Source organism: Nycticebus coucang, chromosome 2 (genome assembly GCF_027406575.1).
Source record: "Nycticebus coucang isolate mNycCou1 chromosome 2, mNycCou1.pri, whole genome shotgun sequence".
NCBI lineage: Eukaryota > Metazoa > Chordata > Mammalia > Primates > Lorisidae > Nycticebus > Nycticebus coucang.
Genome location: NC_069781.1, coordinates 119,275,110 through 119,416,733, shown reverse-complemented (window position 1 = coordinate 119,416,733; position 141,624 = coordinate 119,275,110). Strand labels below are relative to the sequence as shown.

Here is a 141,624-nt window from a genome sequence, read left to right as displayed (position 1 = left end):
CAGAGTTGGTACAAGATGAGCCTGGGACATCTTGTTATGCCAGAAGGATGTCCAAGTTTTTTTTTCCTTTTTTTCTGCCTGCACTTTGGAAGAAGAAGAGTTGTCTTGGGCCACATATTAGATACACAAAAGCTAATGAAAGCAGATGAGCATAAAAAAGGTCTGTGCATAATTTTCATGGTATCCAAAAACCACAGATAAGCAAAACAGGCCTCAGCTAATCCACATACTGCCTGCAGGCTGCAGGATAGACACTCCTAAAGGACATGCGACCCAGCTTAAAGGGACACCCACTGACTAAAGCTGGGACAATCTGAGCACTGAAATAATTAAGTATAGCAATAAGGTACAAACTATTGGGAAAATAGGAATTCATGAGTCCATGGTGATAATAAATGGATAAATAAATAAGGGACAGGAAGGACTCTTGGTCACATTGGAATACTGAGGGCTGAATGTCAAATGCAAGAACACTAGAGTTGGAAAAACACAACTTTGTAACTATCACAGTAAAGCCTGGATCAGGCAAGAAGCATCAGTGGATGCTAAATCTAGGGGGAAATTTTGATGAAGGACAGGATATTTGCCTGGTTTAAATGATGTCCTCTTAGACTGCTTGTTATTGCAAGGAGAAAAAAGTGATTATACAATGAAAAAAATCAGACACCTAGACTGGACGGTCTACATTAACATCACCAATGAGAGACAGATGGGCATCGAGTGCATCCACATGGGACACCCTAAGAAAAACAAGTCATCATCACCTTTGCGGAGTTCCAGATGAGAAAATAAGCCCCGATCCAGACACAAGGAAACACCAGACGAGCATGTTTGGTTGGGGGCATGTCCAAACCCAAACAAATGGGAATTCCCTCAGAAGTCCCCAAATTGAGAGGGGTGTCCCCCACTGTGTGGTACCTTCCAATAGCATTCACCCACACAAGCACAAATTTCAAAATTCAGAAGTCTTTTCTTTGGAGGCAATTAGTAGGAAATCACCACTGTGCTGGAGGCCAGCAACAGCAGAGCCATGAGAGAGTCCAAAGCTGCCCTCTGGCAAGTACGGCCAGGCAGCTGCTACAAGGAGCTTTCGGTCTCTCCCCACTCCACAGCCACCAAACTACAAGCAATACCACCTCAGATGAACAAAACCACAAGGGGGTGTCAGTCTAGGTTCAGTTGCTCAAAGATCCAATTATTGAGACACTAGGATAGCCAAGGAACAATAGAATTTTCAACATGACAGACACCTCGTCAGGAGGGAGAAGCTTCCTCAAATCTGTCTCTTGGACTAACAGGAGACCATGGGCTTTTAAACGAAGGGCCACAACCCTTGGAGCAGGTCATACTATAACTAACTGGGGGCTCCATACCTTGGTGGCAGGTTGTGGGGGCTGGTGAATAGTCAGGAAGTCTGCCCAAGGGCCTTCAGAATCTCAGCTCCGTTGTCTTGCAGAAAATCCATTTCTGGGAAACAACTCAAAAGGTCAAGTAGTTAGTTAAGGAGAGGATTATAGAGGGGTCACTAAAATTTGTTCAATGGGGAGCTGCTACACTTTGGTTAAGAAAACAGAAGAGGCTGTATTCCCTCAAAAATGCCAAGGGACATACAAGACAAAGAAACTTGTAGAATATTCCAGGTTAAAGAAGGCTAAAGAGACATGACATTTAAACATTGACCCTAGGCTGAATCCCATGGGGGGAGGGAGGCTATAAAGAACATTTTTGAGTCAATTGATGAAACTGGAATACAAATGGTAGATTTGAGAGGAGTATTGTATCAATGTGAAATGTATTGAAGTTGGCACCCATAATATGGCTATGTATAAGAATATCCCTATTCTCCGGAATACACACTGAAATTTTAAAAGAACCAGGAGGTATGAAACTTACCCTCAAATAACCCAGGAAAGAAATTAGATAAACAGGCAGATAGATTAGATAGTTGGATAAACAGATTAGATAGGTAGGTAGATAGATAAAAAAACAGATTAAATAGGCAATAGATGGATGAAAAGTAGATTAGATAAACAGAAATATTAGCTAGGTAATAGATAAGTGGACAAATAGATGAAGAGAGAGGGGAGAGCAAATGATAAAGCAGATGAGTAAAACATTGGCAGCAGGGATAGTATAATAATTTAAGGTTTTACTTAACAGTCACATTTCTTGTAATTGCAGAAGTCAAACATGACTTCAGCATAACAATTTTAATACAGTTTTTTCCTTTCTTAAAATGTATATGCATTTTGGGGGGGGGCCCTCTGTATTTATTATCACAAATGGTCATGAAGAAATGGCTTCCCCAAATCATGCATGAGATGGACCTCCCAGTAGTGGGTGGTTAACTTTGCCTTCCCAAAGCTTCCCAACTAAACCTCTCTTTGAAGGAAAATATGAGTGTCCAACCCCAAAGGATTTTAGAATTGGGGCAACAAGTACACTGCAGGTCCTGCTGGCCTGAGTGAGATCACACCTCTGGGGGTGGGGGCCTCTCTGTGGCCCATGATGCCTTACAGGGCCATGTGGTGCTGTGTTGCAGGGAGGAACCAGGTGAAGGCAACATGGAGATCAGGAGGGAGCCATTTGGGCCTGAGTGTGAGAGAGGCAGGTAAGGGTCAGGACCCCTAGGTTGAAGTCCTGGTGGAATTTTGGATTTCAAAATGTTCTTAGAAGTCTTAGAGCTTTCGCCCACCATTTCTCAGAGTGTGGCAGACTGCATTTTCCAAAGATGGCCATGGCGATCTCTTTTTAATGTGGCTCACGTACTCTTTTTAATGTGGCTTTGACACTTTAAGCCACGTCATAAAAGGCCATAGAGCTTCTTCTACCTGGGTCTCTTGGAATACCCATCTTGGAGCCCTGACCCACCATGCAGGAAGTGAAGTCAACCTCAAGGCCGCTGAGCCTAAGGACGCATGGACAGGCCATGTAGGTGTTCCAGCTCATAACCTTGACAAAGGTTTCACCCACAGCCAGCATTGACCACCAGGGACATGAACATGGCTCCAGCCATCGAGTCACCCCCAGCCTTCAAGTCTTTTCAGATGACACCCTAACAGCAAGCCATGTCCTGTCTGAATTTCTGCTCCACAGAATTCACAAGCATAATCAAATGGTTGGTTTATGGCACTAAGTTTTGGGATGGTGTATGATGCAAACACACAGGATGTTAATAGATATTATGCAAAAAAAAAAAAAAATACCAGAGGGTGGGGAGCTCTATAAATGTTTTGGAAGGTGCTTGGCAGCACAAACTCCAAGTTAAACAAGATTTTATTTTACTATGGGACACCTCACCACCTTTAATACACAATGTGTACCATGAATCTCCAAGAGGGAGACATGGCATTCAGTGTTCCTGTAACATATTTTTTCATAGGCCATCGTTCTGCCAAGGGCTGATGGTCCACCCCTAGTCTCATGGAGAAGACATTCGAGGCTCAGAAAACTTCGGAGGCCTGCCAGGACACACTTGTAGTCAGGACTAGAGCTCAGGTTACCTGGCATCTGGCTTCGGGCTGTTCCCCTGGGCCAGCCCAGGTGGATGGTGCAGACTGGAGTGAGGGTGGCCAGTGGCTCGCTCCTTGGGCATTGCTCCCATTCCTGTGGCCTGGACTTCTCCTCCCTGCCTCCTTCTTCAGCCTCTACCTGCTCCCTCACCTCTTCTCTTTAGGAGCATCCCTGGTTCTCTTTTCCAGGTGGCTGGAGAGGCAGGAATGGGGTGGGAAGGAGAGGCACCCCCACTCCCCCAACCCCTAGGCCCACCCCTGGCGCGCATGCTCACACGCATGCACTCACACTCACTCACACTCACGCAGGATCCCTGCCCGCCAGGCCGGCCTCCCAAGGTGCCCCCTCCCTCACCGTCAGCTCCTCCCTCTCCCAGCAGGCTGGAAGAGGAACACAGCCCTCCCTTGTCCCTCCTCCTGATATTTCCAGTAAAAGCACCTCGAACACAATCTCGCTGCCACAACCCTAATTATGTGTGAAATCATTTTTTTTTAGCTTGAAACCAAAGCAAACAAGCGCACACAGAGAAGCCCATTCTCCACAGCCTGGGCCCTCGGGCCTGGCCGCTGCTGGGTGACCTCAGGCCTGCACAGAGGCCCGGCTGTGTTTTCGCAAGCTGCCCCGCTGGCCAGGGAGCCTCCGGAGCCGACAGGGAGGCCGTCCACCCCCTCAGAGGAAAGAGTGGGTCTCAGTTTGTCCTGCACATTTCACGCCACAGCCTCAATAAGCCTGGGGCTTCATGAGGCTGCAGGAAAATGCACAGTGAACAAAGTGGGGGCGCTCAGGAGTAACGCTGGGCACTGAGCTGTCCCCAGAAGATCAGGAACAGTTCAACTCACACCATTTTCCCCTCTGGGCTACTTTCTTTTAATTTTACCATTGCATTGTATTGTCTTAGGGGTTTCAAGTACCCAATCATTTTTGTATAGGTATTATGACACATTTAATATGACTACAACTGAGATAATTTTAAACTTTCATTTTTAAAGATAAAATTCTTATTAGAATTACAAAAATGTAGCATTATTAAGGTAGAATTCACGCAAGGTGTTGTGTTTCTGAACAACAATAAATGGATAAAGATGAAACTGAACAAGAACTGCACATATAATACTTAAGAAAATTACAAATAGTTCAGCCTTAGCTTGATTTTTTTTAAAGATTATGAAATCTTTATGCAAGACAATTAACTATTTCCTTCAACTCTTTATCAATACTTGTTTTTCCTAGTGAAAATGGCTTCTAAAGAACAAAGCAGTAGAGAGAAAACATATCAACACAACATTTAATAACCAAACTTCTTGTGAATTAGGGAAAAAATGTATAAAATGGACAGTATATTCATTTATTTTGTATCTTGTAATTACTTCTCACAGCAGTGATTCTAAACATCATGGAACCTCTCCCTATAATAAGCAAATACTATAAATGTTTTGCACATAATTTCACAGATTCTTGGCCCTCCTGAAGCTTATTTATGGGCTCTATTTTCAAAAGTGGTCACAATTTCCAGAAATTGACCCATTTTCTCATAAACATCCTAGAAACGCCACCTTCTTAAAATCTTCAACTTATTTTGTAAGCCAATCAATGTTACCAATTAAAAAATACCTAGAATACTAATGAGCAAAAAGACATCCAGTTTGAAAATATTTTATTAAACATTTTTGGATGTTGCCTCCTACCTCTTAAGAATAAAAAAATGCATTTCAATAAAAACAAATCTATGTTGAAATCATTTTCCCTTATGTGAAGATACATGAATGAAATGTATATGAAAATTTAAAAGCAAAATATTTTGCTGTCAAAACTTGAAATATCTCAAGAGCACAACTTATTTTAAACACACTTAAGATCATATAGCTATTTTAGTATTCTTAAGAATGATGTGTGATTAGCCTATCTACGGCTTAGGATCTGTTTCCAAGCTTATTTCTTCAGCTTCTTCTACCTCTGAGAGCTTTTCATCATTTTCCAGTGTTTGCTGAAGTTCATGGATGGTACTAAGAAGAACGTGAAACTGTTTCCGTCTCAACTCCAGCTTATCTTCAACGCTTTCTTTAATATGTGAGAGATGTTCTAATTCTTTACCTAGAGCCTCTAGTTCCTTTAATGTTTCACGCCTGTCTGGATGATGCTGGATCACTTTTGCCAAAGCATCATATTCTTGGCAAATTTTTCATATTCGTTTTGCTTGAAGAATTTGCTTTTTGCACTCAGCAATCTTTTCATGTGCTCCAGCAACGCTGCATTCTATTTCTTTGTAAATCTTTTCATAATTTTCCATTTCTCTTAGATTCATATCATATACCAACAATGTTTTGCCCATTGAAAATTCACATTGAGACACTGTGCTCAGCATATGTTGGTACTGGCTATATCCTTCTTCTTGGGATCCAGAGTTGCACCATTTAATGAAACTCTTTACTAGCAGATTAATTCTCTGATCATCTCCAGCACCATCTCCATCAATTAGGAGACGTTTCCTTATGACTTCATCATCAGTCACGGCTCCCATGGCGTGTGCAGAGGCTGCCCAGGCACCCAATTGTTATACATTATTTATACAAACCATCATTACATATTACTTTATTACACAAGATTATACCTTGTTCATACATAGCCACTTTCTCTCATTTCCATATCTCTTCTTCTTCCTCATCTTCATCCCTATCCCCTCTCCATTGACAACTGCATTCAAATATATTTATTAGGCATTCTTCTACCTCTATGTGCCTTTGAAATGATAGAACTTTGGTGAGTATATGCGATTTAATTTGTGTGCATAGTATTTCTAGATATTTATTCTCTATCTTTTTACTTATGGCCCTATGTTTGGAAGACGTATTGGTGTTGCCATACAGCCCTTCTGTTTAGAACCACTGCTTAATAAATAGACAGCACACCACCTACTACATCGATCCATTGCCTGGTGATGGATATCCAGGTGGTTTCCAACTACTTACTATCACAAATAATATACTGATGAACGTCTATATACTCCAAATAATATAGTGATGAACATGTCCCTTTAAAGATTTTTCTTTATGGATGTACATGTCCCTTTATGGATCTTGCAAGAAATTCTCGGGCTTTATATACTCAGGATTTGGACTGGCAATTTGTGAGATACACTCTCACTTGGTTTCACGAAATACTTCTGGATTGGTTTCCAGAATGCCTGTACCTGGTTTATACTTTCACCAACACTGTATGACGTGCCTGTTTCTTCACCATCTCACCAGCACTTCATATTATCCAACTCGCTTCTGATTGCCAACCTTTTGAGTATAAAATGCTGTTGCTTTCTTGGTTTAATCGATTTTCATATTGGTGTTGAGGCAAAGTAACTCTTAAAAAAATTCTCATTCAGGTTTCACTTTCTGTAAATTTCTCATTTATAGCCTTTCTTTGCCATCTTGCTCAGTTTCATTCTACAGGACAAAAACAAAAAACTAACACACCAGCTCAGGGCCCATAGCTCAGTGAGTAGGGCGCTGGCCACATACACAGAAGCTGGTGGGTTCAAACCCGGCCTGGGCCTGCTAAACAACAATGACAACTACAACCAAAAAATAGCCGGGCACTGTGGCAGGCGCCTGTAGTCCCAGCTACTCGAGACAAGAGAATTGCTTAAGCCCAAGAGTTTGAGGTTGCTGTTATGCCATAGCACTCTACCTAGGGTGACATAACTCATTGAGACTCTGTCTCAAAAAAAAAAAACACCCCTGCCAGAATTATGACTGGAATTGCACTGGATACAGATTAAAAATGGTTGACATCACTACAATGTACAATGTTAAGTTATCCCATTCCCCAAATCACAGCCTACATGAAGCCATGTGTGTCAAAGTTTTTGGTTGTTACCCCTCTGGTGTTAAATTAGTGATACATATATTGAAAATGAATAAATATTATTAAGTTAGGGGGAAGTTCTGCAAGAAAAGGTAATATATGATAGCTACTTAGCTCAGCTGTGACACACATTTACATAGTCATAGTAATGCTGGATACTGACCTACCCAAAACTATGATTTAATTCTATCAGGAGGAAGAAGGAGAGAGAAAGTGTGTACATACTGAGTGGAAGAAAGCTAAATCTTCATCTATAACACAGAGAAAATTCAAGAGATAATGCCTAAAATTTAAAAACCAAAAAGTGTCACTATATACATAGTATTTAAGAATACGGATATGAATTCCAAATGTAAAAAAGGAAAGAGTTGAAATTGTTGCCTCTGGGGGACAAAAATTGGCAGGGGACAGGATCCGATTTGAGAGGAAGGATACACTATCTTAAAGCTTATAGACTAATTAACTCTTTAAAGCACTTTCATACACAGACACATACACCCATATCCAAAATTAAATGTTTTTGGAAAGGAGGAGGAGGAACTTATCACAAAGCTATAATAATCAGAACAGTGTGGAACTAGAATAAAGACAGACATACAGACCAATGGAATAGAATAGAGAGTCCAGAAATAAACACTCAAATATATGGACAAGTGATTTTTGGCAAAGCTTCCAAAACCACTGAATGGGGAAAGGACAGACTCTTCAACAGATGGTGCTGGGAAAACTGGATATCCACATATAAGGAATTAAGTTAGACCTTACAGCATAGACAAAAATGAATATAGATCAAAGACCTTAAGACCTGAAACTATAACACTCTGAGAAGAAAAATTAGGGGGAAAAATCTCATTACACTGGATTTGGCAATGACTTGCTGGATATGACACCAGAAGTATTACAACAAAAGTAAAAATGGAGAATTAGATTACATCAGAATTTAACACTCATGCACATCAAAGGTTACAATCATAGAGTAAAAAGGCAACTTATGGAATGCAAGAAAATGTTTACATCATGTATCTGATAAGAGATTACTATCCAGAGTATATAAAGAACTACAACAAGTGAACAACAAAAAAACAGAAAACCAAATTTTTTAAAATGAGCAAAGATTAATCTGTCCTCAATATTTTTTAAAAAATGGACAATGAACTTAATAGATAGTTCTCCTTTCTAGAGATATACAAATAGTCAACGAGCATATGAAAAGATGCTCAACATCACTAAATCATTAGGGAAATGCAAATTAAAATTACAATGAAATATCACCTAACACCCATTAGGATGGGTACTGTTAAAAAAAAAAAACTAAAATAAAAAAATAGCAAGAGTCGGCTAGGATGTGGAGAAATTGCAACCCTTATGTGCTGTTGCTGAGACTATAAAATAATGCAGCTTCTATAGAAAACAGTATGATAGTAAAAAGTATTAATGATAGAATTACGAGACTCCACTTCTGGGTATACATCCAAAAGAACTGAAAATATTTCAAAGGGGTATTTTCACAGCAGCACTATTCATAATAGCTAAGAGATGGAAGCAACCCAAGCATCTGTCAACTGAGTAATGGATTTTTAAAATTGTGTACATGTATATGTATATACATATATATACACACACACACATATATAATGGAATATTATTCTGCCACAGATGGAAAGAAAAAAATTTTTTTTTTGAGACAAAGTCTCAAGCTATTGCCCTGGGTAGAGTGCCATGGTGTCACAGCTCACAGCAACCTCTTGGGCTTAAGCAATTCTCTTGCCTCCCAAGCAGCTGGGACTACAAGAACCCACCACAATGCCCGGCTATTTTTTTGTTTGTTTCATTGTTGTTTTAGTTGTCTGGGCTGCGTTCAAACCCGCCAGCCTCAGTGTATGTGGCCAGCACCCCATCCTGCTGAGCTACAGGCACTGCCGAGGGAAAGAATTTTATTCTTTCTTATTTTTTTTTATTAAATCATAGCTATGTACATTAATGTAATCATGGGGTACAATGTGCTGTTTTTATATACAATTTGAAATATTTTCATCAAACTGGTTAACATAGCCTTCCCGACATTTTCTTAGTTATTGTGTTAAGACATTTATATTCTACACTTCGTAAATTTCACATGTACCCTTGTAAGATGCACCATAGGTGTGGTCCCACCCATTACCCTCCCTCTGCCCATCCTCCCCCATCCCTTCCCTTCCCTCTCCCCTTTCCCCATATTCTTGTGCTATAATTGGGTTATAGCTTTCATATGAAAGCTATAAATTGGTTTCATAGTAGGGATGAGTACACTGGATACTTTTCCTTCCATTCTTGAGATACTTTGCTAAGAAGAATATGTTCCAGCTCTATCCATGTAAACATGAAAGAGGTAAAGTCTCCATCTTTCCTTAAGGCTGCATAATATTCCATGGTGTACATATACCACAATTTATTAATCCATTCATAGGTCAATGGGCACTTGGGCTTCATGCTACAAAGTGAATGAACCTTGAAGACATAATGCTAAGTGAAATAAGCCAGTGCCGAAAAGACCAATTGGGTATGACTCCACTAACATGAGATACTTAGAGTAGTCAGAGGCATAGAGATGGAAAGTAGAAAGGCGGTTGCCAGGGGCTATAGAGGGGAGGGGGGATGAAGAATTGTTATCTAACAGGTACAGAGTTTCGGTTTTACCAGATGAAAAGTTCTGGAGATTGGTTGCATGACGATGTGAATATATTTAACACTATTGATCTGTATATTCATAAATGGTCAAGGTGGTGAATTTTATGTTAGCAGTTTTTGTTACCACAATTAAAAAGTACAAAGAAGCAGTTAGATATAGGTGCCTCAAGTTCCAAAGAAAGCTCTAGACTAGAGATGAAATATGTGCCACACCTAGGGATCAGGATGTAGGCAGCTTTGAAAAGCAAGGTAAAGGCAGTAGGATCCAGCTTGGGAAACGTCTACATTTAATGGCTCGTGAGAAAAAAATGGCTCATCTGCAAAGGGCACTACAGAAGTGACCAGAGAGTTAGAAGAAAAACCAGGAGCGTCGAGGGAGGGGGGCATTTGAGCAAGGCAGTGGACAGCCAGGCCTCATGCTGCTGAGAGCGGAAGCAAAGGAAGAGGGAGGCAGCCATCAGATTCAGTAACTCCAAGGTACTGGTTACATCAGCCAGGCACATCTGGATGCAATAACGGAGGTGAAAGCCAATGGTCCAAATACAGAAAAGAGAGAAGAGATCGTCAGTGTGGGGAGTTCTGAGGACTGAGGAGACACAGGAGGGAAAGTGCGAGGGCACTCCAAGAGCCAAAGGATTAGCTTTGGAGGGAAGGCTGGAGCCTCCACGAAGGTTAACAGGAAGGTAGAGGAGAAGATGTGTGAGGATGCAGATGAGATTGGAAGTCGCAGAATTTTAATCTACAGCTTCAAATTTCTCTACGAAATGGGGGAGGAGTGCAGGAGTTTAGGGGGCTGGCAAAAGTGTTATTGGAATGATAGGCTGGGTAAGAGGGAAGAAACTGAAGGACAGGAGAGGCAGAGATCCCAAGGAGGGTGCTGATGCACAAGTGTCCAGAGGTGGACTGAAGGGGAGGTGGCTATGGTCAAAAGCAGGCTGGGAATTCCTGGGGTGGCACAGGAGATGCCTCCAGAGTGATGCCCCCAGAAAAACCAGCTCTCCTAAGTCAGTCCAACATACCTCTCTACTTGACCAGAGGTCACCAACCCCGAAATATCACGACAGCATGCTGATAACTGAAAACAGCAGCAGACACACTGAATGCTCTCTGCATCCTGTTCCCCGACCAGAGGGAGTATATTTTGTATCCAAAGGTTATCCTAGGACCTAAAATTGGAAATATATCAGTCGGGTTGGAGTACCAATTTAAAGAAAGCAGGGTGATGCCCCTATAATTTTAATCAGAGAGAGACAAAGATAGAGAGAGAGGGCAAATCGGCTAGAACAACTAGTTTAAAACTAGTAGTTCTAAACTAGTGGTTCTCAATGTTCCTAATGCCTCCTAATGCCGCGACCCTTTAATACAGTTTCTTATGCTGTGGTGACCCCCAACCATAAAATTATTTTTGTTGCTACTTCATAACTGTAATTAATTTTGCTACTGTTATGAATCGTAATATAAATATCTGATATGCAGGATGTATTTTCATTGTTAGAAAGGGATCGTGACCCACACGTTGAAAACCGCTGTTTTAGACCCTCCTACTCTGTCTCCTCTCAGTGGTTGGTCTCTTTAGAGCAGCAGTTTAGTAGTGTGTGGTTATCACCTGGGATTAAAAACCCTTGCAACCTGGGTGCCACCTGTAGAGATTCTGCCTTAATTGGTATGGGATATAGCTTGGGTATCAGGAGCTCTGAAAGTTCCCCCAGGGGGTGCCTGTGCAGCAGGGGTGACCCCCACTGTTTTAGCGTGATTTCTGAGCATGAGTGGCCACCTCCCCCAACATCCAGTCCACTCCCACTTCCAAGGGCAACAGCCAGTTGCAGGGGTCTCTGGGCCATGCTGGAGGAGAACAACAAACAAACAAATCTGGCCTGGGGGTGGTTTTGTAGCCAGATTTGCGCATTTTGAGCAATCAGGCTAGACAATGTTTCCAGAAGCACTGATCAGGCGGAGGAGGGCAGGGAAGAAAGGCCAAAGGACTTCAGGTGTGGTGTGAAATTGGGCATGAGGGACAGACCATCCTACAAGGAGAAGCAACCCAGACAGCAAACAAACAGGGCAGGATGGACTGAGACCAAGTTATGTGAGCAGCTCAGCGGTCACTGAACTCCAACAGAGGCAACAGAGCTGCCTTCTCTCTGTACCTCCAGAGACTAAAACTTTCCACTAGAGACAGAGCGTTTGGAGACAGCATGATGTGGCTGTCTCAAGACAAAGCCAGAAAGTCCTTAACTGGCAGGACTTGACATGTAGTCTTTGTTTTTTTCTTTGAGACAGAACCTCACTCTGTCATTGGGCTAGAAGGCATGTGGCCTCAGCCTAGATCACGGAAACCTCAAACTCCTAGGTTCAAGTGATTCTCTTGCCTCAGCCTCCCCAGTAGCTGGGACTATAGGCACCTGCCACCAGCCCCAACTAATTTTTCTAGTTTTAATTTTTTTTTTTTTTTTGAGACAGAGCCTCAAGCTGTCGCCCTGGGTAGAGTACCGTGGCATCACAGCTCACAGCAACCTCCAACTCTTGGGGCTCAAGTGATTTCCTGCCTCCACCTTCCAAGTAGCTGGGACTACAGGTGCCCACCACAATGCCCAGCTTAGGTTTTTTTTTTTTTTTTTTTTTTGAGGCAGAGTCTTTCTATGTCACCCGCAGAAGAGTGCTGTGCAGTCATAGCTCACAGCAACCTCAAACTCTTGGGCTTAAGCAATTCTCTTGTCTCAGCCTCCCAAGTAGCTGAGACTACAAGAACCCGCCACAATGCCCTGCTATTTTTTGTTGCAGTTGTCATTGTTGTTTAGCTGGCCCGGGCGGGTTCGAACCTGCCAGCGTTGGTGTATGTGGCTGGCTCCATAACCACTGTGCTATGGGTGCCAAGCCAATTTTTCTATTTTTAAAAGAGATAGAGTCAGACTGGTCTCAAACTCCTCAGTTCAAATGGTCCTCCCACCTCAGCCTCCCAGAGTGGTAGGATTACAGGCATAAGCCACTGCACCCAGCCTTGGCATGCAGTCTTAACCTTAAGACAGAGCCTCCTGCTCAGAGTCTAACCAGCATAGGAGTACAGCCAGGTCTCACAGGGACTTTTAAAGGACAAAGAGAGGCACCCTTAGATTCCCAAATTGCAGCAGCCGTAGCAATCCCCAGGACCACAAAATTTACCCACTGTGCCCACAAAGCTCCAGCAACTCCTATCTGCACCCCACATATGACTGCAATGCTTCGTTGGCTTACCTATCTGCCTCTACCAATCCCTGTTCACTGTGGTATCTCAAAGCCCAGCAGAAGAGCCTGCATTATGTATCTAATGAACGCATGACAAAAAGGGGATATATCTAATGTTCCTAAAACAGTCACATCCCAAAGGGGGGGCGGTAAAGGACTGATCTCACTGATGGCTTTTCTAGTATATTTGTTTATGAGAGACAACAAACATATGTAAAGAAAACGCATATTTCATTACATGTATATACCACATGTTATTTATCCACTTATCTGTCAATTGATCATATTTTTTGATGCCATTGTATGGTATTAGTTTTAGATTTCTATTTCTAAATGATTTGTTGCTCATATCAGCATTTTTACCAATCACCTCTGGTGATTTTTATGCCTGCTAAAGTATGAGAACCTTTGGAAACCCAGCTAGGTGGAGAGCCATTATTGCTAGGTAGGAAGCATAGCTGGGGACAGCAGAACTGATGGTTAAGACTTTGGGCCCTATAAGACTCAAAAATGTCAAAGAAACATGTGATATTTTAAGTCTTACAATACACCTGTACTCTGAAAACTGCAAAACACTGCTAAGAAAAGTTAAAGATAAAAACAAATGAAGAGGTATACCATATTCATGGATGAAAATAATTAATATTGTTAAAATGGCAATTCCTCCTAAATGTATTTGACTCAATCTCAATCAAAATTCCAGAAGGCATTTTACAGAAATGTTAAGCTGACTTTTCTTTTTTTTATTGCTTTGGAGGTTTTTGTTTGTTTGTTTGTTTTTGAGACAGAGTCTCACTCTGTGGTGCTGGGTAGAGTGTCATGGTGTCATAACTCATAGCAACCTCAAACTCCTGGGCTCAATGATTCTCTTGCCTCAGCCTCTGGAGCTTCTGAGACTACAGGTTCCCGCCATGGTTCCCACCACAACATCTAGCTATTTTTAAAGACAGGGTCTCACTCTTGCTCAGGCTGGTCTGAACTCCTGAGCTCAGACAATCCACCCACCTGGGCCTCCCAGATTGCTAGGATTATAGGCATGAGCCACTATACCTATACCTTTCCATTTATATGGAAAGAATAAATGACCTAGAATAACCAAAATAATTTTTTTTAAAGAGGAGCTCACCCTAATTATTCAAGACAAACTATAAAATACAAAAAATACAGCCATCAACAGAGTATTTTGCTGGTATAAGAAGAGACACTAATAGAGAAGAATAGAGATTCTAGAGTGAGATCTATTCACATCTTGATTTTCAACAAAGGTGCCAAGGCAATTCAATGGAATAAAAGTCAAGTTTTTCAGTAAGTGGTGCTGGAAATCCAAATATCAGTAATGGTAAAAATAATAATAATAAATAAATAAATAAATAAATAAAAAGAACCTTAACTCTCACCTCACACCACCCACACACACAAAGCAAGTGAAAATGAATCATTTACCTGAACACAAAAGTTAAAACTATGCAACTCAAGGAAAACAGAAGAAAATCTCCATGACCTTCATGTCCCACATGAAAAATCTTTATGACTTTGATATCACAAAATAAATCTTTGTGACCTTGATTTCCTAGGTAGGACAAAAAAACTAACTTTATAAAGGGGAATAAATGAAAATCTTCATTATCAGAATTAAGACTTCTTCTGCTCTGTAAAACTCACTGCTTGGCTCAGTGCCCATAGCTCAGTGGTTACAGTGCCAGCCATATACATCAGGGCTGGCAGGTTTGAGCCCGCCCTGGGCCTGCTAAACAACAACGACAACTATAACATCAAAATAGCCAGGTGTTGTGACGAGTGCCTGTAGTCCCAGCTACTCGGGAGGCTGAGGCAAGAGAATCACTTAAGCCTAAGAGTTTGAGGTTCCTGTGAGGTGTGATGCCCCAGCACTCTACCAAGAGCAACACAGTGAGACTCTGTCTCAAAAAAGAAACAAAGAAAGAGAAAGAGAGAGATTAAAATAAAGTACAACTCACTGCTAAGGAAATAAAAAGGAATACGACATACTAAAAGAAAATATTGCAATACTTATATTCAACAAAGGACTTGTATCCAGAATACATAAGAGCTCTGAAAGGTCAATAAAGAAGATAAAACAATCCCAAATACACATGCACAGAGTAAGCAAAAGATTGGAAGAGATGTTTCAAAAAGAAGATATACAAATGGCCATTAAGCTCACCAAACAATGCTCAACATCATTAGTTATCAGGAAAACACAAACTGAAACTACAGCAAAGCACCTCTATATGTTCACTTAAAAATAACCAAACTTAAAAATAACCAAAATGTAAAAGACTGACAAAACCCAGTGATGCCGAGAATGTGAAGTAACTGGGAATGCAAAATGGTACAACCACTTCGGAAAACAACTTGATGGTTTATTATTAAAATGTTAAATTAGGGCGGCGCCTGTGGCTCAATGAGTAGGGCGCTGGCCCCATATGCCGAGGGTGGCGGGTTCAAACCCAGCCCCGGCCAAACTGCAACAAAAAAATAGCCGGGCGTTGTGGCGGGCGCCTGTAGTCCCAGCTACTCGGGAGGCTGAGGCAGGAGAATCGCGTAAGCCCAAGAGCTAGAAGTTGCTGTGAGCCGTGTGACGCCACGGCACTCTACCTGAGGGTGGGACAGTGAGACTCTGTCTCTACAAAAAAAAAAAAAAAAATGTTAAATTAAACATATATTTATCATAGGCCAAATAATTACCAAAGAGAAATAAATATACATACACACTTGTTCATAACAGCTTTATTCACAATAGCCTGAATCAGGACACAACTCAAATATCCATCAATAAGTGAAATGAATAAACATATTGTGAATATTCATACAATGAAATACTGCTCAGTAATAAAAATAATGTGGAAAAATATTAAAACCAAGCCAAGCAAAAGAAATTAGACACAGAAAATACAGCACATACATATTGCATGCATTAGTTTCTTAGGGCTGCAGTAACAAATTACCACAGCATTGTTGGCTTACAACAACAGAAATTTATTCTCTAACAATTCTGGAGGCCAGGAGTCTAAGCTTAAGGTGTCAGCAGGGCTACCCTCCCTCTACTGGCTCTGGGGAGAATCTGTTTCTTGCCTCTTCTAGCTTCTGGTGGCTTCCGGCATTCCTTGGCTCGTGGCTACACCTGTATCATTCCAATCTCCACCTCCATTACCCAGCTCTATCCGCTGTGCGTGTGGTCTTGATCCTCCTTCTATCCCTCTCTTATAAGGACATTTAGGGCCCACTTGTATAATCCAGAATTATATCGTCTTCTCAAAATCCTTAACTTAATCTCACCTGCAAAGACACTGTTTCCAAAGAAGGTAATATTTATAGGTTCTAAGGATTAGGACATGATATCTTAGGGGCCACCATTCAACTCACCACATCACATGATTCCATTTATATGAAATTCTAGAAGGAATAAAACTAATCTGCAATGGTTGCCTTGGGCCATGGAGAGGGAGGAGACTGATATCAGGGAGGCATGAGAGAATTTTCTGGTGGGAAGGAAATGCTCTATGTCACCACAGTGGTGATGGTTACACATGACTGTGTAAGCTAATTAAACTTCACCCTTACAATGAATGTATTTTATTATATACAAATAGCCTTCATTTAAAAAAAAAAAAAAGCAAAAAGAAGGTAGTTTGGGGGACTAATCTTGGAAAGTCCCATTTGGAAAGTCTAGGGTGCATTTTAAATGAACAGTCCAAATGCCTAAGATGTAGGTGATTCTGGAACTTCACTGGAGGGAGAAAACTCTGGAAGTGAGAGAAAGGACTCAGCATATCCTGATGCCTTTCTTTGGTTCCATAAATACTTGAGTGCCAAGTGCGGAGCTAGGGATATCCTGCAGGGAAGTCCTTCCCATAGTGAGTTCAGGCTATCGGGGGACTCACACCCATAACTCACTCCAGCCCAAGGCAGCTATGACAACAAGTGACAACAAGTGACAGGTATAGAATCACAGAGGAAGATGAATCATCACCCCAGAGGTTGGTAAAAGCTCTCTGGATAGACAATGTTTGAGTTGGGCCCTGACGATGGAGTTGGATTTGGACATGTGGAAAGGTCAATACCAGTTGCCCCCTGCTCACATCCCTTTGGTCCAGTCCTCTGTCCCTCCCTCTCTACCAGAGCCAAGCCCACTGAGGATGGCCTCTCACCAAGCACTCTTCTCTACCTCCTGTCTCCCTGTCTTCTTCACAAGCTGGGCCATGAGCAATCCTTCCAATCACTTCCCTGGATTCTTTATCAGCAAAGCCCCAACATTAAGACTTGGCCTTCAATAAGGCATGCTGAGGAGGCCCCTCTTGTAAAGAACCAACCTGGTTATCCCCTTCTCTTGACCATCCCATCCCCAGGTCCCAATCTATAGTTACAGCCAGATCTTTCCAAGGGCTCAAATTCTCTGACCTGACTCCTTGGTCTCTTCCTATATCTGTTCTAACTCTGGCTTCTCTTGAAACCTCAGGAACTTTTCAAGCAGGCCCTACATGCTACAGGCGAACACTCTGCGTGGGTAGGCCTCTTCCTATGACCTAGATCCTGAGCCCACCTCCACTCCCCATCCCTGGCTCTTCCTAGGCCTCCATTACTCAACTCTTGGACTCCCAGGGATGAATCCGGGCAGTCCCCAGGGCCTCCCTGGACCAAAAAGAGAAGTAATTCGAAGACTGGTTCAAGCAACAAATCCCTCGATTTGGTCCTGTGTGCCTTGCAAGGAGATAGCTTAGAATTTCTTAGGCTTTTTCCTTTTCCAATAAGCTGGTAAGCTGCTCCCCACCCTTCCCTCCTTTTCTGAGTGAGGAAGGGCAGGCTTCCAGAGCTAGGTAGGGGCCATGAGCAGAAAAGCTGAATGCTGTATGCTCCAGGTATGCCTCCCAGCTTCTTCATCTCACCATGAGACAGACCATCCATTGCCTGTATTCATCCTCATGGAGTGAGCAGAGCTCCCATTGGCTAGCTGGGCAGTTAAGCCTATGAGGGGTCCCAAGATGGGAATCTGTAGCCTATTGGGCCACAACCAATTCCTGGTAATGTTTCCACCTTACAAAGAGTTCAGCGACCTCCAATATCTGGTCCCAGGAGACAAGGAATAAAGCCAGGGGAAGGAATGGGGCCTTCCAAGGGGCAGAGCCTCCTGGGGGCTAAGAGGAGACCTTACCCTGGCAAGCTTCCTGAGTCCGCCACCTGTGTCATATCCTAAGCAAGGCCCTGGCGAGGAAAAGCCATGGGGAAGAGGCTGGCCTGTTCTATTTCCAGGAGGATGGGACTAGACCATGGGCAAATGGAGTGCTAATGGAGCACCAGCAAATGTCCATCAGAGCGTGATAGCTATTCTGGCAGCAGAGACCCAGTAGTGGGATCAGTCAGGCCCCCTAGTGCACCATTCTGGGAAACATTCTGGGAAACATTTGGACCCCAAGGGAAGGGAATTCAGGGAGTGACTGAACCAGCCAAGTGGCTCCCAAACCTTCCTCTCCCACTGGAAGACCAGTGAGATTAAGGCTGTTCACAGTTATTTCTGCTTTCTCCCTCTGGACACACAGGATTGCACTTTTCCTCCCACTCTAAATGAATGAGGTCATCTGACTAATTCTAGGCAATGGATTGTAACTGACAGTAACACGTGTCACATCTGAGCCAGAGCATTTAAATGCTGTTGCAACACTTCAGATTTCTCTTTCTTTCTGCTGTAGCAACCAACCATATTCCCCACAGTGGCTGCTCCAATCAGTCTATCACAGAGTGAGATGATGCCAACCTGGTGCGAAGCTCCCATGAGCTTAGCTATGAGAATGGGCAGAAATGAAATCTTTGTTATTTCAAGTCACTAGGATTTGGGTGCTATTGTCACTGCAGTCATAAACCAGCCTTTCCTGACTGTTGCACAGGTCAACCAGTGTCACCTACTCCCAGAGGCCCCTACAGCTGTATTTCTCTATCAGCCACTTTTGACTTTGGGTCCAAGCTACTGCCTCAGTCCTAACAAGTAAGAAAGGATGCCTGCCCAGTTTGGAGATGCTAAGTGGATGATTTTCTTCTCTGAGCCTAAGATGCCAGCTTAGCAGATTCCAGCAGAGGGTTAGGCTGTCACAGGTGGCAAAGCCCAGGCTGTCCACCAAATACTAGGAGTTGAGTCGCACTATATAAACTTATATCTGACTGCAGGCTCCAGAGTGCCAGCCCTTGTTGCCCGGTTTGACTAAAGACAGACTGACTTTACTTCTTCCTTTTTCTTTAGTCACACAGTGCTGCACCAGTGGATTCCTCTTTGGTCGTGGGGAAATGGGAGCTGGGGACATGGCTCCCTAACCTTGTGAAGCTCACAGGGAGTGCCCACTGGCACCAACTCAGACTCATGTCCCACTGAGTCCCGGTGTGAATCACATCAATGCTCTAACTTTTTATCACACAGGGGATATAACTTCTAGTCTTCTTCCTTTGCTCCCAGCCCTGTCAGCTCAAGCCTCAGGCCACTGTCTTTGTGTGGCAAGCACCTTTCTCTCTCATCATTGAAACAGCTCCAAACCCACTCTCCCCAGGAATGTCTCCTGGTGGACAGAGACAAGCTAATCCCAATGACAACGCATCAATAGAGTTTACAAAATACGTACAAAACATTCTCTACGTATCGCCACCTCTTTGTAAAATTCTGTAATGAATGTTTTGTGAATAAAGGTACGTTACAGTTAGCTACAATTTCCCATTTTCCCTATGTATGATGACTTTAGGGGAAACTTTTGGGACATCCTGTGTACTTGACTATATCTACTACATCTTATAAAGACCAAATTTGATCCTTTCAATCAGGCATGTAAGGAGGGGAGAAGGAACGAATGAAGGTTTATGAACCGGTGCAATAAGCTAATCATTCTATTCTCCTTCTCTCACGAAGGCTGGGGAGGGCTAAGGCACAGGCTCTGGAACCCAGCTGGCTGGTACTGAATCTCAGCTCTGCCACTCACTAGCAGAGAGACCATGGGCAAGGTGCTTAACCTCTCTGGACCTCTGTCCCCATTTTTGCAAAACAAGAATAATTTATGACGGATATTAACCAACCATCAGTCACTATGGCTACTGAGTGAGTTACTAGACATAAGGTATACGATAGATCAATGCCCGGCACACCGTGCTCAGTGCCTGTGAGTTGTTATGATTCACTTTCAGAGTATCTGAATGTGCCAGACACGGGGTATACAAAGGAACAAAATACTCATTCGCTCAACAAATAAATATTCAGTGAAGGACTTCATGTGTCAGACACTGTGACAGGAGCTGGGGACACGTGTCCCTGCCCTCACGAAGCTCATGGTCTGGTGGAGAAGGGAGATGAGCAATAAACAAGGGAATGGCAAGCCGTGATCTGGGCCAGAAGGGAAGGAATGAGGCACTAACGGGAATGAGGCAGAGGAGTGGTGAGGATGGCCGTGGAGGCCTCTCTGACATTTACAGCACAACACCACCTGTGCCGTCATGTAAAGATAAGAGGAATCCCAAGGGAGACCCCTGGGGAGATGCAGGAGGTGAGATGAGGTGAGGGAGACAGGTAGGGCCAGCCCGCTCTGGCCTCATTGTGTGCTAAGGGTGACCCTGTGACCCACAGCCATGGGTGGTTGTGAGCAGAAAAACGACAGGATCCCATCGTGTATCTTTCAATGGGGATACTGCAATTCCCCTCTTACTGAGGAGGAAACCGAGGCCAAAACTCACATCCCTGGTAAATGGTGTGGCTGAGACTAGGACAGCCTTCATCAGCCCTGGCTCAGCAAACTTGCCAATTTACTGCCTCTAACTCCCACATCCTATCTGTCCATCTGGCAGAAACCAACTGCCCAAGCAACACCTGGTTACCTTCAAAAGCTGTCCACCTGCTCCAGGGGGTCATGGTGCCTGTCTTGATCTTAACTCACACCACACCCCTGACTGCACCACGTGCAAAGGGTGTCCAGCAAAGGTTATCATGCCAACAGCTCCCCCATGAACGGCTCCCCCATGCTCCTCCCATCGCCCACAACCACCAGAGTTGACACCCACACCAATGACCACAGGTAAACGTGTTTCTCCCCAGGACACGGAGTTAACAACCACAGAGATGCATCTTGGGTCCAGAATGGAAGAGACCAAGGTGCCAGGAATGACGAATCCCCTGAGAATCCATCTCAAAGCTCCCCCAGGAGACACCCCTCCCCAAAATAGGCAGAGAGGGTCAGAAACACCCCCTGCAAACAGCTGATCCACAAAACCCGCACTGTGCCCACGGCTTTCCCCACCTCAGCCCTTTCTATTTTTATCAGGAGAGTGAGAAGGGGTTGCCAGGCGGGGCCATGCTGCTGTTTATGTCTGAAATTTGAAAAGATGCACAGTGTACTTGGGAGAAGGCGTTGCAGTTAGAGGAATTTCAGAGGAGAATTTCAAACCCAGCAGGGTGAATAGGTGCCTTGTGTTCTGGCTTTTGACTCTGGAAAAGCCATGTTTCCAACCAGGGCATGCAGAGGGGCCAGGCATGGGGAGAAAATGCCCACGTGTGACATTTGGACAGGGAGTGAGACCCTGCTCACCTGGACACAGGGAGCAACTGATACTCAGGCCAGGGGTGCTTTGAGAATAACTCCTTCTACCTTTCCACTGTAATTTCTACGGATTTATCCTCCAATTAATTCAGAGACTTTTCTTGTTCTCCCAACCTTACCAGATTAACCCATGATTAACCATTCTCTACTCCATATCTGTCATCTCTTCCCTCTTCATTCGTGAGTTTGCTATTAATTTTCTCATATATACATGTTTGCGTAATTCATATATATACGTTAAGGCTTTAAGTCACTCTAATTTGTCAACTTTCTGCTTCCTGATCACACTGTAAGCTTCCCTTTGATAGCTATATGCCTACTTTCCCTTCAACACATACACAACTTGTACCTAGTGGAAGATTTTACTCTGTGGTGTCTATAGAAGAACTAATTGGTGCTGATCCTTCAACAGTGTAAAATAGGAGGCAAAAAGGGGCAGCAACCAAGTGACCCTCGCCCATGGCTCAGTGAATTTTATCAAGACTCTCCTCTGTCTTTCTTCATCCTTCAAAGGTTAAACTGGCTCTGACAGCTCTGTAGTTCTGGCCCAGACTACACGAGGCCTTTTTTAATCTGGGGAACTTCTAAGGGGATGGACTTCTGACTTGTTATGGGACTTACAGGTGGACCCAATCCCTGAGGTCATAGTTGTTTATCTCATTTCCTTGAGTCTGGGATTCAGTGCCAAGAAGCTCTAGCTTCACAGATGCCTATAGCTGCAAAAATGCAACAATTTAAAAAGTGCATTAGCTCCAAAGTCCTAAGAGCCACAAGATGCAGTTATCATGCAATGTAACTCTAACTCTATGCCTGATGTCAGTTCATTTCTTGACAATGTCTATATTTCTTTCTTTCTTTTCTTTGAAATGGAGTCTCCTCACTCTGTTTCCCAGGCTAGAGTGCCATGGCCTCAGCATAGTTCACAGTAACTTCAAACTCCTGAGCTCAAGAATCCTCCTGCCACAGCCTCCTGAGTAGCTGGGACTACAGGCACCCACCACAATGTTCAGTTAATTTTTCTATTTTGAGTAGAGATGAGGTCTCGCTCTTGCTCAACTGGTCTCAAACTCCTGAACTCAAGCAATCCTCCTGCCTCGGCCTCCCAGGGTGCTAGGATTACAGGTGTGAGCCACTGTACCTGGCCAATGTCTGCATTTCTTTTTCTCCAGAACCTCCTCATATGCATTACCTTTCCTTTGGTGTATGAGGGTCTCCAGCGTTCCTCCCTACTCCTGTGTATCTGGGTTGCTCTCTGTTTCTCTTATCATCCTTACATTTCTGTCTAACAGCTTCTTTTTCTCCACCTATCTTCTCCTTTAATTACAGTATGCAATTAAAATATATTTTAGCAGTTGTTGGATTGAGTTTAATTCTCTCTCTTATACCAGGCTGATCATTTCCCTGAACTCTGGACCCACATTTCTCTCTGCCTGTTGGCTCCCCTGGCCATGGAAGTCCCTCCACCTCTGTAAATCCAATTTGTCAAAAACAAAACTCACTGTCTTTTTACCCCACAACAGCCACTTCCCTGTTCCCATCTTCTGTAGTGTTGACACAGAAGCTCTGCATCTCCCAATCATTCAGGTTCAGAAGGTTAAGGCCATCCTTGCTTCCTGCCCATTCTCACTACCATCACCGTATTATCCCACCACCTTCAGGTGCAATGTATATACCCTGCAGTGTGTTGATATATACCATATTAAAAAATAGTTTCTTCTTTAGATGGAGATCTCACTCTGTCATCCAGGCTGGAGTGCAGTGGCATGACAGCTCACTGCAGCACGGAATTCCTGGGCTCGAGCAATCCTCCTGCCTCGGCCTCTCAAGTATCTGGGATCTATAGGCACATGCCACCTTGCCTGGCTATTTTTTCTTTTTTGTGGAGACAGGGTATCACTATGTTGCCCAGAATGATCTAGAACTCCTGGCCTAAAGCAATCCTCCCACCTGAGCCACCCAAAGTAAGTGCTAGGCTTAGAGGTGTGAGCCACCATACCTGGCTATATTTTGAATTTTTAATTAGTCATCATCTGATTTTTGCATAAAAATCCAGGTATTTGGTTTTACAATAGTAACTATTGCTACTGCTGAAACAGCACAATTTAAACAGTGAGCCTGAGTTCCTGAATGGTAACATGTGGAGGGAGCTGGGTAGCAGCTGTTCGTTTGAATGGGGCATGAACTTTCCAGTTTGCTTCCAATTTGAGTGAAGGGGAGAAGATAGGGGCATAAGCGTGGGAAGGGAACAGTTACAGCAAGTTCATAAATAGACAAAACCATCAGTCAGGTTTAATAGTGGTCTCCCTGGGTCAGAGGGGCAAAAGAGAGACTTCTAAGGAGGTGCTCTATCTCTTAAACTAGGTTGTAATGATAATTCTGTATGTAAAAATTTCATCAAGTTGTATACATAAGATGTGCTTTATGTACATTATATATTAATAAAGGAAGGGAGAGAGGGAAAATGTTGGTACAGTACATATTCAGTACCTGGCACACTAGTTAAGTATTTAATAAATGGTTATTATTTTGAAAATTTTTGTTTTTTGTTTTTTGTAGAGACAGAGTCTCACTGTACCGCCCTTGGTAGAGTGCCGTGGCCTCACACAGCTCACAGCAACCTCCAACTCCTGGGCCTCAGCGATTCTCCTGCCTCAGCCTCCCGAGTAGCTGGGACTACAGGCGCCCGCCACAATGCCCGGCTATTTTTTGGTTGCAGTTTGGCCGGGGCCGGGTTTGAACCCACCACCCTCTGTATATGGGGCCAGCGCCCTACTGACTGAGCCACAGGCGCCGCCCCTATTTTGAAAATTTTAAAGTGCCTCTGGAGCTGCGTAGCCCAAGTTAGATCCCTGGTTCTACTGTTGAGCAACAAGGTTAACTCAGGCAGCTTACTAAACTCTCCTGTCCTCAGTTTCTTCATCAATGAAAGGGAGCTGATGAGAGTCCTTGCCTCATAGGGTCAGCATGAGGTTTATCGAAACACACAGCACAAAGCCTGGCATATAGTATATGCTCAATAAATGTCACCCCAGCCCTCTGCTGCAATACGGCTTTAATCTCCAAGACATTCTGCTAAGTGAATAAGCCAACTACAAAAAGACAGATGTTGTATGATTCCACTTATAAGAAGAACCCAGGATAGTTAGGTTTATAGAGACAGGAAGTAGAACAGTGGTTTCCAGGGGCTGGAGGGAGGGGAGAGTGAAAATCTATTGTTTAACAGGTACAGAGTTTTTAGTTCGAGAAGATGAAAAAAGTTCTGCAAATGGGTGGTGGTGACAGTTGCACAATAGTGTGAACGTCCTTAATGGTACTGAACTGCACTCTCATAAAATGGGTTACATGAGAAATTTTATGTTATCTATATTTTACCACAATAAATAAGTAAATAAATATTATCGTGATGATAAGGCCATCCTAGTCCAGGAAGGAACTGACATTTCATTTTTTTGAATGTGAGAATTTGAGATTAAAGGGAATATTCTCAGCATTTTGGTAATGGCCTGTTTTTAAATGACAATTTTAAGGCTGTCATTAAGGCTAACAAGTAAACGTCCTAAGAATAAATAATAACCCAGTTAAATATTGTCTTTTTCCATATACAGGAGAACCTCCATAGTTGACCACTTCCCTGCATTGACCATCTCCTCAAGTTGACCTAATTTTTATAGACTGGACACACACCACATGTACTCAATGGAAGTTCTTTGTGTTGACCACCTCTGTATGTTGACCAGTTTGTTACAGTCCCTCAGGGGTCAACTTACAGAGTTCTACTGTGTGTGTGTGTGTGTGTTTTCTCCCCTTAAAGTAACACACGATAGCCGGGCGTTGTGGCGGGTGCCTGTAGTCCCAGCTGCTCGGGAGGCTGAGGCAAGAGAATCGCGTAAGCCCAAGAGTTAGAGGTTGCTGTGAGCCGTGTGACGCCACGGCACTCTACCAAGGGCGGTACAGTGAGACTCTGTCTCTACAAAAAAAAAAAAAAAAAGTAATACACACTAAAAAAACAAATACAACAACAACTAAAGGTCAGGGAAACTATTCCCCGGCACTATAATATCAAATGAGTACCAAGTTTTGTGGAGAAAGGTCATGCCTTAGCAGATTATTATTATTTTTTTCTGAGACAGAGTCTCACTTAGTTGCCCTGGGTAGAGTGCCGTGGCATCATCAGCAACCTCAAATTCTTGGGCTCAAGCTATTCTCTTGCCTCAGCCTCCTAAGTAGCTGGGACCACAGGTACCTACCAGAATGCCCAGCTAGTTTTTCTATTTTTAGTAGAAACAGGGATCTTGCTCTTGCTCAGGCTGGTCTAGAACTCCTCTGAGTGTGAGGATTACAGGTGTGCACCACTGCACCCAACCAGCAGATTATTTTTAAGTTATAGGGTTGCTGCCTGTACCTCTTCTGTCTCGTTTCTAGCAAGTGCTTGCGGGATACCATTTTTTTCTCATTTTCTAAGTGTGTACTCTGTATCTATATCATGGTATATGGAAGTCTGTGTGACAGTTTTTTTTTTCAGACTATTCCAATGTTGATCAGTGAAAGAAAATAAAATGTCAAGGCCAATGTAACAAAGGCTAAGTGGTCATCCCAAAAGACTCTGATGTCTGGGTAAGGGAAAAAACAAAGAAGAGCCAGCTTGGGTCTGGGTATGGAGAGGCAGCCCCTCAAATCTGGGGGCGGGGGAGAAGAAGGTAAACCGTCTCCAGGGCCCTTGGGGGCTGGAGCTGCCTGGGGAAGAACATGCTTCGGGGACTATAAAATGTAAACCCTACCTGTCTTCCTACTGCCAACCTGCTTGGAAAATATGGTTTTTGTTGATGACAATGATGATGATGAGGACATAAATCAACATAGTAACACCCCTCTCCACGTCACTTACTTAGTATTCTCAATTATAAAAACATTAGTGAGTAATGAGTCAAACGCCTGCCATAATTTCTCCTCTTTTATAAATAGCAGGGCTTTATAAGAATAAGAATCTGCTACGAATTCAGGAAAAAAAAATTCAAACTGAAGCTTTGAGAAATGAGTTTCCCTAACCATGCCCTTCAATTTCTATGTCTGCAGTGACATTCGTCCAGACAAACCTGTAGAGTCTTGTCAGTGTCTCATTAACTTACCCCATGTTCTTTATTAGAATGTTTCTCTCTTAGTTTATCACTTGTGTGGTGCTAAAGCAATAAATGGCACTTTTCATATGTTCTGCTGGTTCTCAGTGGACTCTATCCCCTGGCCCAGTTCTGCTATAGGAAGGCTTTTCCATATCCTGTTTCTACAGACATTTACTTCCAAAAAGGATCACAATGTTCTCTACACATATTACATGCAGTATTTATCACTGCCACAGTCCTATGAAGTGGGTATTTTTAGCTTCTTTTACAAACACAGAAAGCAGCACACAGAAGAGAATGTACTTACTCAAGGACACCAAATTGCAGGAGGCCAGGAGAGACATGAAAATGAACCATCCTTGCACCTTGAGCCAGATCATTTGCTATGCCCTGATATTCCATATCTTATTTTAAATGTCATAATTCCATACAGTAGCTCCATTTTTCGGAGGTACAAACCAAGATCCAGAGGTTAGGAAACTTGTCCAAGCTTCCCATGCCAGAACAGGGATTCATGTCCAACACTATTGAACACGCAGAGAATCTCTTCACTCCTCAACTCTGTTTTGTTGCTTAAGATAAACAGGAATCGGGCAGCGCCTGTGGCTCAGTGGGTAGGATGCCGGCCCCAGATACTGAGGGTGGCGGGTTCGAACCCGGCCCCGGCCAAACTGCAACAACAATAACAAAATAGCCGGGAATTGTGGCAGGTGCCTGTAGTCCCAGCTACTCGGGAGGCTGAGGCAAGAGAATCACCTAAACCCAAGAGCTGGAGGTTGCTGTGACCTGTGATGCCATAGCACTCTACTGAAGGCAACAACTCTGTCTCTAAAAAAACAACAACAAAAAAGATAAACAGGAATCCCTTCCATTGCTTGAAAACTATCTGATGCTTTCGATTGTCTGCAAGTTTCAGTAGCAACCAAAAGTGATACGTAGCTCTGAAACTCAACAGTCTTTGGCCACTGCAATAGGAGTATAATTCCCAAATGGTAAGGGAAGAGTTGTCCTCCCTGGTCAGTCCACAGCTGAGCTTGTGCATCCAACATTGCACATTTCATATTAGAGGGACAATCACAAACAAGGGATTCCAGAAAGCAAGGAATCCAGAAGCAAAATCTCTAGAACATAGTTGAAGGACCTGGGAGGAGAGACATGGAGGGGTCTCATAAAACCCTCTTGGACTGACCGGAGGATGTTCTATGCAAATTGGGACAGACTGGGTTGCTATAGAGAGCAGAAGTGAACCATTTACTCATGCAGGGGTACTGATGAATGCTTCAGAGGAATTCTGTGAGTATCTTACAGCAGTATTTAGCAAGATGCTTACCTGGTATCCTCATGTAAAGGGACAAGCACTCCACAGTGATACAGTTAGGGTCTAGTCTCTAAAAGTCAGTTTAAAGGTGTGTTGAAAACAGCCTCCAAGATGTACCCCCAGCAGTCCCCATCCCCCCTGGTATTCACATATTGGGGACCAGCCCCACTTCTGTATTTCCCCTTCTACACTAATTCAGGGCTCACCCTGCGTGACCAGTATAATACAACAGAAGGGACAGTGTGTGACTTCAAAAGCTAGGACACCGAAGCAAGGCAGCTTCTGTTTGGCCTCTGTATTACTGGCTGTGGTGGAAGCTGGCTGCCATAGACACTCGACCAGAGCTGAGGCCACTGGCCAGTAGCCGGCACCAACTTGTCAGTCACGTAAGTGAGTCGCCTTAGACATGGGTTCTCAAACTTTCAGCTGCGACTATTGTTTCAAGCCACTAAGTTTTGGGGTGGCTTGTTACACAGCCATAATAACTGCAAGATGGAACCATGTCATGATAGAAGGGCTGTCTCTAGTGTTCTCCTCTGAAACTTAGCCCTTGGCTCAGTCCTAGGAACACTTCCATCAACAGCCTGAATGAAGACACAGAAGTGGCACACTGGGTGGCTTTGTAGAAAGTCTGGCTGATAAGACAAGAACACATAAGAATGATGGAATCAAAATCCAAATGATTGAAAGTGATAGACTGAATTTATTAGGGTAACTTTTAATAGAAGTAAAGATAAAGCCCCACGCTTCGATTAGAAAAACCCATTGTACAAGGACAAGCCAGGGGAGGCGTTGGGTGCACAGTGGTGCACGTGGAAGCGATGTCTGAGTTGGTTGCAGGCTCAGAATGAGTAATGATGAGGCTGTCGGAGAAGCGCATAAATGTAGGATGCATTACCAGAAGCATAGCACCCGGACAAAGGAGGTGAGCTCTCCTCTGGGCTGAGCATACCAACAGGAGGACTGTGTTCAGTTCTGAATCACTCTTTGCATGGGACACAGGAAGCCCAGACCTGCTCGAAAAAGATTGATAGGAGAGGGTGGAAGTCTGTTGATTGAGACATATGAGAAAGGACAGAAAGGAGTGACATATCCAATCCAAATGGAAAATCAGGAAGATACTTGAAATAACTTATTTCAAATACAAAAAAATCTGTCACATGGCAGGACATCCAGGGACAGGATAAGTGGTGGATGTGGACCTTAGGAAATGCTGTTGTACAAAGCAGCATCTGTCATGTAATAGGTGCCCAATATATATTTCTTGGCCTCTTTACAAAACTGAAAGATTGATCCCTCCTCCCTAGGATATATGTCAACCTGTGAAAATCCAGTGTTTGGCATGAGCTTCTGCAAAAGCTGAGGGCTACCTAAACAATAGATCCATGAGAAATCAGGACATGATCTCGGAAGGAAGTAAAACCCATGGACACATCCGATTAGAGTCTAATGTACCTCTTGAGGGCAAATTCATGGAAAGGACTGCCATATACCAGAAGGGATGACCTCAGAGTTCTCTAAGAGCCCTTCCCAGCTCTGAGATGCTCTTACTGTGCAAACTGGTGATTGAATGAATAGAACCTGCTGAATGCACAAGGCTTCTCAGACTTCACTAAATATGTAAAATACTAGGAGGATCTTGTTAAAATGTGCATTCTGATTCAGTTGTTCTGGGGGCAAGGGAGGCACTGAGATTCCGAATTTCAAATAAGCTCCCAGCTGACACTGCTGATAAGTAGACCACACTTTCAACAGAAAGAGGTTAGAACTTGCCAGTGACAGCAGATTGGATCAGGCAGCCTGGAAAAGGCATTAAACAACTATAAAGTATTCTAGCAGAGGACTCCAGAAATACTACACAAGAACAGGGATCTCGAGTTAAATAGGAGCAACAGCTACCTCCTGCTTAAATGTCACCAAAGGCTTTTTGATACTCATGATCTTAGATTCTTTGATACGGTCTTTAAAGTGTCCAAACACTTTATCATCATCAACCTGAGTTTTCTATATCCATCATGGGTAGGCAGTGTGGAGTCATGCCAACCTGAGCTCTGATCCCATTCATGATCGTGGTGGCCTCTAAGTCTTGGTCTCTTAGTGCCTAAATGAGAATAATACCCACCCGAGAGGCCGCAGTGCCAAGCAGCATCAGACGCATAATAGGTGCCTATTATATATTTCTTAGCCTCTTTATAAAACGGATCAATAAACACGTGTTTCCTTCATTATACATGTATAGATGAAGTACCTAATTAATATTTGTCCTTGACTTGAACTGTCTTTCATTAACCCCACCTCCCTTGTAAGTATGTCCAACGTGATCCCATTTTAGAGATGAGGGCAATTTGTTCTGACCTACAACCTCAGGCAAACACTGGCAGGAGAATCCATGACTATTTCTGTTTGAATTTTAGAGATTTTTTTTTTTTAGAAGGGTCATTTCCTCTGGTCCAAACGTTGAAGTCAGTAGTTAATAAGAGTTTATTTCATTTTTTTGAGAGGGAAGTCATTATTATCCCCATACTGGCTTTGGTCATCATTATTTTAGCAGTGCCCTAAGTGCTCCGAAACTTAGAGACCTGACTCAGAGAAACCAGCAGATACAGGTAGAAAAAGAGTGAAGTCAAGAACCGCCAACCAGTGAAACATTGTAGCCTCAACTCCCAGAGGCCCCCGGGTGGGATGAGTGTCACTCCCTCTTCCCTGGGGCCTCACTGCCCTGGACAGAGAAGATGGGGAGGGGACTTGCAGAGAATGCGCTGGGCCAAGGCTGGGGCCTCAAGCAGAAGACAGCCAGCATAATAACCACACAATTCCAGCAGAGTCATCCTGGGGAAACTGAGGCACTTCAGTTCCTCTTAAGCAAATAATTGATTATAGCTTGGTCTATTATGCCTGTACAGGGCAGCCCTCAAAGAGTCCACTTCTTCTTCAGTCCTCACCCAGTGAGAGGGTCAGGAAGCCTGCAGCATACTGACGGAGGCCACTGCACCCACCGCCAGCTTCCTCGGTAAGAACTCCAAAGGTCGCCACCCAGCTCGCGTCCTCCAGCAGTGCCGTGGCTTACCCAGCAGCTCGTGTTGCAGAGGGCGCATGACTTTGGGATTGAATTCATACCCCACCTTTAGTAGGTAACTCCATCACTTTCTGAGACTCACTTTCACATCTTTGCCGGGTATGGGAGCCAGGGTGGGGAAGAGGAAATTGTATTATTTACCTTGTTGAGCTCTTTGGAAAATTTAAATAAAATATTAATGTATGTTGCACAACTGGCTCATAAGCAAAAGATGTTAGTATTTTTCACTCCTTTTCCAAAAAACAACATCATTAGGGAGTGTTATAGAAGTACTAGCGCTACAGAGGTAGCGGAGAATTCCAGCTTCTCTTGAGATGTCCTTGCCCTCTCCTGGGGATTTTGAAGACTCTTGGCCTTTTTGCCCTGGGACTCCCAGCTCCCGGCTCCTTCCCGCTTGCCTTATCGCCTCTCTCCGCCCTCCCGTCATCCTGGTGTACCCCACCCCAAAGAAACTTTCAGCCACTCCTCAGTAGGGGTCCTGCCAAATCGTGGCTGAACAGTAAGGGGTCGCGCCCTTCCTGGATCGCGTCGCGTCGGGCCTCAACGGCAGACCCTGCCGAGCGCCCGAGCCCGCGTCCTGCTGCGGGCCGGGCCACTCGGGGATGCTCAGAGGATGCAGCGCTTCGGGGCCCTCCGCCTGCGGAGCTGCCGACCGCAATGCAGACGCCGGCCCTCCAGCCCTTCTCGCGCCGCCTTCCTCTCGCGGGCCGGAGCTGCCGGCCCCGCGCCCTGCGCCGCGGCGCTTCCCCAGCAGAGCGCCTGTAGCTAGCCAGAGTCCAACGCGCTCCAGACGCCTCTGCCGTCCCCTCCCCCCGTCCGCCGTTCCTCGGCCCCCCGGGGGTGGGGTTTCCCCTCGTGCTCGCCCTCTCCCGTCCCCCACCTCTAGGGGCCCTCCCCTCCCCCGCCCGCCCCTATGTATGTGTCACCGCGCGCCATGCCCGCCCGTCCGCCTGCCCACCTACCTCCACGCCGCTCCAGAAGGGGCTCGGAGAGCTGAGGACGCGCGCGGCGTTGCTCCAGGTCTCTCTCTCAGCACCTCCACCGGCCGGCATCTCACGCGGGTGCCAGGGGCTCCGGGCACCTTTCAGTGTCCCTACCCGCGGCCTGTGGAGACTCCGCAACCCAGCCACTGCCTCCGCGGCCATCGCCCGAGGGGACCTGCGGACAGGAAGCGGACAGGAGAAGGGTGCGCAGCGCCCGCCGCGCAGAGCGTCTCCCCAGCTGCGCAGGAGACCTGGGCCTCCCGGCCCCTGACCCCCCCAGCTGCCTTGCTAGGTGTATGGGACTGAAGTTCTTGGAGAAGGGAGTCCAAGTCTTCAAGGTAACCCTCTCCTTCCCTCCAAACAGAGACTCTCCCCGGGCGCCCGGCGAGCCCGCGCGGGTCTGAGTGGCAGTCGCCAGCCTCTGAGCTGGGGCCTGCGCTCCCGGGTTTGGCTCCTGGAGAGGTGTGCTCCGGGGGCTTCCGCCATCCACTGGATGCGTCCGAAGTGGAGTTGAGCAAACTTTTCCTGCTGTTGCAGAATCAGAGTGAATGGGGCAAAGAAGCATGTGAGGAGGGGCACTTGTCTCCTAGTCCGCCAGGATTAAGGAACAAGGGAGTCTTTACTCCAAATTCCCAGTCCTAGGTCTGGGAAGACACATAATTGACAGAGTAGCGGCTTTAGAGTCAAGGAAATGTGGGTTCAAGTCTCCACTGTGATATTTTTTAGCTGAAGGATATGTTTCATCTTCCTGAGCCTGGGCCTGCCCTCTGTCAGGCGGGAAGGAGGCCTCCTGGGCAGGGTGGCTGGAGGAATAAATGGAATGGTGTGGACAGTATGTCAGATACACAGCAGTTGCCTAAGCTGAGGCTGAGACAAACCATTGATCCCACTTCTGTGGCTATTTGGCTTGCTCCAGGGCCCAGAGCGCACCTAAAAAGGTAGAGGAAAGCTGGGAGAGCCCAGGACAGGGCTAGTGAATTGCTGGCAAGGGAGACCAGGGCAGTGCTCAGAACATGCCTGTGTCCACCAAGAAGAGGCATTTCTCAAGGAAGTAGGTGGAGAGGAGATGAGGACACCTGACCACAGCAGTTTTCCCATCTCTGGGTTCCTCTGCCAATGAAGCCAATGCTGGTGGAGCAGGGGTTGGGTTAGAGGCTGTCACTGTGTCAACTGAGTCTGTATTGGAGGCAGAGCAAGTGGTGGGGGTGGGAGCCTGTCTCCAGTTGGGAGACAGGATCCAACCCAAACTTTTCCATCATCATCCTCCTGCCAGGCGGTGAGCTGTGTCAAGACAGGATTCTACTAGGCTAGGGTTTCACCAGTAAGCTCCAGTTCTTGCATTTTGATTGGTGTGTAAATTCTGGTTCTGTGGGAGTGGTAATCAAGAGGAACAGGGTTAGCGTGGTGTTTCTGTCCTGGGTACTGTAGTGGGTGGGTGTCTGACAGTTTAGGGGAAACTCCGGATCTTGGAAACACACTCATCTTATCTCAAGATGAGGGCAAGTGCATCCAAAAAAGGTGCAATGGCTTTCTGAAGTTGCTCTGTGTCTTGGGGGCAGGACTAGAGTCTAGATGAGGCCACAGTCACCTGATAGATTTAAGAGTCATCTGATTTATGAGTCCAGAAGTCTGTGCTCTAATGCTCATGTCTCTTCCTTGCTATGGACAAGGAGCAATGGTGTTGCCCATGCACCCTGCACTGGGCGAGTTAGGAGGCACTGTGAAGATGGAAGGGCTCACTCACTGAGCCCAAGGAGAGGCTGCCTAGGAACAAAGGGGAAAATTACAGAACAAAAGACCTCCCAGTTTTAAAAGTTTTAGATGAAGAAATTATCAAAAGAAAGAAGATATCTCTCAGAGAGATACTGGAGTTCCTTAGGTTCTGTGGAGTTGTGTTTAATTTTGGCATACATTGTACTTCTGTGCGCTGCGCCTAGGGTGTTCATTCATTCTCTCACTAACCATTGAGCGCCACCTAGGAGCCAAGCTCTATGCTCAGTGCTAGCCCACAGCAGGGACTCAATAGACAGCAGCTGTGGGGTGACTCTAGCTTAGCACCGTGCCTGCTGCCCAGCAAATACTCAATAGCTGTTTGGTATTATTATTATTACTATTAATTCTTACAGTAATAGAAATTTTTCTTTTCCTAGAATGTTCCGTGCGAATTGTATTTAAATGGGGATTCTTTATTTAATGTTTGGAAGTCCACACACAGACACACCTCTTAACCTCTCCTCCCCATTCACATGTGCCCCCTCATCCCAGGCAGCCCCAGTCCCCTGCACTCTCCTTCCTCCTGTGAGAGAGACTCACCTCTTGAGATAGTAGGGAAGAGCAGGGAGGGTGGGCAGCCTGGCATGCAAGGCAGTCCTGGGTTCAAATCTCAGCTCAGCCACTTACTGGCTACACAACTTTGAAGAGGTTACGAAGCCTTCCAGAGGCTCAGTTTCCTCTTCTCCAAAAAGCAGAGGAAATCCTCCAGTAGGTGATTTTTGTGAGGATTAAAAAACACACTGTGAGTGGCTTCTCTGGCTGTCAGTGGACACCACACACCTTAATTCCTTTTCTCTAACGGTTCCTAGGCCCCCTTGGGGTCACAAACCCTAAATTCAGGAGTCCCACTATTAGTCTGTCTCTGCTTCAGCAGGAATGTCTAGCATAGAATTTGTCCAACCTCAAGTTGTGAAACCACTTTAGTGGGGTTTTTAATGAAATAGGTAAGAATAAATAATCTCATGGTGCCTCCCATGTAGTAAGGGTAAGTATTGTTTCTGGAAACTTTAATTTCTGTTATATATTTTTCAGCCCTCTATGAGAGTGTGTGTGTGTTTATAATATAAATGTATATGCAAATATACAAATTTCGTGTATATATATATATATTTTTTTTACTTTGGGTTGCAGTCAAAAAAGTTTGTAAGACTCTGATCTCAATGACGTTAATGTCTCTCAGAAATTCTTGTCCCATGGATCCAAATGGCAGGCACTGGGACATCCTTGCCACCACTGTCCCAATGCTTGGACTGGACAGTTAAGGTCCCGGGAGTCAAGGCAGTTGGGGGTTGAAGCTGGGGGCAGAGGAAAGGCAAGTTCAGATCTGCTTATGAGTGGAGCAATGGAGGGCACAGGGCCAGCAGCCATCCTGGGAGAGGGCGATCTAAGTGTGGAGGACATCTTGGAAATAGGAGCCTTACTCTCCTGCTGTCACTGAGGCCCAGCCTTGTGGCCATGCTCTAGGCCTTGACAGGAGCTTCACTGCTATCCTCTTAACTTATTAAGGAAGCCCTGATCAGTGGTGGAAAGAGGTCCATCTCTGTGCCATCTCTCTTAGGGGTGGCTGCCCTGGTCCCACAGACCCAACAGGATGCAGCCACCCCTGTGAGGGTCCAGGCCCCTGGCACATTGGAGATGGCGTCTGTGATAGAGGGGAGGAGCTGCTGGGCAGCAGGCGGGCACAGGAGGGGAGGGGGAAGCCCAGTGCAAGCAAGAGGAGGACCAGAGAGGGTGGAATTTGTAAGAAATAACAGAAAAACGGTTCCTTTTTTCAAAAGTTGAATCCAGGGCAAGAACGGAAACAGTGGAGTTTACTTTTAAAAACTCAGAGCCTCCTTGTAAGCAGCCAAGTGTGTGTGTATGTGTGTGCCTGTGTGCATGCTGGCAGGGCAACCCTGCCGGGTGTGTGAATGTGTGTGCCAGCAGGGCGGCCCTGCGGGGGGGTGTGTGTGTGAGTGTGTGAGTGTGTGCCTGCAGGGCGTCCCTGCGGACTGGCCTGCTCTGTGAGAGGTGACTTCTATCCCTCTCAAAGGCCTTACAGTGTATCCTAAAGAAGCTTTTTGTTAAACTCATGAATAGGTGGATTTGGGCATCACGATTTGGATATTTGGTTACCTTTGAGGTTACATGTTTTTCCTTTAAGACATACACTCAAAAAAGGAGCCACATCTCCTGTGTAGGGTCACTATGAGGGTGGGAGGGGGCTTGCTTGTCTCCCTGAAATTGATTTGACTTGAGGGGCGAGGATAAGAAGGAGAAACACAGGGCTAGGCATGTCTGCAAAGCCTGGCCTGATGGACAGCCCCTCCTTAGCTCCCTGGTCTCTGGCAGTCACTAGACCATGGATCCCCAGGACCTTCAGGACCCTTTATGGCGCTCATTTACAGATTGCAGAGGAGACCCACACCCAAGCAAGGAAAGGATTGTATCCTAGGCTGCTCCAGAGTAGGCTGGTAAGGTTGATCTGGACAGGAATCCAGATCTTCAGGCCCTCATCCCCAAACACTCCATGTTCACAGAGAGCATTCATTCATTATCCTTTCAGCAGCACTTGCTACGTGCCAGGCACAGTGTGAGCTATAGTTAACACAGCAGTGAACAAATCAGCTCTCCCTTCCTCTCTTTGCTCATGGTCTAATGCATAAGACAGTTTATAATTAACTTGACACTGACCCTTTTTCTATAAAAAGACACTGACCTTTTTCTATAAAGCAATGGTTCTCAAGTGGGGCCGATTTTGCACCCCCAGGGAACTTTGGGCCCTGACTAGAGTGAGATTCTATTAGCATCTAGGGATGGAGCCCAGGGATGTTGCTGAGCATCTCACAGTGTAGAGGGTGGCAGCTCCCACACATGTACAAAACAGAGAATTATCTGGCCTGAAATGTCAGCAGTGCCCAGGTTGAATGAACCTACCTTCATTCAGTTTCTGGACCAGGCCACACCCATCTGTGCTGGACAACAGAAGGGCTGTGGCTAGGAAGGCAAGAGGGAAGGTTTGGAAGACAACAAATGAAAAGGGAACAAAAAAAAAGGCAGGGCCACAGTGGCAAAGTAGAAGGAACGTGGGCTTTGGTAGCCCAGATCTAGGTTGTGTGCTCTTGGTTGAGTCACTTATTCTCTCTGAACCTCAGCTTCTGTTTCCAGGAAATGGACTTGTGGGACTATTGTGAGGGTTCAAGATAAAGCAAATGAAGGACCTGGCACAAAGTAGATTCACGATAAATATAGCAGCCATTATTATTATCTTTGAGGGTTTTAAAAGTCCCAGTGTGGAAAATTAGTGTATACAGTAGTGCCAGCAGGTTAAAGAAGGTTGAGAGCAGGATTTCCATAACAATCTCATGAGCTGGGTAGGGCAGTGGGTGGTGTCAACAACTCCCCCTACACACAACTCCCAGCAGGGAGTCACAAGCAGGGAGGGTGTGCTCCCCGTGTGAGATGGAAGAACACCACACTTGGACTCACATGGCCTGGTCACTGCCTGACTGCATGCCAAGGGGAAACAGCTTCCTCTCTCGGCCTCGCCTTACTGATCTGTAAAACAGACCTAGTAAGGCCTGCTGTCATAGGCCAAGATCCGGTGAGAACCTACCACCCAGGGATGTCCCTTGTGGGGGTGCCTTGAAGCCCATCAATGCAGGGACCTTTTGTGTCCATACCTAACCCAGTGCCAGGCACACCCAACAGTCTAGTGGACTGAATGAATGAATAATGAACAGACCAAGGCCCTGTAAATACTTTTTTAGTTCTTGACACAGAGAACACCATCATACCCAGTTGGGAAATCCATCACTTGCCACTTAGGATTCGGGGTGGGTTCCCAGTAAGCGTGAGGTTAGGTTATGGCACCAGGTAACATCGTCCTCTAAAGGCGCAACAGATATGGCAACTGCACTGTGACAATCCCAAGGGTGGGGGTCCCCAGTGCTGAAGAAAGCCCACCTATACTGAAAAGAGAACCAGATGGGGATCGAGAACACAGAGACTCGCAATGCAGGCAGGTCTCTGAACATCTCCATTTTCTTATCTGTAAAATGGAGTTGAAGTCACAGTAAATTAAGGCCTAACTGAAAGCAACTAGCCAAGAGTTGCATTTGAGTAAATCATCTAACTTCCCTGAGCCTCTATTTTTGTAGAGTCATAAAGCAGTGGTGGAGAAAGGGATTTAAAGATGGCCACAATGCCTCCTTCATTATGCAATGAAGAGGCTGAGTCTCAGAGAGGGGAGGGCACTTGGAGGGGGGCGGACAGGCTGCTCTTGGCAGAGCCCCTGGCTGCTACCCAGGCTTCTGAGAGCCTCCTCCTCTCTCACCACAAGTCACATTCTAGCCAGTAGAAGGAGGCATCAGATCACAGAAACAGATGACAGAGCCTGACCATGGACAGACTTGGTCCTAGGGCTACCTTCATCCTTGGGATACCTTCTGGCTCTGTCCTTCCATGTTCTCACCAGTTCCAGGGCTGCTTTGGTGGGGATGTGGAAAGGAGAAAACCTTCACAAGAGAAAAGTCCAAGACAAGAGGTAGCCCAGCTTCCCACTGCCCTCAGGGAACCTGCTTTCTAGTCCCAGACACTTGCACCCTTGACCCAACCTTCACCCTAATCCTCTGCTCCTCCACCAGGTGCTCCCTCCCGCCACCAGCCTTCTCACCACAACCCGCCTATCCAGATGGCTCAGGGGAACACCTGTATTTTAGGCTGACTCAGGAATGTAGTGATGTGTTTTAGCTTTACAAGACACTGGCAAAGGGGCCTAGAGGCTGTCAGTGCACGTGGCTTTCAATCCTTAGAGTTAGAAGTATCTGAAGGACTTTTGAGAAATGTAGGTGCCTGAGCCTTAATGTGCCCCCAGGAGATTCTGCTTCAGTGAGAAGTGGGTAGCAGAGAATAGTGTTTTTGAAAATTGCCTCAGGTGATGGCATTGCAGTCGTATTTCTGAACCCTTGCTTTAAAACCCGGAGCTGTTCCTACAAGTGCATTGGGCTCTAAGCTCATCTCTCTAGCCTTGCATCTTGGGTCACTGGTCCTCCCTTCCCCAAAAGCAGAACTATAGCCTCTGTCCCTAGATTGTCCTTTATGGGAACAAGAAGGTCATGGCTTGCTTTCTCTGCCTCCTCTTTCCTGTCTGAGATGGGCCCTGCTTCTGACATAGCTGTTCTTAACTTGGATTAAGACATAATTGTCCCTGGGAGCTAGACTCAGGTCCCCAAGGTGAGTTCTGCAGAATGCACCTTCCAAGCTCAACAGGCATGGCATATAGAAAGGGTCTCAGCCCCCAGGCAAATTCAGGATTAAAGGAAATTAAATGGGCCCCTTCCCTGCAGGGTTTCTCATATGCTGATGGACTTTGGAAATCTCTATCAAGTTTCTCAAATTGAATTTGACAGGGGAGCTCCTTTTTTTCTTATAGCAGATTAAGGGACTTTAGTTTAGAGAGGTGCAGATCTAGGCAATCAGCCACGTTGATTCTGCAACAAGAATGAGGTGGTTGTACCAGGGCCAAGGGGCAACCCCAGGGAAGGGGGAGACCCCCACCAGGTAGTGCTTAAAATCCCAAATCTCAAACACAGTGACCCCAACCTTGGCCCCCACCGTGCTATCCTCCCAAGCTGGCCCAGCCCCCCCCTTTTCCACCTCACACCTGCAACCTTCCCTTTAAAGGTTGGCCATGCTGGATGGTCATTTTACTTATTCATTTATTTATTTTTATTTTTTTATTTTTTGAGACAGAGTCTATGCCCTAGCTATGCCCTAGTGTCATAGCTCACAGCAACCTCAAACTCTTGGGCTTAAGTGATTCTCTTGCCTCAGCCTCTCAAGTATCTGGGACTACAGGCACCCGCCACAGTACCTGGCTATTTTTTGTTGCAGTTGTCGTTGTTTTAGCTGGGCTAGGCTGGGTTCAAACCCACCAACTTCGGTGTAGGTGGCTAGCGCTGTAACCACTGTGCTACAGACACCAAGCCTAGATGCTCATTTTCATTCTATTTTTTCTGGATTTAAAAAAACATGAAGCAAGGGCAGCGCCTGTGGCTCAAAGGAGTAGGGCACCGGCCCCATATGCCAGAGGTGGAGGGTTCAAACCCAGGCCTGGCCAAAAACTGCAAAAAAAATACATGAAGCAAGAGGCAGAGCATTGCTTCCTGGGGTTTCCTGGGGTGGGGTGGTGCCCCGTCAGCTGATTCCTGCCTCTGGACATGTTCTCTTTCTGAGCCTGGCTGTCCCAGTGTCCAGTGTGAGCTGAGGGTCTAATCCCGTACATTCCACTTGCTGTGTGACTCAAGGGGTGCCAGTCTTAATAACTCCCAGAGGCTGGATGGTGGCCTCTGGAACTGAGCAAAGAGATTCCCTATTTGCATCTTGTCTCTGTCACCTGTCCTTTCCCCAGTCCATAGGTATCACCCCAACTCCAGGCCCATGAACCCAGCCATGGAGCTTTCCCCCTCCCTGGGCCATGCATCCCCCTAAAGCAGCCTCCTTCTGGGATTCCCACTTGTTTCTTTTTTTTTTTTTGTAGAGACAGAGTTTCACTTTATCGCCCTCGGTAGAGTGCCGTGGCGTCACACAGCTCACAGAAACCTCCTACTCCTGGGCAAATCTCCTGCCTCAGCCTCCCGAGTAGCTGGGACTACAGGCGCCCGCCACAATGCCCGGCTATTTTTTTGTTGCAGTTTGGCCGGGGCCGGGTTTGAACCCGCCACCCTCAGTATATGGGGCCGGCGCCCTGCTCACTGAGCCACAGGCGCCGCCCCCACTTGTTTCTTAAAAGAGATCCATGTAGGCTTCTGCTAATGAATTGTTCTGTGGATGTTTTGGCAGAGAGGGTCCTTTTGAGGGGCACAAGTGCCCCACTCAGACCCTCCCACCTACCCTCCTCTCTGGGGCTGTGGGCTTACCCACAGTGGGGTCAGTATGACTTGATGCACCAGAGGAGTCTCTGACAATTGTCGGCTGGAAAATAGGAATCCCACCCCCTCCCTAATCACATTACTGCAAGTAATGTGTGGAGTGACTGCCCTTAGATCCAAGTAGCAAGTATCAAGGTCATTTGCATATCCCACTCAGCCTCCTAGTGACTACAAAGGCTCAGAAAACCTCAGAGATGGTCCTGTCACACTTGAAATCCAAACCAATCCCCTTCTTTGACCTACAGGCCCTAGAACTGGCTGGTGTCCCCTCCTCCCCTCATCCCTCTCCAGCCAGTAGCCTCCCACTTCTGTCCTACCTCAGTGCCTGAACGTCCACTGCCTGAACGTTCTTCCCAAAGGGGGTTGGCTTATTCTGGTCTTTCAGGTTCATATATCACCTCCTCTAAGAAGCCCAATTTAAAGAAAACAAACACTCTGACCCCCATGCCCTGGTTACCTTTTGTTGCATTTTATTTTAGCTTATTCTCTGGACGTGCCTGGTTGTTCAGTTTCCATGGCAGTTGTCTGAACTTCCCTAGCTCCATGGGACTGGAGACAGGAGCCCCATCTGCCTTGATCACTATGTCTCTAGCAGCTGGGACATGCTCAGCACACAAGGGGTGACTGGGAAAATCCTACTGTTTTTCACACCATGCTCCAGGGAGTCTGGGGGCTGGTCTGTGATACCCTCAGGAGCCAGAGAGGTAGGTCAAGAGGGGCACAGCTAGTGATTTAGGATCCCCATGTCAGATTCTATCAGAGCACCCCCAGTTGTCTGTCTTCTGAAAGTCCATGATATGTTACTGCACTCTGCTCTCATCATGGATAAGAACGCTGGGACCCTGGCCAGGGCTCAGGGACTCCGCACTGTCAGTATGGCCAGCACCCGGGCTAGCCCATGCTCTGCCACCACAAGGAGGGACCAATGACCCAACTGAAGAGAGGGATGGCCCCTGCCATATGCCAGGCCCTCGTCTTCTCAGCTTTCCTCAGTAAACATCATGGGGGAGCAGGACCTAAACTTATATTCTTAGGTCCTTCCACCTTTGGGGCCTCAAGTTCCATCAGTGGGCCTACCCAGCATGGGCCTTCTTTCATCTCATTCCCTTTACATTTTTCCAGCTGCAGGATTCCAGCACCTCTTTTGCAGGGTAGGAGCAGGCCAGGCACCAAGGACCTCCCAGAGTCTTCACAATTGTGGAGGCCTCGGTAGAGGGCACCTCTCCTCAGCCATCACTGTCTACCCTGAGTGGCAACTCACCTCCACCCCTGGGGGCCCTCCCTGAACCTCCAGTTCCATCGTGTCTTTATCCAATTATCATGATGACTCTAGCACCTTGTCATGAACATTTTTTTTCCCCAGCTGCCTTCCTGATCGCATCCAGTACTTGTGCTCACAAAAGAATCCTTTAGGTCATAGTCTTCTGGGAGTGGATCAGGTAGAAGGGCTCCGAGCCCAGTTTGGTCACTTCATCAGCAGTCATTAGTCTTGTTGTGAATTGAGAATAATGTCTCTTACCCTGTAGGTTTGTTGGGAGGGCAAAATGAACTAATGTAGCTAAACCAAGGGACTTCATACAGAACAGGCACTCTCAAAGCAGTAACTGATGTTAATTTTGAAGATCCCCCTGCCTGGTGTTTCTGAACCTGACATTTTAGTAGATGATCATGTCTTAGTTGTGACTGCCGCCTCCTGCCCAGACTGAAGTTCCTCAGCTGCTTTCCTTCCCTTTTATACTGTTCTGATAGTCTTACCATCCTGGAGCAGAAAGGGACCTGAGGAATGCAAGGAAGGCTACATGTTGTCTGCAACCTGAATGCTGGCTAGGGCACAGGGTAGATAATGAAAGCCAGGTTTGGCTCCTAATATGCCTGGTAGCTGCCGTAGGTCCTGTTGTACCCCAGGCTCCAGAGGGCACCATTCCATCGTAGTCCCTGTGAATGGTGCCTGGAATTGTACAGCGCACAGCCTTTGCAATTTTACATGTCAGCCCTGATTGTACCCCACTCTTTCAACCATTCTGTGAGATTACACTACAGGTTTTTCACCACAAAGGATGCATGAGCAAGAATTCCTCTTTTTGCCAACATGGCCATGCTATCAGTAGTCATGTGAAGTGTGTGGGCTGGTGTGGGGGTGAGAGCCGCCTCTGGGGCCCCACTGATCACCCTCTCCCAGGATTGGAAAGTGGAGAATTCTGAATGTACCAGAAGAAACTTCTATGCTTCTGAGCAGGTTAAGGCAGCTGAACAGACTTGGTTCTGCCTCTGGCTGAAACTTTGGTCTTTTCATGTCCTAGGTGGACCTTAGAAGAAAAGATGGCTTTGAGTCCATACGGGACAGAAACCTGGAAAAAACTTTCACTTCTAGAAGTTTTCCTTCATAAAAGGCAGGATCTGGATATAGTTTCCTGATTCTGTTAGAAATAGAGTACCTACAATGTGTATCAGTGGGAATGGAAGGGAGGTGGGAGGCCTGATGACGGCCAGGAAGCCAGACAAGAAAGTCACAAAGATCGGAGTCAAAGTAGAAGGGCAGATGAGAAAGATTTAGAAAGATCCATCAAGAACAATCCCAAGACATGAAATGTGCTGTCTCCACTGAGAAAAAGGGGACAGGAGAGATTTAGATTAGACATAAGAAGTAGTTTTCCAAAGAAATCTAAATGAGCCTGAGGTTGACCACCAAGTGAGATTGTGGATTCTCCTTTATTAAGAAGTTTTTTTATTTGTAGTGGTATTATAATAAAAAGTTACCCCTTGTACTTGTCTCCTAGGGCTGCTGTGACAAAGTACCACAAGCTGGTGGCTTAAAACAGCAGAAATGTATTGTCTTACAGTTTCCAAAATCAAGGTCTCAACAAGGACGTCCTCCTCTGAAATCTGCAGAGAGAATCTTTCCTTGCCTCTTCCCAGCATCTGGTTGTGGCCAGCAATCTTTAGTGTTCCTGGGCCTGCAGCTGCATCACTCCAATCTCTGTCACTTGGCGTTTTCCTTGTGTGTGTGTCTGTGTCTTCACGTGGCCATCTTCCCCCCACCCCCGCCCCCGATAACAGTACCAATCATATTGAGTTAAGGGCCCATCCTTATACCTCATCTTAACTCAATTACATCTGCAAAGACCTTATTTCCAGATAAGCTGACATTCATAGGTGCTGGGCATTAGGCCTTAAACACATCTTTTTTCTGGTGAGAAGGGCTCAGTTCAACACCTAACACCCTTTATTGACTTGCTGCTATGTCTTAGACCTGTGCTTCGTGTAAGAGATTTAAAGGAAGCTCTATCAGGCAGACAGATTAAACAAACAATGCAGTCTCCCATCTGTCAGTGCTTTAATGCTAACCGGAGACTAGGCAAGTTAAATAAGAAGGATGCAAATGTCTTCACATGATCGGACCAGAACTCCCTGTGCACACATACCGCATGCTGAAGCAGCAGAAAGCTCTATGAAGTAGGTCTAACTATCCCAATTTTATAGATGATGAAACTTAGGCATAGCTGGTTAGTAGTAGGGCCAGGATGTGAACTCATGACCCGTCCAGTTCCAAAGTTCATGACTGCCTGGCTGTTCCATGTGCTATGCTCAGAGAGAAGGTGAATTTCTCAGTCTTGACCCTGACCTCTAACATGAGAGAAAGAAGCAAAGAGCCTGTCACCTTATCTGGGACCCATCAGTCACCAATGTGTATGTTAAGACCTGTTTACTCCTGCTCACCATGCAGAGTTCATGTGAATTCCTTTGGCTTAGGGTCAAGGCCACCTTCAGGAGACAGAGGCCAGAAAGACTTTGGGCCCGGAATCTATTGAACACAGGGACAGAGAAAGTTCTGTTTCCCAGAGTATTCTCAAGAGTTTTAACACATAGAGAGCTTACTTTCCCCCCACTGAGATGCTTCTTAACCCCTACACCCCCACCTGGCTGCCACCTGGGCCACTGGGGAATCCATTGGTTTTGACACACAAACTCCAGTTCTCCTGATGGCCTGCCAGGTCTGGAGATTATTTTCTCCTGTGATTGCCTTGAATGGAGTTTTTTAAAAGGATATGAAATTTCACTTTATTTAGAAACATTTTTCCTTAAAAAAAATAAAGGACAGTGTAGTTAATTTAGGAAATACAAATGCTCAAGATGAAAAAAAAACTACTATAAACTTACTATCCAAAGGGAACCAGAATTAAATTTCTGCCTGCTTTCTAGTCTTTTATTCATGAATAGATATACAGAAAAATAGAATGGAATTGTCTTCCCTTACATATTATTTTTCAGTTTGCTTTTTATTTTATTTATTTATTTATTTATCTAATTGCTTATTGTATAGCATGATCACATTTCCAAGTCAGTAAACAGTTTTCTATACTTAAACTTTCTATATTCTGGGCTATCTACTTTATACACTAGGGGGATAGAAAAGGAGAAAGATGAGTTTTCCCTGTTCTCAAGGAGCTCAGTCTAGGTAGGAAAGAGACATGTCTGCAATTAAAACTACTTGTCGGTATGATGCCCCAGCATTGCAGCTGATAGTGCAAACGTGGCTGAATTTTTCCATCAGGGAAAATCAGCACAGCTGCTGCCATAAAGTTTCAAATCGGTTTGAGGCTTTAACTCCAGTGCAGTGCTGTGTCATTGAGAGAGAGAACACTTCAGTGAGAAATTCTGCAGGTGCTGCTCCTGACGGGTATGTGTCCCCAGGGAGCCAGAGACAAGAAACCCCAATTTGCTATTCTCAGAGTTGGCCTCAGCATGGTGTAGCAATCCTGAGACACCAGGCATGTGTCTGGGGTCTGATGATATGTATTTCTCATACAACACGGCCCTTGGAACAAGCCAACAAATTCATTTGCTGCCCAGGGAAAGAAACAATAGTCCAACTTCCACAATGGGAGAAGGATGACTGGGTTGGACTATTGGGAAATAGTGAGGGGGGTCTCCAACGTGGTGCCTTCCTAAGAGATTTTCAAGGGAAGTTTTGATCAGACCTGGTTTCTGCCTTGTATGAGGTTTTAGAGCCTAATCCCGTGAAGATACAGTTCCTCCATTGGAGTATGTGAAGCATCCTATGATGTTGAAGGCAATGTGGTACCTGGGAGGACCCCGTGAATCTGAAGGCTTCCTTGCTTCTATAAAGCACTACAGAAAAAAGAAACGCGTTCAATTGGAATAGCACATGAAGATGTTTGGATAGGGCGTTGGGTAGGGCTAATGATTCCTCCCTGGAAAGGAAATACAGTGGTCAGATTCACAAAGACAGAAAGTAGAATGGTGGTTGCCAGGAACTAGGGGAAGAGAGAGATGGGTGCTTATAGTTAAATGGATGCAGAGTTTCAGTTTTGCAAGGTAGAAAGTATTCCGGAGGTGGATGGTGATGATAGTTGCACAATAATGGGAATACTTAATGCCACTAAATTATATACTTCAAATGGTTAAGATGCAAAGTGTGTTATGTTTATTTTACCACAGTTTAGGAGAGAGAAAAGAATCCATTTTTTTTAAGTAAGGAAAGGTGGCTTTCTTGTAAGGACAGTGTCATTGGAGAAACACTAACTAGAAAAAAGCAAAAGGCGGCAGGCAGCTTGAGTCCCTGGAAGGCACTGTCATGAAAGCAGCTGCTCTGGTGTCCTGTGGGGAAGCTATTAGGCAGTACAGTCCTGACAGCCTCGCAGGGGACAGTCGCACAGCAGAAGAGGCTGGCAGAGAACTGGGACATCATGCTGGAGACAGCCGGAAAGGGAAGAAGCCCAGGGGGAGGCAACCCCGTATCAATGTTTGCAGCCCTTTGCTGACTGTCCTGTTGGGAGTCAGAGGGGGTCTGTGAGGGGCTCAGAGAGCAAGTCTGCCTCTTCTGTGCTTTGGAGCCTTTTCCCACAGCCGGAGGTGCCCCTCTGCAGCTGAGCCCACTCCGCGGGAGGAGCCCTTCTGCGGGCACGCACGCAACAAATGTCTGGGAATTGAATCTGTGATTAAAATAAAGCTGCAGACAGATTGTCAAAGGCCTTTTTTTTTTTTTTTTTTGTAGAGACAGAGTCTCACTTTATGGCCCTCTGTAGAGTGCTGTGGCCTCACACAGTTCACAGCAACCTCCAACTCCTGGGCTTAAGCGATTCTCTTGCCTCAGCCTCCAGAGCAGCTGGGACTACAGGCGCCCGCCACAACGCCCGGCTATTTTTTGGTTGCAGTTTGGCCGGGGCTGGGTTTGAACCCGCCACCCTCGGTATATGGGGCCGGCGCCCTACCGACTGAGCCACAGGCGCCGCCCTCAAAGGCCTTTTGATGACTAGAGCAAACTTCCAGGAGATGGGGGATACCATCTTCAGTACACAACACCAATCCTTGCACATACGTGGGAAGCTAGGAAGGGGTTAAGAACACAGTTTTTGGAGGTAGACCAATCTGAGTTTGAATTCTGGCTCCACCACTGACCTGGCTGTGGGATTTGAGATAAGTTTACTTACCTGCTCTAAGCCTCTGTCTCCGCAACCAAGTTCTAAAATAGGGCTGATAACAGTGTGCCCCTCCCAGAACTGTGTTCTGTTGTGAGCATTGGATGTGATGATGGGTGCGCTCCAAGTGCCGCAGGCCGCCACGCCAGGCATGGAAGTGAGCCCTGATACGTGGCTGTTTTTAGAGGACGGTAGCTGCTTGTGGGTGAGAGAAGACCCGCCGCTTCCCCCTGGTGGACACAGTCTCCTTGCAGAGGCAGACAAATGCCACAGGCAGCTTGTGCTCCTGCTGTGATGTGGGGGGTGAACTTGGTCTTGATGGGAGCATCATGAGGGACTTCATAGAGTAAAAGCCAGCCAGCAAAGAGAGTGGGGACTGCAGTTTCCTCATGACACATAGGGACCCTGGGACCCTCCCCGCATTGCCTAGAGAATGAAGCCAAACTCTCTACCCTAGTCATGGAGCTTCTTCACAATCTGGCTCGGTTTTGTCTCTAACTTGATCCTCCACCACTTGGACCTGCTCCTCTCTCCATGCCTTCGTGTGTGCAGCCCCTTCCTCCTGAATGCCTTTTCCTTTTCCCCACCTTGACACATCCATCTTCTACCTACTCCTCAAGGCTCAGCTCAAATGCTGCCTCTTCTTCAAAGCACCCTGACATCTGCCAACAGGGAGGTGCAGATTCTGCGTCCTCAGCTCCTGTAGCCCTCCCTCTTTGCCTCTCATCAAGAGTCTCTCCTTAAATTGTAGGACTTATTCACACGTCTCATCCCCTGTCCCATGCAGTAAGCCACACACAGAGTCACAGGTGGTCCATCTGTAGCTCTCCCTCCCACTTACTACAGGGCCTATCACCTGGTGGGTGTTTGACAAAGTAAAGGAGAGACAAGAAAGCCAAGACATGCCCAGAACTTTGGGCCAGAAAGAATGCACTGCCCAAAGGAGAAGGCAGTGTCTTTGAAAGAGGACCATGGGATGAAAAGGTCTTGTGCCCTGTCCACTCAGTAAACACTGAACCATCCTGGGCAGGACGTGATGATCTGAAGGAGCAAGAAAGATGTCCTTTGGGGAGGTCCAGGACCACCTTCTGGTTCAGTGACTTGCTAGAAGGACTCACAGAACTAATGCCATTGTACTCACGTGGTTTATTAGAATAAAGGACACAGATCAAAATCAGCAAAGGGAGGAAGCACACAGGGCAGGGACTAGGAAAGGCCAGGCATGAGCTTTCGGTTCTCCTCTCCCAGAGAAGCTGTGTGGCCAATACTCACTTCTCCCAGCAAACATATGTGTGACATGCACAGAGTGTCACTAACCGAAGAAGCTGACCCTCAGCATTCAGAGTTTTTATTGGCTGTTGGTCATGTAGACATGGCTGACCTTAGTCTCCAGCTCCTCCGGGGGTCAAGTTGATACCTTCTGGCCCAAGGCCCCGCACCATACATCACAGTGTTAGCATAAACTATCCAGCATGGCCCCAGGCCTCCAGATAGACAAAGACACTAATTAGGTAGGACATTCCAAGGCTTAGAAGCTACCTCCCAGCAGCCAAGGGCAGGGGCCCAAGCCTTTTTGGGAGGGAGGTTAATTTGTTACTGCACAGAAGGAGTGCTCTGTATACACCCTGAAATGAGACACGCGATTCCATGAGTGTGGGCAACATTTCCTGAGAACTGTGCCCACAGCTCCCATCAGCTCTCAAAGAAAAACACGATCCAAAAGGAGCTGACTAGATGTTTTCTGTGACATCCTTCCCAGAATCTGGAAGCAAGGGATGCAAATTAGGGTCAAAAGAATGAGGTTTAACTCCAAATAATCCATCTCCTTTCTTACCCTTGACTGGATTCCAGGTCTAAACTCCAAGAACCTGCGCATTCCCCAGAAGTTTAAAGGATGAGGATGGGTGCTCTTTGCTTTCTTGTAGTCATGCAGCCGACTCTCACTTTGCCCAGGAATTCAGCTGTAACCCCTCACCTGTTATGGCCCTTTCTGGCAAGCAGGCATTTCCATCAGGGCCCTCAGCTTCCAGGAACCTTTACTGGAGATCACTTTGTAAACCTGGGCTCAATTTCCACCCAGGAGGCTACAGAGGAGTCCCACTGGGTCCCCCAGCCTCTTCCCTGAGAGGAAGGATCTCTCTGTCCTGCCAGGTTAGCAGTCAGTGCCAAGTAGAGGAAACTCAGCTCTTGGTCCCAGATCCCTGCCCAAGAAAGGTGGTTGTGCCCGATGGAAAGTTTGGGCTGAAGGACTCTGCTTTCCAAAACCCCGGTCTGATATTTACACAAAGTCTGAAATTAATGCAGAGGAAACTTCCAAGTGCCTGGGCTGGAGTGAAGTCTGAGAGCAGGAAGGGCAGGTCTCTAGTGCGGGGTATTTTTCTATAGAGAGAACAGGGCAAAGCTGAATATCCCCAGGTGAGTGAATCAGGGGTCATTAATCACACCCAGTGCTTCTCCACTTGATAGTGGTTTTCCTAGGAATCTGCAATAGACATGGGGGCGGGGAAGGGAGTAACGGGAAAGGCTGATGGTGTTGTGCCAAATTTGTCCTTCAAGTGCCCACCCTTCTCCAGGCGTACACTTTGGGGTCATCCATGGATGCAGCCACCCCATCCACAGGATGCACTAACCATGACCACCCTTTGTCCTAGGCCTAGACTCAGCCTCACTTCCAGCCCCTTGGAAATGGAGCCTGCATAAGATTGACAACCCAGCTGGAAGTTCTGTTTTGCCCCTGGATACTCCGTGGTTACTCACTACTCCCTGGTTGGTGGTCCCAGGACCAAGCTTCCCTATCCCTGGTCCTCTGTTAGTAGAAGAGGACTGGCAATGGATACTTTCATGGGCCGTGGGTGCCCCAGGCTACCCCTGACAGCACCGCTCAGAGTTACCCTCCATCTTAGGGCTTCTAATGCACTCCAGGGCAGAGAAGACAGGAATGCTTTGAGATCAAGTGGCACCTCAAAGGTGCAATTGGTTGTAAGATTAATGCCCCTTCGTTTCCTAGCTTAATCCAGATGGGATATTGCCTATTCTTTAAGAACCTTTCATTCATTCATTTTTTGAGTGCCTACTATATGCCAAGCACTGTACTAGGCACTGTAAATACAGCAGTGAGCAAAACAGACAAAAGTCCCTCAGGAATGTATATTCAAGTGGGGAAACATGATAAACAAACAGAAAAGGACAACAGCTTCAAATAATGAAAATGTTATAAATAAACTATAGCAAGGTAACATGATGGGGAGGGAATGGGGTGGTCAAGGAAGGGACATTTAAACAGCCTGGAATAATGAAAAATGGCCAGCTAGGGAAAGATCCAGAAGCGTGTACCAGGAAGAAGGAAAAGCAGGGGCAAAAGCTCTTGGGAGTAAACAAGTTTGTGTGTACAAGGCATGACTAGAATGTGGCTGAAGCCGAGGGTCTGAGATGCGGTCTGAGCAGCAGGGGTTCAGACCATGTGGGACCTGGAGGCCCCAGGAAGGAGCCGAATTTTGCTCCAAGAACATTCACCCTCTTCTGCCATGAAGTACATAGGCCAAGCTCCTATTTGCATTAGCTGTCCCTTTTGACCTCAGCTCAGCAACCAGCTCATTGAAGATCCCCATGTGATACAAGCTCCCTTCCCTTCATCCCCTCCCACCACCCCATCCAACAGGATCATACTGCCCTGGGGACACAGGCACTTCTGTTGGGTGATTTGGAGGGAACAAGAGGAAGTTCAGAGCAAATGGCCATAAGCGTTTGTCATCATTGCCCACCTCTCTTCCTAACTGGGAATCAGCAATTTCCAGAAGCCTCACTGATGGAAATTCTGGCCGGAGATGCCAAGAAACTTTCCCAAGTGCACCAGATAGCATGTTGTGAGTCAAAGATGTGAATTCAGGCTGTGTTCTTAAGGCGCCTGTTTTCTAGCATATCATGTTGTCTCTCAGGAAATAGTCTGGGTTCAAAGTGAACCCCAAGGGGAAGATGAAGAACACTATATCCCCTGTCACAGCAGACCCAAGTCAAAGACATATTACTAGCGGGGACACGTCAGTGGGTAAAAGGAGTCAAGGCACAGAGGCCAGACAGGGAGAAGCTGATGCCATCTTTGAGATAATTTCTGCTGCTTGTCCTAAGCCATAGCCTACTCCTTCTGGGTCCCCACTATGCCAACCCCACCCCCACCCACAGATAGCCAGGTCCTTCACCCAAAGCTCATGTAGGACTTCAGCAAACCAAGGCCATCTCTGTTTCTATTGTTTGGCCAGAGCCCTCCTGACTCCTGGTCAGGACAATAAGGCTGACCACAGACTGGCACTGGCAGAAACAGCTCCTCGGACTGATTTCTGAAGCTGAAGTTTCAAAAAGACTTTGAAACTATTCTCTCCTTGCCCCTCTGTGACTGTCAGCACAGGGAGCAATAGGAGTTGGCCAGTTCTTCAGCTGCCAGAGGTTCCCCCCCACCAACTCTCATGGCAGGGTGGGACGTTACAAAGGGTCAGAGGCTCAGCCCAAGAGAGGTCTGTGCTGACTACCTGAGTTGGCAGATATTCTTGAACAAATGATGTTCGTGCTTTTGTAGGTACTGGCTGAGACACAGCCCATTTATTCAAGAATGGCTTGATTAGAGCTCTTTCAAAAATCCACCCTGGAAAAATATGGAAGTTAGTAAGGACTGTCTGCAGCCCTGCCACACAGCAGCGGCTTTGCATAGTGACCATCCTTTTTGGAGCTCTCAGATGATTTGCCTGAAGGATGCTGGGGAAGAACCACTATGTCCACTGGGGAGCCAGCCTTGGAATAAACCTCTGGGAACACAAAGAAAGCCAGGTTCAGAGCCCTTAGAGGAACAGGGAGGGGCACTCCCTGTTGATAGAAGGCCCAAGAGCAGGTAGGACTCCTGCTTGGGAGCCCACCTTCTCTAGGCTGCAGCTTCTTTTTTTTAATTTATTATTTATTTATTTATTTATTTTAAGATAGAGTCTCACTCTGTTGTCCAGGCTAGAGTCCCATGGTGTCAGCCTAGCTCACAGTAATCTCAAACTTCTGGGCTCAAGTGATCCTCCTGCCTCGGCCTCCTGAGTAGCTGGAACAAAGGGTAATTAGCTGCCACAACACCCAGCTAATTTTTCTATTTTTAGTAGAGATGGGGGTCTCGCTCTTGCTCAAGCTGGTCTCACATTCCTAAACTCAACCAATCCACCTGCCTCAGCCTCCCAAAGGGCTGGGATTACAGGCTTGAGCCACCGCGCCCAGCCTCAGGCTGCAGTTTTGCTCTCTTATGAACTAAACATGGATGCATTTTCCCTTCTCCCAACCCCTAAAACCTTCTGGATCTGAAATTTCACGAGAACATTTCCTATCTCCACCTTGATTTAAATATGTTGGTTCACTGAATAGTGGGATAAATGAGTAAAACTAGTGAATGCAGGGGGGCTGGAAATGTTTAGAAATCATGGGATTTATAGGCATAAGACATGGATTCCAGACCAAACTTGGCCACTTGCTATCTGTGTGACTGGGCAAGTTAACCTCTCTGAGCAGTCGTCTTACTATCTATAAAGTGGGAATAGCAATACCTATCTCTGCAAGGTTGTCTTGAGGATGAGAAATGGCATGTGTACCAAATATGGCTATGAGCATAGTTTCTGACTTACAGTGGGTCCTTCATAAAGGTGGTCCTTAGATTGTTAATGAGATCATGGCATAAGTTGATTCTGGCTTTAAGATGCCCACTGTTACTTGAGGGAGAAAGAGAATGGATGCCTTCAACAACCACAGAGAAGCTCTGAGAGCTCTGTGGCAAGCTTTGTGTCACGGGAGACTGAAGTGGCAGCATTAGGCTCTTACCTTACAGGTCACAGGATGTGTGTATTTGAACCCACAATCTTCCCCCTGTCTTGGGGTGAATGCAAGAATGAGGATAACCAAAGTCGGGGGTTCCATTATTTGCTGACATTGTAGATCAAATGAGCCTAATTTAAATTGGACGTAGGTACAGATTGTGTGTGAATATCACTCTTATCAAGTTGGCACATATTGGTTGAGTGGCTACCATGTGCAGAAATTGAGCCAAGTGCCTGCAGTAGGTGCTCTGTGCACATAGACTGGATTAAATGCAGTGATGATTATATACACGATGGTCCCTTGACAGAGGACCCAGCCAGACCAGGTCTGAGAAAGGAGGCAACATTCACTGAGGGCCACACAGCATCTCTCATTTAAATCCCTATGCCCTGTGCCAAGCAATAGATCCTATCTTATCAGCACTTTAGAGGCAAGGATGTTGAATAATTAGGCCAAGGTCATATGCTGACATGTAAGTGTCAGAGCTGCAATTTTGCAAGGTCTTTGTGACTGCAAACCATGATCTTTCCACTACATAGCCTTGCTCCTAACCTGGCCATCCCCTCCCACCCCCTTAGCCCCACAGCCCCACAAATGTTTGGCCTAGTAATTTCAGACAATGGTGAGAAAGAAGCCACAAGCCAGGATGTGTTCCTTAACAAATTGGTCACAAGAAGAAATGACAAAGGACAAGGGAGAAAGTTCCAGGCCAGGATACCTGAGGAGAGTTTCCAGGAGGCAGCATTTGTGCTAGGCCTCAAAGAAGGGCAGGATTAGGTCAGAGCTGGGGCTGGGGAGAAGGTGTTCGAGAAGGACAGAATTGTGTGAGCAAAAGAAGTGGGTAAGGGCAGGGCCAGACTCGACCCTGGGGCTCACATAGGGCCTTGTGCCTGAGGCTGCATCAGCGGAGGGTCTCACATAGCAAGGTAACAAGTGCTACCTACAGGTATGACACTGTCTGGTCAGGTGTCATTTTTTGCTGTTTTCTTTTCTCCCAGCTCTACCACCTGAGCCTTGCTGCTCCCCATGGAGTTCCCCTCACTCCTCTTAAATGTGAGCACAGCCCCCACAACCCCGCAGCTTCCACTCTACCTTCCCTACCCCCAGCTCCTTCCCCAGCACATTAAGGGTATGGGGCATCTTTTGGAATGGGCCAAACTTTCCAAGAAAATGGGCTCAGCAGGCAAGCCAAAACCCTCACCTGCCACTCTGGGAAGCCGAGGGGAACAGATTGCTTGAGCTCAGGAGTTAGAGACCAGCCTGAGCAAGAGCAAGACCCCATCTCTAAAAAACAGCCAGGTGTTATGGCGAGCACCTGTAGCCCCAGATACTCAGGAGGCTGAGGTAAGAGGATCGCTTGAACCCAAGATTTTGAGGTTGCTGTGAGCTATGATGACATCACAGCACTCTACCGTAGGCAAGTGCCTCAGAAAAACAAAAAACAAACAAACAAATCCTTGCCCTGGCTGTTGGAGCAGAACAACAAGGGATGGGCTGCTCCCAGCCACAAGGGAGGCAGGAGGAGTGAGATGCAACTCATTCCATCCCCAGAAGTGAGAAGGATTGGACTCTTCTGCACCACATGGAGCCAGCATTTAGCAGGTTTTCCCAACCTGTCTCCACTTCAGAGATGGCAAATCGGAGGCTCGCTGTCATGCAGCCAGTTTAGTCAGGCTCAAGGTTAGGACCCAGAGCCCACTTACTTGTGTCCACAATCTCTGGGTATAGATTTGTCTCCGCCCATGAGGTATAAGCAACTCCAAGGGGAAATCTTCCTTCCTCTTCCCTGGGCCCCTCCACCTCAGTGCAGAGCTGCTCACTGCCAGTTCTAGACTAGACTGTGGCCTTGAGGGTTTATCTACAGCACTTTCCACCCCACTGCCAACTGCCTTTTCTAGAAGACCCACTTAATTTCCCAGAAAGCAGGAAAACACTTGTGGAATTTTATTTAAGATGTTTCAGCGATGATAGAGCAAGCAATAAATTTGGTATAAGGAAATCAAAGATACGAGGGGAGGGAGAAGAAGAAGAGGAGGAAATACAAAAAGTATTTAACATCCACAAAAAAGGAACTTCACAGTTTCACCACGGCTAAGGCTTGCTTTATGATCCCAATTTACAGATGGTAAAACTATAAACTGAGGCCTTATGTGAGTTCCCCAGGGAGTAAGGACAGAGCTAGGACTGGAAGCAGCTTCCTGGCTCCCCCTTTTTTTACTCTGTCCCACTGTCTGTTTAGAATATGCAAACCCCTAGCAGCTACAGTCGGAGTCACTCTGGCCAGATGTGCCCTTAGTGTGGGGTCACCCAGTTTCAAGTGCATATGGTACCATTTTTATGTATGGCTATCAGGATGATCTTGTCCATGAACAAGTGACAAGAGAAGAGGCTTGCTGGGAGATTAGGATGTAGATAAGTGACATGGTTGTGGCTAGTGGCTGGGGAAATGAGTGACAGTGGTTCTCTCAAATCCCTCCACCAGGATTTAAGTCAAGGACGCAGAGCCAATAGGTCACTGGCAAATCTTACTGGTCTACCAGTCTGCCAAATTCCAACAAAGGTATCAAACACCATTTTTTGTTGTTCCTAGTACTGTGTGAGTTAACACAAAGGGATTTTTTTTAAGGCTTGATTTTCAACATGAAGTAGATCACAGTCTGCAGGTGAGGTACACTTTAGCAGACATAAAATAGGAGAAAAATGAAGTGTTGGAGGGCATGTGGAAGCAGGAAGAATTGGGGGAGCAGCACCACGGGGCAAGGCCTGATGGGGCTCCTGGAGGAAGCAGGTACCCAGAGCACTGTGCTGGGCTGGGAGATTGAAATGGAGAGGAACGTGGCCCAGCCCTGCCTGAGGGCCGGAAAACTGGCCTTGGCTTACGGGCCAGCCCAGGGCCACATGCAGTACACTCAATGAACAGAGAAGGAGGTTTCATTTGAGGGACAAAGAAGAACGCCCTTTATCCTTCCCTTGGCCTTTCTCTTTATTTAGTGTTGAAGTCATATGTCACTTAACAACAGGGATACATTCAGAGAAATGCGTCCTTAGGCAATTTTGTTTTTGTGTGAACATCATAGAATGGACACAGACCTATATGGTATAGCCCACTGCACACCTATGCTGTATGGTTTAATCTGTTGCTCCCAGGCTACAGCCCTGTACAGCATGTTACTGTAAGCAACAGAAACACAATGGTATTGTGTCTCTAAACATATCTAAACACAAAAAAGGTATGGTAAAAATATGGTACAAAAGATAAAAAAACAGTTCCCACAGGACTGGAAGTTTCTATGGTGAGTCATTGAGTGAGAGGTGAGTGAGGTCTGGGCTATTACTGTGTACCACTGTAAACTTTATAACACTATACACTTAGGCTACACCACATTTACAAAACAATTCAGTAATTGCACTATGACATTATGACAGCTATAATAATGTCACCAGGTGCTAGGAATTTTTCAGCTCCGTAAGAATCTTCTGGGACCATCCTGGTAAATACAGTCCTTCATTGACTGAAACGTCACTATAGAGCACATCACAGCAGTTACTTCTAGTAGTGGTGCTGGTAAATCCACTCAAAAGGAAAAAAAAAAGTTCTCACTTCATTTACAGTGTTTGCTGATTTCTGTGGTGTGAATACAACCGTCATGACACATTTCAAGATACCAGTGTGATGTTACTGAACAGAGAATTGGAAAGAGATGCTTAAAATTGGCTCTTGCCGGGCGGTGCCCGTAGCTCAGTGGGTAGGGCACTGGCCACATATACCCAGGCTGGTGGGTCCAAACCTGGCCCGGACCAGATAAACAACAATAACAACTGCAACCAAAAAATAGCCAGGTGTTGTGGCAGGTGCCTGTAGTCCCAGCTACTTGGGAGGCTGAGGAAGAGAATCTCTTAAGCCCGAGAGTTTGAGGTTGCTGTGAGCTGTGACACCACGGCACTCCACTGAGGGTGACATAATGAGACTCTGTCTCAAAAAAAAAAAAAATTGGCTCTTGCCAACAGGTGCTGGTGGCTCCTTAGAATCCTGGGAAGGGAAGACCCTGATTGTTACTGTGAGCTACACAAGGACTGTGAACTTTCTCACAATCCATGGTGTACTGAAATGCTATCATTAATCAATACAGTCATGCACATGCCAAGCAAGCAATGTTTCTCTAGCTGAGATTTAGGAATAATCTGCCCCATTGGGCTATGCACCACGAAGGTACTCCACACCTGTGAGCCTCCGTTTCCACCCCTTCTCCCTCTGAGACCTAAGATTGAAGGAGATGACTTCTGAGATATATAGGCCCCCATTTATTTTTTCATTCACCCAACAGACATTTCCTGATTGCCCTCACTCTGTGCCAGGCATGACACTTGGTGCCAGGGAGACAGTGGGAAACCAGACGGATAGTCACTACCTTTGCAGCTTGCTAACACTGGCATTACCGGGTCCAGGCCCCTGGCACTAGGTTCCGGTTTAGGCTCCACCTCCAACCTGCCATGTGGCCTTGAATGAGTCACTTAACCTCCTCGGGCCTCAGTTTCTTCAACTGGAAATGAAAAAGTTGTACTTAAGATTCACTAAGGTCTATCCCAGATCTGACCATCTATGGCTCCCAGGAGAAAAGAGAGGTCCAGAAGCCACATGAGGATGGGTTGGTTGAAGGGACCAAGAACATCTCCATGTAAGAGGAGCAGGCAGGAGAGCAGATTGGACCCCTGAAGATCCATCATGAGGTCCCTGAAAGAGGAGTGGACAAGGTTTGCAGGCCCCTGATGATGGTACTGACGGATGGAAATTATAATGGAGGTGGACCATTTGACCCCATCTTGGAAGATCTTGAGGATAATTAGAGCTATTCATCCATGGAATGGGCCACCTTGGCAAGGGATGAGCACCTGCCATTCAGTCAAAGCTGAAAACCACCTGCCTTGGCTCTGTAGATAGGATCCCTGGCAGGAAGGCCATGACTGTAAAGCACCATGATCATCGGTTCTGAAGGAACAAAAATAGTCACTTATCTCATTATGTTGTATGGAAAAGGCAAATCAGATACAAAATGGTTATAATTATAAAGAATGCAAGTAGATGCCTAAGAAAAATGACTGGAAGGGAAACTGTCAAAACACTAACAATGTTTAGATCAGGATTGTGAGAGATTGGGGATTTCTTCATTTTCCCGTTTTCGAAATGTTTGCTAGTGTAGTGATGTTGTCTTTCAAACAAAAGACATTTTATGCTCTATGGAAAGTCTTCTAGTCCAACCCTCATGCTGAGACAGGAAGACTCTCTACAACCACTCTCTTCCAATCCCCAAATTCCAAGAGGCTCACTCAGGTTGAATCTCCAGGGAGGTGGGAGGAAAGTCGCATTGATGGATGCCTGCTGAGTGCCAGACCCTGTGCTGGGTGCAGAGTGGCGGCACAGTGCCAGGCCTGGAGGAGGGACCAGTCTGTCCCATTATCTCACTCAGTCTTTGAAACAGCCATGGAGTGGGCCCTGTGTTATCAAGCAGTAGGTGGCCCCAGGTCTCAGGGTCTCCACAGTACATATTGCTGGAAGAGGAAAGCAGGGTGAACAGTGAGATGCCTGTTCAATGCCATAATTTCATGAATCAAAGCCCTGGTGAGGTAGACATCCATGGGATGGATTCTCGTTGACAAGGAGATGAAGGGTATTCCTGTCTCCAACTATGGGGCACGTGTGTGCACACATACACACACACTCTCACACAGCCTGGGCTCAGGTTAAAAGCACTAGCAGGCTTCCTTTCTCCAATCAAATCTTCTAATAATTCTTTCTGTGAGAGTAATTCCTACATGACCAGCCCAACACCCATGGCTCTCCCCCCGGCCTCCACCCAGCACCCACTTCCTGCTCCCCAAACTCCTCATTGCAGGATCCCCCACCCCCTTCCTCTAACCCGCTATATGCTGTGCGCTCCTCTTGTCACCTTCTGATTTTGCTTCCCAGGGAGAAAGGCCTCCCTGTTGACAGGGCTGCCCTGGGACTTGGGCTGGCAAAGCCAGTCTGCTCACATAAAGGACTCAGTGAGTCCTGGAGACACTTGGAACCCAGACAGAATGGAATTTCTCTCTATTTTCTTTACAGCTGAGAAAACACACACAAACACAAGAGCATATTTATTGCAATATTTCTATCCCAAAGTTTGTCTTTAAAAAAAGAAGAAGAAATAAAATTAGTTTATCTGCCCACTCCACCCCCATCCCCACCCCCAACACCCCCTTTCATGCCTTCTCGTTTCCTGGTCTAAGCCAGGGAGAAAAACAGCGCAGTCCAAGCCCCACAGAGAGCTCCTGCATCCCCGGACAATGTCCGGCTTGTTCGGAGAGGGAGGGAAGAAACACAACTCCGAAAACATACACAGAACTTCCCAATGAAGGGTGTTCTGAGGGAAGAACAGGCGGGCCTTGTGTCTGAACACGAATCCCCGAGGCTCTGGGAAGAGAGGAGCCCACAAGTCTAGGCCCCCTCCCCAGCCTGGAGAGGACACCTTCCTCCACCCTCCAGGGAACTGTTTCCCAGCTGTGACTGGTCACACTGGGCCTGAATGAGAGCTTCACAGCTAAGCAGCCCTCACAGTACCAGAGGCTACTGCCCAAAGCCTTTTTTTTTTTTTTTTTAATTAGAAAAGTCCCTAAGGAAAAGTAGGGGCTACTTCTCAGAACTTTGGGATTTTCCAGACTTCCTCCAATGGGAGGGAATGCACCTTATTCATTCCTCTCTGTATCCCCGGCAGCACCCACACAGACAGCCCTTTCATTTCTTGGGTAACCAATGTATGTAGCATAGGTGAAGGACAGGTAGTAGAAAAATGTCATGCTCAAACAACAGGGTCACCCAGAGTCCTGGGTGCTCTGGGATGGGAACATCAGTGCCCCTCCTGGGCCTAGGAGCTCTGGGGGTTCTGCCCCCTTTTATCCCAGAATCCACCCAGCCCCAGCCAATGGTGACTAAGCTAACAGCGACACCTGCTGGGCTGTCAGATTCCGCCAGAACTGAGCTCTGGGAATGCCAGAGGTGTCACCTCAGCCTCTCAGTCCTCCATCCACTCCAAGGCTCCCTCCCGCTGTGATGCAAACACTTCCAAAACCAAACATGGATTCTCATGAACTAGGGAAGAGGGCGGGGTAGGTGCTGATGCAGGCCCATCCAGCAGAACAACTCAGGGAACATCACTGGACACCTGTTGTGGAGTGCAATTCACAGGAGGTGTCTGTAATGTGACACACTCTAGGCCAGTCGTACTGTCTTCACTGCACCTCAGAAACTTCTGGGGAGGTCTGGGCTGAAGCCCTGGTGATTTCAATTGCAGTTGAGGGTGCGAGCCACTGCTCTGGTTCATCTCTTTTTGATCCAGCTGGGTCTTCTGGGGTCTACCAGTGCTGGTGTCAGGGTCCCAGCTGTGCAGGGCATGTCCTTTACATTGTGGGTGTCACAGACCTGTGCAGGTATCATGCCTGCTTTCTAGCAGATGACAATAAGGCAGGCTTGTCTTTCTAATTCACACGAAGGCATTCTTTGGGCCAGGAAAAGGGCTACGGTGATTCTAGGCCCTCATTTCTCTCCTAAATGATTAATCTGTTCATTTCCCAGCCTCTTCTAGAGCTCCCTTGGTGGGAGACATCTTTTTCTTGATTTGAACCAGGCCCCTGACCTGTGCATGAAACCCTGGGCATAGACCATTCTAAATCACACAAGATCCCTGGATTTGAAGTTAGTGGCAGGTCCAGAATTAATTAATGAGGTTAGATAACTTGTCACTTCTCTGGGCCTAAAGGATTGTATTAGTCAGGGTCCTCGAGAGAAACAGAGCAGTGGGATACACACACACACATATAAGAAAGAGACAAAGATGTTTCTTATAAGGAGTTGGCTCACATGATTGTGGAGGGTGGCAGGGTGAGCTGATAACTTGATGGTGCAGTGCTACTCCAAGTTCAAAGGATAAGAGGCCCAGGAAAACCAGTGAGGTCATTTCAGTTCAAAGACCCATCCAGTCTCAAGACTTCTAGAGCTGACATTTCAGCAAATCCAGATGGAAAAGAAAGTAATGTCCTATCTTGGACAGCCATTAGGCAGGAAAGATTCTCTCTCAGGGAAAGGTTAGTCTTTTTTTCTATCCAGACCTTCTGCTGATTGGATGAGACCCACCCACTTTAGGGAGGACACCCAGTTTTAATCAGTCTACCAATTTGGATATTAATCTTCTCCAGGAACATCCTCACAGACACACACAGAACAATGTTCAACCAAATGTCTGGGTACCCAGTGGCTCAATCAAGTTGACACAGGATGAACCATCACAGGAATTTATCAGGATGAGCCTTCACTGGCTGAAAGATAGAAGGTTTATCAACCTGACCCCTGGAGTTAAACCAAGAAATCTGTGGAGGTTTTTTGAGGAAAGGATTCTTGGCAAAAATATGTGACAAACCACCTGCAACATCCTTGTCTGTGATTTCACCTGCTCAGGCATGGAGTTATTGCCTTGTGCCCTGTGTCACATGACCCTCCTTGACCTCACCAATACCTTCACCATCAAAATAATGCCTCTGCCTCCCCTCTTGCAGGTGAACTATGACCACTTTACTCTTCGTTTTTGTGACTCTGAGGGTCATCACTGCAGCCATCTCAATAGAAGTTTCAGGTGAGGACATTTCCATGTATGTCTCATTTATTCTATAGGCCTGAGTACTGGCTTCTGAGTACTGAGTATGCTGGGTACTGAACCTGATATTGCTAATCCCAGAGATATAATTTCCACTTTCCTGGCTTTTTCCTGGCCCTTCCTCTCCCCTCGTGATGAGAGAGCATCCTCATGTGTATGCACGTCCAGGAACCTCACTCAGATAACGCTGTTTCTGGCTGCCCTTGAGCCCAGACAGCTGGCAGGGAGGGAAGGTACCTTCCTTCTGAGTACCCTTCTCCCCATGGATGTCACCTAGGACTGCTGCACCCTGCACTGAGGGTAGGGACAGGACATAGATGACCCAAAAGAGAAAAGGCTGCCAAGGGAAGATTGGCAGGATCATCAAAGAAGAGGCGATAGTCAGAAAAACAGAGAGAAGCCCCAGGGAAACAGATGGACCTCTCTTTGCCTTTCTTGGCAAACCATCCTCAGGAAGCCCCAGCCTGGTGTCTTGCATGTGGTGGAGATGGAGTATATTTCTGCTAATCAAGCCCCGAACCAAATGAACAAGCCTTCCACTGACCCCAGCATGGGCTCACCCCCAAATGGAATATATCTCCCTTAGACATGAAGGCCCCTGTTCTGGGCTGTTCTTTAGAGGCCCCCTCTCTGGTCTTCCTCCAGCCTCAACCCCACCCCCCCACAAAGAAAGAAGAGTGTAGGGCCGATGGGACCCGTCCACCCGGACCTGTGCTCCCCCTTTAGAGCACACTCTGGGTACCCAGGATGCCCAGTGCTCTCTGTCCAAATGGGCCAAGCCACGTCCAGGGCCTACAAGGTCCACCCTCCTACTGCAGGACCATACTGCTGGTGGAAAGCACCCCTAGGACCAAGGGAAGGGTAAGGAGTGGCTGTTTGTATGGGACATGAGGGGTAAGATAGACACAGCATAGGCATGGGACCCTCTTACGATACAGAGTGAGTTGGGGGAAAGAAGGGGTCCCACTCCCCATCCTCCCACTTAGCCACCAACTCCTAAGGCAAAACTTTAAAGAATCTAAGAATTGTAAATTTAAATCTAGTTTTTCAGGTCACACCTTTCAAAAGATCACACAGGAAGATATTTACCAATCTGTTGGCCTAATTTACAACATTTGCATATGTAGACATACGGTATATGGGCCTTTGTTTGTACTGATGCTCAGGGCCCCACAGAGATCCAGCCCCTGACTGTACCCGGGGGTGGTTTGCCACAGGGAAACCAGTGCACTAGGGTTGGCTGAGGGCTTTAAAAACCGCGGAGCTGGGCACCACAGTTAACTTTCAGCTCTCCCCTGAGAACCACCACTGGTGAAACAAGCTGAGTCTGAGGGTATGAGGGCCAAGCGTTCAGACAGAGATGTCTGTGGAAGTGGGGGTGCTGCCCAGGACACCAGAAGGCTAGGACTGCACTCCAAACATTCCTGGCTCCCCTTCCTTTGCCCCGTTATGTATCTATCACCCACAAATATCTGAAACATTTTTATTTCAACCTGTAGGCTCTCCTGAAAGAAGGAGTTTCATAAATTTATGACTCACCATGAAAGGTGCTATTTTTTTGGAAAGCTCTTTCCTTCCCATTCCCAGCAGATCTCTTACTTCTAACAGGATTTGTAAACACACCTACCCATCAACGCTGTCCTTGATTTTGATGGAGTCTAGTCTGCACCATCCCCTTCCCCCTCCCCATCTAACTCTTTGCAGACTGAAATGTCAGATCTTCTCTTATGCTCCTCCACCTGAGCCCCCTGACTCCTAAACAGCAGAAGAAAGTGACTTGTCCCCCCACAAGGTGAGACTAGCACTCAAAACAGACCTCACCTACTGGGACATATCTAGGAAGTTTTATGTCTTGGCTTTAAGGTTGTGTAGATTATACTCCATAATAATTTTCTTATATCCCCCAAATAATTTTTTCCCCAAATCGTTGAGTAAAGCTGTCACTCCAAGAAGATGAGTCCTACTCATCCCAGGGTTTGGCATCCCCTGGGGTACTCCAGTTTAAGAAACAGAGAGGCAGTCTTGACTCTGCCATTTCCCCTGCCCTCCTCTGGAACTCTTTTCTGTCTTCATAGTTTCTGTCTTATGGGGTAGAGGCCAGGGATCTTGAGGAACACTGCTCAGGAAAGGGCGTGGCTAGGCTTCCTGGGAGTTTCCATACGACTCAGGAGTGCCCCCATCCTGGACACAGACGCTTGTGCTGGGTTTTGTTCCTTAGAAGAGTGCGTTTCCAGCTGGGCTGGTGGGGAGACTGGGTGGTGCTCTGTGGGCACTAACAGTTCTGTCTTGCACACTCATCTTTCCACACAGACCATGACAACTCACTGAGTGTGAGCATCCCCCAGCCATCCCCACTGAAGGTCCCCATGGGGACCTCCCTCACCATCCCCTGCTATTTCATCGACCCCATGCACCCTGTGACCACTGCACCCTCCACTGCCCCCCTCGCCCCAAGAATCAAGTGGAGCCGCATTTCCAAGGAGAAGGAGGTGGTTCTGCTGGTGGCCACCGAAGGGCGTGTGCGGGTCAACAACGCCTACCAAGACAAGGTCTCCTTGCCCAACTACCCGGCCATCCCCAGTGACGCCACCTTGGAAATCCAGAACCTGCGCTCCAACGACTCTGGGATCTATCGCTGTGAGGTGATACATGGCATTGAGGACAGTGAGGCCACCCTGGAAGTCATGGTGAAAGGTGAGAGCCCCCCACAAGGATGCTGCCTCACCCACAGAGAGATCCAGAATGTTCTCCCCTGCATGGGTCCAGCAGGCTGGCTTTTCGAACCAGTCTCTCCATGGACCAGTTTGCACCTCAGTCAAGATACTTAACTCCAGGTGTTTGTTCTGTGACCTTGAGCTGGTAGTATGATTCTTTCTGGACTTTGAGAGGGGGAGGAGGTGAAATACTTCCTGGTTTCAGTCACAGGTAAATGAAAGTGCTTCACACCAATCCTATGAGTTGTGGGTTTTGTGACCATACCCATTTTACAGACAGGCAAACTGAAACTTAAGTGTTTTGCCTAAATTCACCCTGGATATGAGTCAAAGCAGTCTCCTGATGCTTCATCCAGGTGTCTTTTCCTTCCATCCCTCAACCTCAGTTTCAGAAGCCAAAGGGCTAAAGACTCCCTGTTACCCTTTCTCTCACCCAAGGAGAATGGCTGGGTCCTTGGTTAGCCTCAAGACTTTGGTCAGCACCAGACTTTTGTACAGTGGGAAGCTCTGTCAAAGATGGTCCACCCTGGGTGCTCCTTAAATAGGTCTCCCACTAGGATGGCTCTGGCCTGAGGATGCAGGAGCCTCTGAGTACTTACTTCCCCAAAGCAGTATGGGGTCTTGGAGAAAAATTTATAAGGAGGCAGATTTTATTTTAATTCAAAGAACTTTCTGATTATCATCAGAATTGTCATAAGTATTCAAAAAGGAATGCCTTGTGAGGTAGTGAGTTCCCTGTTACTGGGTGTTTCAGCAAAGTCAAAAGGACCACATGCAAATGTGGAGAGGGCATCGACACATTGGCCTGGACCAGAGAGTTCCTAAGGCCCCTTTGACCTACAGCAGTAGCTTCTTCTAGGGCCTCAATGATCAGAGATTGAAACTGACCCGCCCATTTGTGGCCACGTGTCTTGCAGGTATTGTGTTCCATTACAGAGCCATATCCACACGCTACACCCTCGACTTCGACAGGGCACAGCGGGCTTGCCTGCAGAACAGTGCCATCATTGCCACACCCGAGCAGCTGCAGGCTGCCTATGAGGACGGCTTCCATCAGTGCGATGCCGGCTGGCTGGCTGACCAGACTGTCAGGTGAGCCCCCAACCTGCCAGCAGAGGGGGTCACCAAGTAGGAGGCCTAGGTCAGAGGCGACAGGGGAGTGGGGCAGGTGAAGGGGAGGCGTGTTGACCAGCACTGAATTGGTGCCCATATAAGTGACATTATGGCCAACCTAGGTTGGGGCCAGGGTCATGCCTTGGCCAACACGGATGTTCAGTGACCCACCTGTGACTGCTGGCACCCAGGCCCTACACATCATTATTTTTCTTACCCATTTTTTTCCTTGCCACAATTGTTTCACTTACTGATCTTCTCTTTTTTATAATCTTGGTGTTTTCTATGTTTTTGTAAACCACCTTACACATCCTTTTTGTTTGTAATAAGGCAAATTGAGTGTCTTGGTCCATGTTTTCCTGAGTGCAGCTGCCACGGAATAGGTTGCAGTGCAGTCCAGATAGAGCCCTGCCCTCAAGGATCCCGGTACACTGTGAATGAGCCTGCAGTCCCAGGTGGTTCATAGCTCTAACAGTAAAGGCCAGAACACAAAGCCTCAGAAAGAAAACGAAGGAAAGTGTCATTGCAATCATGGAGCAGGCAAAGGGATCCCAAAACCCCCAAACCATTAACAATTTAAAAAAAGAAAAAGATGGGCGGCGCCTGTGGCTTAGTCGGTAAGGCGCCGGCCCCATATACCGAGGGTGGTGGGTTCAAACCCAGCCCCGGCTGAACTGCAACCAAAAAAAAAAAAAAAAATAGCCGGGCATTGTGGCAGGCGCCTGTAGTCCCAGCTACTCTGAAGGCTGAGGCAGGAGAATCGCTTAAGCCCAGGAGTTGGAGGTTGCTGTGAGCTGTGTGAGGCCACGGCACTCTACTGAGGGCCATAAAGTAAGACTCTGTCTCTACAAAAAAAAAAAAAAGAAAAGAAAAAGATGAGACAACAGTCTAGCATAGTGCAAAAGTCCATACCTTGGCCTCAGAAAGAACTAGATTCAAATACCAGCTCTAGAACTTGAAAGCTGTGTAACCTTGAACAAAAAGTTTAACATCTCTGAGCCCCAGTTTCTGCCGGTATGAAATAGATTCACTGTCACACCTGCCTCTTTAAGTTGATTTGAGACCCAAATGACAACGCAGGAACTAACAAACTATGACCCACAGGCCAAGTCCAACTCAGTCTTTGTTACTATAAATAAAGTTTTATTGGAACACAGCTATGCCCATGTTTAAATATTGTCTGTGGTTGCTTCATGTTACAGTGTTAATTGTGTGGTTGCCATAGAGACCCTGTGGCCTTCAAAACCTAAAACATTTATTTATCTGGCCTTTTATAGAAAAACTTAAAGCTCACAGGTCCCCAATTATGCCCTTATGGCCCCTGATAGAATGTGTTTGGTACCATTAAATATTTAGTAGAGGGGCTGCCTTAAATCAGTGATGACGTGAAAACAGATGGACAGTCCACATATTCAGAGCAGACATGGTCAAATGCAACACTAAGACCCAGTTTCTGCCTATGAGGGAAGAGGATTCAAGGGCACAGGCCATGGGCTCCCCTCTGCCCCAGACAGTCGTGCCTCTACTTTGGGCTCCTGGCAGGTACCCCATCCACATTCCCCGGGAAGGCTGCTACGGAGACAAGGATGAATTTCCTGGTGTGAGGACCTACGGCGTCCGAGACACCAACGAGACCTATGACGTGTACTGCTTCGCTGAGGAGATGGAGGGTAAGGCTGCCCCACCCACCAGGAGGCACCCTGCTCCCACCCCAAGGGCCCCCTTCCCCTCCATGTCACCCCGTTGACACTCGGGATCACACAGGCCTCCTCTGGGCTGGGTGCTGGCTTAGGGCCTGACACACTTGATCCTCCTCTGTCATTAAGGCAGGAAGGCAGGGGCTTACAGATCTGGATCCTCACTCTCCACTTTGGAGAGGGTCTCAGTGGCCCCAACATCTGCAAACTGCCTAGTGTCACCACTGAGCTCAAGTACATGTGTCCCAGGAAGTCTTTGACCTGGGACTGACCCTCCCAGACAGGACCCTCACTGCTCAGGACAACTAATCCCCGCCCTAAGGTCCATTGCCCCATTCTTATCTCACTCACAGAAACGTAGTTTCCAGGGCAGCTGGCAGTCCAGCCCCTCACCCCCAGCATAGGAATCTGGACCTTTTCTCTGTTTTGTAAAGCACACTAATTTTGATCGCTGGGTTACCCCGCCATGGGGATGACACCCTTTTCCCATCTGCACCAGTTACCCCTTTAGACATTTCAGATTGTGCCCCCTCTAGATCCCTCCACCACAACCCCCCAGCTACAAGCGCAAGCTCTCAGCTCCTTTAGACTGGGAAGAAGAGCTGACACCCTGGCCCATCCTGGGCACAGGTGACACCAGAGCCCTCTTCCTCTTTCTCACCCCAGGGGCCAAACCTCTCTATTCAGTAACAAGTATTTGTGTTCCCACATTGGGCTAACCAAAGACAAATAGAACAGCCAGTCAGAGCCACCACCAACCAGGACAGAACTCCCTCCCAAGCAGATGCTCAACACCCCCACCCCCGCCCCAGCACAACCTTGTTAGATTTTTAGAAATATTTCTTTTAAAGCTCACAAATCCCAAATTATACCCTTAGGACCTGGAGACCCCAGTTTGGGAACCACTGTTCTGTGAGGTCAAAGTCTGATGCCTGCTTTTCCCATGAGAATATGGATACTTTTTTTTTTTTTTTTTTAAAGATTTGCCTTTAGTGAGCAATGCTTAACTGGTGGGAAAGACATTCTAGTGGTGGGAAGTCAGCACAGCAGACTTTGGGGTGCAGAAAGGGACTTTCTTTTTGAGATAGAGCCTCGAGCTGTCACCCTGGGTAGAGTGCCATGGTGTCATAGCTCATAGCAACCTCCAACTCTTGGGCTCAAGCGATTCTCTTGCCTCAGTTTTTCTATTTTTACTAGACACAGGGGTCTCGCTTTTTGCTGAGGCTGGTCTCAAACCCGTGAGCTCAAGCAATCCACCCACCTCAGCCTCCCAGAGTGCTAGGATTACAGGCATGAGCCACTGTGCCTGGCAGAAAGCGGCGTTTGAGCACGAGAGTTTGCCTCCCAGATTTTGTTTGCTCTACCTTTTGTCCAACTTCTTTATCACCCTGGCTGCTTCTTTCTCAGTCCCTCTGTTTTAGGAAATGTATGTGATCCTGCCCAAAAGCCCCGAAAAGGATGGAAAATGGGAAATAAAGGGCAAGATCTGAGATACAGACATGTGAGACCAGGGCTTTGGGAAGTGATAGCCCAAACGGAGCTGGAGAACTCTCAAGATCTCACAGAAAGAGACCCTCCTGGATCTCTCTGGGGATGCTGGGAAAGGGAGGCACAGGGAGACCCTCACTCTGCCTCTGTGTCCTTCACAGGTGAGGTCTTTTATTCAACGTCTCCGGAGAAGTTCACCTTCCAGGAAGCAGCCAATGAGTGCCGGCGGCTGGGCGCCCGGCTGGCCACCACAGGCCAGCTCTACCTGGCCTGGCAGAGCGGCATGGACGTGTGCAGCGCCGGCTGGCTGGCTGACCGCAGCGTGCGCTATCCCATCTCCAAGGCCCGGCCCAACTGCGGGGGCAACCTCCTGGGTGTGAGGACCGTCTACCTGCACGCCAACCAGACAGGCTACCCTGACCCCTCATCCCGATATGACGCCATCTGCTACACAGGTAGGGCCTGGGCTGGAGGCAAGAAGGGCGGTTGCACCACTGAAATGGGGGCCAGAGGAAGAGAAGATCTTAGAAAGGGAGGGTTGGCTTTTTCCCCTTCAAGAAGCCACTGGGGGGCGGCGCCTGTGGCTCAAGGAGTAGGGTGCCGGTCCCATATGCCGGAGGTGGTGGGTTCAAACCCAGCCCCGGCCAAAAACCACAAAAAAAAAAAAAGAAGCCACTGGGTACAAGAGGGCCCCATTTAAGCATCCTGCCCTCACCCCTGTTCTCACTGGGTCTTGGGAACAGCTGAAGGGACACACTAAGGGCTGCAGATTGTTTGGTCTTGTGTCAGCTCAGCACGGAAGAGGGTGAAAAGCACAAATTTTAGTCTGTTTCCTCAGCTCTGCCACCTAATATTGTGCGACACTGGGAGAGTGAAGACACTGAGGTGGGGTGATGACAGGACTGCCTGCCTGAGGGTGCCAGGGGCTGGCGGGAGCCCCACAGGAGGGCGCTCTCACCGGCCCTTTGAAATCGGGCTCCCTTAAAAGGAGTGTCAAAGAACTATTGAAAATAGCAGGGGAAAGCTTGACAGGGACTTTATTTTGAAAAATTGGACTAAAATCTTTAAATACATTTTTTTTTTATTTTGCAGTTTGGGGCTGGGGCTGGGCTTGAACCTGCCACCTCCAGCATAAGGGCCTGGTGCCCTACTCCTTTGAGCCACAGGCGCCACCCTTTAAATAAGTTTTTTATCGCATACTTAACACAATTTACGTTACAATTTTAATGAAATGCTAATTCTTGGAGGAAGAAAAACAATAAATAACATGCATGAAGAATTGCCTTAATAAAAATAAAAATGAAAGAATTGCATTCATTTTATGACAGAATTAGCCATCACACAATGACAACTAATTTCATCTCTCACTTCCACAGCCTGATCTTACATGAAGGAGGGTTGTTTTTGTAAAAATAGAATCTTCCCCTAAAGCCTCTCTTAACCCTTTGATACTCTAACCACTCTTTTGGAATGAGTATCACCCTCATGAGATCCTCATTTGTCCGAGGCTATGAGGCTGGCAGTTCTCCAAAGTCACTTTTATCAATTTTATGAACCTCATCTTCTGCAGGATTTTGCAGTTTCTCTTTGTAACAGATGTCCATTGTCCTGTTGGCTAGTCACAACATCAGAGCGTCAGCAAGGTATTTGTGACATGGGTGAAATGGTGGTTAGTGGTAAGCAGGAAAGATGTCAGGGTATAAACTGATTTTATGAGTGATCTTGCCTCTGGTGACCCTTGAATTCTTTTGCAAACTTGAAACTGTGGGGACTCCTATAATGAATACTCAGATAGCTGAGGAGCCTTGCAGTGGGCCCAGCAGGGAAGGAGGAAGATCCAATGCTCATCTCCAGCCCGTGCCTCATCCTCCTCAAGCTTGTCTTTGCCCCTTTCCCAGGTGAAGACTTTGTGGACATCCCAGAAAACTTCTTTGGGGTGGGGGGCGAGGAGGATATCACCATCCAGACGGTGACCTGGCCCGATGTGGAGCTACCGCTGCCCCAAAACATCACCGAGGGTGAAGCCCGAGGCAACGTGATCCTCACAGTGAAACCCATGTTCGACGTCTCCCCCACCGTCCTGGAGCCTGAAGAGCCTTTCACATTTGCTCCTGACATAGGGGCCACCCCCTTTCCTGAGACCGAGACCAGGACTGGAGAGCCCACCAGGCCCTGGAGCTTTCCTGAGGAATCCACACCTGGCCTGGATTTTGTCACAGCCTACACCAGTGAGGACCTGGTTGTGCAGGTGACCGCTGTTCCAGGTGCCGTGGAGGTCCCTGGGCAACCACGCTTGCCAGGTGGTGAGTACTGTCTCCAGGGGTTGCAATGGGAGCAAGTGGAAAGAACTTGGCCGAGGGTGAGGGGCTGTCCTGACTGTACCTTTGACTTAAACTGGGGCAAGTTTCTTTCCTCCCAGGCCTCGCTCTCCTTGTCTATAAAACAAAGAAGGCAAACCACACCAGCCATGTCCACATTCTTGCCCCAAAGGATTTATTTCAAATGAGGTCATATGCGGAAGCCAGTGTATATATAAAGCAGACAGAGGGGTCACACAGATCTGAGTGGAGAACTGGGGGTCCTTCTGCCCAGGGCCCCTCCTCACTCCATCAGACACCTCCACAAAATAGAACCACTACAAAACCTCTGTACTGGGTGACCCCCAAGGCCTCTCACAGCTCTGAAGGGTCAGCTAACTGCAGCCAGCAAGCCAACTTCAGCTGTTCCTAGACGGCCCGTGGACTAAGAATGGTTTTTACATTCTTAAGTAGGTGGTGATAAAAAGTTAAAAGCATAATATTTTGTGACATGTGAGAATGACATCAAATTCAAATCTCAATATCTCCGAATAAAGTATGATGGGAACAAAGCCATACCCGCTTGTGTTGTCCATGGCTAACTTAGGACAATCATAGCAGAGTCAAGTGGTTATAACAGGAACCATGTGGCACACAAAGCCTAAAATATACGATGTGGCCCTTTCTGGAAAAGGCTTCCAACCCCTGTTTTGGATAATGTCCGGAGAACTGGGATGTCACATAGCATAGAGCTTAACTGTTCTCCAAACTCAGGTTTATAAACAAAAAGGACATTCTGGTGTGGCCTTCGTAAGAGCCCTCGTGGGGTCCCCACTCAGAGGAGGGACAGATGGACACTGCCATCCACTGTGACAACCACATTGCCACCAAATAAAATTTTAGCCTGATTTGGCTTAAATAAATCCAATACATCAGACAGGAAAAGGCAGGTCCTCCATGTCCTTTCAAAACCAGGCACCATGAGCAACTGAACTTGACTTCTCTCCCTCTCCTCCCCACCCAGGGGTCGTGTTCCATTATCGCCCGGGACCCAACCGCTACTCGCTGACCTTCGAGGAGGCACAAGAGGCCTGCCTGCACACCGGGGCAGTCATTGCCTCGCCAGGGCAGCTCCAGGCGGCCTATGAAGCAGGCTACGAGCAGTGTGACGCTGGATGGCTGCAAGACCAGAGTGTCCGGTGAGGGATGAGCAGGGCTCCTCTCCCAGCCCAAACCCAACCCTAAGAGGTGAAATTTCAGGAGCCACAGCCTGGCGTGGCACCCAGCACATGGGCACCCACTGCATTGTGGCTTAATTCATGAGTTATTGACTCCACAGCTGCCCCCTAGTTTCTCCCTGGAACTGAAGCATATACTGAAGGGTGGTGAAGGGCCTTGGGAGATGTTAAGTTCTTGGTCATTTCCTTGCTAGAGACAGAGGAGTCCCCTCCACATGGCCCCCTGTCCCCACCAGCTCAACCCAGTGCCCTTCCATGCAGTGGGCTCTCTTGTGAAGCCAGGGTTCCCCAGAGCCAGACGACCTTTCACTCGGCTTCTCAGGGAACTTGCTGCATGAAGCTCTCCTGCCTGGTTTGAATCTATCAGACAATGGAAGACACGCCTGGCTCAAGTCCCTGAGTGACCTCAGCCTCACCCCCTGGGCCCTGCATCTCCCACCCCCTAGGACAGGCCCTTATCCTCCCTGCTTCCGCCCTCCTTTGCAGATACCCCATTGTGAGCCCACGGACCCCGTGTGTGGGTGACAAGGATAGCAGCCCTGGGGTCAGGACCTATGGCGTCCGTCCATCATCAGAGACCTATGACGTCTACTGCTACGTGGACAAACTTGAGGGTAAGGGCCAGATTTTCACATCTCTAGGCCCTAAATTGGCATAGGGCTGACAGGGAGACTCAAAGAGGAGGGGGAATCACTCCCACCACACTCATTCCCACCCTGTTTTCCTGGTGGGAAGGGGTCCTGTTTAGGACAGAAGGCCCGCCTCACCCCTCAGATCAAGACCCCACTTTCCCTCCTAGATGGCTCATGTGTGGTTTCCCCTGGCATTGCAGTAAGTTCTGTGGGCAAAAAGTCAGTTTGTTATAAATAAATGTTGTATATACCATCTGCCTTTTGAAGCATCACAATACTATGAACAAATCAAAGGCTCTGAGAAGTCTGCAGCAAAAGATCTCTTCAGCTGTTTAATCCAGCATTGCCAAAGTTCATTTCCTTACAGACCTTTATTTTATTTCATTTTTTATAATTTCAGTGGAAATCACCAAATTATTATTCCACTGAACCCAATTTTGGAAATTCTGGTATTCTGGAAAGATTTCGGCATTGTCACTCAACTTGTTTCTGGACCCCTGGCAAGTCATTTAACCCCTCTAGGCCTCAGTTTCCTTACCTATAAAATGCATCTGACTTATACCCACAACAGAGGCTTTTTTGAGTATTAAACAAAATGTGTGTGAAAAGTGCCTGGCATAAGTAGGTGCTTGGTAAGTGAGCTTCCTTCTGCCTAAACTGGATAGACCCCGTGCTGAGTGCTGGGACCCAAGCCCTACCCTCAATGACATCACAAGGTGGGGGGTGGGCAGGTCCACAGTGATCACAGTGCTTGGTGACAAGTCCAATAGTGTAGGGTTGCCCAGGAATTGGACAGTGCCTAGGTGAGCCCCCTCTCTCAGCCAGGGGAAGGGGAGCCTAAGTGTGCCTGGAGAATCCAGAAAGGAGGAGAAGGAGGGGAAGTTGTTTCCCTGTGAAGTGGCCAAGTCATCCCAGTTTGGCTGGAACTTCAGCTTTTTTAGCACTGAAAGCCCTGGGTCCCAAGAAACCCCAGTCCAGTACAAACCAGAGCAGTCAGTCACTCTGTTTCCCAGAGTCCCAGGAGACCTAAGGGAGAATAAAAGAAAGGTGTGCGTGAGCTGAACTGGGCCTTCACCTGTGTGCAACACAGCAGGTGTGGAGACTGCTGGGAAGGGGTAGGGTGGGGAAGCTCTGCCCCTGCTCTGGCCGTGGGTGTGCAGAAGGTCACCCTCCCCCACCTGCCTCTGCCCACAGGAGAGGTGTTCTTCGCCACACGCCCAGAGCAGTTCACCTTCCAGGAAGCACTGGAGTTCTGTGTCTCCCACAATGCCACGCTGGCCTCCACCGGCCAGCTCTATGCTGCCTGGAGCCTCGGCCTGGACAAGTGCTACGCCGGCTGGCTGGCCGATGGCAGCCTCCGTTACCCCATTGTCACCCCACGGCCCTCCTGTGGCGGGGACAAGCCAGGTGTGAGAACTGTCTACCTCTACCCCAACCAGACGGGCCTCCCAGATCCGCTGTCCCGGCACCACGCCTTCTGCTTCCGAGGTATGTGGCCTCACCCCTCCTCAGCAGCCCTTCTGCCTGGGTGCAGGGGACTCCCACCCACTATCCCCACTCACTGTAGCAAGCAGGAAAAAGTCCCTCTGGGGCTGGGGTAGCTCTGGAACAAGCATGACTTTAGGCTTTGATCCCAAGGCAAGATCATCATTCTAAAGTTCCCCATAGACAAGTAGAGAAAATCGAGAAAGAACTTGAGCTGTAAAATCAAGCAGTCTTGAATTCAAATTCTGACACTGCTACTTGATAGCTGTTCCTACTTCAAGTTTAACTGGGATGGTGCAAGTGATGCATCTGGCATAGTGCCTGGGAAATGCTCAATATTGAGTAAATGCTCAATAAATGTTAGCTTCATTGTATATACTTATATATACATTATAGAGAGAGATAGTATAGCTATGTTTTATTCACTCTTTAATCCTTGTCAGATTCTATACTGCTCATAAATATTTTTGCAATGAGTTTAGTCAAAATTATTCTGTTATTCTGCCCCAACCACCAGTAATTCACATTTATAATTGGCCCATGCTATGGACATGCTGCCATATCACCCATCACTCCCAGTTAGACTTCTGAGAATAATGTCATGGAGCAATGTGATAGGCGTGGCCAGGGGATAGCCAAGGCATTGCTGGGCTCTAACTGGATAAGTTTTCACAGTGTCCATGGAAGGTTCTGGGTGCTCTGACCAGAATGGAGATTGTAATAACAGCTGGTGCCATATTTTAGGTACTATACATCAAAACTGAGAGTCTTTGCAACTTCCTGTGGATCTATAATTATTTCCAAATAAAGTTTAGGAAAAAGAAACCCTGAGTGTCCCCAAGTTGACCAGATTTCCAGGGTCACCTTTTAAAACCCAATTATAAATTCAGCGCCATTCAGCCAGCCTTATCAAGGGAAATTCTCTCCCAGAGGATTTGATAAAGCTCTTGTCTCAGAACTCTTCTTCCTGCTCTGGGCAGTAGAAGCTAAGCCATTTAGCTTCCTAGCAGATCCCCAGCCATATACCCCTCCCCATCTATCCTGCTGACCCTTGAAGAGCTCAGCCTTGTGTATTACCTTGCAGAGAAGTTCAGCTTCCTTCCTGACCAAGCCCATTGCTGGTTTCCCCAAAGCTAGAGAAGTTACTCCCAGTTGATGAATCTTGCCTTTGCTCCCCAAGTACCAGGATGGCTTCATGGAATTTAAATAAAACCCTCTTGTTCTTGGTCCTCATATACTTAGAACATAATCCTTATCCCCAAGATAGGCATTGTGCAGTAGCTGAGAACATAGTCTTGCACTAGATGCTTGAATTCAAAGACTAGATCTGCCGCTTATAAGCCACTGACCCTGGACAAATCATGTAACTCCATGCCTCAGCTTCCCTATCAACAAAGTGAGATAGTAGTATCTATCTCATAAAGTTATTGTAACATACGATTATTTTACATACATAAAACCTTTAGTATAATGCCTGCCGTGTATGATAGATTCTGCAGGAGAGATGCCCCAGACCACCCTGAACTAAACTGCTGATGATGTGTGCAGATTGATGTTGTGTAGTAGATACAGATGGCTCCTAATAGTTGAGAAGGCAAAGAGCCATCTTGCTGAACTCAGAGATGGGCGACGTGGATGGGGGGGACCAGCAAGGCTTTTGTATGGGACCTGGTTCACCTCACAGTCCCTTAGCTCCCCTCAAGAAGACCACCCTGGGATAGGTCACTGGTATTCAAGGCACCCTTATCACCCATATCCCCTTTAGGTGTCTTAGCAGTGCCCTCACCAGGAGAAGAGGAGGGAGGTACAGTCACATCACCCACTGATGTGGAGGACCGGATTGCTACCCAGCTGGTGCCTGGAGTGGATGCCGTCCCCTTGGGGGAGAAGACGACTGCTGTTCCCTTGGAGGAAGAGACATCTGCCGTCCCCATGAAGGAGGAGACAACTGCTGTCCCCTTGGAGGAAGAGACATCTGCCGTCCCCATGAAGGAGGAGACGACTGCTGTCCCCTTGGAGGAAGAGACATCTGCCGTCCCCTTGAGGGAGGAGACAACTGCTGTCCCCTTGGAGGAAGAGACATCTGCTTTCCCCTTGGAGGAAACAACTGGTGTCCGCTTGGAGAAGATGACTGCAGTCCCAGACTTCACCGCTGAGCCAGAAAACCAAACAAAATGGGAACCAGCCTACACCCCGGTGGGCACATCCCTGCTGCCAGGTCAGTGTGGCTTGGACTCTGGGACACACCCCTGTCTGCCTATGGTGCATCTAGGGTTGGGGGGAGTTTCTCTGCCTGGGACCTGTGTTCTGGTTCCCCAAGCCTGACACTAACTGGGTGTGCTATTGTGGGCATCTCTGGCCAACCTACCTGGCCTCTAGGACCTCCCAAGAGTGACAAGGACAGCCTTGTTCATAAAACATTCCCACACATATTCACTGTTCCCTTCCCTTTAGTTCTCCTGTGCATATATCCCAAATTCCCAGCCCTGTGCCAATCAAAGATACCTCAGTTACCCTGTCCTCCCACACTGACATCCCTACGCTAACCCTCCCTTATAGGAGGATTTCTAACAGAGGGGAAAGAACCAGGGAAAGAATTGTTGGAATTCTTTGACCTGTCTGCTTGCCTTTCTTCTCCTTCCATGTCCTTATTCTGGGCCAGGCTTCCCAGGCAGAACTTCCCAAATTTATTCCATTATTTAACTGAATGGGACATAATTAGATGAAGGCAGCAATCCTCACACCTTCTTGGGAAAAAAGTGCTTTGCACCCACTAAGATTTGGGAAATGCTAGACAGGTTTCCTCATTGCAGACCTTCTTGGAGCCTTGAGTATGCTAATGTGCACTGTAAATCTCTGAGAGGAGGCGAAGGAAGCAATGTGTCCCAAATGAACCTGACCACGCCATCCCTTGATGCCACAAAGCATTGTTAACATCTAATGGCTCCCAATTTGGATATGGCTGGTTAAAACAATGTGCAGTAATGTGCGTGCTTAATTGAGTCCATTCCCCTGGGGATATGTGCTTCTGAAGAAAAGAGTACATCCGAGCTTCCTAGTTGTTTATCCAGCCACACGCCAGCATTCTGTGCATGGTCCTGGGGTTCTGGAAATGCAAAACCTGGCCTCCACCCCTGCCAGAAAGAAAGGGAACATCTGTTGAACAAGTGGGAGTCTGGCCCACTCTGGCCTCACCAGCAGCTATACCTGCCTGAGGCCTTCTCCTCATCCTTTAGCAGGATAAGAACAAGAGAGTCCTCTTTGGCACAGGGGTGTGAATTGGTACAGAACTTTGGCAACCACTAGTGGGGAGTCACCAGTGGAAAAGGGGCTCAAGTGTCCCCCTAGAAGTGTTTTCCAAACCTCAGTTCCCAGCCACCTTGCTGATTTCAACCGTATCTGGGAACTGGCTATGCTATTGTTCATGCCACACATTTTTCCTTTAAATTGACTTTCTTTAAGAAAGAAGCTCAGATTTATGTAAAAGAGAAATGTTAGACTTGGTGCCTGTAGCTTAGCAGCTAGGGCACTGGCCACATACACTGGGCCTGGCAGGTTTGAACCCAGCCCGGGCCTGCCAAACAATGACAACTACAACCAAAAAATAGCCGGGCATTGTGGCGGGTGCCTGTAGTCCCAGCTACTTAGGAGCCTGAGGCAAGAAAATCTCTTAAGCCCAAGAGTTTCAGGTTGCTGTGAGCTGTGATGCCACAGCACTCTACCCTGAGCAACAAAGTGAGACTCTGCTTCAAAAAAAAAAAAAGACAAAAGAGAGAGAGAAATTTTATATCATGACTGTAAATGGTTATTCCAGTGTGCTTCTGATATGTATATGAAAATGCCATCAATAGAAAAAGAATGTGTTTCTGGATCCCACCTAAAGTCATCTTGTGTGCCACCACAGCTAATCTTCATTCCCCACCTCCCTCTCCCAGATTCCCCTCCCAGCAGGAGTGGACTGTGACCCTGTCCTGTGTCCCCAGCACCCTCACTGGTCAGGTGTTCTATCTGGGAAGTCCAAAAGTGCATACAAGGCACAAAACCCAGCTAGGCTATTTTAAATGCCAAAGGAAACAAGACCAAATGAAAAGAATGTGACTGTGATTATTTAGAATGTTCTTTTCTGTTTTCCAAATCCCCTAATAATAAGACTGTCAGAATGAAAAAGTTAAGGTATGTTTACACACAGCACCACCTGGCCCTCCTGAGGGATGGGTTGAGATTAAAAATTCTCACACTCAAGTGAGCATCAGTGTCACTGGGAGGGCTTGTTAAGACAGCGAGCCGGCCCCCCCCACCTCAGAGTTTTAGAATCAGTGTAGTTGGGATGGGGGCTGGGAGTCTGCTTCTCTTGCAGGCTCCTGGGTGATGCTGGTGCTACTGGTCCAGGGTCCATGCTTTGAAAACCATGAGATTGGGTGGCGCCTGTGGCTCAGTCAGTAGGGCGCCAACCCCATATACCGAGGGTGGCGGGTTCAAACCCGGCCCTGGCCAAACTGCAACCAAAAAATAGCCGGGCATTGTGGAGGATGCCTGTAGTCCCAGCTACTCCGGAGGCTGAGGCAAGAGAATCGCTTAAGCCCAGGAGTTGGAGGTTGCTGTGAGCTGTGTGAGGCCACGGCACTCTACCGAGGGCCAGAAAGTAAGACTCTGTCTCTACAAAAAAAAAAAAAAAGAAAACCATGAGATTAAATAAGTGAGTTGAGAATGTGGAAGTACTTAAAGGATGACCTTCATTGTCCTCCATGATGGTCAGGGCCCCATATCCATGGGGTGGTGTGACTGGTGTGACTCCCTGGGCGTCCCCAAAACACGCCTGTGTAGCCTGTGGCTGCCAGGGTACTGGGGGTGCTTCTTGGCCCCCACCCTCTCTCTCTCTCTTACTTCCGTCTTGCCTTCCTTTGTTTTCAAGACACTTACACAGTTCCATTAGAAAGCACCTGGACACAGCTCTGAGCTCTTGAGAGACAAGTTTTACTGTGGAAAGAATGGAGTTCAGCTTTTGTATGAACTTAAACTGGGGCAGAGTTAAACCCACACCTTGTCTTTCTTCCTCCTCTCCTCCAGGGTTCCCTCCCACGTGGCCTCCTACTGGTGCAGCAACAGTGGAAAGCACAGAAGGCCCTGCTGCAACTGAACTGCCCTCTGCCTCAGAGGAGCCATCAGCCTCAGAGGAACCGTCCCCACCGTCCCCCTCAGAGGAGCCATCACCCTCACAGGAGCCATCCCCCTCAGAGGAGCCATACACACCTTCACCCCCGGTGCCTAGTGGAACTGACATGCCTGGCTCTGGAGAGGTATCTGGAGCTCCTGACATCAGTGGTGACTTCACAGGCAGTGGAGAAGTCTCAGGACACTTTGACTTCAGTGGGCAGCCTTCAGGGGTCACTGCAAGTGGCCTGCCCTCAGGAGACCTTGATGCCAGTGGTCTCACCTCCACAGTGGGCTCAGGCCTACCTGTGGAAAGTGGATTGGCCTCAGGGGATGAAGAGAGAATTGAGTGGTCTAGCACTCCTGAGGTCAGCGCGCTTCCTTCTGGAGAAGGTCTAGAGACTTCTGCCTCTGGGGTAGGGGACCTCAGCAGGCTTCCTTCTGGAGGAGAAGTTCTAGAGACTTCTACTTCTGGAGTTGGGGACCTCAGCGGACTTCCTTCTGGAGAAGTTCTAGAGACTTCTGCCTCTGGAGTAGGGGATCTCAGTGGGCTTCCTTCTGGAGAAATTCCAGAAACTTCTGCTTCTGGAGTAGGAGACCTCAGCGGACTTCCTTCTGGAGAAGTTCTAGAAACTTCTGCCTCTGGAGTAGGGGACCTCAGTGGACTTCCTTCTGGAGAAGTTCTAGAAACTTCTGCCTCTGGAGTAGAGGGCCTTGATATGCTTCCTTCTGGGGAAGTTCTAGAAACTTCTGCCTCTGGAGTAGGGGACGTCAGTGGACTTCCTTCTGGAGTTCTAGAAATTTCTGCCTCTGGAGTAGGGGACCTCGGTGGGCTTCCTTCTGGTGAAGTTCTAGAGACTTCTGCCTCTGGAGTAGATGTCAGCAGCCTTCCATCTGGAAGGGAAGACCTAGAGACCTCAGCTTCTGGAGCTGAGGACCTCAGTGGGTTGTCCTCAGGAAAAGATTTGGAGGGTTCTGTTTCTGGAGCTTTGGACTTAGGCGAACTGCCTTCTGGAACTCTAGGAAGTGGACAAACTCCAGAAATAAGTGGCCTTCCCTCTGGATTTAGTGGTGAGTATTCTGGAATGGATGTTGGAAGTGGTCCATCCTCTGGCCTGCCTGACTTTAGTGGACTTCCATCTGGATTCCCAACTGTCTCCCTAGTGGATACTACATTGGTGGAAGTGGTGACAGCCAGCACTGCAGCTGAACTAGAAGGGAGGGGAACCATTGACGTCAGTGGTGCTGGAGAAATATCTGGCCTGCCCTTCAGTGAGTTGGACGTTAGCGGAGGACCTAGTGGACTCCCTTCAGAAGCTGAACTCAGTGGCCAAACCTCTGGGACTCCTGATATCAGTGGGGAGACATCTGGACTCTCTGTTGTCAGTGGGCAGCCATCAGGGTTTCCTGATATCAGTGGGGGAACATCTGGAATTTTTGAGGTCAGTGGGCTTCCATCAGGGTTTCCTGACACCAGTGGGGAAACATCTGCAGTTCCTGAGCTTAGCGGACTATCCTCTGGACATCCAGGTGTCAGTGGAGAAGTATTTGGAGTTCTTTATGGCAGTGGTCAACCATTTGGCATAACAGACTTGAGTGGAGAAACATCTGGGATCCCTGATCTCAGTAGGCAACCATCAGGGTTGCCAGGGTTGTTCAGTGGGGCAACTTCTGGAATCCCTGACCTGGTTTCTAGTACCACAAGTGGCAGTGGCGAATCTTCTGGCATTACATTTGTGGACACCAGCTTGGTCGAAGTGACCCCTACTACATTTAAAGAAGAAGAAGGCTTAGGGTCTGTGGAACACAGTGGCTTCCCTTCTGGAGAGCCAGATCTGTCCAGCACATCTGGGATAGTGGACATCAGTGGACAATCTTCTGGAACAATTGATTTCAGTGGGTTTACATCCCGGGCTCCAGAATTCAGTGGCCTACCAAGTGGAAGAGGTGAAGTCAGTGGAGAAGCCTCTGGAGCTGAGATTGGGAGCAGCCTGCCCTCAGGAGCATATGATAGCAGTGGGCTTCCATCTGGTTTCCCCACCATCTATCTTGTAGACAGAACTTTGGTGGAATCTGTAACCCAGGCTCCAACAGCCCAAGAAGCAGGAGAAGGGCCCTCACGCATTTTGGAACTTAGTGGTGCCCATTCTGGAGCACCAGACATGTCTGGAGACCATTCTGGACTTTTGGACCTAAGTGGGCTGCAGTCCGGGCTGCTAGAGCCCAGTGGAGAACCATCAAGTACTCCATATTTTAGTGGGGACTTTGCCAGCACCACTGATGTCAGTGGAGAATCCTCTGTCACGGGCACCAGTGGAGAGGCCTCAGGACTTTCAGAAGTTACTTTAATCACGTCTGAGTTTGTGGAGGGTGTTACTGAACCAACTCTTTCTCAGGAACTTGGCCAAAGACCCCCTGTGACATACACACCCCAACTTTTCGAGTCCAGTGGAGAAGCCTCTGCATCTGGGGACATTAGTGGAGTTGGACCAATGCTCCCTGGGTCTGGGGTAGAGGCATCATCAGTCCCAGAATCCAGCAGTGAGACATCTGCCTATCCTGAGGCTGTGTTGGGGGTATCTGCTGCCCCTGAGGTCAGCACAGAAGCTTCTGGGTCCCCAGATCTGAGTGGAACCACCTCTGCATTCCATGAAGCTGATCTCGAGAGAGCCTCAGGCCTGGAGGAGAGTGGTAGCACCTTGACTTTTCAGGAAGCCCCCCATGAGGGGTCAGCTGTCACAGAAGTGAGTGGAGAATCGACCACCACCTATGACACAGGCACAGAGGTATCGGGCTTGTCTTCAACTGCTCCGACATCTGAAGACAGGACTGAAATGAGCGGAGACCTGTCTGGTCACACCTCAGGGCTGGATGTTGTTGTCAGCACCAGCGTCCCAGAGTTTGAGTGGACTCAGCAGAGCCAGCGCCCTGCAGAGGTGCATTTAGAAATTGAGTCCTCCAGCCTGCTGTACTCAGGAGAAGACACCCAAACAGTGGAAACAGCCACCTTCCCAACAGATGCTTCCATCCCAACTTCTCCAGAAGGGACAGGTGAATCAGAGCCCACTGTTGCAGGTATTAGGATTTTTTTTTTTCCCTTAAATGTGGTTGAGTAGTTCACACTATAGGCTACTATAGCATAGTAGGAGGCAGTAGCTCTGCTCAAACGTAGATTAGCTGCACAGCCTGGAGAAAGATTCTTAACCTCAGCTGTAAAATGGGAACAGTGCCAGGGACGAATAAACGAAATAGAAATATAGAAAAAGCAAACACTTAGCTTCATGTTGTACTTTGCACACAACATACACTTAGAAAGATCAGTGGTCCTTGTCATTACAGTGGAGTTACAGCCCATGAATTTTTACATGTGAGTCCAACTATCTGTGCTTGGCACAGGGAGAGAAAAGGATGACCAGATAATGCTAGAAATTCTGCTCATGCCCCCTGCCCCAGAGTGAGTGTGAGATGGGAGAGTAAATCTGCTAATGACACTTATGTCCCAGTATTTGTTTTGTGCAAGGTTAAAACCTGCAACAATGTAAGGAACTATAAAGGTCCTTTGGGCTATATTCTGACTTTAGACCCTTCATCCCCACCCACATCCCAATACAAGTACTATCGGGATTGTCTCACCTTGATGTAATCCCGGGCACGAGGTCATAGGCACCGCTAACAGATTTTCCTTTGCTTTGGGCTCTGAGATCCTGTGCACCTCTCTTTGTGTTCAGAGAGCTGTCACAGTTAGGGATCTCCCTGACTCGGGAAGAACAGAGTCCCCAGAAACATACTGACCCAAAGCCAGACTTGTGGCCTTCAGGGACTTCATCCCTCAACTTCGAGGTCTCAGAGGCAAGAATTGTACCCAGGTGACTGTTCTTGATGCTCAAACTCTCCCCTACAGCCCCTGCCAGGTCCTGTGACAAGGAGCTCTGTGGTGCTGGGACCTGCCAGGAAAAAGAGGGACATGTCACATGCCTGTGCCCCCCTGGCTATACTGGCAAGCACTGCGACATAGGTAAGACCCTCATTGACTGTGGGAGGTGAGATTAGGGGCACTGGATGGACTTCTTCATCCCCAGAAGAGGCCCCAGGTGGGTGGAGGCCACCAAGGTCAGCCAAGGCTCAGGCTTCTCAGGCTGGGAAGGAGAGGTGTGCAATGACATGCTGTGACAGAAGCCACAGGGTAAACATGACTAACCATTCTAGAGAGTCTAGGTTTAAGAGGAAAAAGTTGAGTTAAGTATTAAGCTGGTAAGTAGTTAGTTTTATATCAAGGCAGTGATTACTTTATGAGTAAAATGGAAAAGTGCTTGAATTACGGAAATAAAACTTGAAAGAAATGTTGAGTGCAGGGGTGAGTATCAAATGTAGGTGGTCACACACTTCTGCCCCGGACAGGAGTTTCCGAGGGGACCTGTCTTACATCGTGCAGAGTGACTCCCACCCAGGAAAGCCCTTGAAGTTGCCTCTCTGCTTGGGTCCAGGTGGGATTTGGTTCCCCTTCTCACCCTGGAGGGAAAAACACGGACAGTGCTGACCACCTCTGTGCAGGGATTCAGAGTTGCAGGGCAGCCGTGGCAAGCGGCTTGTTTACCCCGGGCACCTGCTGCTCTGGAACCTCTGTTTGTCCCTAGCAATGGGTCAAGCAGATTGTGAGATGGGTGAAGCGTCTAAGGATCCTCGAATTTAAGGTGGCCCCCAAAACGAGATGATTAGAATCTACACCTGTGGCCACAATGACATCACTGCCCTTGAGGGAAGAAATGGCCAGTTATCTCAAGCTCACATTCTTGAGTTAGCTCTCTTCACTGCCCCGGTGCCCTCATCCCCACCCTCTCTCCTAAGCCAAGAAGAGGCATCAGAGGCATCAGAGACCCAGGTCTTTCATAAAAGGACTTTGTTAGTGGGACACAGGCAAAAATGGAGAAAGGAATCCTAGGGAGAAAACAATCACTGCTGGGTAAACCATGCCAGGCAGCTATCTCCCAACAGCCTTAGCATCACCCTCAAAGAAGGAGTCTGTGTTTATACATATTAATATATATGCAAATTAACACATCATTGTGTATTATATCCTCATACTGTATACTTGGCACATAAATATAAATCTATCTATAAACTGGCATCAGGGTCGGCATCCCTGCACTCTCCTCCCCACACGTGGGCTCCAAGGCCAGAAGGTGTGCGCTCTCCTAGGAAGGTCCTTGGGTTTCTGCCAACGGGACAACATTTACTCTTGGCCATAGTGTCCCCAAGGACTAAAGCTGCACCCCTCTGTCACCCACCCTGATAGGTGACTCTGTTCTTAGTAGCTTCTTCCCAACTTTATACTTGAAGCAAAAATTTGACACTGGTGTAAGGAGGCAGGGCAAGGCTGACGTCCTCAGCAAATCCCAAATTATTAGAAATAGGTGGCAGTGGACCTTAACTGTTCTTTTGTAATGACAGCTTTTCTCTGATCCTGCATCTTTCCAAGTGGCTTTCTTCCCAGCCGGCTCTGTGAGCAGCTTGGTAATTACACCCATTTGAAATTGGAACCCAGAGAGGTTAAGTAATTTGCATAAGACTGCTGAGTGAGTGAACTGGAAACTGATAATTGAGGTCCTAATTCACTTGTTCAGCTCACTTGTCTACATAAGAAACTCCCTCTTAAATATAACCGGTTGCTCGTCCCAAAAAGCTAAAGCTGGACCTTAGGAGAGTCAGAGAGGGGAGAAACCATAGAATCTGAGTTGATCTGATGCTCTCACTTTCCTCATTTGGAAATGGGGATCAGTGGTAATGGTCTCAGCTTGAAAAAAATTATGATGGGGCGGCGCCTGTGGCTCAGTCGGTAAGGCGCCGGCCCCATATACCGAGGGTGGCCGGTTCAAACCCGGCTCCTGCCAAACTGCAACCAAAAAATAGCCGGGCGCTGTGGCGGGCACCTGTAGTCCCAGCTACTTGGGAGGCTGAGGCAAGAGAATCACTTAAGCCCAGGAGTTGGAGGTTGCTGTGAGCTGTGTGAGGCCACGGCACTCTACCGAGGGCCATAAAGTGAGACTCTGTCTCTACAAAAAAAAAAAGAAAAGAAAAGAAAAAAATTATGATGACCAAGACTTACCCTGTGAATTCTAATTGAAATAGTCCTGCGGCCCTAGCATTAGGATTTTAAAACTCCTAAAATGGTGACTTCAGTGTACAGCCAGAGCTGAGAACCACTGCTATAAAGATTACAATCATCTGTGTACAGCATCTGGCTGGAAGAGGCATTTGATAAAAATTGGTTCCCTTTCTCCATCTCTCACTCCACTGGGTAGGAAAAGCCTCAGCATCTCTAATGAGCAAGTGGGGAGGACCATCCCAGAACAAAACCTGGGGTCTTATTTCCCAGGACTGTACCCCTGGGGCCCCAAGTCACTCCCGTTCAATTTAGCTCAAGGTTTCAGCCCTCCCAGAAGGACTGCAGGTGGTGTCCACTCTCCACGGGTGACCTACCATTGTCTTCCCCTGGAGCCAGAGGTTGTTAAACAGGTCGGTATCATCTAGGGGCCATAGGTAGCCAAATGCAGCATTATTCCTGTGGCAATATTTGAATACTTGGTGAAACTTCCACCTATTAAAGGGTATTAGAGGTTGTGTTTAGTCCTCAAAAAAAAAAAATTTTTTTTTCAGTGTGTTGATTATTTGTACAAATTGGAGTGCTTACATCATACTAATCAGCATAGCTTTCATCTCATTTACCCAATTATAGCATTAGGACATTTGTGTTCTACACACAATAGAACCAACTTGTATTTGCAATATGTTCCATAGTTGTGGTTCCCCTCCTATCCCCTACTAAAAAAATTTTTTTACATTGTCAGTCATCCTGTTTAGTCAGTATTGCATAAGCAAGTTCTTGATAAGTTATTAATCGCCTTCCAAAAAAACATCTGTTTAATGAATATTCAGATTCTTTAGCAGGACTATTCCATTCCGAACCACTTAAAAAGCAGCAGCATCTTCCCCACTTCCCCTCCTCCCCGAGGGGTGTAGGCGTCTGACTCAACTCTGAGGTTTTTTTCTCTTTCTGTCCCCTGAGCTAGAGTGGTGCAATCACAGCTCACTCCAGCCTCCAACTCCTGGCTCAAGTGGATCCTCCCATCTCAGCCTCATGAATAGCTGAAACGACAGGCATCTGCTACCACACCCAGATAATTTTTTTTTTTTTTGGAAAGGACGGGTGGTGTCTTGCTGTGTTGCTTAGGCTGGTTTTGAGCTCCTGACCTCAAGTGATCTTCCCACCTCAGCCTCCCAAAGTGCTGGGATTATATTGGTGATCCACTATACCTGGCTTTGACTCTGAGGTTTCCTTCCTGGTTACTGCTTAGAATCATCCAGGTGGTTGTTTTTGTTATTTGTTAAATGTCAGATTAATGTGAGGGTACATTATTTGCATTTGTTAGGTAGAGGCCCTCTTGTAGTTGTGTCTCACAACCAAAAGGTGTGCCCTATACCTTTACATCGTGCCCATTAAGTGGGAGCACACCAATCCCCTCCCTTGCTCCCTTCTCTCTCCTCTCTCTCCCCCCTCCCTTCCTTGAATTGAATTGAATTTTTCTCTCATGTGGGTATATATTAGATCACCTACTGACTTCATGTTAGGATTGAGTATATTGGATATTTGCTTTTCCATTCTTTGATACTTTACTAAGAACAATGTGTTTTAGCTCCATCCAGGTTAATACAGAAGATGTAAAGTCTCCATCTTTCTTTATGGCTGAATAGAATTCACATAGGTTTGTTTTTAAAGGCATCACACCTAGGTCCTGAGATATTCTGATTCAATTGTTCTGGAGGGTTGGTGCTTTAAAAAAAATCTTTAGAGCTGGGCATGGTGGCTCATGCCTGTAATCCTAGCACTTTGGGAGACAAAGGATGAGTGGATTGCTTGAGTTCAGGAGTATGAGACCAGCCTGAACAAGAACAAGACCCTGTCTCTACTAAAAATAGAAAAACTAGCTGGGTATTGTGGCAGGCACCTGTAGTCCCATCTACTCAGGAGGCTGAGGTAAGAGGATTGCTTGAGCCCAAGAGTTTGATGTTGCTGTGAGCTATGACACCACAGTACTCTACCTTGGGTGACTCTGTCTCAAAAAAAAAAAAAAAAAAAACTTTGAATAAAAAATACTTCTTAAACTACCTCAGTAATTCTAATGTGCAGCCAAGGTTGAAAAAACTGTTCTTACCAGATCTCACATCCAATCTAGTCATCACTGATGTTATGGGGATTTCTCTTAATTCCTCAGGTAGAAGGGAATGAGCTTAAATCAGCTTCCCTCTTATTTTATGCCAATTTTCACTTTTTTTTTTTTTTTTCTGAGATAGAGTCTTACTTTGTCACCCTCAGTAGAGTGCCAGGGCCATGGCATTATAGCTCACAGCAATCTCAAACTCTTGGGCTCGATTCTCTTGCCTCAGCCTCCCTCCCGGGTAGCTGAGACTACAGAAGACCGCCACAACACCTGGCTGTTTTTTAGAGATGGGGTCTTGCTCAGGCTGGTCTCAAACTCCTGAACTCAAGCAGTCCACCCACCTGGTCTCCCCGAGTGCTGGGATTACAAGTATGAGCCACCCTGTCCCGCCTTCAATTTTCACTTGATGGCTCTCTGATCTGTGCTCTGACACTATCTCTTCCTCTAGAGAAGATATTTGAATTTCAATATAACCTTTATCCCTAGGAAAGAAATGTCTTCAAATGAAGTGAAAATACAAGGCTACAAGTGAAAATACGAAAAATACAAAATTATACCTTCTTGACTTGACCTAACCTAAAAGTTCATGGGCAGATTTTTACAGGAAACTAATTGTATATAAGGATCAGAATGTTAAAGTTATTGTCAAGATCAACCTCTAAAATATAGGAGACTTGAAATAGTATCAATAATAACATACTTTCTAATTTAATGACGTTCATCTTAAAAGCAAATTAGGACTGGTAAATATGCTCTGAACATTTTTTTTTTAATTATGTAAGACAACCAAAAAATCAGGGTGTCTACCCAGGTCTGTCCATTCTGATTAATGCTAGGTCTTGGCAGGGTGCAGAGCATCCATTGAGTTAAGAAATTTGTTCTCTATTTCTTGAGGGAATTTTCCCCCACACTTGCTCTGGCAAGTTATGTCGTGAGTCACCACATCCAGCTGCACTGGTTGGGCACTGAAGAAATCAAGTAGCACCATTCATATTGTAGTGTTTATGAGTGGTGACCCCTTTAGTTGAATTTCATTCAGGTAAAAACACCTCCCATCAGTCTTCATTCAGGATTACTTATGCACCAAATAAGGTCTCGCTCAGAGGTCCTGGGGTCTGACCCAGGCAAAAGCTGGATAAAACCTATTCAAGGTGGAGGCCTGAGATCTCCAATTCAAGTGCCTGTTTGCAAGTTTCTCTACTGCCCTAGCCTTTGTCAAGGGCTCTCAGATACTTCCTCTCCTAAATTAGATATTGCTGAAGGGCCTTCTTCAGGAACAAAGCAACTCTTTGGGGTATGGCTGTGAGAACAGGGCCCTGAGAGTCCTGGCACTGCCCAGAGCAGTGACGGGGTGAGCCTTGGTGGCTGTACAGAAATGGTAACAAGGTACTAAGAATCCAAGACCTCAGGGTCTCTCTCCTTCCACGTGGGACAGAGGCCCAACTTCCAACTTTAAATCTCATTTCCTGACCCCTCCATCTCTTGCAATCTGTCCCCCCACATACAGATTGGGCAACTCACTTCACTTGTTTTCTTACCTGTAAATAGTGGTGTCTGTGGCCACCAGATGGGACACATGTATGTGAAGAATAATGTGTGTTTGAGTCAGCATTTGGCTCAGAGAAGGTTTTAGACAGTTCTTATTATTATTATTAAATCATAGCTGTGTACATTAATGCAGTTATGGGGTACAATGTGCTGGTTTTATATACAATTCGAAATGCTTCCATCAAACTGGTTAACATAGTCTTCACCACATTTTCTTATTGTGTTAAGATGTTTATATTCTACACTTAGTAGATTTAACATGTACCCTTGTAAAATGCACCATAGGTGTGGTCCCACCAATTACCCTTCCTCCACCCATCCTTCCCCCGCCCTCCCCTCCCTCTCCTCTTTCCCCTTCGTCTTGGGCTATAGTTGGGTTACAGCTTTCAAATGAAAGTCTGGGTATTTATAACTTGGTTTCATAGTAGGGCTGAGTACATTGGACACTTAGACAGTTCTTTATTTCCTCCCTTTCCTCTCTTCTTTCATGAAGTCTGCCCATTGCTCTCAGCCCTTCCTTTCCTCCACCTTTGAGCACCTTGTCTGGGATTCCTCAGTCTGCACTCACAGCAGGGCCCAGCCCTATTTTCTATTGGCTCCAGAAGCCGAAATATGTCCTAATTGCCCTTCACAGAAAGAGGTGGGCAATGTAGGGCCAGAATGGCTCTTCCAGCCAGGGGAAGAGTTGATGAGGCACCACAGGCAAATGGCTGATAAGACAGCCCTACACCAGATACCCAGGCCTTTCTCCACTGTTAAAGATGCTGATTCAGCCTCCCTAAACTGTCCCGGTGGCAACCATTGGCTGTCTGGTTTTCAGGACTGTGACCCTTCCTTCCTCATCTCTGAATCCAGGGCCCTGCCAAAAATAGCTCTGAGTCCAGGGGTTGGTTCATTCAGTCCCCACAGCCTTTGCAGATTTTGTACTCTGGACATACACAGAAAGGAAACAAAACAACACTGCCCTGGACCTTGGGCAGCCTGGGGACAGGTGATATACAAACAACCTCTGGACCACAGGAAGCCCTCTGGCCTGGCCTCCACCAAGGCCCCTCTGCCTGTCCTACCCTTTCTCCCACAGGCCATCCCAAGGCCTCAGGGTTAATGTCTAGCTCCTTTCCCCAGAGGCCACTCCTGTCCCCTGCTCTGTACAACTGCTTTAGCGCCTACATTTGCTTACTTCCCCTTGCCCAGTGCTTCCCATCTCCCATAATGATGCTAATGGACAAGAGAGAACAGTTGCTTTCCGAAGCAGGAGAGCCGCCCCAGCTTCCACCCGGCTGATGGGCCTGGCCTATTGCTGCTACGGCTGCTGCTGGACCTGGGGCCTGCTGGGATTCCACCCATCCTGCCATGCATTTTGGTTTTGCTTGGAACTGTTTATTTTTAGCCCATGGTGTGCACTTCCTGAATTGATGTTAAGGACTTTGTGGGAAGGAAAAGATACCTGACAACTGGAGATTAGGAGCTTCATGGGATGAGCAAGGTGCCGGAGGACTGGAGATTTTCAGCCACCCCTTACACAAACCCAGCTCTGGCCTAAAAGATGTCTGCTATCCACTAGCACTATGCACTCACCCAGAGGAAAGTGCCTTTGCCACCTTATCGAAGAGTTGAATTTTAGGTCTGGTCTGCTCTTGTGGGAGGCAAGAACTAAGTCCTGGCACATATTTAGGACTCTGAGGTTTTATTTTCAACCCAGGGTTTAGATGATTATGTGGAGACCACCTATCAACATGTCATCACATTGTATGAACACAGCTGCACATACCAAAGCATCTTCAGACCATATGTTGTGATGTCCCATAAGCCAGTGGAACCCACTCATTGCAGAATTTTATAGATCTCCTGGAAAGAGGAGCTTCGTAATTCCTTTTATCATGGTCCCAGGAGAAAAACCCAGACAATAAAGAAAAAAGCAGGATCCTTTGGGTTATAAACATGAAGAGAGCAGAAGAGATCCCCCAGGTCTTCTGGCTTCTCAGAAAAATGCAGAAAGAGCAGATTAGGAGCTCCAATTCTTACCTTGGCTAAAGGAGAAAAATTCGAGGCAAAGGCCAATGACTCACCAATGCAAGTTCCACAAAGGTTTGATCAGAAAGAACATGTTGGGATCAAAAGAACAGAAGGGAAGAAGGGCCCACCTGAGAAGAATAAACTGATGGGGACAAGCCTGTGCCCCAGCTCCTCCCAGGCTTCAAACACTTGTCTGTTACTGGCCAGGATGGAGTCTTTCTGGAGAATATGGTTCATTGGAGGTATTCCCCTCTGGGGCCTTAAGCTGGAAGGAGATTGTATGAGGAAATGTTGGGCAGGATTTCTGCCTCTCTTCCAAGAGAAAGATCCTGGCTACACTTTTACAAGATATTCTAGAATCTTATTTACGGAAGACCGTGAAGCTGTCTGCAGCCCCAGAAGTTTAATGAGTCTCATGTAACATCCCATGCTGTCATTTTCTTATGGATCTATACCTTGACCGTGTCTAGGTTGTTCATTCTGGTACCGCATAGCCTTGCCCTCTATCCCTGGTTCTTAACTACAGAAGAAGCCATGGGGGAAAAAAGACCTCTCATCAAGCTCCAATGTCCTTGCTCACCACCGTGTTCATAGCCGGTTCAGAACCCAATGAAATAGTCACAAAAGAAGGTATCTTAGAGGAACTCCATGCTCATGCTCATAAAAGGCATTTAGCTTTAGAAGCATCAGATCTCTTCAACCCACTAGGAAACCCGGCTGCAATGCTCCACGCTTGCCAATCAAGAATCACACACATTCAAGGAAACCTTGTCTGGATCCTTGCTTCAGCACTCCAAGATGGCGGTGGCAGTGGTGGCAACAGCAGCAGCAGCAACAACAGTTCTTAGGAAAACCAGCCAGCTCCCTCCCAGGGCTCTGGAGAGCAGCAGGTCTGGCCACCTGTAAGGAGGTGGGAGTCCTAATGGTGGCCCTTGGTTTCTTGCAGACATTGATGAGTGCCTCTCAAGCCCTTGTCTGAATGGAGCCACCTGTGTGGATGCCATCGACTCTTTCACATGCTTATGCCTTCCCAGCTACGGAGGGGACCTGTGTGAGATTGGTATGGCCATCTCGGCTTCAGCTAATGTCACTAACTGCTGCTCCCCTTCTCTTCCCTCATGCTTCCCTTCTAACCGCAGGCTCCAGGCCCCAGGTGAGACCCCCAAGGTCCATCGGAACAGTGATTTCAGGGGCCACAGCAGAGAAATCTGCCCCCTGATTCCTGCTCTTTCTCTTGCTCTTCCCCTTGAAGACCCTCCTCTAGGGCACTGGTTGATCTGACTGTAGGAGAGAGTACAGGTTGAACCAGCCTGTACTTTGGAAGGGGGGCTCTGGGAACCTCTAAAATACTCACCTCTCCAGGGCTCCAGACCTACTGATGCCACCACTGAGGTTGGTACATGTGTCAGACTAAGAGGACAGAGCTGATTCCATGCATTTGTCTTGAAGGAAGCCATGGAGTGGGAGTAACTGGTTCTTACTCTGGATGACAGCCACGGATCTTCTCAGTGTTGTCATTGGCATGTGTCTGCCCATGGGACCTTTGTGGCCCCTTCCTGGGCCTGGGAGCCACTGCGCCATACTGGCCAAGCTGCCTCCTCTTCTCCCGGGGCAAGAGCTCTAGTTGGTCTGCCTGAGAGCTTCCATGTCACCAGCATGCTCAAGTCATGCATGAGCAGAGACTGCTGCATGTCACCTTCTCCTCACTACACTGTGACAGCTGCCATGTGGATGCCATGTCAGCCCATGTTTCCTTTCTTCTCTTGTGTAAAGCAGAGGGCTGGTCAGAGAGAACAGAGCCTTGTCCCAAAGGGTGGGGCTGAGTTTCCTTTCTTGGTCCTTGCTCCCCACCTGTTTCTTCATCTGAGCAGAACTGCCAGCTCTGCCAAGAGGAGCTGTGTGCCAGAAGCCTCCCAGGGCCAGACTGCGCTCTCATGGTTCCTAGTTTTCTTGGGTCTCAGGGGCTTCCCAACTCAGAAAAGGGGAGATGAGACTTTGGGATGCTGGTAGCAATGGACCACACAGAACAGGAAGGGTGCAGGGGCTGAGCTTGAAACCTTTTGCAATGTACTCTCAAGTTGGACACCCAGAAACTTCCAGGTGAAACTCTTGGGAAATCTCCCTTTGATCCTAAGCAGAGCAGGGAGGTAGGTTTTTTGTTGGTTGCTTTGGTTTTTATTTTTTTGTTTTTGAGACAGAGTCTCACTCGGTTGCCCTAGCATCACAGCTCACAGCAACCTGAAACTCCTGGGCTTGAGCAATTCTCCTGCCTCAGCCTCCGGAGTAGCTTGGATTACAAGTGCCCACCACAACGCCAAGCTAGTTTTTTCTATTTTTAGTAGAGACAAGGTCTCACTCTTGCTCAAGCTCCTGAGCCCAAGCAATCCACTGGCTTCAGCCTCCCAAAGTGCTAGGATTACAGGCGTGAGCCACTGCACCTGGCCAGGAAGGTAGTTTTTGATTCCTTGGGGATATTGCCAAGGTTATAGGCTGGTAGGATAAATTAAGGCTTCTGCAAAAAAAGACCTGGATATTCCTCCTCTCCTATAGTCTCTCATCCTCTCTTCTGACCCCAGGACACCAGGAAATTGGAGCATGGGACTTGGCGGGGGTGGGAGTAGAGAGCTACAAGGATTTTCTCCTCAAGATGCCAGGATATTTGCCACAGGGAGGAAGGGTCTGGAATATCTATGCAGACAACAGCTTCTGGGTCCCAGACTGGGAAAGGGCCCTTCTGGAATGAAGGCAGGGCACTCACAGGGGTCTGTACCCTGATGGAACAGAGAGATGGTGCTGGAGCCACCCACTGGGGCCCTGGCCCTGGGTCCCCAGCTGAGCAAGCTGCACCTCTTCTCCCATCCCAGTCCTGAGCCCTTCCCTCCTGCAGGGATCCCCCTGCCTGGGCTCTGCCCTGCAGCCTCCTCCAGCCTCCCTGCAATTCTGTCTCTGTTTCCCCAGAGCCTCCACCCTGCATGACCCCCAGAACCCCCAGCACCCTCAGCAGCACCCTCCAGTCCTGCCTGCCCACCTCAGCCTTCAGGCACTAAAGGGGCCCCAAAACTGGCCCCACAAGTCAGCCCTGGGATGCTATCTCTGGCCTCTTCACAGTGCTGAGCTACCTCTGAGGACTCTCCACCCTTTGCCAACCCTTTGCTCACCCCTGGGGCAGGCATAGGTAGCAGGGGACCCGAGGCCGCCTCCACCTCCTCCCTCTCTGCTGTCTGTAGCTGCCTCTTCCACCTTGCCAAGCATCCGCCCCTCAGCCTAAGAATCCTTACCCTCGGGTACTGGTCCTCACTTTCTGGGCAGCCGGACTGTTGTGGCACCCTATCAGAGAGGCTGCCATACAGCCTGGAGGATTCATGGGCCTCCACCCAAACCCAGGACCCACCACCTGGAAGACCCCAGGGAAGAAGGAAAGAGGTGCCTTGGAATTCTCTCTGTCTAATGCTATAGCATCTGCCAGTTCCTGAGGTGTAAACACTCCCACCAGGGCCAGTTCAAAGCCACCAACATGTCTCTGAAGGCAGAGTTGGAAAGAGACTCTCACAACCGGCTCTCTCAAGCTTGAATGAGCCAGCTCCAGCATGTCCCTCTAGGCTACTCCAAGCGTTCCAAACAGCCCCTTCTGTAGAACTGAGAACTCATTACAAATTTAGGTTTGTGAAGAGAGAAGCTCCTCCCCTCTTTCCATCTGCTACCAAAATAAAATAAGTAGCCAGGACCCCTGGCTCATGGACCCCCAGTTGGCTGTCTCACCCTCCAAAAGGCAGGCTCAGTGTACTTAGCTAGAGCCAGCTGCAATCCATGGCGTTAGAGCCTGAGTCTTCTTGGGACCCAAAGCAGACTTGTTTCTGCTCCTCTGCCCCCATCTGAGGTTCTGTGGGAAGGAAGCAGTCAGTTCCATTCCATGCCCCAGTATGGCTCCTCTGTTCCTAGAGCCCCTCAGTACTATGTTTCGCTTTAAATCTCAAAACCTCTCACCTGCCCACCTCTTTTTGCTTACCAGCTATCCACTCCAGCCCTCCAGAGCAGGCATCAACAGGAGGAAAGCTTGGAAGAAGTGAGGGGGAAAGTGTGACACCAGGGAAAGGGTCCCTGGCATTTCCCACAGTGGGAATATGCTCAAAGGCTCCTGGAGCCAGGTCCTCCTGGCTTTCAACTTGAACCTGTCTCCAGCTGGGCCTCCCCACTTCCCTGAGGGCACAGCATTTAAGGTGGGGGGAGCACAGTAATCTGTACTAAGACTGGCAGCATCTGCCATCCTCTGTCGGCCTCAGGCCCCTCCCTTCAAGCCTCTGCCCTGTGTTGCAGACCAGGAGGTATGTGAGGAGGGCTGGACCAAGTTCCAGGGCTACTGTTACCGCCACTTCCCCGACCGTGAGACTTGGGTGGACGCCGAGAGCCAGTGTCGAAAGCATCAGTCACACCTGAGCAGTATCGTCACCCCTGAGGAGCAAGAATTTGTCAATAGTGAGTATGGGGGCCTCTGGGACCTGAGAAGAAAGTGGACATTTGGGCAAAGCAAGACTGGGGCCCAGCAAGGCTGCCAGGGTGGGGGGCTGGGAGTGGGAGTGAGGAACAATGTTCCGTAGTCTGAGTTTCCTGAAAGAAAACAGAGGTCTCTGGGACTAGGAGCCCTAACTGTACCCGGGATAGCCCACTGGCAATCAGAGTCTGCCCCAGGCTAATTCTGTCTGTGCCAGCTTGGAGAGGAGGTCCAACGTGTACTCCAAACATGCATACTGAGACCCTGAAAGGACCTCAGAGGCAGGTGGCATGCTCCTAGGAGCCCACCTACCTCTGTCTCTCCTCCCGAATTTCTCAGACACCCTCAAGGTGCCCTTTTCCAGGCCCAACCCCCTCATCTTCTCTCTAGACAATGCTCAAGATTACCAGTGGATCGGCCTGAATGACAGGACCATCGAAGGGGACTTCCGCTGGTCCGATGGACACTCCTTGGTGAGTTCTGCAAGAGACACTTCTGATGGCCCAGGGGGGAGAGGGGGTAGGATAAAGACACCCCCCTCCCCGGGAGAGATGCATTCAAACCCCATGCAGCTTTCAGGGGCAGCTGTATCTCCTTCCTCTCTGCCTCTGGACACCTGCCTGGAGCTGGACAGGTTAAGTGAGTGACGGCATAAGGCAAAGGAGGGAAAGGAGGGAATAACAGCAAACCGCCACAAGGAATATGTGGAAGCTTGTCCACAGAGGACTTGTGTCTACTCAAGGAGACAGACAGAAGGCAACATAGATGCCAAATGAAGAGGCTGAGCAGTGCTGTGGGTCATGAGCAGCTATGGGCATCAGGGAAGGCTCCCTGGAAGAAGAGGACTTTAAGTGGGAGGAGGGGCAGGGAAGGAGCAATTAAATTGGAGGAAAGGGGATTCTCTTTGTCCTGAAGCAAGGCTGGAGGGAGAAGCTTGGGAGAACTTCTCTGGTGGGCAGTCTGGACCAGAAAGCCATGTTTGTACCATCCAGCCCCACCCAGGCAAGGCAGCCTTTGTGGTCACCCATTGTTGGCCCTTCTGGAAAAGAGCAGTCAGATCAGCTCCTAAACAGGAACTGTGAATCCCTGGGAACCTGTGCTCCTGAGAAAGACCAGCGCTGAGCTGCGCAGCCAGTTCCCTGGAGGGCCTGTGGGTCCCGCTATGCCTAGGACAACCCGACCACATTCTCTGGGGCTTTCGTGCCACTCCTGGATGAAAGCCAGGATGAAGTTGGGATAAAAGAGAAAGGAGACAGGAGAGAGAAGCTTCATGGGGAAGAGAGCGGGGTCAGGCCAAGCCGTGCTGCTCCTGTACCCAACTCACCCTTCCCCACTCCCACCGCAGCAATTCGAGAACTGGCGTCCCAACCAACCAGACAACTTCTTTGCCACCGGAGAGGACTGCGTGGTGATGATCTGGCACGAGAAGGGCGAGTGGAATGATGTCCCCTGCAATTACCACCTGCCTTTCACATGTAAAAAGGGCACAGGTAAGCTGAGGCCTGGGAGGGGGTCCAATCAAGACTTTCAATCTAGGGGACGCTCTTGCTGTGTGACAGGGGTGAACGCCTGGCTGCTGGTGTCTCCTCGCCTGTCCAACAGGCACACTGGAGCTGACCAGGGGGCCCCTCCCAGCACCAGCATCCCAGGACCAGTGGCAAGGGCAAGCTTGCTGCTCGGTGTTTGCGGGGACAGCAAGTATATGAAGGTCACAGGCTAGAGGACGGGATCCCCCTCTCCACACATACACACTGTCCCTTGGATGTCAATAAGGAAACTCTCCCTCAAGAGCCTTCCTGTTGGGAGCCTTCCTGTCTTTGGGGTTCCTCAGTCTGTCAGCCATAGAGTCAGCGCTGTCAGGCCTTGATCTCTAGGCTTTACGTCTGTGGACACCAGCCCCTGCTCACGGCCTTGCATCCCCCAGGCCTCCTGTAGGTCCTGCTTTCCCTTGAATTGGATCCTTCCATAAAGAAGCAATAGAGCCTGAGGGCTCATGCCCTTTTTCCTGGGCTTTCTCCTCCCTTCTGTCTTCTCTTCATTTCCTTCAGGACCTCCCCTCTGTATCCCCTTCCTGCTGCTCCAAATCATTGAGGGACCCAGATGTTAGAACCAGCAGTGTCCACATTCTTAGTGCCCAGGGCTCATTGGCAGGTGGTAGGGCTCAGTGCCCTTCCTGTGGTGCCTCGGGTCATGGCCAGTGTGGGTCATCACAGAAGACCCTATGGAAGCTCTTTCTAAAGGGTGTTTGCCCCCTCAGTGGCCTGTGGAGAGCCCCCCGTGGTGGAGCACGCCAGGACCTTTGGGCAGAAGAAGGACCGGTATGAGATCAATTCACTGGTGCGGTACCAGTGCACTGAGGGGTTTGTCCAGCGCCATGTGCCCACCATCCGGTGCCAGCCCAGTGGACACTGGGAGGAGCCTCGGATCACCTGCACGGACCGTGAGCATCACCACCCTCCCCACCCTCACAGGGGCCCAAGGCAAATTCTGCAGCCTCCTCTCTCTGCCCAGAGCAGCACAGTGGTGGCTCATCCTCTCTCAGGGACCCTGTACCATCTATAGGGTCAAGCAAGGGCAACAAGGTCAAGGTGCTGCTCAGCCACGAATTGCCAACCCCTGCCCCTAAGGAGGACTGGGTACCCTCCCGGGAGAGGCCTCACTTTCACTGAGAGGATGGAGTAAAAAACTGGTGGCCTGCTTTCCTTTTCAACACCTGCCTGAATACCCATAGCCCAAGGCGAGCCAACGCAAAATCAGAGCCTAGGAAGCCAGTGAAGCTCCAGGTTGCCTTGATGACATTGTTTCCACAGGGACAGAGGGGAAGCTGGGGAGAGCTTAGGCTTAGCCTCGCTTTCTTTCTGGGTCCACTGATAATTTTCCATCTCCTTTCACCCCAGCCACCACCTACAAGCGCAGACTACAGAAGCGAAACTCACGGGCCCCACGGAGGAGCCGGCCGGGCACAGCCCACTGAGAGGAGTTTCTAGGACGCACCCAGGACGCTGAGCCCAGGAGCCTGCCAGGCCAACAGTGCATCCCACTCAGATGGTGTCCTCTTCTTGTCACTTTTTGTCATATAAGGAATCCCATTAAAGAAGCAAAAATAAATCCCACATTTTGTATGCACCCACTCACCCCCCCCATCACCAAAACTGCATCTAATTTGTCCCCCAATTGCCAAAGCAAAACAAATTTCCTGTAACCTGAGGACTGAGTTTAGAGACATTTCTTCAATCTCCCATTGTGCCTTTCCAGAGACCAGTGCAGGGACAGGGGAGAAGGGGAGGGTTAAGTTAAATAAAGAAGATTATTTTTTGTTTCCTGACTTTATCCAAGAGCAGTGCAATCGGTTATTTCACCTCCAGGGAGAGCTAGGGAGGAGGGAGGAGGGCTCGGAGTAGCTGGCAGAGGCAGAGGCCTGAGGGCATGAAGCAGCAGCTGAATGTATTGCTGAATTTATCTGAAGTGGAGCCATGAGGGCTGCACCCTATGTGTGCAGGAGAAAGCTTGGGGGAGAAGGGCTGATTCCTGCTGGCAGCCAAGAGTGAGCATAAGTGGGCAGGAGAGAGCCAGCGGAGGGATCTTCCCCTGCATGAGGGTCGGTTCCCTCCAAGGGTCCCTCTTCCAGAGTCCTCTCACCTTGGTCTGCCACCCTAGCAGGTGTCAACTCCACAGGGCTGGGTGGGGGCACTTCCTTCCCAAGGGAGTACCACCCAACCTTTCTCCCCTCCCAACCCCCAACCCCCGGGACCGTGCAGGCACCAGGGTTCCATACACCTATTTATATTTTTGAAAACTAAAGATTATGATAATTATAATAATAATAAAGACATTGGAAGAGAACTATTTCTTTTCTTTCCTGCCCCCTTTCTTTTTAATTTAAGGAGAAGCAACCATGATCTAGAGTCTACTTGAAGGGGCTCTTAGAATGGTGGCTGTGCGGACAGATTTTGATCAAATGATCCCAAATTAGCGTGATTCCTGTCCAGAACCCGGGACAGTCACACGTGCTTTATTTTCACTAGAATGCCGACATGTTTGATGGATTTTCTGAGTGTGTGTGTCTGTATGTGAATTTGGAGTATGTGCAGACAGACAACACGTGATATGGATGTATGCATGTGTGCCTGGCTGTGCCTGTCACATACATGGCATGTCTGTCAGGGTGTGCTGTATGTGGATTTGCAAATGGGCACACTGTCAGAGAACAGCTCAAAGGAGACATCTGGTCAGCTTGCATAGTCTGGTTCTTTGCTGTGGCACTATTTGTTCATGTGGGAGGACCCAGTTGGTAGACTGAGTCCAAGAACAGAGGCAAAAATCAGGATTTATAAAGAAGGAAGAAAAAAACAAATTCTAGCCAATCTGGGAACAGCGAACCTTGCTTACACATTTTGGGGGTAAACTGGTTAGCCAGCTGTAAGCAGAAAGGGCTGAATCTTCTGCCCATAAGCTTTAGAATGTCGATGATAACCTTTTCAATTGTTTATGGATTCCCTGACAAACCTTGAGAGTTGAACTGGCAGGGCAGGCCAGGCCAGACAGTGTCTGCCCACCAATGCTGCCTCCTCCTCTGATACCTCCCTCATCGGGAGCCCTACAAGCCTTAAATCCTTGCGAGTGCATCTGCGTGTTGGTTTAGTGTGTGCCAATGTGCTTTTGTGCAAGCTGGTGTCTTTTCGAGTGTGGGCAAATGTGTGATTGAGTGTTTATTGGTAAATATATACAGATACCTCTAGCTCTGGAAAGAACAGGTGGCCCAAAGCAGAGGCTACAGCAGTAGTTATGCAGTAAGGGCACAACGCTTCCTTAATTGATTGATTAGTTGGTGGCACAACTCTCAGTGGGTTTCAAACCTAAGCATGCACGAGAATCACCTGGAGGACTTAGTAATAACATGGCGCTTGCCCCCTAGTCCCCACCCCAAGTTTCTGACTCAGCAGGTCTGGGTTAGGGCCAGGAACTTCCACTTCTAGCAAGTTCCCAGTAGTGCCGATGCTGGAGACACCATGAAGAGCACTGGGCTAAGTGAAGAACTGATTAGTGTAATAATCCCAGCACTCTGGGAGGCCAAAGCAGGAGGATTGCTTGAGCCCAGGAGTTCAAGACCCAGCCTGAGCAAGAGTGAGACCCCATCTCTACTAAAAGTAGAAAAACCAGCTGGGTATTATGGCGGGTACCTATAGTCCCAGATACTTAGAAGACAGAGGCAAGAGGATCATTTGAACCCAAAAGTTTGAGGTTGCTATGAGTTACGATGCCATGGCACTCTACCCAGGGTGACAAGCGTCTCAAAAAAAAGAAAAATGAACTGATTGGATGCCAGATCAGTGAGTGGCAGACGCATGCCTATGCAAGGCAATGGGGCTGGTTTCCTGACAGCAAGGCAGAGGGGAATGGTCCCTGAGATCCCTGGCCTCCAGAACCCTCTGGAAAGCACAGCCTCCTCCACCTTCTGAGAGGCACCTCCCACTCTTCTGCTGGGCCTCACGCAGATACCCCACCATAGGATGGGGATGGTAGGGACACAAGCAAGGCCCCCAGGTGCTAGGTCAGCACCCAAGGCAGGTGTGCCATGGGGCAGGCAAGGCCAGAACCAAGTCAGCCTGAAGGGGCAGCCCCTGGAGCTCCCTGCCCACCCTGTGGACTAACCCAGGTGACCTGGGAAGCCTAGGATAGAACTGCCCTCCCACACACAGACTGGTCAGAGGCTGGGCCCTGAGATGGAACAAGATGGAGATGCAGAGGAGGGCTGGGATTGGAGGAAGTGAGTCACAGCACCATTTATTATCCAAAGAAAGTACACACACTGGCTGGCCACTCCCCACAAAGGGAAGAATGTGAACAAAACACAGACTCTTTGGAGACAAGAGTGGAGGGAAGAATGGGGATGGGAATTTCTCCCTTTCCCTGATGTCACCCAGAAGCCTAGCGACTCCCTCTTTAGTGGGCTAATCTGGGCCAGCAGCTTCACAGAGAAGTAGAAGGGAGAAGAAGAGCCCCGAAGCCCAGCTCCAGAGGTCCTCTCCCTCCCCCACGCTGGGGTTCAGGGAGAGCTGCAGCTACCAGGCCCTGATACACACACCGTGGCACCCTGGCCAGACAACTGTCTTTTCTGGATGCCAGCCTCCTTGGGACAGGGAGATAGGCTGGTCTTGGACATGGCAGAGAGCCCTCTAAAAGCCCATAAACCTCAAATGTCCCAGAGTAGAGGGCAGAAGAATTCATGGATGGGGAGCCTTGGGGTATCCACCTGAGCAATGGGAGACATTGGATTCTGTCCAGTTTACAAAAAATAGTAAAAAAAAAATTATTTTTAGATTTAAGTTGATAAGTATAAAAACAATACTAAAATTGCCCCCACCCACAGGGAAAAATGAACCACTGAATAAATACACAGCCCATTAGGGAATGAGGCAGGGGCAGGCCCTGGGTCCTAGTGCTGGCGATAGCAGTAGACACCGTACAAGGAATTCTGGGGGTCTGGAAAACCAAAGCTTCGGACGCCAGGCTCTGGGGGACCACAGTTGAGACGGGGGTGAACCACAGGGTAACGGACACTGCCATCTGCCAGCCAGCCAGCATCACAGCGGTCCAGGCCACGAAACTTCCAGGCAGCAAAGAGCTGTCCCACCTTGGCAATCTGGGCACTGTCTTCCTGGCAGGCCTCCCTTGCCTGTGCCAGCGTCAGCTTCTCAGGGTGCTCCAAGTAGTACACTTGTCCTAGGGAGAAAGGGATACAGTGCTGAGCAATGCAGGGTGTGATCAGGGAGGACAAGGGCACCTGCACCAATGCTAGCCCCAAAGACCTGACAATTGTTGCAGCCCCGGGAGCCACTATTCTGTGGACATCTGCAGTGAACACTTCTGGGAACAATTCCCAGTCCTCATCTTCAACCTGAAAGCTCCACCCACTTGCCAAAGCACTCAGGTGCCACCAGTCATGTCAGTAGTCACCCATCACCTTTCCTATTTGCACCTGGTAGGGACCCCTCCAAGGGTGGACTGGTCAGAGTCTCTCACCCGTTCAATTATTTATTGAGCACCTGCTATGTCCCAGACACTTTTCCAAGTGCTTAGAGCATGGCACTGAGTCAATTTCAGCCTTTACTTGCTTATCTCCTATGAACTGGGCTGCTTTATGAGGACTGGCTGTGTCTTATTCATCTGTGATACCTCAGAGCCTAGCCTAGACCCCAGAACATGGCAGGCCTCAGAAAGTGTTTGATGAACAAATAAACAGAAGTTCGGCAGAAAGCAGCAGCACCAGCTCAGACAGACATTGGACCTGCTGGTGCTCCAGGCTTCCAGGGGGTTCTAGCAAGGCGGGCAGAGGGGATCACAAGCTCCCTGATGCTGCCCTCTCACAGGTCCCCAGTGGCTACCAAACCCACAGGCCTGCACTCAGCCATCCCACTCACCCTTGAGGGCAGCGGCAAAGCAGAACACGTCGTAGCGGTGCAGGTGGCGGTGCCGTGGGCCGTAGCTGCGCACACCAGGTGCCAGGCCCAGGCCGCCACAGGGCTGCCGGGGCAGCATGATGGGGTACTGCACTGAGGCGTCCTGCAGCCAGCCCGCATTGCACCAGTCCAGGCCCTCCTCCCAGGCCCGGAAGAGCTGCTCAAAGGAGGCCACCACCGCATCCTGCTCCTCACAGGCCTGCTGGGCCTCGAGGAAGTTGAGCTGGTAGCGCCCTTGGGGGGGCTGATAGGGGAAGACCACACCTGGGAGGAAAGAACAAGGAGCTTGGAGGGATGGGCAGGAGCCCAGCTGGTGGAACAAACGCTCCCCTCAACACACATGCACACACACATAGTCCCTCAGGAAAGCTCAGCAAACCTCTGAGCTCCCTTCCATCGCCCAGGTCCAAGGCAGAGCCTGTATCTGCTTTTTGCCTCTGTCTTAGAACTAGTCTGGCACACAGCAGTACCCAGAAAATATTTATTAGCTTGTTACCGGCTATAGAACAGGAATCATACCTAATTCATAAGGCAGTTGCAAGAGCCCCAGAGAGGATGTGCCATTGTCTACAGGAGCTGGGGACAGGCTTTGGGTTCATGAGACCAGGTTTGGCTCCCAACTCCCTTCTGAATAGCTGAAACTTGATCGTATACCTTGTTACAAATGTGGAAGCTTCTTAGGAGAATGTAAGAAACTTTCCATGTGTGACAGATGATTTTCCAGGAAAGAAGGGTGGGGAAGGGTCCTTAAATATAGGAGGTTCAAAGTCAGGGAGGTCCGGTCCCCTCCTGGTGGCCAAGGTCTCACAGGGGCCACAGACTACCCTTCAAAAGTGACCATTCATGTTTGAAACTTTACTATAATAAAAGGTGCTTTAGGGCAGTGCCTGTGGCTCAGTGAGTAGGGCGCTGGCCCCATACACCAAGGGTGGAAGTTTCAAACCCGGCCCCAGCCAAACTGCAATTAAAAAAAAAAAAAAAAAAAGCCAGGCGTTCTGGCAGGTGCCTATAGTCCCTGGTACTTGGGAGGCTGAGGCAAGAGAATCACCTAAGCCCAAGAGCTGGAGGTTGCTGTGAGCTGTGACGCCACAGCACTCTACCGAGAACGACAAAGACTGTCTCTAAAAAAAAAAAAAAAAAAAAGGTGCTTTAAACATCAAGATCTGGTCCCTACCAAATCAGATGAAGCCTTAAGGAGTGGGGGTGATACTAGGGGTCTGAGAAGGGACACTACTTGGCTGGGGTTGTTTACTAAAGTCCTTGGAATCTCCTCCCTATGCCCAGGGACCCAAGAACGTACTGAGCTCCGAACCTCCAATCTCACAGGGGGCAGAGAAGCCCTGACCATCAGCTTGCATCCTCTGTATGTGTTTGCTGGGGGGCTATTTTATGCCTGATCCTACTCCAGCCCTAACCCTCACAGCCCTAGGACAGGGTGAGGACTCCTTCTTTCTCTAGTTTTTTTTTTTTTTTTTCCTGTAGTTTTTGGCCGGGGCTGGGTTTGAACCCGCCACCTCTGGCACATGGGGCCAGTACCCTACTCCTTTGAGCCACGGGCACCGCCCGACTCCTTCTTTCTCAAGGCTGACCCTGCGGACCCTAGAAAATGATTCTTGCAGTCTCTCTCCCATCTTTCTGCCACCCCCAACTTTAGGAATGAAGCCATCTAAGCCATGTGTATTGGACAGGAGGATCCTGCCTGCAAAGGAAACACATTTTGAGGGCACACAATTTATCCTCATCGTCTCTGAGGGAGGGAAAGGAGGGACTGTTAGTCTTTATTTTACACCTTAAAGGTCTGGAGCCCTGAGGGGCATAAGGCACATGCCACAGCTGGGACAGCCAGTGATGGAATTACATTATTCTCCTCTACTGCCAAGCTGCCCCCCAGCAGGTGTGAGAGGTACAAGGACACATAGCCCCATCCTAGAGATCTTAGAGATCTCCTACAGGGCACCCCACACAAGATTTGGCTTGCAAGGTCTGGCTGGTTTGGGCACATAAAAGGTTGGTTGGTTGGTTTTTTTTAAACAGGAGCTTTTTATGTGAAAATCCAGAGGTTTCATTTAAAAAGATAAGCTTGTCTTGTCAAATCAGAAAATCTGTCCGCATTGGGCCTGCATTCTGGCATGGCCATCTTGGGACTGGAGTACAGTGGCTCCCTGCGGCCAGGATGAGAGCCCAGCAGTGTACTGGATCCTCACGCTCCTGATCACCTCACTCTGGGTCTGCCTCATCTATTTAGCTGTCGCCCCCTAACTCTGCTCAAATCTCAACTCATTCCCTAACAAGCTGAGGGGCCAGCTCCTACTTTCCTCTCTCCAAGTGGCATGTGAATAAGAAGAATCAGAGGAGAGCAAATTCTAGAGGCCGACTGCCTGGGTTCAAACCCCTTCTGTGCCATTCATAAGCTGTGTGACCTTAGGTAAGTTACTTGACCCCTCTGTGCTTCCTTTTTCTCATCTGTAAAATGAGGGTGGTAATAAGAACAGCTTCCCCATGGGGTTGTTTTGGGGATTCAACACATTTATGTCTCTAAGGCACAAAGGTTTGGGTCCTTTCTCAGGGCCTCTCCCCTCTGCCCTCAGGTCCCAGTGTTACCCAGGCCCAGGCAGGGTCTCACCCCGAAGCTCCAGCTCCACCAGGCCACTCTCATCCTCCAGCCCATCAATGACCTCACAACGGTAGCGCCCATAGTCTTCCAGCCGCAGGTCTCGGATCTCCAGAGAGACATCACGCTCCTTGTCCTGCCGCAGGTGTACCCGGCCTTGGAAGTCCCCGAAGGAGCGGTGCTTCAGCCCGATGGCCACCAGCACATCCTGCTCTGGGGCTCCGTTCTCTGACAGTTTCCACCATTTGATGCGCACAGGCCGTGGGGAGACCAGGGCCGGCTCATAGTGGTAGTGGCAGGGCAGGGTCACACTGGCCCCTCGGTGGGTGAAGAGGGTCTCCTCAGGCGTCTCTACCACCAGCTTCACACCATTGAAGAGGCCTGGGGGGAGAAGCAGAGTGCAGATGGGGACCTATTGTAGCATGGTTGTACCGTTGCAGGGACCACTGCACACCTTCATTTCCAGCTCCCTCCATATTCAGTTGTTACAGATTGCAAAAATGGACACCATGCGTCCACACGCTCTGCCAAGTGGCTATGAATCTTCTTCCATCAGGAGGTGACACTTATTCTTCCACTTTTTCTCTCAGGACCTGCCAGCCACCATGATCACATGCCTAGGCTCTGGTGCTGGAGGATGAGAAACCACATGGAAGAGAGACAAGCCAAGGCCATCCTAGAGCAACCAGCGCCCCCCACCCTTAACCTGCCAACCAGCTATAGGTGCATCTGTAAGACCAGGAGACATGGAGCCCACTCCAAATGCTGACCCATGAGATCATGAGTTAAATAAACAGCTGTTAACTTTAGCCACTAAGTTTTGGGGTAGTTTGTTATGCATTAAAAACTAACTGATGTGAAAGACAACAGAAGCCCCTCCATGTGAGGTAGATGTCAAGGACAAGTGGCCCTGGCTCGGGTCCCCCAGTCTCTTTCCGTACCACTGGCCACAAGGGGACACTCACTGCCTATGGTCCAACTGGCCAGCATGACTCTTCCCAAATACCTAGCAGCCTGGTGAGCTAAAGCCAGAACTTCTAGAGGAGACTAGAGTGATGAAACTACAAGCCAAAGAATGCCAGCAGCCACCAGAAGCCAGAAAAGGCAAGAACAAAATCCTTCCTAGAGCATCCCAGGGAGCACAGTCCTACCAACACCTTGATTTCTACCTAGCGAAAGTAATTTTGGACATTTGATGTCCAGATCAAATGTTTCTGTTTCAAGTCAGCAACTATTTGGTGGCTTATTACAGCAGTCCTGGGAAACTAAAGAAAAGAAGGGAAATTCCTCTGCAAGCACAATAACCTACTCAGAGGAAGAAGGAAAGGTCAGAAGGAGAAACTGAGCCGCACTGCTCAGCCCAAGTTTCGTCCCCAGGCCAGGCTGTGTGTCTTTCTTTTAAATATCTTCTATAAACAAACCTCAGCTTGCCTTCTTAATAACTGTGTGGGCAGCGTAACTGGCTAAACTCTCCAATGCTCAGTTCCTCATTTGCAACATGGGATCATAATAGTACCTGCCTTCAAGGCTGCAGAACAGCTGGTATCAAGTCAGCCTGATCTGCACCCATACTGCCCTGGTTGTTAAGCATTTTTCTTCTCATCCTTGTCTACATCAAGGTTTCTATAAAGACTATATAAACCCACATAACATATGTAAGTTATCTATGTAGAAGTGTGTCTAGCCTGTACTACGTGCACAATAACTGCTAATGAAAAATTCTCTCTCCAGGTCCACACAGCTCAGAAGAGGCAGAATTATAAGATTCAAATTCATGTCTCCTTGATCTAAATTCCCTTTCCACCAAGGAGACCAGGGGAGATTGCATGTAAGCTGCATCTTAAAAAACTGGCAGGACTTTGGGGGAAAATATAAAAAGCCTAAATGAATCTGGCTCCATGTCCCAGGGGCTGGCAAACACAGGATAATGAAACCATCCCTTCCTCTCATCTCAGAAGCAAGGCTGGGCCACTATGAGGACCTGAATAGGAAAGGAGGCTGCTACATCATGCCCTGTCCCTTGTCTGGAACCTGCACATCACAGCAGGAGCTGGGGAGGTCTTAACATCCAGTGGAGGAAAGAGCTGAGCCCAGAGGACACCCACCTTCAGTGTGGCCATTGCCTGGGTTCCAGCCATTGGAGTAGTAGAAGCCATTGTAGAAGGGCAGTCCGGAGATGCCAGGCAATAGGAGCAACAGGACCAGGAGCAACAGGACCAGGGGCAGCAGGCCCATTGCGACATGCACGGCCACAGCGCCAGGGTGTCGTGGGCAAGGCTGAGGTTGCAGGGAAAACTGGGAAGAGGAAAATTTCAAGGCCATTAGAGAAGCCCTGCTGTGGGGGCCCAGACCCCTCTGTTCCAGCCCCTACTCGCCCACTCGCTCTTCCCCATGCAAGGCATGTTCCCAGAGCCACGAAAACAGCAGACAAGGTTCCTGTCCTCAGGGGGCTATACCCTACAGCCAAGATGGGCAATAATCTCACAGACAAGTCCTAAGAGGAATTAGTGGGCATCAATGAGACTATGGAGAAAATTAAGCAGGACAATATAACAGTATCAACATTTTTCAAGCTGCAGGTTTGAATTTGAAAGGTCATAAGCAGAATTTTTTAATTAAACCAAACAGACTGGATTAGAATAGAAATTGTCAGGGTGCCCTGCATGTTTAGCGACGATGAGTCCTGCACTGCAAAATTTTTTGTTTCAGTCCTGAAATGTTTGTGGGGTGGAAGGTAGGGGGTCACAATGTGAAATTTACTTCTTATTCTGGGTCAAGGTCAAAAAGAATTTTTTAACACCATGCAAGAGCACTTCTCGGGGTCAGGGGTGGCTATTCCAGTTTGGGTAGATACTGAAAATAGGCAGCTGACCCATGAACTGTAGCTTGTTTTTAGTTTTGTTTTTTTTTTTTTGCAGTTTTTGGCAGGGGCTGGGTTTGAACCTGCCACCTCTGGCATATGGAGCCAGCACCCTACTCCTTTGAGCCACAGGTGCCGCCCTTGTTTATAATTTTTTAATATATTAAAATATTATGTCTTGAATACTCAGTTTTTTGGCAAACCCCCTTCTTCCCCTACTTTCACATCCAAAGCTAGTGCCTCATTCATCTCACCCTGGTCCCTTCTAACCTGTCATTTACTGGGTGCTCTCAATAATCAAAAGACTGGGTCACTCCTTGCAGGAGCTCGGTCAGGGCAGAGGCAGTGTCATGGGCAGTCATAGTGCTGTGTGGTGAGTATAAAGCTGGGGTATAGACAAGAGACTGAAGATGCAGGTGGTTGTCAGGTGGAAGAGGACTGACGGGTGTCCTCAGCACGGGGCACAGCCACTGCAAAGGTGCAGAGGCCAGCAAGAGCACATGGGGCTGGGCACATGCTGGATATCCTCCATTTGTCCCCTACAAACTCCCCATTGTGCCCTTCTCTGTTGTACATTCCTCCCTGTGGGTCACCTGTCCTGAGCCCCCTGGTCCTCTGTGGCTTCAGCCAATGGGAAGCACCCACAGAAGATGGGCAGAGGGAAGCCACAGAAATCAGGGTGTCTCGTCCTAGCTCCCTCCCCCTCCAGTGCTTCTGTCACAGCATCTGCAATTGCTTGTCTCTGCATCCCCAACCTCCTTGTGCAGTCCTTCCCCCTACTCTCTAGAAGTCGTCCCTTCACTAAAGTGTCTTTATTAGAACCAGCTGGGCTGAATTCTCCTTACTGCTACGTGGAAGAAGAGGTGAGTGGCTCACCAGGGCTAGTGTCTAGATGCCTTGAGTGTCAAGCACAGAAGCTGGTCCCTTGTCCCAAAGCCAATGATAGCTTCAAGCAGAGAAGTCACAGAATTAGGCTCACATCTTAAAAACTTCCCTCTAGGGGCTGAGTGGAAAGTATAGACCTAAGGGTAACAAGACCAGAGGGACACCAGGCAAATGTAACTATGATTATCATATAACAGCATGGAAGAATGCTTAGGGTGTAATTTAAAACAGACAAAGGAGAACACACAACTGCCACTCTGCTAAGATTGCAAGTGTGTGGTCTTATGAAAGCCTGTGTACAGGATCCAGAGGGCAGGGAAGATGGTAAAGAAAGAGGGAGGAAAGGAAGAAAGGAAGGAAAGAGAAAGAAAAACAAAACACTGCCTGTAACGGTAGTGGGGCTATGGAGAAAAACGTTCTTGTTTCCAGAATAGTTAGGAGCTCTTGCTGGAGGAGAGGAAACAGTCGTGGAAGAAGCTGAGAGGCAGAATCCACCATTCTCTTCAACATTGTTGCAGAAATTCTGAGGTCCTGACTTGCCATCTGTGCTGTGCCCTGCAGGCAGAACACAACCCCCTCTGAAGCTTCACTTCTTGTCCAAGAGAAATTCCCCTTCTGACACCCATAAGTCCTCTTGGTGATGTGGAATGGGGCAGCATAAGCAGATCTAGGAAACCTGGTATAGAGTCTGGGAATTGGAAGTTCCAAGTTCAAATCTTGTCTGTGATTCTGGGCAAGTTTCCTCAGTTGAAATGGAAATCATAAAGCTCATGCGGGCATATGTCTCACCAACATATTCTAGTTTTCCCCTATGAAAATACAGTTCTATAAGCATATGATGAAGGCTGTATTATCAACCCTCCCCTTCCAGCTAGGAAAGCCATGTGACTCCATTTTGGCCAATAGCAGCAAACAGAAATAATATGTGCCATGCCCAGGTCTTGCAGTTAAAACAAGTAAGGATGCCTTCCCTGGTATTCTTTCCTCAAACCTGCTGGCAACCATAGTAGCCAGCCTAGACTCAGAGATGGAAACCATGGATTGATAGCAAAGCTTCCCATTAGCCCAGGGCCTCCTCCACCTGAGAAAAAACATTGTCCTGGCCAGGTGTAGTGGCTCACACCTGCAATCCTAGCACTCTGGGAGGCCAAGCCTGGTAAATTGCCTAAGCTCAGGAGTTTGAGACCAGCCTGAGCAAAAGTGATATTCCATCTCAATTAAATAGAAAAATTAGCCCACTGTTGTCATGGACGCCTGTAGTCCCAGCAACTCAGGAAGCTGAGGCAAGATCACTTGAGCCCAAGAGTTTGAGGTTGCTGTGAGGTATGATCCCATGGCACTCTACCCAAAGTAAGAGAGTGAGACTCAGAAAGAGAGAGAGAGAGAAGAAAGGAAGGAGAGAAAGAAAGAGAGAGAAGGAAAGAAAGAAAGAAAAAGTAAGATGGTCCTACAATATTTAACCCATCACGTTTTGAGCCTCTTTTGAAAATAGTTTAGCCTCACTTGGCACTCTCTTCACAGAGTTGCTATGACTTCAGTGAGCACTTACTATCTCATTCAATCCCTACCACAGCCCTAAAGCTGGGACCTATTAATATTTGCATTTTGCAGGTAGGAAAACCAAAGCACAGAGAACTGAGTAATATGTCTAAGTTCATCCAGGTAGGAAGTGGCGGAGCTAGGATTTGAACCCGAACCCATTCCCGCTCCAAAACCTGGAACCACAGTGCCAAATCCAGACAGGTGCCTGTGTAGAGCACGCAGCTCAGTGCCTATCACAGAGCAAATCCTTGTAGGAGCTAGTTTCCCTTCCCTTCCTTCCGGCTACACGTTTGGAACCAGGAAGAAAGTGGAACAAGGACTCATCAGTGTTGATGTTGAGCTGGGTGTCCCAGGGTCTACCTCCTGGACGCCACCCCCTCTGCACTCCCACAAGAGTCACATCCTCACCCCCCATTAGTCCAAGTCCCCTCTGCGCCAGCAGAGGGCGGCTGCTCCACCACCGCCACCAGCAGCAGCGCGGCTCCCACGAGGAATTTGCCGTCAGAGCCCCTAGTTTAGACAGGGCTTTCCAGGCACCTCTGAAGCCCATCGCCCCGGAAAGTGAAAGGAGAGGTGCTTCCTACCAGCATTCCCAGCGCCTCCCAATCGCCGCCTTCTGCTGCTGGCTCCTCAAGGTCAGCACTGGCCATGTGGTCTAGATGCCTGTGGCCACTCAGCGAGCTCAGGGAGGTTGGATTCAACTGCCCCGCGCTGTTTCCTCCCTAGAGGCTCAAGAACCTAAAATTCCTCCCTAACCCATCTCCCACCCAGGGCTCTATCCGACCTCCCTACCGCGGTGTCCCCTAAAGCAGAGATCCCAGTGAACCGAGGCTCGGACCCGACGGGCATCCACTGTGTTTGACCCAGGCGGCCAAAGCAGCCCCGCAGCCCCGCGGCACAAGTCTGCCCGCCTGGCTGCCCCGCAGGTGATCCCAGCCCCTCCAAGGGTTTTGCGACAGGAGCGTCCAACAGATGTCCCAGGGCTGAGCCTGAAGCGCCAGCGCAGTGCTGGAGGCAGAAAAGACCAGACGGGAAGAAACCCAGTGGCATCCGGCGGGAACCTCAGCGGTGGTCTCGGGGCCACAGGATTCTCCCGGGCTTTTGCTCTCAAGGAACCCACAGTCCGGAGCAACTGTGCCAGCGATCACAACCAAGTTCAGCCTAGCCCGCAGTGCCCAGCTCACTCTTCCTGCCTCCTTCTCCCGACCCTGCCTGGGAAGACTGGGGACTGGCAGGAGACCCAAAGCAGGGCCCAGGAGCCCAGAGACCCCGGAGCCACGTACCGTCCCCAGGAAGTTCCTCGACAGCTGGAGTGCTCAGGACGGGTCCTGGTCTGTGGCGGCGGGCGAACCTGGGGCTCCTGAATGGCCTGGAAGGAAGCGGCAGCGAAGAAACCCCCGTGCTCCCGCCGGACCAGCCCCTTAAAGGAACACGCTCCTCTTTCCCTCCCAGAGGCTGGCAGAAGGGAGGAGTTGCTGCAGGCTTGGGACCGGCTGCCCGAGGTGCTGGCCGGGCTATGATGGGAGTGTCCAGGAGTTGAGATCGTCACATTTTGGGGGAGATGAATGGGGAGTAGGGCCTGGAAGACGAGCCCTGGTGGGGAGGGTCCCTTAGAAAAAACAGTTCGCCAAAAAGGTGGCGGGGCAAGCCCCTCTTCAGCACTCTGCAAGTGGGCTAGAGCTCCCAGACCTTTGAAAGAGGGGAGTTCTGTATGCCCTTCTCTTCCCCATAAAAAGCAAAGGGTGCTGACATCCTCTTGCCCCTGAGCTTGGCATCATGAAATTGCCAGCCAGATTCTTATCTCAGTGTCAGGCAAATAGCAGATAAGCTGCTTCTGATAGGTGGAGTTTGACTGAGTGGCCCAGAGCCTAGAGCAGGCGTCCTCAAACTTTTTAAACAGGGGGCCAAATCACTGTCCCTCAGACCATTGGAGGGCCAGACTACAGTTTAAAACAAACAAAAAAACAATAAACAAATTCCTATGCACACTGCACATATCTTATTTTGAAGAAAACACAACGTGAACAAATACAATCACACTGCCTCATGTGGCCTGCGGGCCGCAGTTTGAGAACCCCTGGCCTAGAGGGAAGGCACAGGATGGGAGGCTCCCAGAAGCGTGTAAGGGGCAAGCAGGCTTCTGACTGGTCCCCCCACAGGGGTGAGGCCCTTCCATAGGAATCCTGACATTCATCAACACAGCCATCCAGGCAGCCAGCTCTCAGAATGCCTCTGTTTGCACAGGGTGTTTTCTTTCCCACCCACCTGCCCTAGTCCAGGCCAATGGGCAGCCCTGGCCTGGATGGCCCTGTTTTCTCAGGAGAAAAAAACTAAGATCTTTCAGCTTTGGCTGGGGGAAGGGTCAGGGAGTCACGTTGCTCAGCCTCTTCCTAAACATGTTTCAGGATTGCCCAGGGGAGAGTGCCTGTGTCCATTACACACAGCTGGGAGCAAATGAGAGCAGGAATAAATGTGGTGAAGGGGTAAACTGTGCCCAAACTGCTTGATGGGCAAAGGGGAGCCAAGAGAGGTTCCTCTGCAGAAAAGAGACATGTCTGACCACCAAGTGCAGAATGGACTGGAGGTCCAGTCAACAGGACACAAGTGACAATTAGAAAACTCTTGCAAGCTGGTCAATGATGGCCAATGTTTTGGAGGCCTCTGATGAGCTAGGCTTTGCACCAATGCCTCTGTGCATTCTTTCCATTAGTCCCCACAAGGCCATAGTCTCTTCTTATTATTTCCATTTTATGGATAAACTAAGGCCCAGAGGGGTTAAGTAAATTACCCATCACATAGAGCAGAGAACCCAGGTTGTCTGACTTGAGGCATTGAGCTCCTATTCACTCCATCATATTTAAATAAGGAAGAGGAGAGGAAGGGTCAACAGGTCCCAAGGTAGGGTGATGGGTAGAGAGCAGGGAGGGTCGGTTGAGCAGGTGGAATCTCAACACTGGCTCTCTGAACTGCAGTCAGGAAGAAAAGTGTAAATTCATGGAGGTAATGGTAAAAAGCTGTGGATGTGGAGACAGCCCAGGGAGAGGTGCCCAGCAGGAAAGGGAAAGGAGTGAGGGGACTCCACTCCCGGGTTCCAGAAGGGGAACCTTCAGAAGGCAATGGCCAACCACCCAAGGCTACAAGATGAGAAAGGACTGAGAGGTGGTTTAGGCAAGTCCAGAGTTACCTTAGGTCTCCTCCTGGGCCAGGTGGGGAGCTAGTGACCACTGTCCACCAACCTCCATAGCCAGTCAGCCAGTCACAGGAAATACTCAAGGTGTGAACCTGGGCAAGTTGGCAGACGGGAATGAAGTTCATGGTTTTCCCTACTGTGATTAGAATTCTTGGGTCAGACTATATAGTCACCAGTGAGCAGAAACATCCCAGAGCAGAGATGCCAGGAAAAGATGTTTCTCTCTCTGTCTGCTAGTCTCTGCAGGAAACCAGAACAGGGGCTGGGGTAGGAAATGCATCAGGGGGGAGCCGGAGGCCAGCAGCCACCCAGAAAGACTTCCCTCCACTCCAGCCTGCGCTACCACAGGAGAGAGCTCAGAAACCGGAAGGAGAGGGCTAAGAGACCCCCTGGGGTGCAAGTCCCACATCCCCAGTTCCTACGAAGGCCACAGCCTGGGCCTTTTATTCTGTCCCTGAACCCCTGGCAATGGCAGCGCTCATGAAGGAGCCACTTCCAGACTAGTTTCCCTGATGTGGCTCCAGCAAAGCCACACCCTCCCCTCTGCAGCCACTTAGTCTGACCTCCTGCTGCCCAGAAAAATTAAAAACACTAGGGTGGATTCTCACACCCCTTTCCCAAGAAGACAGTTCCTCCAGTCTGCCCCTCTTCCCAGATGGCCTAGGCACTGGCCTGCACTGCCTCCCCACTTCTTGATGGAGCAAACTGAGACGGAACCCCTGGAGCTTTCCTCCAGCCCAGGAGTGCACATGCCAGTGGCCTCCCAGTAACCAGTATGCCAGGAGGCCTCACACCCACATGGCAGAGCCCTGTGGATGGTCCCTCCCCCATCCACATGGCACCCCACCCCAAGACCTCCCACAGCTCTGAAAGCAGCCCAGGTTCCCTGGGTTTCTAATAGTTTCTCCAGCACGCCACTCCAATTGCAGGGAAAATGGAAATTACCGAAGAGAAAAACCAGCAGTCCCAAGATGGCAGCAAAGGCATTCTTGGCAACAGCCTGTGCCAGGAACCCACTGGGCCCCTCACCAGGCAGCAGCTAGAGCCCCAGGGCCATACAGTTACAGAAGTAGAGAATGGAGGGGAGGAGAAGTCAGGCTCAAAGGGTCCCCTCCAGTCCCCTCAACCCTCAGCACTCGTCTCCCTCCTCCTGCTGTCTCATTGCAGGGAAGATGACACAAAGAATGCTGGGGCTCTGGGAGGGCTGAGGGTGGGGGTGGGGGGAGAGCACCTGCTAAATCCCATTTCCACGCAGCAATGATGAGCCACAGCCAGGGTTCCCGTGAAGAATATAAATATATTTTAGAAGCTGCCTGTGCACTTCGGGGTGAAGAGCCAGCAGAGAGGGCCCCACGCCAGCCAGCCTGCCCACCTCCTCCGTGACCTGCCTCACATCTCTCCACAGACCCACCCAGCCCCCTCTGTCATGCTAGGCTCCAGGACAAGGGTCAAGAGAGGTCTCCAGGGAGATACGGGAAGCGTCTCAGGGACCAGGTGGCAGTGGCAAGAGTGGCAGCAGCATGCTCTTATCTCCAGCCTGGCATCTTGGGGCCTTCCTCACAGGAGTGGAATGTGTGTGGGAGAGGGACTGGGGAGGACACAGAGGCACTTCCAGAGTCAATCCAGAGCCTGGAATCAGGGGTCTGGAGGGTGCAGGGACCCCACAAGCCCTGTTCCACCCTTTCCTGTCCATCCCAGACCTACTCAATTCCTACAGTGACAAAGAAAACGGGCCAGATGAGGGCCCGTGCCAGGGGCACCAGCAGAGGAGGCAGAGGATGAGGGAGGGAGGGGTGACTGCCCTATGGCAGTGCCTCTGCAACCCCTCCCTCTCCTCAGCCCCAGAACCACTATAATCAGGGAGGGCCAAAGGGGCAGCAGGCTCACAGAAGGCAGGAAACCCAAGGAGGGCAGGTGGCCTCAGCAGCCCTTCTGGCCACTTGGGCCAGGCCTGCCACTAACAGCCCAGCAGCTCCAAGCGCAGGGTGATGCGATTATGCCAGGCCACGGGCAGGATGCGCACAAAGCGAGCCAGGATGGGCGTCTCAAACACGTTCTTCTTGTGAGAGTTGTTGTCTGAGTTGCCAGGGAAGATCTAAAAGCAGAGACAGTGTCAGGGGAGCCCCAGAGCCAGCCCCCCACCCCTCAAAATGCCAGGCCAAACTCCTCGGGAAGCAGGGAGGGACGGGGAAGGGAACGCAGCAATCCAGATGCCCACCTTGCTCTTGCCAGTCCTGGGATCCTTGTACTCAGTCCATGCCATGCCATCATTACTATAGGCCACCTTATAGGATGCCACATACTGGATGCTGCCAAAGTCACGGGCCCCCTGGGTGATGATGCCCGTCACTTCCCTCTGGGAGCCCAGATCGACCTACAGAAGAAAACAACCACATGTTTTTTGCTTGAACCCTCTCCAGGAAGGTAGAAAGACACAGGCACACTGGGGCATGAATTCTAGTTGTAGGAAAAGGTACTTTACATGGCTAAGCCTATTCTTCAGCTATAAATTAAGCATAAACAATGCCACCTACTTTGCCACACATGCCATGAGGCCCCTCACTGCAGCAGAGTTCATATTTCAGGGTTTAGACCCTGGCCAACCCTGCCTCAGACCTACACTGGGGTGTCCTGGGAAGAGGGACAAGGAAAGCTGTAACCTACAGGAGTATGTACTGCTCCAGAGGCCCCAGGGGCTGCCCACAGACCAGGGTGGCCCAAAAGGAGGCCAGACGCAGGCAGCTCCCCAGGAACCCAACTCCATGAGCGCTCAAAGGGCCCAGAAACAAGCCTCCTACCCCCAGCCCGACCACCAGGAACCCACCAGCTGCCTCTGGACAGGCAGTTCCGGGGTCTGGGTTGCAGACTCAATTCAATACCAACCAGCAAACAAGCCCCAGGCAAATCCTCATCCTTCCAGAGTTCAGTTTCCTTATCTATAAAATAAGCTCAGTTTTCCATGACTCTTGTGTTTCCCAGTATCAGTGAAGTACAAGGGCTGCCCCACGGGGTTCTTAGACATGAAGTCAGAGAACAGAACTCTGTGCTCAAGGGGAGAGGTCCCTGGTTCAGCGCCCATAGCAGTGGTTACAGCGCCAGCCACATACACTGAGGCTGGCGGGTTCAAATCCAGCCCAGGCCAGCAAAACAATGACAACTACAACAAAAAATAGCTGGGAGTTGTGGTGGTTACCTGTAGTCTCAAATAATTGGGAGGCTGAGGCAAGAGAATTGCTTGAGCCCAAGAGTATGAGGTTGCTGGGAGCTGTGACACCACAGAACTCTACTGAGGGCGACACAGTGAGACTGTCTCAAAAAAAGGGTAGGGGGGGCGGCGCCTGTGGCTCAAAGAGGTAGGGTGCCGGCCCCATATGCCAGAGGTAGTGGGTTCAAACCCAGCCCTGGCCAAAAACTGCAAAAAAAAAAACCCCACAAAAAAAAGGGTAGGGGGGAGAGGTCCCAAGATGCATGGGTCAGGTCTCCCTCCTTCGTCCTGCCATATTGTCCACAGACTGTGTTTTGTCAACCCTATGGCAACCGAAGGAGGTAGCTCTGCCCTTACACACACACACTCTGGGGGACCTTGGTGGAAGCAGGATCAGGACAAAAGTGGGTCAGATGAGAGGAAGAAAAAGAAAAGCCAAAGAAAAACATGCCTTTTTAGAAACTCTTTTGGGGAGAAGTCAAAGATATGGCAGCCCACCCAACCCCACCAACCCCAGCCCTACATAGGAAGAGGGGCCTGACCCACCTGCAACCACTCAGAGGCATTGTTGCTCGCAGCAGTCCAGGCATTGAACTTGCCCTGATAGTCCAGCCTTGCGTAGAAGGGGTACCAGCTGAAGGCCTGCACGCCCCAGGTCTTGTAGGTGCTGGAGGCCTTGAGCTGCTTGTCAAGGATGATGTTGTCCTTCAGGCCCAGGGGTTCGGAGCATCCTGCCAGCAAGGGGAGCTGTCACCCAGATCTAGGATCCACAGCTCCCAGTGATAAAAAGGGAAGAACTCTGTGGATCCTGATTAGCCCCTGGCATCCTCTTGGACACAGAAAGAAGCTCCATCTGCCTTGCACAGTCAAGTGTTCTGCTCCCTCTCTGCCTGCCCTGCTAGCACCTCTCTCAGCCAGCTGGGCTCAGCTCCCACCCCTCCCCTCTGCCTCACCCTAGACTTCACACCCACCAACCAATCCTTCTCTCTCTGAAGGAGGGAAGCCTCTGCTCCACCTCCTCCCACCCTCTTCCAAGGCCTGACCTACAAGGCACCTCCTCCAAGAAGCCTGCCACAACCACTTCACTTGGTCAGGACTCCTTTGTCTGGACTCCCTGCACACCCTCCATCAGTCCTATGGACAGCTCCTATCTACAGTTGTTCAGTGCTTATGTCAGTCATGTAATAATCTACCACGGGAACTACCTGAACAAAGTAAGAATTAGTAACCCCACGGCACACATAACCAAGGCTGAGGGACATTAAGCATCATGCTCAAGTCTCTCTCTCTCTCACACACACACACACACACACACACACACACACACACACACACACACAATGACATCATCAGCATTGCCTCTACCACCCACACACGCCACCCAGACCATGAGGGCTTGCCTGGTGGTCACCCCACAGTGGCCACGAAGCTATTCATGCCCTCTAGCAGCTTGAAGTCAGAGAACTGGGAGAAGTCCTGGAACTCAAGAACATTCCTTTATCAATCTTTCAACAGCCCTCCCCTTGAAGTGTCTCCCAGGGGGCCTGTGTATACTCAGCAAATGTTTCTGAGGTGTTATCACACAGGCCTATGAGGACTGGCCTTTGTCTCACTCAGGCCTGCCCCAAACAGGAATGTGCCGGGCCTGTTTTGCACTATTCTCTGCACCTGCATGTGGCCAGAACCGCTGGGGATGGGCAGAGACAGCACTCCCAAGAGAAGGGTGGTGTGCCTTCCATGGGCAGAACCCCTACTCCACAAGTGTCTGTCTCTGTGGGGAGTAGAGGATAGGAGGCAGTGGGCCTGGACAGCCACACTGCCATGCACAGCAGGTTACACTAAAGGACGCTTCTCAGCACTCGGGACACTTGCACCCTTGCCACTCCTGACATTTGCCTTCCAGATTGTGCTGCTGATGCCTGTCAATACCTGACCAGCCAGGGAATCCACCCTCCTCCCAAAACAGAGGCCACTGGGCTGAGAGCTGGGTGTCCCTTAGCTCCGGAACATGGGAGGCCTGGAGCAGCTTTGCAGAAGACGCCAATTCTGCAGGCCAGCTACAGATCATCTGCCTCTGGGTCACGCCCTCTCCCTCTGGGCCTCCCCAGGAAGTCAAATAGGTCAGGTAGGTCAGAAAGGCCAAGACTCTCAGCTCCAGCACTCTGAGAAGCCCCTTCCCCTCTCTGGGCCTAAGTCTCCCCATCTGTAACATGAGCTACGAGAGGGGTACCCCTCACAGACCACCTGGGGGTCTTGTTAAAATAAAGACTCTGTTTCAGCAGGTCTAGGGTAGGGCTAGAGTCTGCATTTCTAGACAGCTCCTAGGTGATGCTGACACTATACTTGCTGGTCCTCACCCACCAGCCTGCCCCTCAGCTGCAGGTTCCAACTCCAGCGGCTTCCTTCAATAGGCCCCAGGGCCTCTGCACTTACCAATTCCTGGCCTGGAATGCTCTACCCAAGTTCTTTATGTGGCTGGCTCTCCATCATTCAAGCCTCCACTCAAAGGCTATCCTGGCAAAGAAGTCCCTATGACAGCCCGTCCTTTACCACATCACCCTCAAACACAACACCCCACTTTTCTTCAGAGCTCCTTCTGCTCTCTGACCTTTAATCTGCTCCTTGCCTCATATCTACCTCCCTCAGTGGAATATAAGTTCCGCAAGGTCAAGAATCTCACCTGTATTGTTCCCTAGAGCCAACTACTCAAGGGGTGCTTTTTTTTTTTTTTTTTTTTTTTTTTGGTTTTTGGCCAGGGCTAGGTTTGAACCCGCCACCTCTGGCATATGGGACCGGCGCCCTACTCCTTGAGCCACAGGCGCCGCCCATGGGGTGCTTAATAAACACCTTCACAGGGCAGCGCCCATAGCTCTGTAGGTAGGGCACCAGCCACATATACCCAGGCTGGCAGGTTCAAACCCAGCCCAGGCTGCTAAACAACAATGACAAGTGCAACAAAAAAATAGCCGGGTGTTGTGGCAGGTGCCTGTAGTCCCAGCTACTTGGGAGGCTGAGGCAAGAGAATCACTTAAGCCCAAGAGTTTGAGGTTGCCGTGAGCTGTGATGCCACAGCACTCTACTGAGGGTGACAAAGTGAGACTCTGTCTCAATAAATAAATAAATAAATAAAAATTAATAAATAAAATAACACCTTCACAGATGTCTATGAAGTTAAATAATTAATTGATTACCAAAGACACCATGTCTGCCTGCAAAGAGGAATCCATCCTGTGGGTTCCTGGGTACATTCAGCTCTCAGCCCCCTCCCCACCCCCTCACCCCCCACCCCCCCCCACACACACACACAGACGTGCATGCACACATGAACACGCACGCGCACACACACACCAACATTCTCCCCAGTCAGCCGGAGTGCCTATCAGGAAAGGAGTCTGTCCAGACTTGAGAGAAGCAGCCAGGCCAGCTTTGCTTCCTGCATTTGCACCCTCAGTCATGGCCCTCTCTTGGCTGTAAGGGGAGCCAGCTGAGACAAAAGCATGTGGCAACTTTAACAACCAAAGACTTTAGGCTGAAACAGCACATGGTTAGGGACTCCCTCAGGTCTGAGAGAGTCGCACAAACCTGGCTCTTTCCTTTACCAGTTGGCTAAACTTCATTTTAGCAGAAGGCAGTCTTTCATTCCCCACTGAAACAATAAGACTCAAAAAGCAGTGAGCCTGCCAAAGAAGCACACCACCTTAGATTCAAACATTGCTCAGTGGTTACGGCGCCAGCCACATACACCAAGGCTGGTGGGTTTGAACCCAGCCCGGGCCAGCTCAACAACAATTACAACTGCAACAAAAAATAGCTGTGTGTTGTGGCGGGTGCCTATAGTCCCAGCTACTTGGGAGGCTGAGGCAAGAGACTCACTTAAGCCCAAGAGTTTGATGTTGCTGTGAGCTGTGATGCCACAGCACTCTACCCAGGGCAACACAGTGAGACTGTGTCTCAAAAAAAAAAAAACCAAGTTAAATCCAACCAGGCACAGAACTCAGCTCTGGGGGGCTATTCACTGGTGTCTGAAATGGGATGACAGGAACAGATAGCACAGATGAGAAAAGGGGACACAAGGGTAGGTCTGGGGTAAGACAAAAAAAAAGGCAGCAAGAGACCCCTCCACTCTGCAGCTTTGCCCAGCAAGCCTACAGTTCTACTTGTGGCCAGTATGTGGCACTGTGGCTGCACAGAGAGGGAAGTAGGCATCAGGTGAGAACTGGGCTGAGCAAGGCAGAATCCACAGCCCAAACCCTGCACCGTGGGGCCAGAAAAACTCACTTCTCCAATGGTGAAGTTTTCTCCTGACTCCCCAGAAAACCCATCCCTTTCTGATCCCCCATTTCTCCATCTAGGAACATCTTTGGCCTTGAACTCCTAGGTTCAAGCAGCCCTTGTACCTTGATCCTCCTGCCTCAACATCCCAAAGCACTAGCATCCCCTGCTCTGGGCCAGGGAATCTCTTTGGAAAGAGCAACAGGAAGCCCCAGCTCCAAGCTCCCTGATCCTAGAAGCCCCCATGTTTCTCTGAGAGCAGATTACAAGAAATTTGGCAGGTAAAGTGTTGGATGGGTGGGGTCAGAAGCCCCAGAGTTTCAATACCTAGCAGCTGTGTATCCTTAATAAATAGTTTATCTGTGTCTCAATTCATTCATTCACTCATTCATGAAACATGTATTGAGCCCTGTTCTAGGCACTGGGAATACTGCAGTGATCAAAACAAAGTCTCTGCCCTCATGAACATCTGCAAAACAGAACTAATGATATATGTTTTAGAAGCTATAAGACCCAACCAACATAAGCAAAAATACTTTGAAAACTAAAGTGATGTATTGTGTTTTTCTCTACTGACCAGAATGCCCAGGACCATCAGTCAGCCAACAACAGGTCTACAACAGCCAGATGATCCTCTAGTGTGAGCTTCCTGTGCAAGCCCAGATCCCCAGGCCTCACTGCTGCCCTACCCTGCTCAGCATGGCTGAGACAAGAGGGACAGGGAAGGCCACAGACCCCCACACTCACCATTCAACTCACAGCCAAGGAGCTCAAACCGCAGGGTGCAGGCGCGTTGGCAAAGCACAGGTAATAGCCTCACATACTGTGCCTCCACAGGGGTCTTAAATAGGTTGTACTTCAGGCCATTGTTGTCCACATTACCCATAAACACCTAGAAAGGAAGGGGAAGACTGAAAGGAATGGGTTCCCATGGGCAGTCCCCTTTTGCGGTTGCTTATCTTCCCCTCTAGACCTGAGAGGCAGAGGTGGGGCTGGGGGTGAAGAGGATTTAGCACAGCCAGCAGGGGCTAAGCAGCAGCCCTTCCTTTGGCCCCCCCACAGCCCCACCCTCAAAATGGATCCTCCTCCTCACACCTTCCTTGGTCATCACGGGGCCTATATCATGTTGTCTTTCACACAAGGTCATCCATAACCTATTGGAGGCCTCTGTGCAAAGCAGGAAAGGGCACTCCTTTCTCGAAATATTTTATTATGACAGTTTTCTGACAGAAGTCCACAAATGGACAATGTCTGCATTGTGAATGGTACCCATTTAGTAATGGCATCCTTGAACAGTATACAACCTATACAACTGTACATGGTAGCCCTGAAGGCTCAGAATGAAACCCAGCTCCACCACCACTACCACCCTCAAACAGGTTATCATACCATTTTGAGTCTTGCCATTCTCATCCATAAAGTGGGACTATCACTCATTACCACAAAACAATGGGCACAATCTGGGTTCCCAATTTCTGGAAATCAAGATGCACCTGAAGACCCACCGCAAGGCCAATCACCTAAAGTACTCTCACCTTGTTGGGGGTCCTAAGTCGGTGCTAAAACCCTAGACCAGGCCAGCACCTGTGGCTCAAAGGAGTAGGACGCCGGCCCCATATGCCAGAGGTGGTGGGTTCAAACCCAGCCTCGGCCAAAAACTGCAAAAAAAAAAAAACCCTAGACCAACAGTTCTCAATCTATGGGTCGCAACCCCTCTTAACCACATTAAAGGGTCGCGGCATTGGGAAGGTTGAGAACCACTGCCCTGGACAGTGCTGACCACAACCCTTCTTTAGGGCCCCAAAAGCCCCACCTTGTCTCCTAACGTCTCTGTATCCTGGATGACTGTGAATTTGTATCCATCAAGGCTGTAGGCCACCTTGAAGGTCTTCAGGTACTCAGGAGTACCCGCACGGCTGGCTCCCTGTGTCACCACACCCGTCACCCACATCTTCCGCAACAGGTTTACCTGGACCCAGGGTGAGAGAAAGGGTACCCTCATCTGTGTTCTTTCCAGTCAAGATGCAGGCACATTCATCTTCCCTTCTCCTCTCCCATATCCTCACCCCAAGGCCATCCCCTCTCCATACCTGGATCCAGGGGTTCTTATCGTAGTTGCTGGCCGTCCAGGCATTGACGATGCCTGTACGGTGCAGACGGGCAAGTTCTGGGCCCCAGCGCTGCAAACCCAAGAAGCCCAAGTACACAGATGAGGCAGAGATCTGGGAGTCAGCGATGGCGCCCCCCTCCATGCCCACCGGCGTGGCACATCCTGACAGGACGGAAAAGGCAGTTAGTGGTCACCCAAGCAGGTTCTAGGGCCCAGCTGGGACCCAGGGAATGAGAGGATAAGACCATGTGGCCTCTGCCAAGGACTGAGGCCCAGAGAGAATCTCAGTTCACCCAGAGTAGAGATCACAAAGGAACAATGTGAATGCCCAAGGGGAGGTACCAATGAAAGGTGCGTGGCAAGGTGTAGTGAGGAAGAGGAGGAAGGGGGGGCAGGGCAGAGTCATAGGGTGCTGGGACCCAGGCCACGATGCCACTCATGAGAGGTGGTGTCCTCTGCAGGCCGTGGTAGGTGGTCTCGCTCTTACAGAGCACTGAGCAGCAGTTATTCTAGTGTGAGGGTGGGACTGGTCAGGGAGAATACCATGTGACTCCTCTTCCTACCATCTCCACCCCACCAGGGAGAGTCACCATCCTCAGCTCAGCCCCTGGCTTCCCCTCGAGGGTGGCTTTGGGAGAAAGGGTACCTTGAACAGCAGTGAACATTGCACGCAAAGCAATAAACAAATCTACCTGGAGTTTTCTAGAATCCCAGTGGCAGGTATTCTCTGGGTAGGGCATAAATACCATTCTGTTTTCCCTCATGGTATATGTACCCTATCTTTGCACCATCCACCTGCAGGCCCTCACCCAGCCAGCCATTAGTGAACATGCCCCTGACCAATGCCCCCAACCCCTTCACGGTTATCCCAGCAGTGTGATCCCAGGGACTCACAACAGCTGCCAGGCCCTCCTACAGACAGTTTTGCTTTCCCTTTATGGATCTCCTCTTGATATAAGCCCGGGCCTTCCAGCTGCCAAGCAGAGAACCCAGGGACAAATCTATTCTTCCTCCCACACCCCCAGGCTCAGGCTGAGCTCAGTGCTGTCACACTCACATAGGGAAGAGAAGGTGCAGAGTGAGGCCAGACACCCCAGATCAGAGCCAGCCAGTGGCTGAGCAGAGATGTGACTCCAGTCTGCCTTCAAGACTCTCCTCACCTCCCCCACTACTCACAGCCCAAGGAACCCAAATGTATGTTCTTTAGGCCTGCGGGGTCCTTGGCTCTGAGGAAACATATCACATGACAAATAAGGAAGGGCTGCAAAGGTCCATCTCGGGCTTGGGCTTCCTTGTGCCTGTGTGGTCATCCTCTGCCCTCCTCCCCAGGTCAGATGGGTAATTCTAACTCAGGTTCACCATGGTTATCTGGGCACCCAGCACAATAATTTGCAGGCTCACCTGGCCCCACCTAGGTTCTGTCTGCCTTAGCAATCCCTTTCCCCCACATCCTTCCTCTAGTATTTTGAACCCATATAGCCTTAGCCCAGGGCCCAAGGGTCCTGCCTCCTCTGAGGAAAGGGCATCCCAGGCGTTTCAGCTGCTCTTCCCCTGGGCCCTCAGTCCCACCCAACTGGCTCCAGCTCTTCCTTCTCCTTCTGTGGGCCATCACTTGAAGGAGGGCAAGATGCTCATCTGGCCCTGCCCAAGATGCTCAGCCACTACCCGCTGGACTGCAGAACTGTGACTTCCCACACATACATATTCCACCCATCCCTGGGTCAGACTGTATCCCAGTGTGGCTAGGAATACAAGAGGGAGGGACTCTGGCTGGGCTAAGAGGGAAGGCAGAGTGGAGAACCGCTGTGGGCAATGTCAACTGGGCACCCCACCCAGGGCTGTTCTATGGCTGAGTGGATAACCAAGCAGGTCAAGCAGGGACAGCCACTCTGCATACCCAGGGCCTCTGACCAACTGACCATGAGGGGACAACCCAGCCTGCCTAGGCCTTCCCCTCCTTCCCAAACTCTGTGATGAGACCACACCTCAAACCCGGGCCAGGAACTATCAGTCAGTGAGGCCACGCCTGATTTACTGAGTTCATTTGGCCCCAAAATAATAAGAATACATTTGTTTTCCCCTCTTAGGTAAAGAAAAAAACCCAAGATTAACCCTAATGTTGTATGTCTGGCTCATGGTGACTCAGGAAATGGTACTCCCACGATATCAGGGTTGACCACAGACCCTCACTGTCCCACAGTGACATCAGGCCTGCCCTGCAATCCCAAGAGAGAGGGCCAGGTGGAAAGAAGCCTGTGGAGGGATAAGAGGACCCTCCCCACCACTTGGCCTAACTGAGGCTCTGTCCCTCCCTTGACCTCTCCAGAGGTGGCCCAGGCCACCAGGACTGTGGCTCAAGGTCTGCCCCAGAACTAGGTACCCCCAGATACTCACTCTCATCACAATGGGTGCCCACGTAACCCTGAGTACATATGCAGGCATACGGGGTGAAGACATCCCCTCGCCGATCGTCGCCAGTCACCCGGCATTCACCACCATTGTGGCATGGGTTTGGAGAACAGGGATCTGTGGACAGAGAAGCAGGTAAGATGAGCAGGTGATCAAGAAGGAGCTGGGGACAGAGGCAGAAGGTAGCAGGTAGGCCTAGCCCAACCATCCAAACTCAGCCCACCATCTCCTCCCTCCCCCAGTCTGCCTGATAGAGCCTGGGCCAGCCTGGTGCCAAGGAGGGGGATGTGTAGGAAAATGGGCCCAAATAAGGAAAGTGACCAGCTTTCCAAATGGCCTGGGGGCATCCAGAAAAAAGCCGCTGACAATGGGAGAGGTGTTGGGGACCACTGCCCACTTTGGGAGGGGCTAGAAGTTTGGGGTGTGAAGAGGAAGCCCAGGGCAGGATTCTTCTCAGTCTCGTTGCAAATGAGGCCCGTGAAGCCTTCGAGGCAGAAGCAGTGGAAGGAGGCATTGTCCCGGCCCACCATGCAGGTTCCACCATTCAGGCAGGGGCTGGAGTCACAGAGGTCACCTGCAACGGCAGCCCTCACTCAGAAACAACATGGCGATCACTCAGTAACATTTGCGGGGCCAATATGTGGGTGCTGAGTCCCTGAGATAGAGAAATCAGGAGCAGCCCAGGCCTCAAGAAGCTAAAGGGAAAGAAGCAGAAAGTCAACAGAGGAGGAAGAGGTGCCGGAAGAGCTGCACAGATGGCCACTATAGATCTGATTTCCAAGGAGATAGAAATTTTGCAGAGAAGGGGAGATTTGACTGGGTCTAAAAGACAGAGTGGAAAGGTACCAGGCTGGGGAATAAGGAAAGAACGTTCTAAGAAAAGCAGAAGAAGAAACAGTATGTTGGAGAACAGTGAGATGTGGCTGTTAGGGTAGGTTGGGGGCAGACTGCAAGGGACCTATCTAATGACAAGTTTCGATATTTCGCCCTGCAGACCAGTAGCCCTTTTTTTTTTTTTTTTTGAGACAGAGTCTCACTTTGTCGCCCTCAGTAGAGTGCCATGGGGTCACAGCTCACGGCAACCTCCAACTCTTGGGCTTAGGCCATTCTCTTGCCTCAGCCTCCTGAGCAGCTGGGACTATAGGTGCCCACCACAACACCCAGCTATTTTTTGTTGCAGTTTTGGCTGGGGCTGGGTTTGAACCCGCCACCCCTGGTTTATTGGGCCGGGGCCCTATTCACTGAGCCACAAGGCGGCACCTAGACCAGTAGCTTTTAACCTTGCTTCACAGTCTCTTCACCATTGTTGGGGGTGAGGGCAAAAGAAACATAGAAGATCTCCAGTGTGAGGTGGGAGTGGGGAAGCCAGTACCAATTCTGAGAAGGAGAAGGTTGAAAGGCCAGGCACAGATGCTAATGGCTCCCCTGGGGTACAGAGGGTCTGTTTGCTGCAGACATATCCCTGTGACTTCAGGGTGGAAATCCCCTCAAGAGAGCAGAGGGGGCTTGGCGCCTGTAGCTCAAGTGGCTAAGGTGCCAGCTACATACACCAGAGCTGGTGGGTTCAAATCAGGCCCGGGCCTGTCAAACAATGACCACTACAACCAAAAAATAGCCAGGCATTGTGGCAGGCACCTGCAGTCCCACCTACTTGGGAGGCTGAGGCAAGGGAATCTCTTAAGCCCGGGAGTTGGAGGTTGCTGTGAGCTGTGACACCACAACACTCTACCCAGGGCGATAGCTTGAGGCTCTGCCTCAAAAAAAAAAAAAAGGCAGAGGAGGAAGGCAAGTCAGCACAGAGGGCTATAGGAAGAGGTGGGGGAGGAGTGCTGGGGAGACCACCAAGGCTTCTAGATGGAGGCCTGAGTGACAGATGTGCACCATCAGTCCCGAACCAGAGCACAGGAGCAGGCTGGGGCCAAACTGCATGTACAGCAGCCAAGCGGCTCCCAAATTCTATCCCCATCCCCATGCCCATAAGAAAGGAGTCCCTTGAAGGTGGGTTCCTGGCCCATTCCCTCAGAAGCCCACCTTACCCCAGCCCATCGGCAGTCCCTTGCCTCTGGTACCAACCAGTGAACCACAGTCTACAGGGTGGGCAGGGTCCAAGGAGTGTCTTCTAGCTGTCCTTAGCACCCAACACCCAAATCCTTTATTTGGACTAAGGCACGAGAGAAACCTTTTTTCCTCCTGTCCTGAAATCCCAAAGTCCCCACACAGCCCACTAGCTCCAAGGAAGGCAAACCATTAATGAGCCCTCAGAGTTCCACCGCAGTGGACAGGGCCTCAGGAGCTTAAGGCAGCTCCCAGCAGGCTGTTAGTCACTGGCTCTAAATAGCAGCTTAATCTCCACCTCTGACCTGGCCAGCAGCAGGCAATGGCAGACAGAGGCTGGGGAATGGACTCTTCCTCCCCCTCCCAACCATACTGGCCCCCTATATTGTCCCAGGGCAAAATGAGCCAGTGGGGAAAAGGGGAGATGAAAGGTGTCGCCCACCTGGCCAGGCCTAGGTGAAGGGACTGGCTCACGTCTGTAAGACAGCCATGGTGCTTCTCTTTCCCAGGAAAAGTCAGATCACTCAAAACCACCTTCGGGACTCAAGGGTCCTACTTTTTGGGAGACTTACCCCTGGGACATTTGACCAAGGCTCAGGTGGAGGGGACAGAAAGTAGGAGTAGAAAGGGACTGTGAAAACCCACCCCTTCAGGGTGGCTGCTAAGGACCAGCACCTCCCGTGTGCGGGGGGCTTGGAGCACTCTCAAGAGTTCAACTCCAGCCACGGGGGGCCACAGAACAGTTAAGTGCTGGGGCCCAATTGTGGCCTCCCTCGCTTCAGTCTGTCCCATTTCTACCGAAAAACTGATGGCGAGGCTGACTGACCGCCCCTCAAAGCGCGCCGCTTCCCCAGCGCCCCTCGGTGACCGGCACGGGAATCCCCACGTCCAGCCCCAGGAGGCCAGCGGCGGGGGAGGACCCGGGAAGATACACAGTCTCCAAGGCCGCGGCAGGGAGGGATCGGACCGCCCCGCCCGCAGGCAGCCCTAGTCCAAGCTCCTCCCAACCTAAGCCCCTCTGGGCCCCACCTAGAGCCCGCGTGCCTTCCACCGACGCCCCCAGCCCTCCCCTTAGCTGGCCAGGCACAGACAGGAGGGGTCGCAAAAGTCCAATGAACTGTCCAGCCGTTGAAAGTTGGCTTTAGAAAATTTGTGAACACAAGAGTCCTACAATCTTCCAGTGGAAGGGGTTCTAGAGTCAAACACCGCTCCACGGCTTCATTGTACAGAGGGGAAAAGAGAGGTCCGACACAGCGGATTCCTTTGTTATGTGTAAGCCGCATCCCTGGGGAGAGCAGGGCTGTCACCCTGGGTCCCAAGCCCCCGCCCAACGCGCCAGCCTCCATCACGGCCCCAAAACCCGGCGCGGGACAGCAGTGAAGGCCGCGCACTCCCAACCCCTCCGGAGGCTGCGGTAGAAGTGGCCCCTCCGCGCGGCTCTGTAGCTCCGGCCAAGTTTGTCCGCAACGGAGGCGGCGGGAGGCGCCCGCGAACTTCCGAACGGCGCAGAGGAGGGGCAAGCGTGTGGCGGCGCGGCGCACTCACCGGGGGCGGCCCGGAGGCCCGAGGCGCAGAACAGCGCGCAGCACAGCGCGGCCAGCAGGCGGGTGCCCGGCATGCTGCGGAGCACTGGGTGCGGGCGCAGGGAGGGAGCGCCCGGCTCTTCAGACTACGGAGTTTTCGCTGCTTCGTCTCCGGGGCCGGAATAAATCCCACAGCTCAGCACCGCCCACCCTCCGTGTGCCCCGCCCAGGCCTGCGGGAGGCGGCCCCGGGGCGGGGCCCGGCGGCCTGGGAGGGAACCCGCCGAAAGGAATGGAAGGGTCAGCGGCATCCGTCTCTCACCTCTGCATCGGGCCGGGTCCCTGGTCCTGAGTAGATTGGGCCAGGAAGGGCTCAGAAGGAGTTAAAGAGATTTTTTTTTAGATTTAAGCAAAGATGGTAAACCTTATTCATAATCAGAGAAATGCAAATTAAGACTCCAAGGGGTACCATGTTTCACTTTTCAAGTAGACAATTTACCAAGATGTTAACACGGGCGGCTGGAGGCTGTGCGGACAGGTCCAAACATGCTTTGTGGAAGAGCTATACATTGGCTCGACTTCTCTAGAGAGCTATTTGGTAATACCTGTCAAATAGCAGACAAATGCTGACACCGTGAGACCTTACAGGTATTCATTTTACAGACATATGTACAAAAGTGTCATAGCAGCACGGTTAGCGGCGCCTGTGGCTCAGTGAGTAAGGCGCCAGCCCCATATACGGAGGATGGCGGGTTCAAACCCAGCCCCAGCCAAACTACAACAAAAAAATAGCCGGACGTTGTGGTGGGCGCCTGTAGTCCCAGCTGCTCGGGAGGCTGAGGCAAGAGAATCACGTAAGCCCAAGAGCTGGGGGTTGCTGTGAGCCGTGTGACGCCACGGCACTCTACCGAGGGCAGTAAAGTGAGACTCTGTCTCTACCAAAAAAAAAGAAATAGTAAAAGACTAAAAAACTAATTGGAAAACTTTTTCTGTGAAGGACCAAGTAGAAAATATTTTAGGATTTGTAGGACATAAGGTCTCTGTGGCAACTATTCACCTGTGCCCTGGTAGCAGGAAAGGAGCCATCCACAATAAAATATATAAGGAAATGGGCTCATGGTTGCTTAAAAGGAGGGAAACCAGAGTGAGTCTGTCACAGTTGACTATTTACTAAGTGATTCTTTTTTATCGTGTGCAAATACTACAGTTTACTAGTCAGACTAGCAAACAAACAAAAAAAAAAAGAACAGTCACACATCTCCCCTACTGGCTAGGTTGAGACTTAGATTGGGAGATTGGAACTAGAGTCCATTGGCAGAAGGCCCTTCTTTGAAACTATTCAGAAGGGGGCGGTGCCTGTGGCTCAGTGAGTAGGGCGCAGGCCCCATATGCCAAGGGTGGCGGGTTCAAACCCAGCCCCAGCCAAACTGCAACAAAAAAAATAGCCGGGCGTTGTGGCAGACGCCTGTAGTCCCAGCTCAGGAGGCTGAGGCAAGAGAATCGCAGAAGCCCAAGAGTTAGAGGTTGCTGTGAGCTGTGTGAGGCCAGGGCACTCTACCCGAGGGCGGTACAGTGAGACTCTGTCTCTACAAAAAAAAAAAGAAACTGTTCAGAAGGGAGAAAACTAGTCCAATCAACTTGGTCATCACAAAAATACTATTAGATAATATCTAACAGCCCTTCATGATGAGATACTCAATAAACTAGGAGTAAAAGGGAGCTTCCTGGCTTGGCGCCTGCGGAGCTGATGGATTCAAACAGGGCCTGTCAAACAACAATGACAACTACAACCAAAAAAAATAGCCAGGCGTTGTGGCAGGTGCCTATAGTTCCAGCTATTGGGAGGCTGAGGCAAGAGAATTGCTTAAGCCAAGAGTTTGATATTGCTGTGAACTGTGACGCCACCCAGGGCGACATAATGAGAGATTCTGTCTCATATTAAAAAAACAAAATAAAAAGGGAGTTTCCTCAGCCTGATTTTTAAAAATCTATGGAAAAACCCACAGCTAATGTCATACTTAATGGTTACCTTAAAATCAGGAAGAAGACAAGGCAGTCTCCTCTTGTCACTTTTATTCAACACTGTACTGAAGGTTCTAGCCAAAACCATTAGGCGAAAAACAAAATGCAGATTGGAAAGGAGGAAGTAAAACTGTATCTCTCACCTCAGCATCCGGCCAGTTTCCCAGATGATGTGGTCTTGTATGGTAAAAAAAAAAAACCCTGGGCGGCGCCTGTGGCTCAGTGAGTAGGGCGCCAGCCCCATATGCCGAGGGTGGCGGGTTCAAACCCAGCCCCGGCCAAACTGCAACCAAAAAATAGCCGGGCGTTGTGGCGGGCGCCTGTAGTCCCAGCTGCTCGGGAGGCTGAGGCAGGAGAATCGCGTAAGCCCAGGAGTTGGAGGTTGCTGTGAGCCGTGTGACGCCACGGCTCTCTACCCGAGGGCGGTACAGTGAGACTCTGTCTCTACCAAAAAAAAAAAAAAAAAAAAAACCCTAAAGAATACGCAGAGAGAGAGACAACTATTAAAGGATTAAAGGTAATAAATGCATTAAGCAAGGTTACAGGATATATGCTATACAAAAATCAGTTGTATTTCTTTTTTCTTTGGTTTTTTTTTTTTTTTTTTTTGCAGTTTTTGGCCAGGGCTGGGTTCGAACCTGCCACCTCCGGCATATGGGGCCATTGCCCCACTCCACTGAGCCACAGGCACCACCCTTGTATTTCTTATATTAGAAATGGATAATCCTGAGATGACTGCCCAGAGTCCGCGGCTGAAGATCCTGCAGGAGCCAAGTGGCCATGGCCTACCACAGCTTCCTGGTGGAGCCTATCAGCTGCCATGCCTGGAACAAGGACCGCACCCAAACTGCCATCTGCTCAAACAACCATGAAGTGCACATCTATGAGAAGAGTGGGGCCAAGTGGACCAAGGTGCATGAGCTCAAGGAGCACAATAGGCAGGTGACAGGCTTCGACTGGGCTCCTGAGAGTAACCGCATTGTGACCTGTGGCACAGACCGCAATGCCTACGTGTGGACACTGAAGGGCCGCACATGGAAGCCTACCCTGGTCATCCTGTGGATTAACAGGGCTGCCCGCTGTGTGCGCTGGGCCCCCAATGAGAACAAATTTGCTGTGGGCAGTGGCTCCCGTATCATCTCCATCTGTTATTTTGAGCAGGAGAATGACTGGTGGGTGTGTAAGCACATCAAGAAGCCCATCCGCTCCACTGTTCTAAGCCTAGACTGGCACCCCAACAATGTGCTCCTGGCTGCAGGCTCCTGTGACTTCAAGTGCCGGATCTTCTCAGCCTACATCAAGGATGTGGAGGAGAGGCCGGCACCCATACAATGGGGCTCCAAGATGCCCTTTGGGGAGCTGATGTTTGAATCCAGCAGCAGCTGTGGCTGGGTGCATGGCGTCTGCTTCTCAGCCAGCTGGAGCTGTGTGGCCTGGGTCAGTCATGACAGCACTGTGTGCCTGGCTGATGCCGACAAGAAGATGGTCGTTGCAACCCTGGCCTCTGAAATGCTGCCACTGCTGGCACTGACCTTCATCACAGAAAACAGCCTGGTGGCAGCGGGCCACGACTGCTTCCCGGTGCTCTTTACCTACGATGGCACAGCATCTGATGGACGCTGAGCTTCGGTGGGCGGCTGGACGTGCCCAAGCAGAGGGGCTTGACCGCCCATGAACACTTCCAGAACCTAGACAAGAAGGCAAGCTTGGAGGGTGGCGCATCCTCGGGTGCTGGCCTGGACTCACTGCACAAGAACAGTGTCAGCCAGATCTTGGTGCTCAGGGGGGCAAGGCCAAGTGCTCACAATTCCGCACCACTGGCATGGATGGCGGCATGAGCATCTGGGATGTGAAGAGCTTGGAGTCAGCCTTGAAAGACCTCAAGATCAGATGACCCATGAGGAATATGTTGCCTTCATCCCAGCTGCTGGGGAAGTGGGGAGAGGGGAACAGGAAGATTAGGGTTGCTTTGCTGAATGTTTCTAGGGTACTAGTATAGGTCACTATAGGGGCTGCTCCTTAAAAGGGAAGGAGACAGGCCTGGAGCAGGGGCTTTGCAGATATCTTACCTAGTCAAAGAACATGTGCCTTTTTTTTTGCAGTTTCTGGCCGGAGCTGGGTTTGAACCCATCACCTCCAGCATATGGGGCCAGTGCCCTACTCCTTTGAGCCACAGGTGCTGCCCATGCCTTTTTCTTAAATGCTTTCATTTATTGTAAAAAATACCCTCAGAGCACTATGCTGGTCATTAATTGCTTCAAAACATGGAGGTAATAAAAATGCAGTGGTGGAAAAAAAAAAAAGAAAAGAAATGGATAATCCAAAATGTAATTAAGAAAACAATCCCGGGCGGTGCCTGTGGCTCAGTCGGTAGGGTGCCGGCACCATATACCCAGGGTGGCGGGTTCAAACCCGGCCCCGGCTGAACTGCAACCAAAAAATAGCTGAGCGTTGTGGCGGGCACCTGTACTCTCAGCTACTCGGGAGGCTGAGGCAAGAGAATCGCTTAAGCCCAGGAGTTGGAGGTTGCTGTGAGCTGTGTGATGCCATGGCACTCTACCGAGGGCCATAAAGTGAGACTCTGTCTCTACAAATAAAAAAAAAAGAAAGAAAAGAAAACAATCCCATTTACAATAGGATTAAAATGAATAAAATACTTGAAAATAAATTTAACAAAAGAAGTATAAGGCCTGTACACCAAACACAACAAAACATTGCCAAAAGAAATGAAAGGCCAGGGCGGTGCCTATGGCTCAGTCGGTAAGGCGCCGGCCCCATATACTGAGGGTGGCGGGTTCAAACCCGGCCCCGGCCAAACTAAAACCAAAAAAATAGCTGGGCGTTGTGGCAGGCGCCTGTAGTCCCAGCTACTTGGGAGGCTGAGGCAAGAGAATCACCTAAGCCCAGGAGTTGGAGGTTGCTGTGAGCTGTGTGAGGCCACGGCACTCTACCGAGGGCCATAAAGTGAGATTCTGTCTCTAAAAAAAAAAAAAAAAAAAGAAATGAAAGGCCTAAGTAAATGGAAAGTTGTTCCCTGTTTATGAGTTGGAAGACTTGGATTGTTAAGATGACAATACTCCCCAATGGCTCGGCGCCTGTGGTTCCAGCAGCTAAGGTGCCAGCCACATACACCTGAGCTGGCGGGTTTGAATCCAGCCCGGGCCCACCAAACAACAATGATGGCTGCAACCAAAAAATAGCCAGGCGTTGTGGTGGGCGCCTGTCATCCCAGCTACTTGGGAGGCGGAGACAGGAGACTCACTTGAGCCCAGGAGTTTGAGGTTGCTGTGAGCTATGATGCCATAGCACTCTAACCAGGGCGACAGCTTGAAGCTCTGTCTCAAAAAAAAAAAAAAAAAAGACAATACTCCCCAAATTGATGTACAGATTCAATATAATCCCTATCAAAATTCCAACTTCCTTTTTTGCAGAAATTGACAAGATGATCCAAAAATTGATTTAGAAATGCAAGAAACCCAGAATAAAGGCTGGATGCAGTGGCTCACTCCTGTGATCCTAGCACTCTGGGAGTCCCAGGCAGGTAGATTGCCTGAGCTCACAAGTTCAAGACCAGCCTGAGCCAGAGCAAGACTGTCTCTAAAAACAGCTGGGTGTTGTAGCAGGCACCTGTAGTCCCAGGTACTTGGAAGGCTGAGGCAAGAGAATCGCTTGAGCCCACGAGTTTGAGGTTGCTGTGAGCTATGATGCCACAGCACTCTACCCAGGGCAACAAAGTGAGACTGTCTCAAAAAAAAAAAAAAAGAAAGAAAGAAAAAGAAGGCGGCGCCTGTGGCTCAAGGAGTAGGGTGCCGATCCCATATGCCAGAGGTGGCGGGTTCAAACCCAGCCCCGGCCAAAAAAAAAAGAAAGAAAAAGAAAAGAAGGGCGGCGCCTGTGGCTCAGTCGGTAAGGCGCCGGCCCCATATACCGAGGGTGGTGGGTTCAAGCCCAGCCCCGGCCAAACTGCAACCAAAAAATAGCTGGGAGTTGTGGCGGGCGCCTGTAGTCCCAGCTGCTCGGGAGGCTGAGGCAAGAGAATCGCTTGAGCCCGGGAGTTGGAGGTTGCTGTGAGCTGTGTGAGGCCACAGCACTCTACAGAGGGCCATGGGGTGAGACTCTGTCTCTACAAAAAAAAAAAAAAAGAAAGAAAAAGGAAAGAAACCCAGAATAGCCAAAACAATCTTAAAAAAAGAACAAAGTTAGAAGACTAACACTTTCAAAACTTACTATAAAACTATGATAAGTAAAGCTGTGTGTACTAGTAGTATAAAGAGAGATCTGTAAAATCAACAGAAGAGAACTGACAGTCCAAAAATAAATCCACGCAACTATGGTGAGTTGATTTTCAACAAGGCTGCTGAGATAATTCAATGGGAAAAGAATAGCCTTTTTTTTTTCCCCCCCTCTGGCATATGGGGCCGGCGCCCTACCCCTTTGAGCCACAGACGCTGCCCGAGAATAGCCTTTTATTTATTTACTTTTTAATGGATATCTGAGCCCTGAGAATAGTCTTTTAAACTAATAGTTCTGGAACAACTGGACAGCTCTATGCAAAAAAAAAAAAAATGAAATTGTACCCCTATCTCACACTTCATACCAGAATTAACTCAAAATGAATTAAAGACCTAAATGTAATAGCTAAAACTATAAAACTCAGGAAAAAATAGGCATAAATCTTCATGACTATGGATTAGGCAATGAGTTTGTAAATATAACTTCATAATCATAAGGAACCAAAGGAAAAAGTAGATAAACTTCATCAGAATTGTAAAACTTCTGTACTTCAAATGATGCTGTCAAAAAAGTGAAAAGACAAGCTACAGAATGGGAGAAAATATTTGTAAATCACATGTCTAATAAGAGTCTAATACATGAAAAACAAAAAACTCTTATAACTTAACAAAAAGACTGCCCAATTAAAAGACAGGAAAAGGTGGCTCAGCACCGGTAGCTCAGTGAGTAGGGTGTCCGCCATATACACCCAGGCTGGCAGGTTCCAACGTGGCCCAGGCCTGCTTGCTAAACAACAATGACAACTGCAATCAAAAAATAGCTGGGCATTGCGGTGGGTGCCTATAGTCCCAGCTACTTGAAAGGCTGAGGCAAGAGAATCACTTAAGCCCAGGAGTTGGAGGTTGCTGTGACGCCACAGCACTCTATGGAGGGTGACAAAGTAAGACTCTGTCTCAGTAAAAAAAAAAAGATAGGAAAAGGATTTGAATAGACATTTCTCCAAAGAAGATATTCAAATAGCCAATAAACACATGAAGGTATACTCACTATCATTTATCACCAGGAAAACGGAAATCAAAACCACATGAGATATCACTTCACATACGGTGGTTGAGCCACCATGCCAGGCCTAAACAACAGTATTGATGATAGCTAAATAATTTCTGGACAGTCCTCATGTACACAGCCTGGGCACAGTGGATTTTGAATTTGGGAGCATTTTAGAATATTTGCATATACACAATGAGATATCTTGGGGATGGGAACTAAATCTATACACGAAATTTATTTGTTTTTTTTTGTTTTGTTTTGTAGAGATAGAGTCTCACTGTACCGCCCTCGGGTAGAGTGCCGTGGTGTCACACGGCTCACAGCAACCTCTAACTCTTGGGCTTACGCGATTCTCTTGCCTCAGCCTCCAGAGCAGCTGGGACTACAGGCGCCCGCCACAACGCCCGGCTACTTTTTTTTGTTATTGTTGCAGTTTGGCCGGGGCTGGGTCCGAACCCGCCATCCTCGGCATATGGGGCCGGCGCCCTACTCACTGAGCCACAGGCGCCGCCCTATTTGTATTACAGTATTTTAAATGATTCTGTGCATGAAACAAAGTCTGTGTTAAGTATTTACATGTGGGATTTTTCACTTGTAGTGTCATGCTGACACTTGAAAAGTTTTGGATTCTGAAGCATTTCGGATTTCAGATTTTTGAATTAGGAATGCTCAACCTTCACCCATACTGGTTTCTCAGTTATGACAAATTCCTGTGGTAATGTAAGGATATATTCACAATGGGGGAGACTGGCTGGGGGATAGACGGAGACTGCCTGAACCATCTCTGCAAGTTTTCTATGAATACAAGACCATTCTAAAATTTAAATTTTATTTTTTAAAAAAGTCCTTGAGAAAGACACAAGCTTGGCTGATTCACCAAGAGAACAAAGGCCAGCATAACTGGACTGACAAGAGAGAACAGGAGTTGAACCCAACAAGCCTGGAGTCGGACAGGGGCCAGCCCCAGCAGGGCCTTGTCCCCTGTGTTTAAATCCTGGTTCCACTATGTATCAACGTAAAATGGAGTCATAATAATGCCTTCCTGATAGTTTCTAGTTTGGACTTCCTATTAACACCCTTATATATGTCTTTTGGTGAACATGTGCCTACATATCTATTGGATATTTACATAGGAATTGCTGAATCACAAGGCATGCACATGCTCAGCTCTAGTAGATACTGCCAAATAGTGTTCTAAAGCCCCTGTCCCCTTGCAATGGATTTTATGCATTTTTTTGGCTCATAGAATAAAATTCAGACTCTTTACCACCCACTCAGTCAACAGAATGTTGAGAAAAAAAAAAAAAACAGATACAAAAGAATGTGTGTTCTATGACTCCATGCATATAGAGATCAAAGGCAGGCAAAACCAGTCAATGGCTTATAAATCAGAATAGTCGTTACTCTTGGTAGAGGACTAGTGACTGATAGAGGTACAAGAGGGGCTCAGGATGCAGATGAGTGGCTGGAAATGCTCTGTTTCTTTATCTGGGGACTAGCTACATGGGTATGTGTACTTTTTAAAAATTCCTCAAAGCATATTCTTATGATTAGTGTAACGTTTTGAATACATGTTGCACTTCATGGAAAGTTTAAGAAAATTCTATAGGCCGGGCACAGTGGCTCATGCCTATAATCCTAGCATTCTGGGAAGCCAAGACAGGTGGATTGCTTGAGCTCAGGAGTTTGAAACCAGCCTGAGCAAGAGTGAGACCTCATATCTAAAAATAGCTGGGCATTGTGATCGGTGCTTTTAGTCTCAGCTACTTGGGAGGCTGAGGCAAGAGAATCGCTGAAGCCCAAGAGTTTGAGGTTGCTGTGAGCTATGAGGCCACAGTACTCTACTGAGGGCAACATAGTGAGAATCTGTCTAAAAAAAAAAAAAAAGAATGAGCTATAGGGAGATAAGAAAGAAGCCTAAAACCCAATTGGAAGGCTAGCGCAGTGGTCCAGGAGAGAGACAATAGTTGCTTGGGCCAAGGGTAAAGGAGTTGAGTTGGAAAAAAAGAAGATGAGCCTTACATGCATTTAGGAAGTTGACCCAGTAAGACTTGCTGGTGGGTAGGATGTGTGGGGTTAGGCAGGAGAGGAATTGAGGATGCCACCCAGGCTCTGGCCTGAACAGCTAAGTGGATAGTGGCACTTTCTTTTTTTTCTTTGGTTTTTGGCCGGGGCTGGGTTTGAACCCACCACCTCCGGCATATGGGACCGGTGCCCTACCCCTTGAGCCACAGGCGCCGCCCGATAGTGGCACTTTCATTGAAGTGAATTGCCTGCTACCTATCCATCTCATCTATACCATTTGAGCTCCTTATCTCTAGGACTGAACAGAGAGCCCAGCATGAAGGAAGCACCCCTAAAATATTTGTTAAACAAATGGAATGACTATCCCCTCAAGGGTAGAACCAGAAGCAAAGTGTTCAGGTGACGGAAAAGCAGACAAATACAGGACAAGTAAATGCTCTCCCGTGAGCAGACCTATATGTACAAGGAGGGATAGATCACTGTTGCTGGGGAGTAAGTGACTGGAACCTTTTAACAAAGGACATGTGTAAGGACAGTGAGAGGGACTATGGAGCCAGGTGTCCTCTGAAACATACACCATATCTACAATGCTGGTTTTCAAGTATTTGTCAACACTGCCTGAGGCAAGAAGGTCTTGGGTCCAGCTTTTCTGCCTCTGCTTTCCATCATTCTCAAATGCAAGTGTCATATGAGCTTGAGCAAAGCAACACAGCAGCCCCAGGCTCACACTCTCCAAATAAATGTGCACTCCCTTTCCTAACCCAAATCCTCCAGACACTCACACATCATAATTTGGGAGCAAATATCCCAGTCCAGGGACAAAACAACTCTCTTTTGTTCCCATTCCAGAGGCCAAGGGCCAGAGTCAGTGCTGAAGAATAAACATGCCTTCAGTTTAACTATGTGAAAGTGTTTTTTTTATTTTTTTTTGGCCGGGGCTGGGTTTGAACCCACCACCTCCGGCATATGGGACCGGCGCCCTACTCCTTGAGCCACAGGCGCCGCCCATGAAAGTGTTTTCTTACTGAAATTGAATGGGTTGTCCAAAGTCTGTGGTTCCTTTAAGTGACCTCCATATTTAGGTTGGGGCTTCTGCTGACTACTCCTCAATTCCTCGAGTCTGACAACTCCCCCTAAACAGATTACTTTCCTCTTCTCTGAATGCCTGTAGCCCTGACATGTGGAGCCAGCCACCAGTCTCCTATTCACAGTGTGAATATATCTTCTCACCCAGTGTGTCTGCTACTCTGAGACAACGGATGTTGTACAAAAAGAGTTAGAGGGCGGCGCCTGTGGCTCAGTGGGTGGGGCGCTAGCCCCACATACCGAGGGTGTTGGGTTCAAACCAGGCCCCGGGCCAAACTGCAACAAAAAAATAGCTGGGCATTGTGGTGGGCGCCTATAGTCCCAGCTGCTAGGGAGCCTGAGGCAAGAGAATCGCCTAAGCCCAGGAGTTGGAGGTTGCTGTGAGCTGCGTGATGCCATGGCACTCTACAGAGGGCGATAAAGTGAGACTCTGTCTCTACAAAAAAAAAAAAGATTTAGAACCGGTGACCTGGATTCAAGCCAACTTCATAGCTTACCTGCTTTATAACATTTGCTGAGCTGCTGATCAGGTTCATTTATTTTATTGATTTAAGGGCCATCTCCTCTCCTCCTTCCCAGGTACTGGTCATGGTATCAACTGGCCTAGAAGAGTTCTAGTAGCCTGAATCTGGGGTGGAAAAGGAATACAGCCACACCTGAGCAGGTATTTGTTCTGCAGAGTAGGAAGGATGTGGAAGAAATAAATGCCTTAGAAAGATCTATTTTTACAAGGCTCTGCTCAAAGCCTTTTTAACTGGTCCAGCTGGACATCTGGACAACCCATCTCATGCCTGAGTCCTCAGTAAAGCCATTTCCGGAAGAACATCAAGTCCTTTCTTGAGAATCAAACCCAAGAAGTGCTGGAGCAAGAGCCAGATGGGGCAGGGTCAAGGGGCAGGCAGTAGACCACAGGTCAGAGGAGATTTGTTGCTGGCCAATCCCTCCCCACTCGCCTTCCCACCCAATACACAGCTTGGCCAATTCCTCCCCCTTCTTCATCCCTCATCAGGAAAGGGCCTCTCTTTAAGGG

General features: G+C 48.8%; 3 protein-coding genes and 2 pseudogenes across 8 annotated transcripts; 2 read left to right on the top strand and 3 right to left on the bottom strand.

The window, feature by feature from the left end:
- Positions 1–5,122: 5,122 nt before the first annotated feature.
- Positions 5,123–6,034, bottom strand: LOC128579683 (THO complex subunit 7 homolog; annotated as a pseudogene). The gene has a single exon (XR_008378245.1). The product of XR_008378245.1 is annotated as a THO complex subunit 7 homolog (transcript).
- A 26,267-nt stretch (positions 6,035–32,301) lies between these two features.
- Positions 32,302–99,387, top strand: ACAN (aggrecan). Its single transcript, XM_053581671.1, has 20 exons — positions 32,302–32,668; positions 61,876–61,952; positions 64,284–64,667; positions 65,605–65,779; positions 67,343–67,470; positions 69,147–69,440; positions 70,884–71,288; positions 72,307–72,481; positions 73,007–73,134; positions 74,347–74,640; positions 76,403–76,543; positions 76,781–76,855; positions 79,705–79,733; positions 79,797–82,863; positions 92,515–92,628; positions 95,883–96,041; positions 96,448–96,530; positions 97,403–97,547; positions 98,315–98,497; positions 98,955–99,387. The coding sequence occupies exons 2-20, from the start codon at positions 61,883–61,885 to the stop codon at positions 99,029–99,031; spliced, it is 6,126 nt and encodes a 2,041-aa protein (XP_053437646.1). The 5' UTR covers positions 32,302–32,668; positions 61,876–61,882; the 3' UTR covers positions 99,032–99,387.
- A 2,445-nt stretch (positions 99,388–101,832) lies between these two features.
- Positions 101,833–115,788, bottom strand: HAPLN3 (hyaluronan and proteoglycan link protein 3). 3 transcript variants are annotated; one of them, XM_053581676.1, is made up of 5 exons: positions 112,699–115,788; positions 108,234–108,423; positions 106,141–106,509; positions 103,479–103,781; positions 101,833–102,780 (listed from the first exon to the last, which is right to left on the bottom strand). In XM_053581676.1, the coding sequence occupies exons 2-5, from the start codon at positions 108,361–108,363 to the stop codon at positions 102,494–102,496; spliced, it is 1,089 nt and encodes a 362-aa protein (XP_053437651.1). In that variant the 5' UTR covers positions 108,364–108,423; positions 112,699–115,788; the 3' UTR covers positions 101,833–102,493. The 3 variants fall into 3 exon arrangements, with proteins under 3 accessions (XP_053437651.1, XP_053437649.1, XP_053437652.1); XM_053581674.1 differs by lacking the exon at positions 112,699–115,788 and adding an exon at positions 112,000–112,675; XM_053581677.1 differs by lacking the exon at positions 112,699–115,788 and adding an exon at positions 109,865–110,985.
- Positions 115,789–115,882: 94 nt separating this feature from the next.
- Positions 115,883–130,372, bottom strand: MFGE8 (milk fat globule EGF and factor V/VIII domain containing). Of its 2 annotated transcripts, XM_053581672.1 has the most exons (9): positions 130,202–130,372; positions 126,999–127,175; positions 126,587–126,718; positions 124,173–124,354; positions 123,896–124,051; positions 122,830–122,974; positions 118,357–118,541; positions 116,824–116,979; positions 115,883–116,700 (listed from the first exon to the last, which is right to left on the bottom strand). In XM_053581672.1, the coding sequence occupies exons 1-9, from the start codon at positions 130,272–130,274 to the stop codon at positions 116,563–116,565; spliced, it is 1,344 nt and encodes a 447-aa protein (XP_053437647.1). In that variant the 5' UTR covers positions 130,275–130,372; the 3' UTR covers positions 115,883–116,562. The 2 variants fall into 2 exon arrangements, with proteins under 2 accessions (XP_053437647.1, XP_053437648.1); XM_053581673.1 differs by lacking the exon at positions 126,999–127,175 and having other exon boundaries at positions 130,202–130,368.
- A 2,567-nt stretch (positions 130,373–132,939) lies between these two features.
- On the top strand, positions 132,940–134,199 carry LOC128579682 (actin-related protein 2/3 complex subunit 1B-like; annotated as a pseudogene). The gene has a single exon (XR_008378244.1). The product of XR_008378244.1 is annotated as an actin-related protein 2/3 complex subunit 1B-like (transcript).
- Positions 134,200–141,624: the final 7,425 nt, after the last annotated feature.

What these genes read in the sequence shown, in the direction of transcription:
- HAPLN3 (XM_053581674.1), bottom strand. Translation starts at nt 112,065, where the DNA reads ATGGCCAGTGCTGACCTTGAGGAGCCAGCAGCAGAAGGCGGCGATTGG. An exon ending in AGGCAATGGCCACACTGAAG is followed by an intron (nt 106,510 to 108,233) that starts GTGGGTGTCCTC and finishes TTCTCCCCCCAG; the next exon opens with GCCTCTTCAATGGTGTGAAG. An exon ending in GGTGGAGCTGGAGCTTCGGG is followed by an intron (nt 103,782 to 106,140) that starts GTGAGACCCTGC and finishes CTTTCCTCCCAG; the next exon opens with GTGTGGTCTTCCCCTATCAG.
- MFGE8 (XM_053581672.1), bottom strand. Translation starts at nt 130,274, where the DNA reads ATGCCGGGCACCCGCCTGCTGGCCGCGCTGTGCTGCGCGCTGTTCTGC. An exon ending in AACTTCTAGCCCCTCCCAAA is followed by an intron (nt 126,719 to 126,998) that starts GTGGGCAGTGGT and finishes CTCTGTCCACAG; the next exon opens with ATCCCTGTTCTCCAAACCCA. An exon ending in GGGCACCCATTGTGATGAGA is followed by an intron (nt 124,355 to 126,586) that starts GTGAGTATCTGG and finishes CCGTCCTGTCAG; the next exon opens with GATGTGCCACGCCGGTGGGC.
- ACAN (XM_053581671.1), top strand. Translation starts at nt 61,883, where the DNA reads ATGACCACTTTACTCTTCGTTTTTGTGACTCTGAGGGTCATCACTGCA. An exon ending in CTGCAAGACCAGAGTGTCCG is followed by an intron (nt 72,482 to 73,006) that starts GTGAGGGATGAG and finishes CCTCCTTTGCAG; the next exon opens with ATACCCCATTGTGAGCCCAC. An exon ending in AGGGGACCTGTGTGAGATTG is followed by an intron (nt 92,629 to 95,882) that starts GTATGGCCATCT and finishes CCTGTGTTGCAG; the next exon opens with ACCAGGAGGTATGTGAGGAG.